General features: G+C 41.1%; 2 protein-coding genes and 2 pseudogenes across 4 annotated transcripts; 2 read left to right on the top strand and 2 right to left on the bottom strand.

Moving 5' to 3' along the window:
• Positions 1–15,604: 15,604 nt before the first annotated feature.
• LOC121479298 lies at positions 15,605–15,834 on the bottom strand (annotated as a pseudogene).
• A 40,639-nt stretch (positions 15,835–56,473) lies between these two features.
• LOC121479332 lies at positions 56,474–57,864 on the bottom strand (annotated as a pseudogene).
• An 11,921-nt stretch (positions 57,865–69,785) lies between these two features.
• On the top strand, positions 69,786–104,594 carry SLC5A3 (solute carrier family 5 member 3). 3 transcript variants are annotated; one of them, XM_041735223.1, is made up of 2 exons: positions 69,786–69,958; positions 93,004–104,594. In XM_041735223.1, the coding sequence occupies exon 2, from the start codon at positions 93,342–93,344 to the stop codon at positions 95,496–95,498; it is 2,157 nt and encodes a 718-aa protein (XP_041591157.1). In that variant the 5' UTR covers positions 69,786–69,958; positions 93,004–93,341; the 3' UTR covers positions 95,499–104,594. The 3 variants fall into 3 exon arrangements, with proteins under 3 accessions (XP_041591157.1, XP_041591156.1, XP_041591158.1); XM_041735222.1 differs by lacking the exon at positions 69,786–69,958 and adding an exon at positions 70,743–70,874; XM_041735224.1 differs by lacking the exon at positions 69,786–69,958 and adding an exon at positions 71,059–71,756.
• Positions 70,654–136,181, top strand: MRPS6 (mitochondrial ribosomal protein S6). Its single transcript, XM_041735225.1, has 3 exons — positions 70,654–70,874; positions 120,448–120,587; positions 135,574–136,181. The coding sequence occupies exons 1-3, from the start codon at positions 70,830–70,832 to the stop codon at positions 135,761–135,763; spliced, it is 375 nt and encodes a 124-aa protein (XP_041591159.1). The 5' UTR covers positions 70,654–70,829; the 3' UTR covers positions 135,764–136,181.
• The last annotated feature ends 7,998 nt before the right edge of the window (positions 136,182–144,179 follow it).

Raw genomic sequence — 144,179 nt, 5'->3', positions numbered from 1 at the left:
CTTTTCTCATTTGGACCTTTATTCAGTTCACCCAGCATATAGTGACCACCCACCATGGGCAGGTTTTGTGCAAGACACTGGGGATGCAGACACAACCAACTGCCATCTCTGGCACTTGAGGAGTTTGAAGGAGGTGGGGAGATTCTAGGACAATACGTCTGAGCTCTGGCAGAGGAAGGCTTAGAGGAAGAAGATACAAACCCTGCTGGAAAAAGAATGCTTCCTGGAAAGGGTAGAGGGTGTAGGTCTCCATCTTAAAGGATGAATGAGAGCGTGCCAGATGGCACGGCGAGGACAGGAGGATTCCAGGAAGAGGGAAAGGAAGCCATGAACTGGGGGAGGAGACACAGGTAGAAGACTCTTAAATGGGGCAGCGGGGGGCAGGGTGCTGATGGTGGAGTCTCAATGGGAAATCTGTTTTTTTTTTTTAAGATTTATTTATTTATTTATTTATTTATTTATTTATTTATTTATGATAGACAGAGAGAGAGCGAGAGAGAGAGAGAGGCAGAGACACAGGAGGAGGGAAAAGCAGGCTCCATGCTGGGAGCCTGATGTGGGACTCGATCCCAGGACTCCAGGATCCTGCCCTGGGCCACAGGCAGGTGCTAAACCGCTGAGCCACCCAGGGATCCGCTGGGAAATCTGGTTTTAATCTAAATTTGAGGCATGATAGGGGCCACAGCCAGGTTCAAGGAGTAATTCAATGAAGATTACATATGAGGTCGATGACTTCTGTGTGCATGTTTGGGATTATGTCCTTAAACCACAAATGCCTGTAAGCAAATTAATTAAGGCCCTTTAGAGGAAGGATCATAATTTGTTGGGTTTTTGAAGACTTGGAGGTTGGAGAACAATAGTGTAATAAAAATATTGACTGGGTTTAGGTTTGCCAAGAGATTCAAGAGTCTGCACCTCACCAATAAAAGTGAAAGGAAAATATTATTTTTGAAGAAAATTAACACTAAGGTAGGGATGGCTATAATTAATCAGAAATCCTTTGTCCACAGACCGTTCTGGTTGACAGTAAGAGATTAAATATTGCCCTAATTGGGAAGGAAATTATCAATAGCCGCTACTTATTTGTAGTGATTTATTGTGAGTCCCTGGGGAGGAGGAAGCCACAGAGAGGTGCAGGTGCAGATGGCTTTGAGGGCTATCAGCAATACCTCTCCTTTGTCCTTTCTCTTCTCCCATTACCTTTTCTGGACTGAAAAGCTGGACTCCACACCCAGGTGGACTGAGGGAGGAGCAGGGAGCCATGGGAGATGGGGAAAGAGGACAGGACCAGCGGTTCGAATTCTTTATGTGAATTCTGTATGTGTTGGTATAGTTTTACTTTTGTACACCTTGTGATTGAGTGAACCGGGAGCTCCAAAGGTCTGCTGGACATTGCCTCAGAGCCCTGGTTCCCAGCCTTGGCAGGTATCAGAATCCCTCAAATGAAAGGTTGAAAACTGCACATTCCTGGCCCCACCCCATTGCTTTCCTGGGTATTCTGTGGAGTGGAAATACAAAATATGTATTTTGTGAAGTTTCACAGGCGATTTGGAGGCCTTACCTGGGTTGAGGCGCTGACATGGGGCCCTTGGTGTTCTCTGGGGTACTATTTTAAATTGTCAATAGTCCTGGGAAGATAAACTTGCTCTGGACTTTTCATGGCTCTGAGTAAACTTCTCTGCATAAGCCGCCTTTCCAGATATGCAGTAGGATTGGTGTGCCTTCATGGTGTGGAGTATGGGAGTTCACAGGGAGGCTTTGAGAGATTGTTCTGGAAGGGGTTTGGAGCCTGGTTGCGTTGGGTACCTTGTGGCAAGGAGGAAGGGGACAAGAGATGATCCAGGTGGTAAGAGAGGCGTCCAGAAGAGATAAGAGGAAGTACGGAGGCCTTCAGCTGCAGTGACTTTGCTGTGCAGGCCCATGCCCTTGGACCTCAGAGTCCACTTATCTCCAGCCTCTCCCCTTCCCTGTGGTGGGTGGGGCAGACCAGCCGGGGGAGGAAATACCTGGAAAGGAACTATGGCCCAACCCTTCGGACAGGTACTTTTCCACTCCCTGTGTCCTTTGCTTCTAGAATTCCTGCCATGGACTCCTGCATGATCTTCTGGAGTGCTGGGGCGTTCAGGCTCGGCCTGTCTCCCAGATGGGAGGCTCTTTGACTCGCTGGAGGTCACCACAGTAGGGTTTACTCCTCTGCCTTTGACCGTCTTCATTTCTCCTCAGTGTAGTGTCTTCTTCTCTTCAACAATGTTTGACGGTGGGATTTGTTTTCCACTGTGGCCTACGCCTGCCACCCGCCTCCCAGTCGTCCCGTCACCTTCAGACACCAGTTATTTTTACAGAGGAGTACTCCTCCCTTTAACCCAGTCCTAAAACAAGTACAGTTCTGGCACAAGGAGCCTGCCTCCTCTTAGGTAACGGCTGCTCTCCTCTGCCAGCTGCTGTCACTTCCTTCACGTGAGTGGACATGTGTTTCCTCTCCTGGTTCCTCTTTATTTCTCTACCCTTCCCCCCCTGTGGGACTGAGCTCAGCCAGGGCTCCTCACACCAGGCGCTTCCTACCTGATGGGTGCCCCAGAACTGACCAGCAGAAAATTCTGACCATAATATTCAGGTCTCCCTTCAAGCTCTCCACCAGTATCTGGAGGCTTTGCCACCGAGACAAAGGTCGGTTCCCCACCCGTCCGCCCTACCAATGTCTTCTTTTCCCGGGGTCAGTCTGGTGTGCATTGCTTGAGTTTTTGTTCAATGCCAGACGTGGTCGGTGCTGGGGGTCACGAGGGAGTCAAAACCCAAAGGTGCTCGCCCACTTCAAGAAGAGAGTTAAACAAGGAAGAATTATCTTTCTTACTCATGGAGTAACCTGAGAATAAGTGGTCTAGCAACCCTAGTGTCAGGGACTGAACCCCAGATGCGGCCCACCCGAAGCCCGAGGTGTGGCCCCACCTCAACACCATCTCCTCAGCTGGAACCCCTGGAGGCTGTCCCAGCCTTAGCTGAAAGCTCTTTTAGCTCCTCCTGACCTGGGTCCTACGTATTTTGTGGCTGCTCCTTCTCTAGACTGGAATGTCCTTGAAGGAGGCCACCACAACCCTCTGCTTTCCCTCTAGCCCCTTCCCCCATCCATCCCCAGGGGCAGTTGCTGCGAACCTTGAAAAGGCTAAGTGAGCTCACATGACTCCCCTGCTCTGTGCCCTCCAATGGCTTTGCTTGATGCTTAGAGTCCATACTTGTAGGGTCCCTAAAGACTCCTAACGTCATTCCTCACCACTTTCCCCTTGCTCACCACGCTCCGCCATGTTGGCCTCTCCCAAGCTCACTCCTGCTTGGCTGTCCCTTCTGCTTGACACGTTCTTCCCTGGATCTCCATGTGGGCCAGCAGCTTCTTGTTATCTATTCCACAGCCCCAGTATAATCTCTTCTGAAAAGCCTCCTCGGATTGCCTTTCTGAGTGGACCTCTCCATTCCTACATGATTCCGTGCCCTGTCACCCTGTTTTAATGTCTTCACGGCATTTGGGATTATTAGAATGATCTGTTTGATTTGTCTTCCTGCTTATCTTCTATCCCTTCATGACCCACCCCTACCTCCCAACCACTAGAGTTTCAACTCTACAGGAGACTCTGCGGTTGACTCACTTTAGTATCTCCAGCACTTAGAAGTCTGGCCCATGCGGACGGGAGGCATTCGGTTATTAACCAGGTGAATCTTGAACACTTCACAACACTTGGCTTGGTTTGCTCATCAAAACGAAAACAAAGCTCAACAAAGCTTTTAAAAAATTATTATTTCAACCAAAATGTGAATACAATTTTGGGCGTTCTCCAGAAAGACTAATTCACAGAGAAGCATTGCAAAAACAGGACACATTTGACAGAAATAGCAGAAGACTCCGGTGGACCCCAGTTTGCATTTGTGGGGGCACATTTTGGGTCCTGAGCTATGGAAGGTTTGCCAGGCTGATTTAAAGAGTGCATAAAAAGTCCAGAATAAGCTTTTGTTCGTACCCCCTGCACTAAATTCCTCTTTGGTGCCCAGTGGCAAGCTGGCAAGAAGAAGGCGATGAGGGCATGGGGCAGGAGGCATCGGCCCTGGATTTCTGCCTTGCTGCAGCCTCCTAACACCCCTGAGAAGATAGCAGCTCTCAGCACCTGGCCCAGGCTCTCCACGAAATCCTGGCCCAGTAACAGGATGGGGGATGCCAGGCTGCCACACAGGGAGGCAAGAGAGCTTCAGTGAAGGAGGCTGGTGCTGACGGGAGGGTGGGTAAAAGCATGCCAGGGGCCAGCTGGAGACTGAGCCCGGGGCAGCCAGGAACAGGCCTGTGTCTCCATCAAGATTTCAAGTCATCCTCTGACATCACTTGTCAGGGATTGTACCGCTCTCTCAGGTCTGTGTGATTCACCGCAATCCAGCTGGCAAGGTAGAGGTGCAATGAGGTGTTTCCCTGGTTCTGCAGCTTCACCAGGCTCCCAGGGTGGTCCCTGGGCTCCCCTGGTGGTCTTGGGTGGGTTAGAGGTTAGCATCCAAATCACAAGTCAGACTGAATCTACTTTCAAGGTGCATTTTCCGCCAAAGGTGTACATTTCCATTAAAAGGTCCTCAGTGAGCTTTGAAACAGAGCCATGATAAAGGTTATTTGCCCAGACAAAAACTCCTAAGCTCTATTTTGTGTGCTGGGGAGTGAGAGGGCCTCAAAGGCTGGACAAAGGCAACTCAGCATGTAGGTGGTTTTTGTGGTTTTGGCTTCTCCGAAAGTTTCAGAGACAGAGAGGTTTGGCAATGACTATGAGGGCATGTGGTGTGGATCAGTCTTTTGGTTCAGTTGAATTTAATCCACCAAGTGGGAGCCATGTGCCTGCTCAGTGCCAAGCACTGTGCTGGGTGTTGGTGATGCAGCAGTGGGCCTTGGGCTTTGTTGGGGGATGCAAATAAGAGCTACTTTGGCAGCAATGTGATGATAGAGGGAAGCAGCTGCCTCTTTCCCGGCTACACCAGACACTTAGAGTCCCAAGAGCCAGTTCAAGTTCCCAACCCATCAACCTCAGTTTGACTTTGGGCCAATTTCGTAATATTTTAAAACCTTTATCTTCTCAGCTATAATATTAGAAAATGACGTCTGCCCTGTTCACATGATGGGTTGCTAGGAAAGTCTGATGAGATAATTTATCCGAAAGTCTTTTTGAGCTCCTAAGGAGACTCTTGAATTGTTATTGGGACCACCAAGAACTTGGTTTGGGAAGTTTTCCATGATAACCTCTCGCTGTTCACTGTTACACTGTTAACACTACTTTTCATCAATGGCTTGTGAAAAATCTAAAAACATCTGTAGATACGCACTATCCAAATAGGAACCACTAGCCACAAGTGGCCTTTGAGCACTTGAAATAAGGCTAGTCTGAATGGAGACACACACTAGAATGCGAACTTAGTAAAAAAAGAGGAAACAATGTAAAATATTGCACAATTTTTTATATTGGTTACATGTACAAACAATAGTACTTTGGATATATTGGATTAAAGAGAATATGTTATTAGAATTAATTTATTTACTTTTTTAGTGCAGCTACTAGAAACTTTTAAATTGCATACATGGCTCACATTATATTTTTATAGGAAGTGCAGCTATAGAGTCTCCCTTTGGAGACACCGTTCTTCACACAAGTATGCACACACATTCATATAATTTCAGAGGTATTAGAGATCCCTTAAAGTCCTATCTATGACTATTTGATTTTTTTTCTATGACTATTTTAAAAATTGGTTTTTGTTTACATTCACTGTATTTTGAATGTAAAAGATGGTAAAAGAGGTATAAAGATGATTCCCGGGAAATTAGGTCATTTCAGTGAGAACCATGACTATATTCTTCTACACAGGAAGTGGTTTCATCATCAATGCCATCAAAGAGACTGCATGGAAGGTCAGCTCCGGACTGTGCGCAGGGCTCTTACATCGAGATAGTCAGATCTCGGCCGATAGGCAGCTGAAGCGTCACTACAAATGTGGCTAGGAGGAGGACACCCTAAAGTTTCACTAATGAAGAGATCTTCCAAGTGCCAAGCCAACAACCACACCTCCTTCCCATCCTCGACTCTATCCCCTCCCATGGAAGGACGACAAAATGAAAAGGAAGAGCCATCCTTTAGACCCCTTTTACAATGTCTCCCTCACTGGGCTCACCTCCATATTCTTTGAGGGATTCTCTATGCCTATTTTATCAGTTGAGAAAAGGAGGCTCAGAATAGCTCAGAAACTTGCCAGCAGTCACGTGGGTAGGAGCAAACTGAGAAACAAATGCTTCCCAGGGTTGGTCTGTGTCTGCACACAGCTGCGGCCAGAGGAAGGAAGATTGGGGTGTGTGTGGGGGGGGTGGGGTTAGTCAACGCCTAGGTCTTTTCACATTTCCGGAGAGGCAGATACTGGCCACACCCCACTCCCTTACCTGTACCTGGATGACAAAGAAACTGAAGTTTGAGATTCAGTCACCCACTGGTTGTTGGGGATTCCCCGTGGTTCTTGGGGAGCTATCCTTTCATGGCTTCTTTTGAGAGGAAAACTGCTCCATGCCTAAGAGCAAAAGCAAAACCCCCAACAAGCAAAGGACCACTCTGTAGATCATACGCATTTAGCTACAGCTCCCTGCTTGCAAGGAGCCAGTGAAAGGAACCATTTCTATCCACAGAAGATGGGCTTGCAATGTGGTCTACCTTTCAGCTTGACGCTCCCAAGGGCTTCTGAGTTGACTGTGACCTAATGAAACACTGGCGTTGGTCAATCCCTCAAGAAGTCTGCTAGCTGGTCTGGTGGCCAAGCAGAAGCAAATCACTGCCCAAGTTCTACGTGTGGGACGACCAGTGGCAATATGAAGGGCAAACAAACAAGAAAGTCTTTCTTTCTGAGAATGTTTCCACTGCAGTTAGGTTAGAAAATGATCCAGGGAAGATACAAACTAGCCCTTTCATTTAGCAAAATAAAATGCCTATCCACTTGGTAATCTGTGTGGTGGAAGTCCCAGCCAGAATCTTGTTTTTAAAGGTTTTGTTTAATTTGCCACCCCCACACCTCTCCTCCCACTGCCTAGCACCAGGCTGGACAAGAAGAAAGGGGACAGTGGGACTGGCAGACGCAGCCACGTGGCATGTTCTTGTAGAATAGCTTCCTGGCATTTATACTAAGTAACCAGGGGAAAAAGGTGAAGCATTGCTGATGGGAGGCGTCTGCATTTCCTGGGGTTTTGTTCCCATTTTAATGGATATGGATAATGCATGGAATGTCTCAACTTTCAGAGCTGTGTTTCTTCATTAAACACTGCCACTCTTCATGGGGAAGGAACTAGATATTCCTGGCACGTGATTTGGCAGGTCTCAATCACAAATGCTCCAATATTGGCTTTCAGAAACCCATTCCAGATTTGGCCCAGATGTCAAACCTTCTCCAGGCACTGGCTGGAAGAGACCCCCGGGCCTGCGCAGGGTGCCAGCCACTCTCTAAAGAATACTTGCTGGATCTCCCCAGGGATTCTGGTGAGGAAGGCCAAGGATTTGTTCTTTGAATGACCTCTCCCTCCTCGGAAAAGGGCACAAGGAAGGAAAGTGAATGAAGTGCTTGAGGTATTCCCACAAGAGGATCACACAAGCAAAGGCATCAAGGAACCACCAGACACGGACCAAGTAAGGAACATTTTGTCCCAGCCCTTCTGTACGTTCCCTCTATCAGCAAATCCCACTACAGCGCTCCTGTGGTGGCTCCTGTCAAGTTAAAAGTGAGATATTCCAAACATATGATGTTCAAGGGTTGGGGCTGTGTCTTCTCCTGAGTAGTGTGCCTTCTAGCATTTCTCAAAACATGATCTGAAGACCCTTCTGTACCAGAAATCAAGGGGACCCGTTTCAACTGTAGATTACTGGTCTCCTAATCATCTACCCAGTACGTGTGAACTACAGCCAAGAATCTGCTTTGTATCAACCTGCCAGGCAATCCTCCTATCCCCCAGAGTTGTGAGCCATTGGGTGTAAAAAATCCTTCATATATTTTTAATCCATCACAGCACATTGGGGCAGTGGAGAATAAGAGTGGTTTCCTTTTGCTAATGGCCTTAGTTTAACTGTGTGTCTATTTATTGCAGGGGGAGTTCGAACTGCCAAAGACAGAGACTACTTTAAGCCTTTGCTTTTGCTTTTGCTGATTGATACATGTGTCTTGTCCTTTCGCAGTTATGGTTATCATCTGCCCACGAACAGTATTTCTAAGAAGTTGCTTCTCTGTGTCTTCTGGGAAGAATTTGTCCTTCAATACATGTGATTGCAGCATGTTGATAAAAGCAAAAGAACAACAATAAAACTCATTTTGTGGCACTTCTCATTTTTCTGAGGCAAACAGTTTTTAAGTGGCAAAAAAAAAGCCGTTTAGTGAAGCTGTTCATGATCTTCCATGAATATGTATGTCTTGTATATTCATAAACTGATTCCTGTGTACTTGATCACTCAAAAGTTACCCGGTCCTCAAGGAAAATGCTTTCTGAAATTTACACTATGCATAAATCTAGAATGTTTGTTGCTGAAAGGACACTGATGTTAGATCAGTTTAGCAAGGAGTCCGATTAAGCGCAGATCATTTTTGAATAAATATGGGTAGATCCAAATTGCTTTGTTTCAGGACCAAGTGAATTTTTAAAAAGATTTATTTATTAATTTGAGAGAGAGAGTATGAGCAGAAAGGACAAAGGGAGAGAGAAAGGGAGAATTTCAAGCAGATTCTGTGCTGAGTGTGGAGCCTGACTCGGGGCTCAATCTCACAACCCTGAGATTGCAACCTGAGCTGAAACCAAGTGTCGATGCTTAAACGACTGTGCCCCCTACATGCCCCTCCCCCCAAAGTGAACTTTTTAGTTTTAAACTATCTGGTTAACTTAGGTAAAATCTATTACATTGAACAGCAATGAAAACAGATGAAAGCCAACCTGCCCCAAAGTAATAAATAGATCCTCAACTAAATAGTCCTTAATCATTATAAAACAACCCTCTCTAAACACCCCAAGCCACCGCATCTAGGGACCACATGAAGTCAATTAGACCAGAGGAAGATGCCAGTATTAATCTACAGCCACAACATCTTTCTTCTTTAGCCAACAAGGAAGTGCTCTTTGTAGTTCATCTAGTTAACCTAGAAATACCAGGATGCACCCCTGAGACCTCACGGGGAGCAAAGATCATTGCTTCCTTCACTGTGTGAGCATGGAGAGTACTGAAAGTGTGTAGCCAAAAACTTTGTTAGTTTTAGAGGAGATTCCTATAATGATTTTGCGGGTGGTGTTGGGCCAGGAGGTCATAGGAAGTTGAATCAAACTTCTCTAGATCATCCTCGCAGGTCCTCTACAACTTCCCTACTTGATGATAGTGATAGGAATCCACCTGTTCAGCAAATTGCTCCTAATAAACATGAATTCTTACAAGATAAGGAAGAAAGATGCAAAGTGTTTTCAAAGTATACATGTGGGGATCCCTGGGTGGTGCAGCGGTTTAGCGCCTGCCTTCGGCCCAGGGTGCGATCCTGGAGACCCGGGATCGAATCCCACGTTGGGCTCCCAGTGCATGGAGTCTGCTTCTCCCTCTGCCTATGTCTCTGCCTCTCTCTCTCTCTCTGTGTGACTATCATAAATAAAAAAAAAAACAACAAAGTATACATGTGTGCGTGTGCATGTGTGTGTGTGTGTGTGTGTGTGTGTGTGTCTCCTTTTCTTGATCAGGATGAGAACGAAAAAAAAATCTAGTCTTAAGACATTGCCGAGTTTAATCAGGAAATCAATATCCACTCTAAGTATTTTAAATAGAAAGTATTTAACAGAGGAAATTCGTTATGTAGGTGATGAGATCTCTGAGAAGCCAAATAGAGGGCAGTGGGGGAATCCAGAAGTCGGCAACAGCAAGAGGCCACTAGTCCCCTAAACTGGGGAGTTAGAAGAAGAAGGAGTGTTGCTGGAGTGGGAAGCTGGATCACTCAGCAATTCTGGTGGTCCTGTGGGTCCTGTGGGTCCTGGATCCATCCAGGGTACCACATAGTGGGAGCTGGAGCCATGTAGGAGATGCAGCCCCTGCTGAGATGCCCTGTGAGGCAGAGACAGGAGGGGAGAGACACCCTGGCTTTTCCCTTCTTCCCATTCTTCAGTCTCCTGCCAATGCTGCCCCTTAGCTAACGTCACCTGGAAGCCTGGAAAATACATTCTGCAGGGATCAGTTTCCCTGTGATCAGTGTAGGGCAAGGAGGAAGGATGGAGTTGACTCACATATCACCCCCCTTAGGAATATGGAAGGACTGACCCCTTGCTGTCAAATATGGAACTCATGGAACTATGGAAACTCTGGCCCATTGCCTTGGCCACCTACTGTAGTGCATCTTTTCAAATGAACCATGTAGTTGCTTGAGTGTGATAAGCCATGATCCTCAAAACACAGATAAGGCAAGTGCAGACCTTGATCAGAAACCATTATGCTTGGCCATCAACTTACTGTGGCTGTTCGGGACAGTGTTGTGGTTCTGCTGGAGGTTAGAAATGGAACTAAGAGCCCTTTGAGAGCCCTTGCGAAGGAGACCACACCTTTCAGAAGTCCTTCTCTGGAATGGTCTTGTGAAACTGGATGGAGACTCCTTATTAAGCTATCCTGGCTCTCTCCAAGGAAAAATATACGCCTTTGGGTAATTTTGCTAACCTATACCATGCAGCTAATAGATTGACCCAATGTGACCAAGAAAACATAGTAATAGTTATTAGAATAATAATCCATGAATCAAATGCATCCTTAATGTGAAGACCATTCATGTTGAGAACTATAAATAGCTTTGCTTTGCTTTTCTTTTTCTATACGGCTCCCCTCATCCATTCAAGTAGATAATCAATCTGGAATGTCACCTACTTAAGAGAAAGATATATCCTTTTAAAAACATAAACTTTAACATTTTTAATAGTTTTAGATTTACAGAAAATGTGCAAACATAGTACAGAGAGTTCCCATATACCCCACACCCACCACACCCACTTTTCTCTATTATTAACATCTTTTATTAATATGATGCAATTGTTTCAATGAATAAACCAGTACTGATACATTCTTACTAATTAAAGTCTATACTTTATTAACATTTCCTGTTTTTTTCCCCCTAATGCCCTTTTTCTGTTCCAGGATTCCATCCAGAATACCACATTTAGTCATTGTGTCTCCCTAGGCTCTTCTTGACTGTGACAGTTTTCAGACTTCCTTGGTTTTGAGGACTTTGACAGTTTTGAGAAATATTGCTCAGTAATTTTGTAGCATGTCTCTCAATCAGGATGTTTTTTTTCCCTCATGATTAGATGGGTGTTATGAGTTTTGGGGAGGAAGACACAAAAGTATAGTGTCATGTTTATTAAGCCTTTCCCAGGGCACATACTATCAACTTGACTTATCATTGTGGGTGTTGACTTTAATCACCTTGTTGAGAGAGTGTTTGTTGGATTTCACCATAACGTTATTATTTTCTCTCTCTTTCCATATCGTCCTCTTTGGAAGGAAGTCACAATGTGGAGCCCAAACTTAAGGGATAGCAAGTTATGCCCTACCACCTTGAGGGTTGGAATATCTACACAAATTATCTGAGATTTTTCTGTGTTGGAGATTTGTTTATTCTTTTTACTTGTTTATTCAATCAGCTATTAATATCACAATGGATTTATAGATGTTGATTCTTTTCTTTGGATTATAGTCCAATAGTACTTTATTTTGTTGTTTAAATTGTCCAGCTTTCATCAATGGAGACTCTTTCAGTGGGTTCCTGTGTTCCTTTGACAACCCTTCATCACTGTGAGCTTGTTTTTCTTCTTTTCTGGAGGAACACTCTCTTAGTTTCTGGCATTATACTATGTCCCAGGCTCATCTTGTATATGTCCTGCTCCAGTCCTAGATTCAGCCATTTTTCCAAGAATTGCTGGATCCTTATATTGGAGAACAGTTTAAGAAACCAAGATCTATATGCTGGATGTACTTAGTTTGGCCGCTTATTTTAGTCCATCCACCCTTCTCCTAAACATAAACTTTTCACAGCTCCAACTTTGGACGAGACTCCCGGCAGACAAGACAAATGAAATACAAATAATGCTACTAATCTAGGGTCCAAGAGAAGTGCTTCCCATGGAATATGAATAGAGGTCCATAGTAATTGGAAGGCGGAAGGAGACTTCCAACTGGAGATATGTCTCACAGAAGTTTTTGTTCTTTTTTTTTTTTAAAGATTTTATTTATTCATTCATGAGAGAGATAGAGATAGAGATAGAGATAGAGATAGAGAGAGAGAGAGAGAGAGAGAGAGAGGCAGAGACATAGAGTGAGAAGCAGGCTCTTTGCAGGGAGCCCAATGCAGGACTTGATTCCCAGACCCAGGATCATGCCTTGAGCCGAAGGCAGATGCTCAATCGCTGAGCCCCCCAAGTGTCCCGAAGTCTTTGTTCTTGACTCTAAACTTTACCTCCTGTCTTCTAGGTCTATATCTTAGTTGCTCTGCTCATATCTACCCTTCTATATGAGAATCTGTAATATTAGTCTGACCTGAGTTTGAATTCTGGCTCTGCCACTTACTAGCTATATGACCTGGAATGAGTGGTTTACTTGCACTGAACCTCAATTTCTCCATCTGTAAACTGGGGATGGTGATGCTAACAGGAAGGAGCCTTTGGAAAGACTACAGAGAAGACCTATAGCTTGCCTGGCAAATCATCTGGCATGGTCAGGCACTGCAAATGCTGGCAAGCAGAGTAGTAATGACAGCTAGTGTCTCTCTTGGGACAACATTGTCCTAGAATGGTAGCTGGTTCCCAGGACAGAAATGCAGAAGAGGCTATAATTAATAAAATTGTAAGGGTAAAAACCAAGACATAGCGGTGGAATAACCTGACTGCTGGGGTAACAGATTCCCATCTGTCCCAGATGACATTGCCTTTGAGAAGTAAACCATATATACTCAGGGTCTTGGGGTCATCTGGTATTTTGTGGTTCAGCACAAGTTCTAGCATGAGGAGGTAGGACATCTGCTGCAAAATGAGTCGTGCTCATCAAAATGCATTAGCACAGCCTCCAACAACATCTGCTTCATGTTCCAGAAGGGATCCTCGTGCGAGGCTTCCCCACCTCAGAGCTGCTCCCCTACTCAGGGGCAATATACCTAACAAATGGTTTTCTGTTCTATTTTGTTACAGTATTTAAGCTAAACCTCTAAAGAGAGGCTTGAGATCTTTTAAGAGCAGACAAAACATAGATGTTATGAACTTGCCCTTGGGTTAGGTGTATCTCAGAAGCCCTAAAACAGAACCTGATATGGAGGCTGTGGTTGTCCCATTTGGTGTGTGTGTGTGTGTGTGTGTGTGTGTGTGTGTGTTTTAATACCTGAGGGAGTGTATTGTAGTTCCATTTGATGTTTTTCTTTTACCTAAGGAGAAATGATTCTCAAGGTGTGGTCCCTGGACCAACAGCAGCAGCAGCATCTGGGAACTTGTTAGAAGGACAAATTCTTGGGTCCCATCCCAGATCTATTGAATCAAAAATTTGGGAGGTGAGCCCTGCCTCTTCCCCTGCCCACTACAATCTATGTTTTAACAAGCCCTCCGAGTGATTCAGATGCCAATTAAAGTTTAAGAGCCATTGATCAAAAAGATGCGGTACTTTCCAAAACTTTCCACTTTCAACCTAAAGGTATTTTGAACTCTAAGCAATGTAAGAGATTGAGTGTCTCTGTGTGTGACATTAATTAGGTTCAGATTAAATATTTATTGGATGGATGAGTTTAAAAAATACTGACACTTACAGCATCAAATGGCGACCAGGATGTGGAGTAATAGAAACTATCATTCATTGTTGGTTGCAATGCAAAATGGTACAGCAACTTTGGAAGTTGGTTTGACAGTTTCTTATAAAACTAAACATACTCTTACCACCTAATCCAGCAATTGCACTCCTTGATGTTTCCCCAAAGGAGCTGAAAACTTATGTCCATGCAATAACCTGCACAGGGGCATTTGCAGCAGCTTTACTCATAATTGCCAAGAAGTAGAAGCAACCAAGATAACCTTCAGTAGGTGAATGGAGAAGTAAACTATGGTGCATCCAGACAGTAGAATATTATTCAGTGATGAAAAGAAATTAGCTATCAAGTTATGAAAAGATCTAGAAAAAACTTAAATGCATATTATTAAGGGAAGAAGTCAATCTGAGAAGGCTACATGCTGTATGACTCCAACTCTATGACGTTCTGGAAAAGGTAAAGCTATGGGGACAGTGCAAAGATCAGTGGTTGTCAGGAGTTTAGGGGAGGGAGGAGATAGGTGGAGCACAGGGTATTTTTAGGGCAGTTAAACTACTCTGTGATGATACTATACTGGTGGCTATATGTCTTTATGCATTTGTTCAAGCCCACAGAATATACTACACAGAGATGAATCCTGAGGTAAACTATGGACTCCAGGTAATAATAATAATGTATTAATACTGGCTCATCAGTCCTAACAAAGGTACCACCCTAATGCAAGACGCTACCGCTAAGCCTTACTAATCCACACAGGGGGCGACATATATAACCCAGATACATATGTAGACTGATTTAAAAGCATCTTGTTTCTTTAGAAGCATAAGCTCTTCTGCTTCTTCCTGAAAGAAGAGGGGTCTTCTTTCCGAAAAGAAAGAGGAAGGATGGGGATCCCTGGGTGGCTCAGGGGTTTAGTGCCTGCCTTTGGCCCAGGGCGCAATCCTGGAGTCCTGGGATGGAGTCCCACGTCAGGCTCCTGGCATGGAGCCTGCTTCTCCCTCCTCCTGTGTCTCTGCCCACCCCCATGTCTAAAATAAATAAATAAATAAATAAATAAATAAATAAATAAATAAATATTAAAAAAATAAAAGAAAGAGGAAGGAGAGGGGTCTTTCTAGCTCCTACATGCAGAGGTGCTATGAGCTCTGGATAGAATTTTGCCTGTCTCCCTTGTGACATTCCAGGTCCTTGGGGAATGGCTTGGGAAATTGGTGGATGAATTTTGATAGTTGGGTTGTTCTGGCAGATGAAAGCCTGGGATACATGCTCCTTGTGGGGTCAATTAGTCGTTCTGAAGAAGTTTGGTGTTTTCCTTAAGATGATGAGTCGAAGCTTCTCTGTGACATAACCACACATCACACTCGCAGAAACATCCCAGTAATATTAACTATGTAGCTCTTCTAATCTTTTCTTTTCCTGTTTAACAAATATTTATTGAACGTGAGAAGTGTGCATGCCTAGATCTGATCTCCAACTCTTATGATAGTCGAGATATTTATCTTTGATTCTTCCGGTTTTCTAAGGAATGGATGGCTCAGTAGACTTGACCGTACGTGCTGTGTTCCAAAGATCTACTCAGACCAGGACAGGCGCATGGGGGACCTGACGGAGGAGCACGTGCACCAGGCAGTGGTGTCTCCCAGACACACGTATTCACACCACAAAGGAAATGGCCCTTCCACGAGTGTATAGCACCGCTCCTTCCCATCTAACAGAGCTTGCTGAAACTTACGGCTGGACTGATGATCCCTTTTATACGTGCCCTACGTAGAGCTGGTTAATGATGACCATGAGCCGGTGCAGGACTCAAAGCTTTCAAAGCTTTACCTCTTTTCTCAGCACTCCTGATTTTATTTTATTTTTTATTTTTATTTTTATTTTTTTTGCACTCCTGATTTTATAAACAATGAGGCCCATCAACCCTATTCCTATCTAAATCTCCTCATAAACTTGCATATTGTGGGGCTTCATAGAGATCCAAACGTTTTAAATAAGACTTTGAAGCATCTCAGCGCAAGACCACCGGCTCAGGCCACCCTGACCTGGATGGCCAATGACTCAGAAAGCTGGCTCTTCTAATCTGGAAGAATGCATTTTGCAATATTGGCAAAGAGACCTGCCAGAGAAATGGTGGAAGGGGCGGCATCATTTTTCTTTTTCTTAGGATTGCAATGCATCCAGCTAAAATTCTATATTTTTAGCTACAGGTGGCCCTACAGTAGTTCTGGCTAATGAGATGAAAGTGGATGTGGTGGGGCGGGGCTTCCAGGAACGCTCTTTAAAAGAAGACAGGAAAAAAAAAAAAAAAGATGGAGGGAGGGGAATAAATTGGCATGTACCTTTGTCCTCTGTCCTTATCTTTTTTTTTTTTTCTGCTTGGAATGCTGATGCAATGCTGGAGGTGACACTGCCATCTTGTAGCCATGAGGTGATAATGAACTAAGGCTAGGCAAACAGAAAGCTAGACATAACAGCAAGTTCTAGATGGTGTTGTGCATTTGTCCTACAAGTCCTGACCTGCTTGCCGCTGGACTTTCTTACGCTAGAGAAAAAGACCCACTTAATTTGTTTAAGTTGATATTTTGGGAGTTTCTGTTACTTGCAGGCAAATGCAACATCTAACGGAATCAGAAGTATCTTCGATCTATCCCAGTGGTAGAGGTTTGACAGACCTAGTGATATTTTCTGCTACGTGACTTTGAGTATACTGCCTTACATACTCTACACACGACAATAATTCCTACCGCTCTATTGTTTTAAGGATTACTTGAAATAATGCATTTTAGCACAGTGCCCTGTATGTACTAAGAACCTAGCGGACAGTAGTACAGAACTGGAGTCGTCTCCCACTACAGATAGAAGGCACGTAGTCAGGTGCGAGAACTTTAAAAAATAGAGTAGAGGGACGCCTGGGTGGCTCAGCGGTTTAGCGCCGCCTTCAGCCCAGGGCATGATCCTGGAGTCCTGGGATCGAGTCCCATGTCGGGGTCCCTGCATCGAGCCTGCTTCTCCCTCTGCCTGTGTCTCTGCCTCTCTCTCTCGGTGTCTCTCAAGAATAAATAAATAAAATCTTCTAAAAAATAAATAAAAAATAGAGTAGAATCTGGCAGCATTGTGTCTTGGACACTTTGAACATTATATAACTTCTGGACTTCACTGTCATGTCAAATTCAAGGTCACCTGATGCCAAGTGGATTTGCCCAGGCCTAACCACAAACCATTATTGGGTCCCTCAGCCCCTTTCTATGGGATGATGCTCGCAGATCACTCTTGGGAAACCACCCCCACCCCACATACAGCCCCTTACAGAGCCAGACTGTTATAGGGAGAGAATAGGCTGTATGATTCGTGCCCCTGAGGCCATGTCCTTGGACTCAGCCGATTGCACCACAAGTTGACAAACAACCTGGAGGGACTCATTCTGCAGGCTGCCCAGAGGCCTAGCAAGGATCCTAGTGGGAAAGCTCTTCCCATGAGGTGCAGGTAGGAAAAACCAGCCTGCAGGCTGGTCACCCCCATAAGGAACCTCGGGCTGCCTGGCAAGCTGATTCTGGGTACTACATGGAGTTCCATGTACTCTCCTACCCCTTGAGATGACCATTTTGCATGTTCTTATCTCTCCTCAGAATTTCCCTTATCGTTCTCATCTGAGCATAGTACTGATCTGAGTGGGGAGGAGGGAACCATTTCATTCTCCCAGAACTGAATCTGCACCCTTTTTTCTGCCTTCCTTCCCGTTACCAGGGATGGACTGCACCTGCTCCTTGCAGGAGCCCGCCCTCACCTGGGCCCTGGGGACCCAGTCCCCTGGTCACCCTGCAACATGCCCCTAGAGCACCACTTTTCCTGCTGTCCTGCGTCATAACATCCAACTGTCCCTCTCTTCTGCATAGTTCTCTGTGAAAACATGTTTTGATCGTCTCATTTTAAAACAGCAGCAAATAAACGAACTCCAATAAAAAAATATACCAAAACAAAATCAAAACAATAAAAAAGTAAAAAAAGAAAAAAACAAAAAACAAAAAACAAAAAAACAGCAGCAGCAACAATCCCTTTCTTTGGCCTGAGTCTTGAGTCCCCTCCACCTCCCACTTGGCTTCTGTGCCTCTCCTCCTGCTCTGTCCTCACTGTTCCCATCCCCCCCCCCACCTCTTGTTCACCTTGAATTCACTCCAGTCGGATTTCTGTCCCCACCATTCCACTGAAACTGCTCTCATCACCTGATGACCTCTTTGTTGCCAAATCCAATTGCCAATTCTCAGTCCTCAGCTTATCCAAACTGCTGGTAACATCTCACATATATGATGACTCTCTTTTTGAAGAACGGTCTTCACTTAGTCTCTTCTCTATGGGAAATAGTAACGAATGCTTTTATAATATGATGTGGGATCAGTTTTGGCAAGGGCTTTTTTTCATTGACAGCTATATCCCCAGTATGCAGGACCGTGCCTGCCGCGTACAAGGCTCACAGTATATATTTGTTGTATGGATGAATTTAGATCAGGGTCAGCAAAGCAACAGCTCACAGGACGATTCCAGCCCACTGCCTGTTTTTGTAAATAAAGTTTTATTGGAACACAGCCATACTCGTTCATTTACAAATCGTCTAAGGCAGCTTTCACACTATGTCAGCAGAGTTGAGTAGTTGTGACAGAGACCGTATGGCTGGCAAAGCCAAAAGTATTTACTGTCTGGCCCTTTACAGAGAAAGCTTTCTGTTGCCTGATTTAGATGATTATTTTGACTTCCACTATGTGCTGTGAGTGTAAGACCATGACCACAGACGATCAAAGAGAAAATCCACATGGAGAGAAGATAGCAACCTTTCTCACCCATGAACACTATCAGAGTTTGTCTGTGGCCAGAGCCAAGAAGGATTCTCCATAGTAAATAATGAAGTGGTGGTGGAGGAGAGGGGAGGAGATGAATGGCAAAGAAAAAAGAAAATTGACCATTATTTATAAGAAATACATTCCCTGAGCAATTATTTTATACCCTGCACTTTGCATATTTTATGTCACTCACTCACATGATCCCAAGAGGCTGGTGCTTCTGTCTCCATTTTACAGATGAGGACACTAAAGCACATACAAATTCAGTGTTTTCTCTAAAAGTCACACAGAACTATCAGAAGGAGGGTATTGATGCCAGTAGCTGGGATGGACCCTGACCCAGGTAGCACCAATGATAGCTGCAAACACACACTTAAGACATGCTGGTGCTCTTCTCAGCCCAGCCCGTCACCTGGGGAAACTGAGGCATGGGAAGACTGAGTGACTAACCCAAGCTACAGGGCCCTAGTGAAGGGGTGGGCTGGGACTTGACTTGGTAGTCTGGATCTCGTCTCTGATCCTCAGCGCTTTATCATAATGCATAGCGGGCTCTCAATGAATATGTAGTGAGCTAATGGATGTGACCTGATCTCCTGAATCCCAGCCTAGTGCCTTTGCCACTGGTGCACAGATGCCGCCCCTTTGAGGCCAGTGCAGTGTTTTGCTTAAGGTAGAGCTGGTGTGGAGAGAGAACCATGGCCATCTACCTCATTTCCACAGAAATTTCTGGTATGTTTCAGGATTTACTCATTCTCTGTCTACATTTTTATCTCTCTTGGGACATTGCCCATTCCCTTGGGGGAAACTATGTTAATCGCTGATGATAACATCTGTCTTCAGACTTGTGAATCATTTGCAGAAATGCTTGTCAGGAGAGCACGGACAGAGCCTTCCAGTTTCAAGGAATTTTTGTACAAAAGTCATTCAGGTAGATCACTCACTCAAACTTGCCTACGAGTTTGAATTATGCAGCAAAACTTATTCCCTAGCTGACTGCTGTGCAAAGTATGGCTCTCCAATGGGAGGTGAAGGGTTTTCCCCAGGTGAAAGTTACTTACCCTGGAAAATGGGAATGGGTGTATTTCTTTCAAAATCAGATGAAATCATTATACATTTTATGCACACTTAGTCATCCCTCAAGACTAGGAGGGACATTCTTCGCCCATGAAGGCATGTTTTCAATTTTCTGGTTGTAGGGAAAGAAAAAGGTGGCATCTTATTCTGTCTTAGTCATTTTAGGCTCCCATAACCAAGTACCACAGTTTGGGTGGCTTAAACAATTGTTTCTCAGTTCTGGAGGCTGGGGATTCTGAGACTAAGGTGCTGGCCAGTTCTGTTTCTTTTTTAAGATTATATTCATTTATTCATGAAAGATATATATATATAGAGAGAGAGGCAGAGACTTAGGCAGAGGGAGAAGAAGGCTCCCCACAGGAGCCCAATGTGGGACTTGATCCCAGACCCCAGGATTAAGACCTGAGCTGAAGGCAGATGCTCAACCGCTGAGCCACCCAGGCGTCCCTGGCCAGTTTCATTTCTGATGAGAACTGTCTTCCTGACTTGGGGGTGGCTGCCTTCTTGCTATATCTTCATATGACCTCTCAAGTTCCTCGGTGCATGCGCTTGGAGAAAGAGATTGCTCTCCTCCCCTTCTCCTACTGATCCTTATTAGATTAAGATCCCATCCTTATGACTTCATAAGGTGTATTATGACTTCATTGGCTTTGCCTCCTAAAAACCCTATCTCCGAATATACTCACACTGGAGGGTAGAGATTCCACATATGAATTTGGGTGTGCACAGAAGCGAGTCCAAGGTACTCTCTCCCACTCCCCGAGCACCGTGCCATGTGATCTGATGACATGAAAGTTTGCGAGCTTTTGTGAGTACTGTTCACTCTGGTTTTTAGCCCAGGTAAAAACCTGGGCTTCCACATGGGGATACCATGACTTAGCATCAAGTCTTTGCACACATTGAGGAAAAACCATGTGAGTTGTGCAGCAGTTAGTCATTTTTCTGACTTTTCCATATGGCGGTAATAACAGTGGTTACCTTTTAACAATGGCTTAGAGGGCACCGGCTGCCATACTAGGCACTTTGTATCTCTAAGCATTTTATCTCTTAATCTTCTCAACATCTGGTGATGGACAGCAGTATTATTATTATTATTATTATTCCTATTCTATAGATAGGGAACTCAGGGTAGAGAAGCTGAGTAATTTGTCCACAGCATACAACTAGGAAACGACTTAGTCTGGATTTGAACCCAGTGCTGAATTCCAAGGCATTCTGATGCCTCTCTCTTGGTGAGGTCCTTTACGTTTCCATAGACTTTGGTCCACAATACCAGATTGATGGTTCAGCACAACCCTTGAAATTAATCTCTAGCTGACAAGAAAGGTCGTTCACTTTGGTCCACTTCTTTTGTTTTATTCAGATTTATCTTACTCACTTGTCTTCATTAGTCACACTTGAGGTAAAGGGATGCCTTCCTGAAAAGCATCTCATAACTTACAACATTTTGCTTTTCTTAGATATTTTTAAAGTTTCTGGGGTGAGGGGGAACTCTTCTGAAAAGAAACAGCAGAGGATCATGATGGTTTATTATTCTGTTAATTTATTTAACCGCTGTCTTCTCTCATCTATGCTGAGTGCATCCTAAGACAAGTTTATGGCTTTTGTTTTTTTAATGAAAATTTCCTCACTTTTCAGAAACCCAAAGGAAAGACTATCACAGAAAATGTTTTCTTTTTTCCTCTCAACTCTGTTTGCAAGTAATGTTTTGGTCATGATGAAAATCATTTTTTCAAAGGAGTCCAGCTGTTTGAGCGATCTGCATCAGAAGTTGGGAGAGCAACTGAAGAGTTGCATTTTCCTCTTTGAGAGTGAACAGGAGTGGAACACATGCAGCAAGAACCTTCCAGAGGAGCAGGGTTGGAGGTGAGAACATTTGAGCCAACTGATTCTCCCTTGTTGCTAGAATTAGGGCACTTACCTCTGTTTTTCCCTAAATGTTGACACTTTGAGAAGAATTTTCCAGCTTCCTGAGAGAAATTTTTTTTTTCCCCTAGAAAGATGAGTGTTTATCCTTTGCACTATATATTCAATTGGAAGGAAGTATTTCAAGGCGGAAATAAGCCCTTCAGTGACAAAGCAGCTTTTTTCAAAGCATCCAGGCTGACTCTTTGTCAGTGCCTATTAATTGTGTGCACTGTTTCTCAAACAGTTAACTCTCCTCCACTTCCCATTCCCCTTGAGAATGAGAGGATGGAAGGAAACTCATCAATACAAAATCATGTGGCAACAGCCACAACCATTCGGCTTGTTTAGAGGTGCTTATGCAGAGAGTAGCACGAGAAAACAAAGGGGAAGAGTATGTGAACTTCTAACCCTCATCCCCACATGCCACTGGGTTGGTGGGTGGCATGAGCAAGCGTTTAAGTTCCCCGAAGTGGGCGTTTTGATGGGGCCAAGTGACAAAGAACCAAAGAGGGTAAGAACTTGTGAGCAGCAAGTGGAAAACTACCCAAGTACGGTCCCACCCCGCCTACAAGTCACGTCACCTCGTTGAAGTGAGCATAGCTTGTGTGGTTTAGGCTCACTTCCCCACTATAGGGTCCTTCAATCCTTGGAGACTCAACTGCTCTGAGGGGACCCGCCCTTCTCACAGACTAGACTTTTTGTGAAACAGTGAGTTTTGTTGCCCAATCCCCTTCTCTGTTTCTTGTGTCCAAATGGAGTGACACTTTATCATTTTGGGGGGAGGACAGGCATTAGATAGAGGATATTAATTATTGCTAATTGACTCCTGACTGCAATTCTGCTTGCAGCGTTTATGAACCCCACGTGGTTCAATTAACACATTGAAAAGCGATGTCAGCTCAAAAGTGCCAGAGAAGAGAGCACTTCAATGGATCCCCATCTGTGGTGGTCCACATGGATCTGCTCAATGTGTACCTGGAGAGGGGCAGTAAATGTTCTGGAAAATAGTGTGAGAACATGGGGCATGCCAGGCAGTGGCTACATGAAGGAATCCCAGAAGGTTTTATCTTTGGGCTTACATGGTGGCTTTAGCATTTGGTGAAAATTTTCCGGGGATAGGGGATATGGGGATATGAGAAGCCAGGGAGGAGCAGAGGTCCCTTCTGCTCCTCCCTGGAAAAAAATGAATGTACATTGGCTGAGGATGGTTAATGCACTTGAATTGGTGGATTGTGTTTTTGCAGAACACGATTGAGGAAGGCAGCGAGTTTTTTTTTTTTTTTTCTTTCTGGAAAGCACAGTGGTTCTGGAGATGTAAGAGGTAGATTGAACTGCAGTTTCCTCTTACTGTGTGACCTTGGGCAAGAAACAGAATCTTTCTGAGTGTCTGCTAAAAGAGGACAATGACAATGACACCTGCCTGTCTGAAATGAGACAGTGGGTGAGACAGCACTTTGTCAAACACAGCATGACTATAAATAGGAGATGAATTCTTCATATGACTTGTAAATAATGTGATTGTCAATTCATTTACTGGTTCAATAAACATATAATGAACATCTACAAGGAGCTGGTGATATACAAGCAATAACAGATTCATTCCCTGCCCCCATAGTTTGCAGCTGATACTCCCAAGTCAACAGGAAAATATAGCGTGTTAAGTGCTGTGATGAGAAGCTAGAGACTGCATGGAAGCTCATAAAAATGGCACTTAACCTACGCTTGGAAAATTTCCAGAAGGCTTACTGGAGGAAGTGGGGTCCATGTGGAGCTTAAATGTTGTCTTCTCGGTAAGGACTCTCATAGTCACCTTCTTTAAAAACCTAACCCCTACTCTCTTGTACCCCCTAATCCCCCATCTTCTGTTTAATTTTTTTTATAGCACTTATCACCATCTGACACATTCTACAGTATTTGCTTATTTATGCTTCGTGTCTGATTCCCTCAATCAAAATATAAGCACATAAATTTAGGTTCTTTTCTCTTTTTTTCCCCCACTATATTCTCAGTGCTTAAAATAGCTCATGGCACATAGTAGGCACTCAATAGATATTTACTGAATGAATGAATAGGAAATGTTAAGTGTGATATGGACAGCCAAAAGGGCAGGAAACAATGTCCCAGGTGAGGAATACACACAAGCAAAGACCAAGATGCAAGTTACAGATGGTTTGGAGTCTTGGTCCATTCAGGCTGTTATAAAAGAATGTCATAAACTGGGTGGCTAGCAAAAAGCAGGCATTTATTTCTCACAGTTTTAGTGCCTGGAAGTCCAAGACCAAGGTGCTAGCACATTTGGTGAATGGCGAGTACCTGCTCTCTGGTTCATAGCTGGCTGTCTTCTTGTGGTGTCCTCGCATGGTGGCAGGAGCAGGGAGCTCTCTGAGGTCCCTTTTATAAGGGCACTAATCCCATCTATGAGGGCTCCAGTTTTATGACCTAATCATCTCCCAAAGGCCCCACCTCCAAACACCATCGCATTGGGAAATTAGGTATAAACATAAGAATTTGGCATTGGGGCAGGGGACACAAATATTCAGTCTAGGGCATCTGTTTGGGTTAGAATATTAACAGTATTGACATGTGAGGATGGAATATAAAGAGATGAGTCTAGGATTAGGTAGGGCCAGATTATAAAGGTCCTTGTAAGCCAAGTTAAAGAGTATGGAATTTGTTCAGAGGGTGATAAGGACAATAGAAGTACTTAATAAGAAAGTGTTGATAAAAGCTGGGGACAGGGAGACTATGAGAAATCTCTTATGATGGTCAGGGAGCAAGATAATGGTGACGTGAACAAGGACCATTGCAGTGCAGGGAGAGGTATTTGGGGGGCAGAACTGATAGGCCTCAATGGTTGGTTGGCAATGGGGAGTGTGGGAGAGGGAAGGCTCAGTGCTCAGGAATGGAGGCCCATTCAAGAGGCTTCATGCATGGTGGTGCCAGTTATGAGATGGGGAGACAATGGGAGGGTCAGGTTTCAGATGAACATGATGAGTTTTCAGGATGGGTCTTTCAACCAGATGAGAGAGAAAAGGAAGTTGCCAAAGCCCTTAGAGACACTGATGTTAGAAGGATGGACAGAGGAAGAGAAGACCAAGAAGTAATGTGAGAGACAGATTTCAGAGAGGTCCAAGGAAGACTGGGAATAGATGATGTCTCAAGGAGAGAAGGGACACTTCCAGGTCAAGTTAGATATGAAAGTGTTGTGGGTGTGAATTGTGTTCCCCCAACAATATGTTGAAGCTTTAACCCTCTGTGAATTGACCTTATTTGGAAGTAGAGTGTTTGTAGATGTAGGCAGGTTAAGATGAGGTCATACTTGATTTTAGAGTGGGCCCTGAACCAATGACTAGTGTTCTTTATGAGGGAAGTGTGTGCACCAAGAAACACAAGGAAAGTAGTATAAAGACAGAGGCAGAGATTGGGTTGATGCAGCTACTAGCCAAACCCCAAAAGTGCTGGCTACCACCAGAAGCTAGAAGAGGCAAAGAAGGATATTTTTCTGGAGGCTTCTGAGGAGGATGGCCCTGTTGACCCTTTGATTTTGGACTTCTAGCCTCCAGGACTGTGAGAGATTAAATTCCTATTGTTTTAAGACACCGGTAATTTGTGGCAATTTGTTACAGCAGCCCTAAGAAACTAATACAAGAAGGGAATGTGTCCACCAGATTTAGTGACAAGGAAGTCATGGGAAACCATGGTGAGAGCAGGTTTGGTATAACAGTAGGGGGGCTCTAGGTCTTAGGGTGCAGTAGAGCCACAGTGGGGAGTGGAGACTGAGCATAGGCAGCTCTTCCAAAAAATCTGGTAGGGAGGGAAGGAAAAGAGAGGGCAGTAGCTACAAGGTGTTCATGTGATTTTATTTTTATTATTATTTTTTTTAATTTTTATTTATTTATGATAGTCACAGAGAGAGAGATAGAGAGGCAGAGATACAGGCAGAGGGAGAAGCAGGCTCCATGCACCGGGAGCCTGACGTGGGATTCGATCCCGGGTCTCCAGGATCGCGCCCTGGGCCAAAGGCAGGCGCCAAACCGCTGCGCCACCCAGGGATCCCATTTTTTTTTTTAATTTTTTGATTTTATTTTTAATACAAGAATGTGATCATATTAAAGAGCTGATGGAAATGGTCATTAGAGAGGAAAACCTTTTGGGGTGTCTGGGTGGCTCAGTGGGTTAAGTGTCTGCCTTTGGCTCAGGTCATGATCCTGGGGCCATGTGGATTGAGTAGCAAGTTGGGCTCTGGGCTCATTGGGGAGCCTGCTTCTCCCTCTCCTCCCTGCTCATGCTCTCTCTCTGTTGCTATCTCTGTCTCTCTTTTTCAAATAAATAATTAAAAAATCTTTTAAAAAAAGAGAAGAAAATCTTTTCTGAAAATACAGGAAAGGGAAGAATTTGTTATGAGCAGGGTCTCTTAATGGGTTGGGTATGAGATCCAGAGTGGAGGGCTAGTGAGCTCAGTGAAAACATGGGTGGGTCTGGAGGTTTGGATGCAGGAAGCCAAGGTAATCTTCTGGGTAGCCCTCTTGGAGCCAGAGTGCAGGGCCATCCTTAGGGTAGGCAGGGGAAGGCCAATGGGAGATTTGAGAAGTGAAAACAGGCTGGCAACAGCCAATGGGCAGACCAAGAGGGCTGACAAGGTACACAGAGGATTGTTAAGCATCATAAAAACCCAGCAAGAAGTGGGGTGTAGCAGAGCTTGTGAATGCTTCTTCCACTCACCCCCTTTCCCTCCTAACTGAGCCCCTGTGTCAAGAACCCATCACTCAGGGAAGATGCTACTTCTCTCCTTCTGCATGAGGGTTAGGGTGATTACTGACAGCTCCTAGAACAAACCAGTCCAAGACTCCAGTGGCCTATTCCTTTACATCTTGTTCGATGCGTCAGAGGCTCTCCTCAAGGGCAGATTCAGGGATCCAGGGTCTTTCTACCTTGTGATGTTGCTACATCTATTGCTTGTAGAAGGGGAAGCAAGACAGTGGGTGATTGCACATGGGGCTCGGCTCAGCCCTTTGGCCCTCATCCCAGTGGCCGGAATCCAGTCATATGTCCCCAGCTAACAACAAGGGAAACTGGGAAATGTAGCCTTTCTGTGTGCCCAGATAGAAGAATGGAACTAGATGGGGCATAGCAAGTCTCTGCTAGAGCATGTGATGCCTGGAATTACGGCAGCCAACCTACAACCATGAGGGCTATTAATCTGACTTGTTGAAGATAAAAGAGGGAGAAGATGTAAGAAATTTGGGTCCTTGATGATGTCACAAAGAGGCCAATTTAACAGCTTGTGGCTGCACTTTCTCTAGATATTTTTCTAAATGAGAGATGACAAACTTTTCCTATTGTCAAAGGTTTTTGAATTGGTAATATGAGTTTTTTGTTACTTACAACCAAACAAAATCCCCATTCAGAAACCTTAAATTTAATTACATAGACAAGTTATTGCCCTTAGATTATTATAATTCATTTCAGGCAAACAGGTTAGAACATAACAAGCTGGCCTGGGTTTTAGGAAACTCACCTTAATCTTCTTTTTGCAGCCCCATTGGGAAATGAGAATCAAAATACTTTTTGTCTCAGAATTAGAGTAGGACTGAATATTTTTGCATGAAATTCACATTCTCTAAGAAACAATCAAGAATGTAACTATGCCAATTGGCATTTAAACAGTCTATCATTGACGTAAGGATGTGAGCTGCCTCACAACCTCTCTAAGAGACTCTATTCCCTCATTTATCAATTATTTATGTGTGACCTACTATGTGTGATTGATTCTATCTGCTAGCATTGTGTACTATTCACCAGTGATGTTTCTCTTATTTATTTTTATGCTCTCGTTACTTAGCAAACGGGATTTGAAAATTAGATGGCACATAAATAAATATTTGTTGAATAAAATTTGATCGGATTTTCCTGGTAGAGTTGAAAACACGTGGGTTTCCACTTCAGACAGTGCTGGAATGGAAGCTTGACTTTGGCCTAATTGGGTGACCTTGGGAAAGTTACTTAATCCATCTGAGCCTCAGATTCCTGTTTACTGGGGTTAAAAATCCACGAGAGAGAATACGTAAAATCTAGTTTATTGCCTGGCACAAAATAGGCACGTTGTAAATAGTCATTCTCCCCTTCTTCCTCTTGCACCTAGCATGATCAAGCCACTCTCTATTTCCAGCTGAATATTCTAGAAGCAAGTTTTATGATAAACATAATTAAGAAGGTGAATCTGCTGCCAGAAAATTATGTAAAGCATTTGTAAATTATTTTTGCATAGCCTATTTTGTATGATCATGGCAGGGTTTCCCGCTATTAGTACAGTAATTGAGAGCCAATGATCTTTTATTTTTAATGGCCATGTGCTCAGAGCATCTCCCAAGCACACAAATGCAAAGAAAAGTAACTTCTTTCCATTTTTCAGCCATATTTCTCTTTTATAGCTGAGTTAAAAGGTAGCTCAACGTCTATTCTCATGTTAACGTGGGCTTTGACCAACTGTCCTTTTTTTTGTTTGTTACTTCTCTCACAATTGACCCAGGCAGCAATTTTATGACAGGTTTAGACAGGAGAAATTTGTCAGTGCTTGCTGTGTAGGCAAGGCAAAGTGTAGCGTGTGCGTATTTTGTTTGAACCGAAGAGCACTACATGAGTCAGAAGCTCCGAGTTGGAGTCTCAGCTCTGAGACTTAGCTGCAGTGTGGCATTGGCCTTTCCTTTGCCTTGGCCTCACTTGGTTTCCTCTCCTGTAAAACTAGGATTTTAGACCAGATAATTCTGGAGGTCTCTCGAGCTCTAAATTCTGAGCTAGTGGTTACTTTCCTATTCCTTTCTCCTCTTCTTGATTTCTTATTTCAATATTCACTTCTTAAATAATTTAAAAGAAGAACAAAGGCAACCAATGCTCTATGATGTTTCTAAGGGGAGAAAAATGAAATAGCCTAAATGTCTAATAAGAAAGAAAAGGTTAGGGATCCCTGGGTGGCGCAGCGGTTTGGCGCCTGCCTTTGGCCCAGGGCGCGATCCTGGAGACCCAGGATCGAATCCCACATCAGGCTCCCGGTGCATGGAGCCTGCTTCTCCCTCTGCCTATGTCTCTGCCTCTCTCTCTCTCTCTCTGTGACTATCATAATTTAAAAAAAAAAAAAAAAAGAAAGAAAAGGTTAAGTGAATTATCTGGTGAAAAATCAACCATTCAGGGAAATATTATCATCCAATGATCAAAAGGGATGCTCATGAAGATCCTCTAACAAAATAGCAGCATGTTCTTGAATGAAAAAGGCAGAAGGTAAATGATCCCTTTGCCATAACAACAATGTAATAGATGTACAGGAATATGCACAAATCCTAGCAGGGAGTGCAAAAAGTGAAAACGGTTGATATGTAAAAAATATGGTTATTTTCTCACTTCCTGTGAGAGGAGGGAAGTGTTCAATATATTTGGGGTTTTCCATTGGGTGTCTTGTCTTATAAGTTTTTCTAAGCTAGACTAATGGCTTTGGGCACTGTAGATGCCTAGAAGAGGCTACAGGATAGCTCACCTCCCTCTTCTGTGGCCCAGCTCTTTTCATGCCAGGAAGCTTGTTCTAGTTGATAATGAGGGATGAAAATGTGTTCCCTACATAGACTGGGCTTTGCTTTTCTGTCCCTTGTCCTCCTCCTTCTTTTTTAAATCCTCCTCGTTGCTATCTACTTTCCCTCTACACTCTTTTCTATTGAAGAACAATTTAGATACAGTTAAATGCGCAGATCTAAAGTATACAGTTCCATGCACTTTGATAAGTGTGCACACTCAAGTAATCAACTAACTCTCCAGTCAAGGTATAGAACATTTTCATGTTCTCTGTGTCTCAAAGTTCTCTGTGTCTATTTCTAGTAAATTCCCTTGCTTCCCGGCAACAGCTTTTATGATTTCTATCAACATGGCTGGCCTGTTCTAGAACTTCATAAAATAGAATCATACAGATGTTCTCTTTCTTTTCTATTTTTTCTTTCTTTCTTTTTTTTTGTCTTGTTTCTTTCATTCAACAAACAGTTTTCAAGATCCATCCATGTTGTATCAGCAGCTCATCCTTTTCTGTTTCTAGGTGGTATAGTCCTGTGATAGACTGAGTAATGGCCTCAAACATATCCCCAAAACTCATGAATCTTATTTTATGTTACAGAAGAGACTTTGCAGGTGTGATTAGGCTAAGGAATCTTGAGATGGGAAGATTAGCTTGGATGATTCAAGTAGGTCTTACACCTAATCACAGGAAGAGGAAAAGGAGGGAGAATTACCTCCCGAGAGGGGAAGGCAACATGACTACAGAGGCACAGATCAAGGTGGTGCACTTTGAAGGGGCCACGAGCCAAGGAATATAGGAGGCCATTAGAGGCTGGGAAAGGCAAGGACACAGATTCTCTCCTGGAGGAGCCAGTGCTGCCCACAGCTTGACTTTAGCCCAGAAGGATTCAATACAGATTTCTGCTCTACAGAACTGTACAATGATAATTCATGCTGTTTTAAGCCACCACGTTTGTGGTAATTTGTTATAGTGACACAAGGAAACTTATATAATTCCAGTGTGTGGATATACCACAATTTGTTTATTCATTCATCTCTTGATGAATTTGGGGTGTTTGTTGCTTGGGACTATTTTAAATAAAGCTGCTAGGAACATTCTTATGTAAGTCTTTGTGTGGATGTATGTTTTATTTATCTTGGTTAAATATACCTAGGAATGGAATTGCTGGGGCATAGAGTAGCTGCCTGTTTAACTTTATAAGAAACTTCCAGTTTTCTCAAGTGATTGTACCATTTTACACCAATGAAGAATGAGACCTGATCCCCTTAAAACGAAGAAGAAAGCTAAAGTCATTCACCCCAAAATCTTTCACCCCAGATTATTGGTGGGTGCGATTTCTGAGTCCTTTCAGGATGGTTCCAGACCTCAATTGTATTTCCAGAGTCCTCAACATGAGCCCTAATGTAGATTTGTGCCTGTATTTTTTCTTTATTTTCTTTTCTTGAAAAGGAAATAGTTCACCTGCCTAATTGCCCCCATCCTAACTTTTCTCTTCCCTCTGTTCCTGTGCTCCCCATTAGCACGCACTGTACTTTCTCTGTGGGTGGGAGTCACAACCCCAGAGGCCTGGACAACCTGGGGAGCAGGAGCCAGCAAGTCTAGACCTCAGGGTCCTGAGAGGGACACAGGAAACAAGAACGCAGCATGCTGAATGCCTTTCCCATTGGGGCAGTCAACCATATTATTCTTCAGTTAATGGAATTTTCTTACTCTTGTAAGTAGAAAAACACCGGTAGCCCAGATACCGCCCACTACAGTAGTTGATAAAACACTCAAAGGAAGGGGATCAGGGAAGGAGAGGGAAAAACTGCTGGATCTGTTTCTGGGTTTTATCTGGGGATAGGGGGCTGTTTTGTTATTTTTTTTTCTTTGTTTTCTTCACCTAAGGAAAATGTGCCAGGGCCACTGCCAACCCTGATCCTTCTAGATTCCAGAAGCCTTCTGAGGTTAAGCTTGAGAACAAAGAGGTGGTTGTTTCCAGATGTGATCTTGGTGAGCCAACTTTTGACACTTGAAAGAGGATCTGGAATTTGGGGGTCAGCTAGTTTATCCTCCCACAATCTTCACATTTGTTCAGATCATGGATCTTTAAAAAATGGTTCATCAGCTTGCTAAAATACTTCTCTCATTTCTTTCCATTTATGATACCCATGTAGTGATATTTGTATAGCACATAAACTTCCACATACACACCTTCCATGTGAGCCCATGTTGTGTTCTAGCACACCTTCAGAACCAGTGAGTTTATATCTGTATACATCTTGGTCTGCTAGCTGTACTGAGATTGTTGGGAACTCAAGACCCTGGTTATCATTTATGACCCTTTAGGGGCCAAGAAGAGTCTTGTATAACATAAGTGGGGTGGACCCATCCTAAATGTTAGTCCTGGAGCTTGGAGATGGTCCTTTAGCAGTGACTGGTTATGATGCCAGGTTCAGCTAGATGTTGGCCTGGGAGACCTCTTTGTATATGGTGGTATAAGTCCTCTCCCTGCCCTGCAGTTGTAATAGCTTTGGAATGTGAGCCCAGCATGTGATATGGGCATGAGTTTGCACAGAAGTAAAGCCTCCATGGGAGGTGTGGTACATAGCATTGCAAAGGAAGGTATTTGGACAGGCTACCAGGCTTAATGCCAAGGGAGAGGTGGAACCACTCAGTAAACTCACCTTGGCATGGAAAGTGCTACACAGGGTTTTGATGAGACTTTCTACCCAGAGCATCTTCTCTATTGGATTCATAACAACATCAGCTATTTGTTGTGCCAGGCATATTAATACGTGCTCGACCTACACCTACCTCTTGTCTTTACCTTTTCACCCCACCTGGATGTTAGGTAGGGAAACAGTTGAGTGATTCCTTCTAGCTGCCTACATTCTCCTGTCTCCTTCCAATTTAGGCATCCTAAGAACCCGCATCCTGCGGTTCTGAAATGTGCAAGCAGTGAGGGGTATAAGCACATGCTTGTCCTCTTCAGGTTGAATGGAGTCATTTACTCTTGCTGAGTCCTCTTGTCCTCACCGTAAACCGGAGAATGTCACTCTCACCTCCTCCCAGGGTGGTGGTGAGGGGCAGAGGAGATCTTGGGAATGACAATGTTTGGTTGACTGTTGAGGCCATATACCCCTGGGTGATTATTGTTCTTGGTTGGGAGGGAAGACTCTTTTAGGCAGATTTTCCTTGACTTACAGTGAAGTTTCATCCTGATAAACACATCGTAAGTTGAAAATATCCAAAGTCAAAAATGCATGTAATACACCTAATCTACCAAACATCCTAGCTTAGCCCAGCCAGCTTACACTCAGAACACTTACATTAGCTCACAGTTGGCAAAGCCATCTAATACAAAGCCAATTTTATAATAAAGTGTTAGCTATTTCATGCAATTTTTGACTACTTGTGCTCAAAGTGAAAAATTAGTTGTTAGTGTATCAGTTGTTAACCCTTGTGATTGTGATCATGTGGCTTAATTGGGAGTGGCAGCTGCTATGGGCTAGCATCATGAGAGAGAATGGGCCCACATATTCTTAGTCTGGAAAAAGAGCAAAATTCAAAATTCAAAGTATAGTTTCTACTGAATGCATTTTGCTTTTGCACCATCATAAAGTCAGAAAAATCCTTAAGTTGAATCATCCTAACTCTGAGACTATCTGGACTTGTCTTTGGCAGAAAATGGCACCCAGTAAGGAAATTAGCACCCAGAGAGGCAGGTGGTACCCAGGGAGGAGATTAGTACTCAGGGAGGGGGGGTTGGTTACCTAGTCAGAAGGCAGATACCAGATGAAAAATGTGTTATTCAGAGAGGAGCATGATGCCCATGGGGAGGTTGTACCTGGTAGGGAGATTTAGGCCTTGAAGATGTTCATGGCCTGATTTAGTCTGTAAAGGGGTCCTAATGGCCAAGGTCAGATAAGATGCAAAGAGGCAGTTTGTGCAATTTTTTATTCCTATTTGTATTTAAATAAAGAGCAACAGCACGTCCTAAACCTTTAGTGCTCTGCCCACGATTAGGTGTTTTAGAACATCCATTTGTCTACAATAGTTTTAGATTTCTGCCCAAGGAACACTAGTTAAAATTAAAGTCAACATTACCGTGATCAAACTGATCTCATATTTCTCCTGCCTGGAAATACCTACAATTCCTTAAAACAATGTTTCAATTTACCACAAGTCCGGTGGCATTTTAAAGTGTAATAAAAAACCCACCCTCCTCTTCCTGCCTCCCACTCCTGGTGTTTTGGAGACAACAGCACACACACGGACTTTCAATCAAGGGGGTGCTGTTTGTCCCTTATTTTGTGCACCTCTATCTTTGCTGAAGCAGAGTGCTGTGATAAACCTACAGATGCTGGTGAGTCAGATTGGATCATGGGAAGGAAGTGGGCGAGTCATAGTTGAATGATTTTGCTGTGTGCTTTCATATCCACCTGACGTGTTCCAGAGCTTGAGTGAGAAGAATCATTAGGTCGGTTTGGATTTGGAGCCATTGATTCAGCCAGTAAGCTCCATGACCTGCCCTCCCTCCATGTGTCTGCATTTGCACCTGCAGCCAAGGTCACTATTTGGGAGGTACATCTCAGTCTGTTAAAATAGTGAACTGCTTTCATGCCGGTTGTCAAATAACCACTAGCTGGACACTTCAGAACCTCCCCCAAGGACCTGTGTCCATTCTTATTGGTGGATGCCTGTTATTACATTGATTGTTCAATACCTGTCACTTCAGCTTATAGGGCAATTAAAATAAATCCCTGCCCACATAGGTGGTGACAGATGCCATGCCTTCCCTTGCCTGGAAAACTCTCCATAGTTCTTTCAGGATGAAAAGAGGCCCTAACCAATATCTTTGTTTAGGTGATTGAGAAAACCAAATTTGGAGAAGACACTCTATCCTCGTGATGCAAGGACGTGAATTTATGTCTGCTGCTTTTTTCTTGTTTTTCTTTTTTTTTTTTTGGTACTAAAAAAGTCACTGGGATAATTCAGCCAGATGAAATAAGCAGACATGTGGCCTAAAAAAAGATGAAGTTTATACAATGAGGCAGGTGCCATCTGGCACAGTAGGAATTCAATGGAGGTGGGATCATTTTCTCTAATGTCAGAACTACCTGGAGTTGTTGTCTATTTGTAGAATCTTGGGAAATGTGGGAGGCAAAATTGAGAAAGCAATTCTAATTCAGAGATTTGAATCCTATATCACAGATGATCACAACTTCTCTAGTGTATGGAAAAATATGTTCCCCAGATTCTGCTTCAGAGTCAAGGCACTTATTTCCCCAGCTGTCAGGAGGTTGACTGATAACAGCTAAGTCCTTCCATAGGGTTTCCCCTTGTTCAAAGTCATGCTTTCTCCCAGGGGGCAGCTCCCATCCAGGGGCCCATCAGTGCTGGGCACAGAGGCTCAGCCTTCCCTCTGAAAAGCCTCTCCAGCTCCAGAGTTGCATGTGGGATTAGCTGGGACCCTTTTTCCAAACACATCTCAATTTAACTGTCCTTTCCTCCTGCTTTCACTCCTGCACAGGTGTTGTACCTGAGGGCATTTCCCATTAAAACTCTAGCCTTCAAACCTCCATCCCAGATGAGTGCTCCCAGGGACAGTGATCCATCTTCCCAATATCTGCAGAGTATTCTGTTAGAATCTAACAAACAACTAGGTTTAATCTCATTCCATTTAATCATGTTTTATATATATATATATATATATATATATATATATATATATATATATATAGTTTTTTTAAAGATTTTATTTATTTATTTATTTATTTATTTATTTATTTATTTATTTAAAAGAGAGAGAGAGAGAGAGAGCAAGCACACACAAGTGGTGTGGAGGAGCAAAGGGAGAGGGAGAAGTAAATTCCCCCCTGAACAGGGAGGGGGTGGGTTTGATCCCAGGGCCCTGGGATCATGATCTGAGCCAAAGGCAGAAGACTGAACTACCTAGGCTCCCAACAATAACAATCGGAAGCCATGTGTTGTATTTTCTGTTTATTATTCTTTCTTACTGTTTCCTTCTAATTTTTTATATACTTTGTTTTATTTTACTAGATTAATATGTCTTTAAATTTTTTTTCCTTCTAGACACTGTCCAATTGAAATATAATGAGAACCACAGATGTAATTTAAAATTTTCTAGCTGCCACAGAGGCCATGACATCAGGGATCATCTTAGAATTCTGACTACCATACACATTAAAAAGGGTAAAAAAGAGTGAAATTAATTTTAGTAATATATATTATTTCATCTAAACTAGTTAAAATATTATCATATCGATATATGTTCAAAGTAAAAATTATGAAGAAAATATTAAAAGTTTTGCTGTTGTATTGCCTTTGAATATGTATTTTACATGTATAGTACATCTCAATTTGTATTAGCCACATTTCAAGGGTTTAATAATCACATGTAACAGACACACTTCTGGAGGTTTGAAAATCTCCATCAAAGTCAAATTCTAGGACATTAGCAAAAATGGCGAAGGACCTCTAAAAATTCTCTCTTCCATAAAAGCAATAAGAACATTGGCAAATCTCAGAATCGACTTTTTCAGAACTCTGGAAATTAACCAAAGCCTTGCAGCAATCTGGGGAGCATTTATTCAAGAAAAACAGCTGAATCTTGGTAAGAACAATGAGCTTTGTGTCACTTTAACTTGCCATGTTCCCATATCTCCTCCCTGTCGCTGCAGCAGCCTGGAAATCCAAGAGCCTGTAGGCAGTCACAGTGAAAACTAGCAGCCTGGGAGCTACTGGGGAGTGGGGGTTGCAGAATGGGGTTGGAGCCCCTTCAAAGCCCCATTCTCAGAGAATTGTCATTATTTGACCTGTCTGATGGTTCCTTGGAAGACCCCATTTGCAAGGCTGTCTTTATTTGATCTGACTCAGAACTCATCTAGAACAAACAGCCTTTTCCCCAGGGGTGTGTGTTGAAAAGAATCAGAGGCAATTATTGAACATCACGGCTGCTTCAGGTGGCAGATAACAGTTGGGACAAACAATAGGCTAACCCAAAGACTTAAAGGAAAAGCTGAAGAATGGATGTCCATATGGGGGCTTTGAAATCTCCAACACATCCCTGGGAATGCAGAAGGCCATGCAAATATGTAGGACTATGTGCCTGTGCAGGGTGGTATGTGTGTTTAGGAAAGACCTGAGAAGTCCTTAGTTCTCCCCACTGGCTAAGATGGAGCTGTAAGGTGTTTGGCTAAATGTTGGATGTGTCTCCTAAAACACACAGAACTTCTTGGCAACTACTGGGAGCCTTATTGGTTCCAATCATCTAAAGAATCGTCTCTGTGGAATCATTAACTGACCACTAGGTTAATCGATCAGAACTTCAGTGGCCTCATACAGTAAAGAATATACACTTTACAGAATTAGTGCAGAAAATCCAATAAACAAACAAATGCAAAACAAACTACAAACCTGGGATGAGCTCTGATTTCCAGAGTTGCTACATTATATTATTCTAAATGTCCAATCTTCAATAAAAAGTTATGAGACATGCAAAGAAACAAGAAAGTAGGTCACATACACAAGAAAAAAATAGTCACGAGAAATAGTCTGAGGAGACACAAAAAATGAACTTATTATACAAAGTAAATTAGCTATGTTAAATATGTTTAAAAGATGTAATTACAAGGAGCCATGATTAAAGAACTAAGTGGAAAAAAAGTCTTGTATATATAAAATCTTAAGGAATTCACAAAAAAGAAAAGATCAATATATAAAAATCACTTATATTTCTATACACTAGCAATGAACAATCCAAAAATTAAATTAAGAAAATAATTCCAGGGGCACCTGGGTGGCTGAGTTAGTTAATTGTCTTACTTTGGCTCAGGTCACCGTCTTAGGGTCCTGGGATCACCTGTGTTGGCTCCCGGCTCAGGGGGTCTACTTGTCTCTCTCCCTCTGCAACCCTGCACCCTACTTGTGCATGTGTGTACTCTCTCTCCACCTCAAATAAATAAAATCTTTAAAAAGAAAATAATTCCATATTACAATAGCATCCATAAAATACTTAGGAATAAATTTAACAACAACAACAACAAAAAAGCAAAGGCTTGCACGCTGAAAACTCTAAAAGATTGATGGAAGAAACTAAAGAAGACCTACTCAAATGAGAAGACATCTATGTTGCGGATCAAAGAAAAGCAATACTGCTTAAATTTATTTTCAGGTTCAATACAATCCTTATCAAAATTCCAGCTGCTGCTCTTTGCAGAAATTGACAAGTTGATCCTAAAACTCATATAGAAATGCAAGGGATCAGTAATAGCCAAAACAATTTAGAAAAAAAAAAAAGGTAAAAAGTTTGAGGATTAACATTTCCTAATTTGAAAACCTAAGCTGTGTAATCAAGATTGTGTAGTGCTGGCATAAGGATAGACATAGGCAATGGAACAGGATTGAGAATCTCAGGATAAACTCATACATTTATGAACATACATTTATTTTCAACAAGACTGTGTAGACAATTTAATGGGGAATAGTAATCTTTTCAACAAATGATGCTGGAAGAACTGGGATATCCACATGTGTAAGAGATGAAAGTGGACCCCCTACCTCATACCACATTTAAAATTTAATTCAAAATGGATCAAAGACCTAAATGTAAGAACTAAAACTATAAAATTCTTGGGAGAAAACACAGGTGTGAAAGAATATCATACTGTATATTGCTAGCCCATGAAAAGATCAAAATTAGAAATCTGAAGTATAGTTTCTATTGGATGCATATTGCTTTCATATCATCTTTACAAAATCAAACCATTGTAAGTTGGGGACCATCTGTACACTATCAAAAAAGTGAAAAGAGCAACAGATTGGGAGAAAATATTTGCAGGTGATTTATTTGATAAAGATAAAGTATCCGGAATAGATAAAGAACCATCGCACTTCAACAATAAAAAGACAGATAACCCAATTTAAAAATGTCGAAGAATTGAATAGATATTTCTCCAAAGAAGATATGCCAATAGCTAACAGGCACATGAAAATATGCTCAATATCATAAGTTATTAGGGAAATGCAAATCAAAACCACAACAAAATACTACTTTACACCCACTAGAATGATTATAACCCAAGACAGACAATAAGAAGTGTTGACAGGGATGTGGAAAAACTGACTCCTCATACATTACCGATTAGAATATAAAGTTGTACAGTTGCTCTAGAAGAGTGTTTTGACAGTTCCTCAAAAAGTTAAACACAGAGTTCCTGTATGACCCAGAAATTTCCCTCCCAGGTACATACCCAAGAAATGATAACATATGTTCATGTAAAACCTTGTACATGAATGTTCATAGTAGCATTAGTCATAGTATCCAGAAACTGAAAACATCCTCAATATCTATCAATTGATGAACTGATAAACAAAATGTGGTATATGCATATAATGGAATATTACTCTGCTACTGGGGCACCTGGGTGGCTCAGGGGTTGAGCATCTGCCTTTGGCTCAGGTCGTGATCCTGGGGTCCCGGGACCAAGCCACCCGCAGGCTCCCCAGGGGGAGCCTGTTATCCCTCTACCTATGTCTCTGCCTCTCTCTCTTTGTGTCTCTCATGAATAAATGAATAAATAAATAAATAAATAAATCTTTAAAAAAAACTAAAGAAACCAATACCAAAAAATTTTTTGATAGTGTAGTTATACCACTTAATTTCAAAGTTAAAGAAGGCTTAAAATGAAAAAGGATGTTTAAAAAAAATCCCTAAAAAGTCTCAGAGGTAGTCTGAGGTAGTAGTCAAGAACTTGGGAAACATGAGACAATGCACATAAAGCAAACATGGTACCTGGCACTTAGTACTCAACAAGTAATAATTATATTATTTCCATTATCATCATCAACAACAAAATCCAGGATGTGTAGAGTTGAGAAGGGAGAGTAAGAGTAATGTAAATTTCTCAGGTTGTGGAGATAATAGAAAGGAAAGGGAGCTATAAATGCCATTTCATTCTTGATGTTGATAGACAAATGTAGGCTAAAATACGTTTGTTAAAAATTTAAGGATGTCTAATGGAATGAATTTTTTTCTTCCATCTCTTTTTTAAGAACTTACTTTTATATTTTAAAAATTGAGATATAACTTACAAACTATAAAATTCAACTTCTTTTTAAAGTGTACAATGTACGGTTTTTTTTAGTATATTCATAAAGTCATGCAACCATCACCACGAAAGAACCTCCATATCCATTAACAATTGTGCCCCATTTCCCCTCCCCCTACCCCGGGCCCCAGCAACCACAATGTACATAGAAATGTACCTTCTATCTTTATAGATCTGCATATTCTGGACATTTCATACTAATGGAAGCAAACAGTTCGTGACCTTTAATGTCTGATCTCTTTCGTTTAGCTTGATGATTTTAAGGTTCATCCACGTTGTAGCTTAAATCAGTATTTCACTCTTTTTTTTTTTTTTTTTTAAGATTTTATTTGGGCTCGATGGGCTCAATCCCATGACCCTGAGATCAGGACCAGAGCCAAAACCAAGAGTTGGGCACTTACCCAACTCTCTACCCAGGTGCTCCATAGCACAATAGATTAACTGTCTTGATTCTTTCCCTTTTGCCTTCCTACAATCTTATCTTTAAGCCAAAGGGTGATTTTCCCTATTGTTTCTCATCACACTAGAATATAATCCAAGGTCCTTCCAATGGTCAATAGACCTTAGGTGATCTGATTTCTTGGTACCTCTGCCCTTCTACCTCTCACTTCTCCTCCCATTCACTTGACTCCAGCCACACTTGCCTCCTACTGTTTCTTGAGTTTTCCAAGACTTTTAGCCTTTTTGGTTCTTGGAACACTTGCTCCACAGCTTCATGGCAGCCTTCCTTACTTCATTTGGTCTTTACTCTGATGTCTCTTCAGAGATTCTCTCTCTGACCACCACCACCATCAATAATAGCAGTTTCTTCCATTCACTCTTTACTGTACATTGTTTTTCTTCATAGTACATACATGTTTGGACTTTGTACTCACAAGAATGCAGATATGATAAAGATAAGTACTTGGTTTTTTTTACTCCTGTGTCTTTAGCACCTAGAATAATTGAATAGACGGTTTTATTGTTTACCATCAAAATTAAAAAGATGGGTAAGAGCAGTGGCTGTGTAGTCAGTCTTATGGGTTGAAAGGTCAGCTTTGCCACCCTTCTGACTGTACAACCTTGGGTAAATTATTCTTATATTTTGATTTCTTTAACTGTAAAATGGGGATAATATTTCATACCTGTGGTGATATTGGGAAAATTAAATGAGATGTTCTATGTAAAATTGTTTAGAATAGTGTTGGAATCAGTGTAAGCCTTTTAATAAAATTTGGCTCTTATTGTTATTACACAGTATGCTTTTTTTCCCTTGGATGTCTTTATTTGGATTCTTCTTTATTATTTGGTATAGTATCAAGTAATTTTCTCAGAAATGGTAAGGGAATATAATGGCTCTATTTTCCTGCATTCCAAAAATCTCTTCCTTTGATTATCGTGCTTGACCCATTTTAAGTACTTGATAAATATTATCTATTAAATTTAGCATATACAAAATCTTCCCTTTCTTGTCATCTTTATTCTGATCACTTTTCACTGGATTAGACAACTTCTTCAAAATGAATATGGGGTGGTGTATAACTTGAACCCTTGTATGTCCATGCCCGTTCTTTTTATGATCATACATGAATCCTAGTTTGGCTGGAAACAGAATTCTAGAATTCCATCAGTGTTGTTTCACTCTTCCCACATTTGAAAACTGCAGATGAGAATTTCATTTTAGTTGTCAATAAGTAGTCTTTTGTTTTTGTTTGGAAGTGTGCAGAACTTTCATCTTCATCTTTGTGATAACACAGATGGAACTGGAGGACACTCTGCTAAGTGAAATAAACCAGACACAGAAGTACAAATACTGGATGATCTCACTTATATGTGGAATTTTTAAAAAGTCAGATTCACAGAGAATATAATAGTGGTTGACAGGAACTAAGAAGTGGGAAAAATGGGAGATGTTGGCCAAAGAGATCTAATATATAGTAGTTATATCTTATAACTGAAATTTTGTACCCTTTGGCACTTTGATCTTGGACTTCCCAAGAATTGTGAGAAATAATTCCTGTGTGTGTGTGTTTTTTTAAGATTTTATTCATTTATTTGAGAGAGAAACAGAGAGAGCGCACAAGTTAGGGGTGGGGGGAAGGGGCAGAGGGAAAGGGAAAAGCAGGTTCCCTGCTGAGCAAGGAGCCTAGTGTGGGGCTTGATCTCAGGACTCTGGGATCATGACCTGAGCCAAAGGCAGATGCTTAACCAACTGAGCCACTCAGGCACACCACTCCTGTTGTTTGTAAGCTACCCAGTGTATGGTATTTTTGTTACAGAAGTCTGAACAGACTAAGACAAGCATGAAACTAGAACTTCTTTTAGTTTTCTCCTGTTCTCTCTAATATTCCCAATGTCTTCCTGTTCCTCCTTCTCTGATAGCTCTCCAAACAGGTTTACTTGTCCCATTGCACTAGGGTTATGTCCTGTGGAATTGGACACATTAAATTTCCATTTAATCCACATTGTATCATATCTGGATAATATTAATCAGAGTTTGTAATAAAAGGTTGAGGCTTTTCTTAGTTCCAGCTAGAAGTAGGTTTCTTCCCTATTTTAGTTTTATTTTTGGTTATTTGCTTCTCTACATTTTTTAAATGAATTATAACTTAGTCATTTAACTTTTACCTTATGCAAGTTCATTAAGTTCAGACTTTAATTTTTATGACAATAGAGACGACTGGGGAGGCTGCTACAGAAGAGTGATGCTCCTCTTTTATTATACAAGAGTTGGCATACAGTTTCAGTTGTGCTTTTATTTTTCCTATCATTAGTATGTTATTTTGCTGTTTTCTCAATAAAAGTTTTTATTAAATTCTTTTTGCAACATTTGTGTAATATTGAGTTTATAGGATCATAGGATTAGTCTCTCAATCAATATTTTGTTTAAGCTGAGCCCTTTTGTATAATTATCACCATCTGAGTGCTATGGGAAATTTTAAAATGTCTTTATTCTGAACTTCACAACAGTTTGATTAGAGGGCACAAAACAATAAAATAGAAAAGGTGTACGATTAGGAACAAATTTGAAATAAAAATTAGAGTTTGGAGGTAAAAAAAAAAAAATATATATATATATGTATATATATCCAGAGAAGGAAGAAATCAGTGCAGGATGAGATAGTCATCAAATTCTACATGAAGACTCTGAAATTTGCATGGAGCCTTAATCGATGAGCATCATTTGGAAAGGCAGAGAAGTGAAGTCTGGCTTTCCAGATGAGAGGAACAACAAAAGAAATGGTGTTTGTGTGACAGGAAACATCCAGGCTTGATTATATTTAAAGTAGACCACAGAGTCAGAAATTAAATGAGGGACATGGCTGTAGATCCCCTAGGCATCGAAAAGGAAAGAGGGGATTTTTTTTTAAAGGAGATTTTGAGACAACTTTGTGTCAAAAACAAAATGGGAACTTTCTAGAAAATTTCCACATGTCAGATTGGACTCAAGAAAAACATATTACCTGAATAACTTTTAGAGAAATTGAATTATTATTTAAAACCTCTTCTCAGGGATCCCTGGGTGGCGCAGCGGTTTGGCGCCTGCCTTTGGCCCGGGGCGCGATCCTGGAGACCCGGGATCGAATCCCATGTCGGGCTCCCGGTGCATGGAGCCTGCTTCTCCCTCTGCCTGTGTCTCTGCCTCTCTCTCTCACTGTGTGCCTATCATAAATAAATAAAATTTAAAAAAAAAATAATAAAACCTCTTCTCAAAGAAAACACTAGTCTGAAGTTTTCAATGATGAATTCACACAAGTATTCAGAGAACCACACTGATCTTACACAAATGGTCTTGGAAAATAGAAAAGGAAAAATAATCCAAAACTTGTTGTATGAGGAAAGCGTAACCTTGATACTAAAATCTAACAAGGACATTACGAGGAAGAAAAATTCAAGTCAATAATATTTCAGAACCCATGAGAAAAAATCCCAAAACTGGACAACCAAATTCAGCATTATATAAAAGATAATTTCTTGACCAAATTAAATTACTCCAAGAACAATATTTGGAAATAAATCAATGTAAGTTACCACATGAACAAATAAAACTACGATTATCCCAGAGAAGTAGAAAAATCTTTTGATAAATTTTGTCATCCATTTAAAGAGTACACTTACCATGATGAACATGGAGTAATGTACAGAAATGCTGAATCACTATATTGTACACCAGAAACTAATATAATGCTATATGGTAACTATACTGGAATTATAATAAAAAACTTAGTAAAATGTTGCCATCTATACAAAGATATTCTTAGAAAATTGTGAATGGAAGAAAACTTCCTTGATTAGATGAAATTTATCTAAAAAACAAAACTATAGCAAACACCATACTTATTGGTTAAATGTTGAAAGATTTCCCTTTGAAACTGTGAATAAGACAAAAATGTCCACATATATTCCTACTCAACATTGTACTGGAGATCCTAGCCAATGAAGAAAAAGAAAAAGACATGGAAATAAAAGATATATAAATTGGAAAGAAAAATATAGCTCTCATGATTCATAGATGATATCATAATATGTGTAAAAGATCCAAATGAACCTACAGATATAGAAATGGAAAGGACCAAGAATAGCAAAGCACTCTTTTTAAATTAAATTAAATTAAAAAAATTTAGTTCCAGTGTAGTCAACGTAAGGTGTTATATTAGTTTCAGGTATACAATATTGTGACTCCACAATTCTGCACATTACCTAGTGCTCATCAAGATAAGTGTACTTTCAATCCCCTTCACCTATTTCACCCATCCCCCACCCACCTCCCATCTGGTAACCATCAGTTTGTTCTCCATAGTTAAGAGTCTGTTTTTTGGTTTGTCTCTTTTCTTTCCTTTGCTCATTTGTTTATTAAATTCCATATATGAGTGAAATCAAATGGTATTTGTTTTTCTCTGATTTTTTTCACTTATCATTATACTCTCTAGATCCATCCATGTTGCAAATGGCAAGATTTCATTTTTTTTAAACGAATAATTTTCTACTGTATATACATATATATTCCATGTCTTCTTTATCCATTCACCCATAGTTAAACACATGGGCAGTTTCCATACTTTGGCTATGGTAAATAATATGCAATAAACATATCTTTTCAAATTAGCATTTTCATATTCTTTGAGTAAATACCCAGTAGTGTGATTACTGGGCCATAGAGTAGTTGTATTTTTAATTTTTTGAGGAACCTCCACACCATCTTCCACAGAGGCTGCACCAGTTTGCATTACCACCAACAGTGCATGAGAGTTCCTTTTTCTTCAAATCCCTCATTAACACTTGTTGTTTCTTGTGTTTTTGATCTTAGTCATTCTGACAGGTGTGAAGTGATACCTCATTATGGTTTTGATTTGCATTTTCCTAATGATGGGTGATGTGGAGCATCTTTTTATGTGTCTGTTGGCCACCTGTATGTCTTCTTTGGAGACATGTCTCTTCACATCTTCTACCCTTTTCTTTAATTGTGGGTTTTTTTTTTTTTTTTTGGTGTTCAGTGGTGTAAGTTCTTTATATATTTTGGATATCAATCCTTTTTCATCTGCAAATATCTTCTCCCATTCAGTAGGTTGTCTTTCAGTTGTGTTGGTCATTTCCTTTGCTATACAGAGCTTTTTATTTTGATATAGTCCAAATAGTTTATTTTTACCTTGCCTCAGGAGATGTATCTAGAAAAATATCATGGCTGATGTCAGAAACATTACTGCCTGTGTTCTTTTCTAGGATTTTTATGGTTTCAGGCCTCACATCTAGGTCCTTAATCCATATTGAGTTCGTGTATGGTGTAAGAAAGTGGTCCAGTTTCATTTTTTGCAAGGAGCTGGTCAATTTTCACAACTGTCTTTTTCCCCATTGCATTTTCCTGCCTCCTTTGTCAGAGATTAATTGACCATGTAATCGTGGATTTATTTCTGGGCTTCCTATTCTGTTCCATCGATCTATGTGTCTGTTTTTGTGTCAGTATAATACTGTTTTGATTACAACAATGTTGTAATATAAATTGAAATCTGGAGTTGTGATACCTCCAGCTTTGTTTTTTCTTTTTCAAGATTGCTTTGGTTATTCAGAGTCATTTGTGGTTCTGTACGAATTTTAGGATTATTTGCTCTAGTTCTGTGAAAAATGCTGTTGGTATTTTCATAGAGATTGCATTATAGCTTTGGGTAGTATGGACATTTTAACAATGTTTATTTTTCCAGCAAAACCCTCTTAAGAAGAACAGTAACACAGAAGGATTTGCTCTACTGGATACTAAATTATTATAAAACCAAGTAAGTAATTATTAAAAAATGATAAATATACAAAGATACATGTAAATTATGACATGTTGAGATGCTGAGTAGCAGTTTGAAAAAATAAAGCAGATTTATACATAGTGACACTGGGGAGTTTTTGAAGACATACTATTACCTTTGAGAAAACTAAACAATTTGCAGGATGATGCACACAATGTGATACATTTATGTCAGAACAAAACAATACCATATACTTTTCTATATACAGCAGTATATACATAGATATATAAAGAAATAATTTCAGAAGTATCCATATCAATCTAAAAACAGAGGTTACCTCTAGGGAAAGAACTGGGTGCCATTGAGAGAGCCTACAGGTATGATTTTATATAACTAAAACAAACAAAAAGGAAGAAAGGAAGGAAGAAAAGCAGTGTGGGAGGGAGAGATGGAGAGAGGACCAAATTAAGAATTTTGAGCCAAGCCACCCAATATCTTAATAGAGATGGTCTAAAGCCACTTCACTGGGAATATTTTCTAAACATTTCTTTCCTACTTCCACTGTTCCACTAAGTCTCAAGAATTAGTTCCTCCTTTCCTTCCTCCATCAACAAATATGTATATTACTGTGTTCCTCAAGGTAGACTTTTTCTAAGTTTTCATGTTTCAGTCCAGCTATTGAGTAGACAACCATTTGATGATAGCATGAAAATCTTACCCAGTTAACATTCAAACACTCCACCATTAACAGGTGACAGGTAGATCATGTTTATCAGAACTGTGTGCATGTCTAATTACCTAATCTAAGAATTATATGAGTTCTTATTTATTCATCTCATCAGATCTTTACATTTATTAAAAATACAACAATGGCCAAGCAGCTTCTAGGAACTCTGGGAAACTGTAGGAGAAATATTGGTGAAATCCTAAGGAATCATTTAGACATAGGGGTGGAAACCCCAGGGAGACAGGCAAGGAACAATAGAGAGAAACACAATCATACTCAGAAATGAATGCTCAGTGTGACAGTGAAGGAAGAATTTTATGCAGGACATGTGTGTGATTCCTGTGAGCTGCAGGAAACATGGTGTGTTCCTACTCATTCCATTAGACACAAATGAGCTAGCTCTTCATGTCCAGGAGATGGGTATGTAAACTTGCCTTTAGAGTGTAAGTAAAACACACGGACACGTGGCAGGATCTGCTTCCAGGAACATGAAATCAGAAGCCTTCCTCTTTCCATGCAACAGCCTCCTGGGTGATCCCCTTGCTATCCCTTCAGGCCTTGTGACCCATTCTCCACCTGCTGCTTTCAGGGTATAACTTAGAACATCCCTCTCCCTGAATTAACACCCTGCAAGAAGGACAATTTTTATGATATGTCCGTGCTGCATCGGTATTTTCTCATGTGATCTTCCAAGCATCCTAACACTGGGGCTGCTTTTATGATTCCCAGGTCCCACATGAGGAAGTTGAGATAAAGACAGCCCTTCCCAAACAGCCTTCTAATGTGGAGGACCCCTCTGTTGCCTCCACAAATGTCCTTCCCCATTATTCTTGTGTTTTCTTCATGGCATTTATCACTTTCTGAGATTTCTAATTGCCTATGTGTTTATAACTTACCTCTCCCCACTAGAGTACATGCCCCACAAGGAGAGGGATTTTGTCTAACATTTTCACTGCCATATCCCCAGTGCTAACATGATGCCTGGCACATAGTAGGTGCTTAACAAAAATTTGCTCAGTAGGCACTGGACAGATTAACTTAATGCTACTATCTTAATGGTTTATTAAATGTTGCATCTAAAGTGACCAAAATAGTTATTTGCAGTTACTATGAATTATATAAATAAATGCACTAAATATGATACTAACTCAACAAGAATGATGTGTTATTTTTATATAGTTCATTTCCCAAATGCTGACTATGTGCCGTACATTGTTGGGCACAGGTGATAAAAATTAACTTAAGGAGTGTGTGTGTTGTGGGTGTGTGTGTGTGTGTGTGTGTGTGTGAGAGAGAGAAAAAGAATACAGGCCAGTAAATTATGTCACCACACCGTGTAGTAAATACAATTACAGAGGTAAACACAGGTGCTGAGGCATAGAGGAAGGGCAGGTCAATCTGGAAGAGTTGGAGGGGGAGGTGTTAGTGAAAGCTTTCAAGAGGAGCTGAGAGCACAACTGAGTTAGGAAGAACGTAATTATCCAAAGAGATAGGGAAGCCTATACAAGTCTGGGAAGCAACTCATCAAAGGCAGGGAGGTGCTTTTGGGGAACTGCAAGGTCATGGGTAGCACTATATGGTATAAGATAGGGATGCATTGAGAGATTAAGCTGGATATGTATGGAAAAGTCATTCACAGATGACCTTGAATTTCATTGAATATTCTATCACTATGTCTGTCTCTTTCTCAGGGTATACTTGCTGCTAGCACAGTGCCTGTAGGATAGTAAGACCTCAGTAAATATGTGCTAAATGAGTAAATGAATGAATGGATCTGGAATGTTACCCTGTAGCATCCCTTGCTCCAGGAGCCAGTTAAAATAGGGAAGTGACCTGATGAGATTAACATTTGAGAAGGGGCACTCTGGGAGCCACAGAATAAAAGAAGAAGACTCAGGTCAATGAGGAATGATTATCAGGGTGAATTTGAGGACCCCGGAGGGAGATGGGTCAGATGGAAGGAATGGATTTGAGGACTACTTGGTGACTGATTGGTGACTGATTGGTGACTGATTGGATGGAAGGAAAGAAGTAAGGACAAGCCTAGGAGGGTAGCATTTCTGGCATAAGATCTAGGTGTTTGGTGCTACCACTCACAGGACAAGGGACTGGAACAGGTGCGACCCAAAAGGGAGATACTGGGTTAAGCTGGACTGCTGGATCTGAGTTGCATTTGGAATTCCAGGCTGGAATGGAGACCTGGAGCCCAGCAGAGAGATCTGGGCTGGAAGAAGATACAGATGCAAACAGAGTCTGAGTGGTGCATGGAACTCAAGAGCATGAGGAGATAGTACAGGGATGGAGCCCTCCACGGGGTGGGGCTGCCAGGGTCCTGAAGGCATGCGAAAAGAAGAAGCAGAGAGGGGACCCAAGTCTTGCTAGCAGGTGGTGGAGGAACCAGATTTATGGTTTGAAAGAACCAGTGTCAGATGTACCAGGAACTTGCCACTGAACACAATTGAAATGTGAAAGAATGTCCAGTAAGATTGCAAGTTGGAAGGATAAAATCCAGAATGTCATGAGATGGGAGAAATGGGCTGAGGCAGGCAGCCTGGAACCAAGCAGGGAGTGGGTGTTGTAACTCCCTTTTTATATAATGCTCTAAGTGAGGTGTAGGGCAAGGTGGCCTCCAGGAACCACTGGGGCGGGGCAGTTTCTGTCTTTTAGTAACTTTCAGTGCCACCTGCCAGGTAGTTAGAGCTTCTCCTTTGAATGTTCTGCCCCTGGGATCCTGGCCTTCACCTATCCTTCTCCTGCAATTCACTGCTATATGGCACTCGAGCAATCAGCTGTCTGGGGTGGTGCAGCTCAGGGGAGGCCTGGGTATACAACATCTGCACATGGGCAATTACACATCTACTCATTGCTCACATTCTTTGGCACGGATTCTCACATACACCAGGCATTTCCAGGCATCCCCAGTTTGTCTTCCTAGATCCTCTGACCTCATACCCTCGCCCTGGGGAAGTTTTGTTACAGTTTCTTGGGTACTGAGAGCACAGGATCCTTGCTGTTTGGAACTCAGTTTCCCCTAGTTCCAATTCTAACCTGAGGCTTGCTCCACATTTCTGGTGTGCCCTTTGGAAAAACAATGATGATAGACCTAAGGGATCATAAATGATTCAAGACATCCTACTTTGGAATGCCAACCAAAGGAAGCATTCCTGAATGCAGAAAAATTCGATGCACAAAGATGTTCGTCTTAGAATCAGTCATAAGAATAAAGAGTGAAAAAGTGTGAACTGGAACATCCAAAAGGGGATGATCAAGTAGACCCCAGCATTTCCTTGGGTAGAATATAATTCGATGGTTTTTAATATTAGTTACAAAGGTCGGTTAAGAAAATGGAAATGTAGGACGCCTGCGTGGCTCAGTGGTTGAGCATCTGCCTTTGGTTCAGGGTGTGATCCCAGGGTCCTGGATCAAGTCCTGTATCAGGTTCCCTGCAGGGAGCCGGCTTCTCCCTCTGCCTATGTCTCTGCCTCTCTGTGTGTGTCTCTCATGAATAGATAAAATCTTAAAAAAAAAAAAAAACCATGGAAATGCTACTGATTAGATACCAAGGAAAAAATAGAATACTAAATGATATATACAGTATGATTAAAACTATGTAAATAAAAACACACATAGGAAGTTTATAAACAAACCTCTAAAATGTCAACAGCGGCTATGTTTAGATTGTGGGATTTGGGGCATTTTTTTCCTGTTTCCCAAATTTTCTGTGATGAGATTATATTGATTTTACAACGGAAAAAATGCATATAATAAAAAATAATTTTTAGAACCCTGAAACCTAATATGACAGTTATCTTTTCTCAGGTTTTCAAGGATGAAGCTGTCCTGGTCCTCCCTCCATCCTCTGTGGCCTGGTGTCTGTCTACTGATCTGGGGAAATTCACAGAAACAGGCTGGAGCTTTCTGCCAGAGCCTCCACTGGGAACCAGACCCTGTTCCTGGGGTGGGGCAGGCAGGCCTCTGTCCTGGGGTGTTGGCATTTACAATGCGCAAAAACTATTAAATACAGTTTTAAAGCTTAGCACATAGGAAGAGCTACTAGAAAGTTCTGGAGGCCCACTCTCACAGCCTGCCCTTGACACTAGTCATGAAGGCCTTGATGTAGGCTCAAGTAGGTGGGGTGCTGAGCCTCCTGTGGCCCCCTCTGGCTGTGTGCCCTGCCCTGGCACACCAAGAGTAAACTTCCAGGCTTTGGAGAAATAACACCATCATACATACAGGGAAACTGTCAGATAGCTGGTCCAGGGGGACATATGAACTTCCTGACAGAGTTCAACAAGAGCAGAAGAAGGGAAGGGAAGGAGTACTGGGTGGCATAGTAAAACAGGGCTTTGGCTGTAGGAACAGGACAGCCAGCATGGGTTACAGCTGACCCTCCACAGGTTGAATAATTAGGGAGAAAACCCCCAGTGGGCTTGCAGTACTACTGTTTTGCACAGCTGTGAATTCCCGAGTGGAGAAGGCCACCTTTTTCCACCCTATGGAAAGGCCAGCATCCTTATCCTAAGGTTCAAGCTGTCATCAAATTCTCCCTAGAATGTCATGTTTCAGCCCCCTCTCTTCCCGCCCCCCCCAAGGAGGCAATGATGCTGGAGGGATGCTAAGAGGTAAGACATGGGAGCAGAAATGGGAGACACCCATGTCCCAAATGGAACCCATGGGCACAAGTCTGAGGTTCCTCAAGCTCTCCAGTTAAGGCCCCTCTTCCTACTCTCCCTTCCTAGGGACTCCTCAGCCAGAGGCTTCAGGTCCCACCCACATGGGGATTCACAGGTTAATATTCACAGCCTACCCTCTAGACAAAATCCTTACCTTGTCCTGCTAACAAATATTTGTTGAGCACCCTCCATGCGTCATGCCAGGATCCAATAGCAATTCCACCAAGCCACTCCTCTGGGGTGCTTGCATTCTGCTGATGTCTCAAAGGCACCTCAAACCCATCATGTGCTGAAGGCTGACACTTAGGGAGCCAGGCATGGTTTTACACACTTTATGGGTACAGGAGCACCTTGTAGACATTGTGGTTTCAGTTCTAGGCCATCACAATAAGGTGAAGATTGCAATAAAGTAAGTCAATGAATTTTTTGGTTTTCCAAAAGTTATTTTTATACTACACTGTGGTCTATTAAATGTGTAATAGCATTATGTCTTTTAAAATATGTTAAAGTTAATTAATTAAAAATGCTTTATTGCTAAAAAAATGTTAACCATCATCTGAGCTTCCAGCAAATTGTAATCACTGATCACATAACCATAACAAATATAATGAAAAAGTTTTAAATATTGTGAGATTACCAAAATGTGATACAGAGACACGAAGTGAGCAAACGCTGTTGGAAAAGTGGTGCCAGCAGACTTGCTCAGTGCCAGATTGCCATAAATGCAATATCTGCAAAGCATAATAAAGTGAAGCACAATAAAATGAGATACGCCTATATAAACATGTTTTATCTTCACAACAGCTCCGTGACTTGGAGCTATTACTTTCCTCCTTTTCAGACGAGAAGACGGATAAAGAGGTTAGGGGACTTGCCTGATGTTGCAACACTTGTGAGTGCAGAGCCGGGCTGGGGGGTGGGGAGCCCGAGTCCCAACACCACACTCTCACTCCAACATCCTGGCTTTTGCCCTAAACAGAAATTGGGATTTCCCTCTCAGACTGCCTCCTTAAATGTCACCAATATCTATCCAGTTACATAGAACAAGAGCTCAGATGTGCTGTTGACCTCTTCCCCCCTTTCCCCATCTTCATGCTTTCATCCCGAAGCCTTGTTGATTGTGCCTTTGAAGTTTTTCTTCAAGAGGCAGAAAGCAGTGAAGCAGTGTGTCTCCCTTCACTGCTAATGTCCCCAGGCCTCAGCACGTATAATGACCCCTCCATGGCAAGCAAATCAATGAACTCACACTCATCTTGGTCTGGGGGATGGAATGCCCTACCTTTGAATGCGTCATCTCTTTGATCTGGGTGGAGGATGAGCAAATCACGACTGGGTTGGAATGGTCTGTCAGGTTTGGTAGATGGAACCTGCATGCAACCTGCATCTGTTTACTTGTCTGTCTCTATAATCAGAAAACAATTATTGAACACTTCCCACGTGGCAGGCAGGTTTTCCCCTGCTTTCCACATATACCATATAATCCCCGCCATGACCCTGTGCCTTTGGGATGATTCTGTTACAGATGGAGAAACTAAGGCTCTCAGAAGTCAGTTACTTGGTCAAGGTCATATAGTCATTAAGCAGCAGGATCTGAGTTTGGATCCAGGTTGTCTGGTTTGGCTCCATGTCCGAAACCATGAAGCTCTACTTCCCCCAAGTAGCCACCTTTGGTGAGATCTGCCCTGTCCACAGCTTCCTAGGACAGCTCTTTCCTTTTTTAAAAAAAATTTAATATTTTGTTTAAATTCAATTTGCCAACATATAGTATAAACTCAGAACTCATCTTATCCTGTACCCTCCTTAATGCCCGAGGACTAAGCATTTGCATTCCATGGCTGCACTTCTTTGGATTCATGGTGGATTTCAAATGAGAGATGAAGGTCAGTGCTGGTGGTCACTTGAACTTGGCACATTTATCTCAGGGCATTCCAGCTATGGGCTAGCCATCTTCCACAGTGGGCATGGGGAAGCAGAGAGCACTTATCCCTGATTGACAAAAGGGCATAGAGGGAAGGGGGAGGCAGGATCAGACACTTCATGAGCAGAGTAGAGACAAATATTTGTAGTCCTGGAGAAATAAAAAATGTCCCAATCTAGTTCCTCAGGAGCCCTGGTGGCACATCCTGTCCCTGGATTCTAGGATATAGTCTGGGATCCTGCAATAATAAATCCCCGTTTTTGCCTTTTCACTGCAATAATTACTAAATGATGGCCAATGAGATAGGCAAAAACATAAAATATAAAAAAGATTGTTGCAGACAGCATTCAATTAACCCAAATCTTACAGCAAAGAGATTGGCTGCAATCTGTGTGTATGTGTGGGCGTGAGCCTGCATGTATATATGGGGTATGCTTACTCAAATCAGGTGATAAGAAGTTGAAAGGAGTTGGCAAATTGAACTCCAATAAAAAAAAAAAGTTGAAAGGAGCTTCAATTAAACCAGGTTAAAGGAGAAAACTGAAAGCCACCCAGAAAACACATGAGACCATGTTATGAAACTAGATTCCAGGTGAAAGATGTGGACACAGAGCTGCCTCTTGACAAACCATACAGGTTCCAACTCTAATATTCCAACTGCTATTCACATCCAGGTACCATCTTCACTTTTCTGCCAAGAATTTGAATCTGTAACTACGTTAAAATCCTGAATCTTGGGATCCCTGGGTGGCGCAGCGGTTTGGCGCCTGCCTTTGGCCCAGGGTGCGATCCTGGAGACCCGGGATCGAATCCCATATCGGGCTCCCACTGCATGGAGCCTGCTTCTTCCTCCGCCTGTGTCTCTGCCTCTCTCTCTCTCTCTGTGACTATCATAAATAAATTTAAAAAAAAAATTAAAAAAAAAATCCTGAATCTTCCACTACTAGACTCAGTTGGCCTACAACAGCAAATCACCTCCTCTTGGTTCAGTAAGTGACTTTGCAACCCTAGGAGAATATGCAGATGGCTCTTAGATGGTGAGATGAATCAAAATCAGAATATTGCTACATTTTCTCAATTTTAACATCTTGGAATTTGGAATGCATTCTGTAATCAATGGCATCAAACAATTATAAATGGTGGCATTATTAAAGTAACATTATATCTTACAATAGAAGACTAAGAAGATCTAAGAAGGCATCTTAGATTCCATGAAATATGGTGTTCCTTTCATGGTAACTTCAGGAGACAGTGTTGAATCACCATCACAATTTGTGTGTTATTTAAAGAACTCAAAACAGGGGTGCCTGGGTGGCTCAGTTGGTTAAGCATCCAATTTGATTTTGGCTCAGGTCATGATCTCAGGGTTGTGAGATTGAGCCCCATGTCAGGCTCCACCCTGGGTGCGGAGCCTGCTCAAGATTCTCTTTCTCCTTCTTCCTCTGTCTCTCCTCCTAAAATATATATATAAAGAGAGAGCTTGAAATATTGAAGGAAATCTAATGTATTAGAGAACCTGGCATATTGGACTTGCAGTTTCAATTTGAAATGTTTAAGAAGATATAATCAATTTAGTTTGTAGGAAATCTTTGAACATTGTATTATTAGGGTACAGTCTAACCCCAAAGTACAATCACTCAAAAATGATAGAAGTCAAGTGGTGAGTTGTCCAGAGCTGCAGGCTAAGCAGTTTTGCTATGTGAGGTCTTCTAGTGAATGGGTTCCTTCTCTCCTTTGGCTCTGCTGTGGCCTGTGTTATCTTCATCAGCACGGTTGATACTGGCTCACTGCCACATGCAAGGAAGTGGGAAAGAAGTGGGGCCACTGCAAGCGTCTTAAAGGTGATGATCTGGTTGTAGCATACATCATATCTACTCACATCCCACTGGCCCAAACTTAGTCACGTGGCCACAGCTGCCCACATAGTGTAGTCTATTGTTGGGTGAACGTATCTCCAGTTAAAGCTTAAGGGTTTTAGCTAAAGGCAAAGAGGGGAGAATTAATACCAGAAAGCATTTGGTAGCCATTCACCATGAATCTCAAGAAACTTCATTCACCAGGTTTATAAAATTTTAATAATTGCTTAAAGGCTTAGAAAGATTTCACTTGTCAGTTTTATAAGTTTGTCACATCAGACGTTTGAAGTGTTTTAGAGAAACATATATTTTAATTTTAAATACACTTAAAATGTTTTAGAGAATTAAATAACGTTTCTAAATAGGGAAGTTACCTAGGAGAACTTATTACTTAAATGTAGTCAATTTGATGTTAATCAGATAAGAAATGAAAGTGATTAATATTATTTTTACCTAAAAATTAGTAGACATAAATAAGGGTAAGAATTGTGAATTAAACATAAAGACTTTGGAAGAACCCACGTTTTTAAATATTACAATGTTTTAGACTGGCCTCTTTCACTTAGTAATATGCATTGAAATTTTCTTCATGTCTTTTCATGCCTCGATAGCTCATTTCTTTTCATTGCTGAATAATATTCCGGTTTTTGGATATACTAGAGTTCTTTATCTGTTCCCTGCTGAAGAACGTCTTGATTGTTTCCAGGTTTTGGCAATTATGAATAAAGCTGTTATAAACGTCCATGTGCTGGGTCAATACTAAGGAGCACGATTGCTGGATCAGATGGTAAGAGTACATTTAGTTTTATAAGAAATTGCCAAACTATTGCAAACTATTGCCAAACTATATTTCAAAGTGGCTGTACCATTTTGCATTCTCATCAGTGTTAAATGAGAGTTCCTGTTGCTCTGCATCCTCACCAACATTTGGTGTTGCCAGTGTTCTGGATTTTGGCCATTTTAATATGTGGGTAGCAATATCTCACTGCTGTTTGAATTTGCATTTTCCTGATGACATATGATGTGGAGAATCTTTTCATATGCTTAGCCATGTATATATCTTCTCTGGTGAAGTATCTGTTAAAGTCTTTGGCCCTCCCCCCCCCCTTTTTTTTGTATTAACAAGTTTACTCAATATTGATAGAATACAAAATTTTATATGCAACACATTGACTTTAGTATTACAAAATTTAACCTTTTTATAAGCTATCTTATGGTGTTATTCTTTGCTTATCTGCTCTAAGCTATGATGTGTTACACCAACAGATCCCCTTTCCCCACAGCTTCATACTATGTACTTAAACAGGTGATTTCTTTCCTTTCAGCAAGGTGGAAAAAAAAAACACAAAAATTCCCACCAGGAAAAAAATGTTAGCCTAAATTCTGAGTTTCAACGTAAGATAGTACCAGAAATAGGTTATAGGTGACTTTAATTTTTTACCTGAATAGTACTATATGAGGTTACAATGTTGGCCAAAAGAAGACACATTTTCTTTTCATTAAACTTTTATTTTAATGGGTATCAAAATTTTGTGACAGATTTTTGGTCAAGTTGTTTCTATTAAAAAGCACTCATTTTTTAAAAAACTAATAACTTAACACTGCCACATACACACAACAAATGGTCCACAAAACATTCTCCTTCCCTTCTGAAGGTTTTATGATGCATTGCTCTCATTAGCCAGTCTTTTACTATTAAACTTAAATGGCCAATTAGCACAAACCATTCTGATCAAGACTGAGGTGTCAGGTATTGGGGAGATATTGGGCAGGTATTCATTTAGCCTTCTGAGCTTTCTGGGCAGACTTGGTGACCTTGCCAGCCCTAGCTGCCTTCTTGTTCATCACTTTGCTGCCACCCCCTCTCCCCCACAGCAACTATCTCACATCACGAACAACAAAACGGCCCCAAGGACGATAGTCAGAGAAGCTCTCAAGACACATAGGCTCGCCAGGAACCATATCAATGATCTCAGCATCACCAGATTTCAAGAATGTGGTGCTATCTTCCAGCTTTTTTCCAGAATAACAATTAATCTCCTTCAGGTCAGGAAACTTTCAAGCAATGTGAACTGTGTGACAATCCAGCACAGGTGCATATCCACCGCTGATCTGGCCTGGATGGTTCAGGATATTAACTTGAGCTGTAAAACCAGCTGCTTCCATTGGTGGGTCATTTTTGCTGTCACAAGCTACATTGGCATGATGAACATCTTTGCCAGATACATTCTTGACATTGAAGACCACGTTGTCCCCAGGAAGCATCTCACTCAAAGCTTCATGGTGCATTTGAACACACTTAACTTCTGTTGTAACATTGACTGTTACAAAGGTGACCACCATGCCCGGTTTAAGAACACTGGTCTCCACTTGGCCCACAGGGACAGTACCAATGGCACCAACTTTGTAGATGTCCTGGAGGGGCAGTTTGCAAGGGCTTGTCAATTGGACCAGTTGATGGCAGAATGCAATCCAGAGCTTCAAGTAACATGATTCCACTGGCATTGCCATCTTTACGGGTGACTTTCCATCCCTTGAACCAAGGTACATTAGCACTTGGCTCCAGCACGCTGTCACCATTCCAACCAGAAATTGGCACAAATGCTACTCTTCAGGGTGATAGCCAATTTTCTTAATGTAGGTGCTGACTTCCTTAATGATTTCCTCGTATCTTTTCTGGTTTTATGGTGGCTTAGTGGAATCCATTTTGTTAACATCAACAATTTGTTGTTTCACACCCAGTGTGTAAGCCAGAAGGGCATATTCATGGGCCTGCCCATTCTTGAAAGATACCTGCTTCAAATTCACCAACGCCAGCAGCAGCAATTGGGACAGTATGGTCAGCCTGAGGTGTGCCTGTAATCATATTTTTGATAAAGTCTCTGTGTCCTGGGGCATCAGTGATGGTCACATAATACTTAGCTGGTCTCAGATTTCCTCAGGGAGATATCGATGGTGATACCACGTTCATGTTCAGATTTTAGTATATCCGAGACTCAGGTAGATTTGAAGGAGCCCTTTCCCATCTCAGCAGCCTCCTTCTCAAATTTTTTGATAGTTCTTTTGTTGATCCCACCACATTTATAGATCAGACGACCAGTAGTGGTAGACTTGCCTGAGTCTAGATGTCCAATGATGATGTTGATATGAGTCTTTTCCTTTCCAATTTTGATTTAGGTTTCATGGTGGTTTTCATGACACCTCTGTCCTGGTGGCAAATATGTTGTGAAAAAGTCTTTGGCCTCTTTTTAAATCAGGTTATTCTTTCTTTCATGGATGGTGCTTTTTGTGTTGTACTCTATAAAGGCTACATACTGTATTTTTCCAGTTATATGACATCCTGGAACAGGCAAATTCATGGAGACACTAAAAAGAGCAATGATTGACAGGGGTTAGGGAGGAGGGAAGGATGAATAAGTGGAACACAGAGGATTTTTAAGGACGTGATAATACTCTGTATAATACTTGACAGTATTGTCAAGTACTTGACTTGACAGTAGATACATATCATTTATACATTTGTCCAAATCCACAGAATGGACAACACCAAGACTGAGCTACGCCCATGTGAGCTATGGACTTTGGGCGATGATGTGTCAATGTGGGTTTATCAATGGTAACAGATGTACTATGACATATGATGTGGATAGTGGTGGAAACCATGCAAATGTGGGGGCAGGTGCGAGGTTATGGGAAACCTCTGTACCTTCTGTTCACTTTTGCTGTGAACCTAAAACTGCTCTAAAAAATTAGGTATTTAAAAAATATTACAACTTTAATAACTTGAGTAGTAATTAAAACAAGTAACTGTATGTAATCTTCTGCACATAGAAGCCTTTTTAACGTATTAAAAATCTCAAGTGACATGCTCTAGAGCTTTTAGATGGGTTTCTGTTTTAAGCAAAAGAATTTTGAGGAATTTTAGTTTCTCCCCCAACCTCACTGCATCATGTTTCTAGTCTGAGTGTCATAGACCTCATAGCCACATTTTTAAACTTCATCCCATTTATGACAACCTTCCATGTATGCATGGGTGGAAGATATGCCTATTGAGATGCCTATCTAACCTCCTCTTTGCTGCGAACTATTTCTCTCTACCTGTGACCTCCCAAATCTGCAGGGCTCCGAGGCAGCTGCTGGCTGTCACAATGACAAAATTTGACCTAGTCTTCAGACTTCACAGATTGGCCGAGGTGGGCCACTAACCCAGCCAAGAATAAAAAATGTGCCAATTGAAGGAAAGCCTCATGGGTGGCTAGAGGGATTATATGTAGACCAAGAAGCTAGGAATAGCCATTTCTATTGTGCAGACTGGAGAACAGAGAAAAAGAATCCTTTTGTTGAAAGAAGAATTAAGCTGATGGGCAGAAGGACAGAAACAAAAGATGGAGAGCATCCTAGTTTTAGTCTGCTCCAAAGGCCCAGTCAGCTGCACATTGCCTTGAGTCCTGGGATACAGCTGGCACACTTCTAATAATTCATCCCTCCCGTTAAACAAACTACAGTCAGTTATATTATTTGTAACCAAAAGAATACTATTGTGTGAAAATATGTCAAACTCATTGTGTGAGGCAAACTTGTAGGTTTTGTTTTCAAAAGAAGTAGCTGCTTGGTTGTTTCAATTAGAAGAATTTTTCAGGGGAGACCTGACTTCTGGGTTATAAGTATAGGGACTAGTCTAAGGCATGTACCCTGGTAAATCCATGAAATTGAATTTATCTAAAATTCAATTCTTAGCATGACTCTAGCCTGATCATCACTTGCAAAATACTCAGCATTGAATATAAGAAAGTTATAGCCAATAAATCACATGTGACTTGTGTAACATCTCATTGGGCTGGGAGAGTTTTATCAGAAGATACACAAATTGTGTAATATGGTCTACGGTAGAAACTGCCAGTTCACTGTCGTCTCCCAGCTAAACCTACCTTTCCAAGTCCTTCTTGGGAGGAAAGGCAAAGCTATAGGATTAAGTTCCAACTTGTGGAATATAAGAGGGGATGATGAGTAAAACTTCTGGAAGACTTCTTAAAAAGAATGCCACAAGACTTTCCTCTTCCTTTTCCTTCCTGGGAAGGAAAGGATGTTTCTGGCATGTGAACATGGTGCTAAAGGAAGGAATGGCCATGCTAGATGGCAAGATGGAAGCCATGTGTTATAAATGGATACAAATGGATGGCAACAAGCTAGAAAGAGCCTGGATCCCCAGCCCTACTTACATTTAGACCTTCCCATGTGATAAACCATCTTACTTAGGTCACTGTTGTTTTGACTTTTATTTCAGTAGCTGAACTGGTACCCTAACTGTAACATAGCCTTTCCATGGAAAAACAAAAATGGATGGCTGTTTCTTACAAGAGGTATTGTAGCCATCATTCAACAAATGTTTATCAAGTCACCAAGGTCTGAATGTGAACAGTTGAGCACTCTTGGAAAAACTGTCCAAGCTGGTGAAGCAATCCAGCCCATGTGAGATGACGAGTGCCCAAAGGAACACGGGGCATTTAGCCCAGGGAAAGAAAGTGTTGGGATAGGCCAGAGAGCTGTGTTTGGACATAGGAAGAGTTTATGTGGAAGAGGGGACAGACTTGTTCCATACGGATCCAGAGGCCTGAAGTAAGGCCAACAGATTTATGCAGGGAAGTGAAGCATCCCACCACATTTGTAGATCAAAAGAATTCTACATCAGTCCAGGTTGTTGGCTTCAAGCAACATGAACAGACTCTAAAATCTTAGGCAAAAATTAAATTTATTGGAATAATATTTGGGGGAATCTCAGAATTGACCAGAGACCAGAGTACTGGCCAGAAACGAAGATTAGCAGGTTCGGAAGGCTGATTAGCAAGAAGCATAACCACAGCCATTGAGAAGGAAGGGTCTGGTGAGCATGATGAATGACTTCTAACTCTTCCTCATGTCACTGAGTCATTCACTCAGGACTCAAAATCATGAGAGAGAGTCTGATGGTTGCACATGGGATCATTTTCCATTCATTGGCTGAACATGGAAGAATAGTGGAAAATCGGTCCCCGATGACTCTGGCATGGAAGTCAGGCACCACCTCCAAGAGGAACCCAGATACAATCAGACAGAATTCCAGTGCTACCTCTCATGATGCTTTCAAAGCCCATGAACCTGTGACCAGTGTCTGGGGATTGGGAGGGACTTGTCCTTACAGAGAGATTATCTCCTTTCCATATCCCTCATATGTGCTCAGACACTCTCTACTGAATGATTCCAACAGTGAAAGGCTCCTTAACTTCTTGTTATTAAAATGAAATAAAGGCCAGGAGTTTAGACTCTCTACCTGGTACTCAAGACTCTCCAACTCTGGTATCATTTTTGTAGGGTTAAGTCCTGTGAGTCTTCTACAGACACCTTTCCTCCTGTCAAATTTATTCACTCAATGTCACCATCCTCTGACCCCACCAAAACATCTTGTGTTTATCCTCTTTTCTCCTCCCGTCTATCTAAATGTTATCCATTCTTCACATTCCAGCTCAAATCCCACATCCTACATGAAACATTCCCAAGCCATCCCAGCCCAAAGTCATGTGTCTTTGGAAATTTTTGCCTGTACTCGTTAGGCAGTTAATAACTCTCCTTTTATATACTTTCTATTTTTTAGAATTGATACTTAAACTCTGTTAGACTATTTAGTTTTAAACATACTTATATTAAAAAAATTAAAGGAATAAACATACTTACGTCATCCCTGCCTATGCAGATTATAACTTCCTAAAGACATGGACTATTTCTTATCCATCTTTGCATCTCTTGCAAAACTTAAAATTCTTTCCACATGGACATTTTTTCCTTAATTGATATGAATACCAGAGGTGAGCATGGTCTTGACCTCTTATTCAGGAATTTGGGGAAGGGGAAATAGGGGAAGATGTGAATAGAAATATATCAGAACAATGACAGAAAATGACTTTCCTAAGTATAAAAATGATGTGAATGATTTATATTTTTTACAGCTTTTTTGAGCTATAATTGATACCTAATAAATTGCACATACTTAAAGTATATAATTTGATAAGTTTTGACATATGTATGCATCCATGAAATTATTGCTTTAATCAAGTTATTAAAAATATCCATCATCCCTAAATGTTTCCTCACATCCCTTTATAATCCTCCTTCCTCATTTCTACCTCAAGCAGCCACTGATTTGTTTTGTGTTACTGTAGTTTGAATTTTCTAGAATTTTATATAAATGGAATCATTAAGTATGTGGGTTTTTTTTTTTTGAGGCGGATAATTGAGCATAATTGAGGTTCATCCACGTTGCCAAACATGTCGATAGTTTACTTCTTTTTATTGCTGAATACTATTCCATTGTATGAAATGAGGATGATAAGTCATCACACATAGAACTGCTGTGAGCATAAAGCACACTGATACTAAAGATACATAAAGCAACACTCAGTAAAAGTTGGCTTTTATTCCCTATATAAAACAATCATGGTCATTAGTTAGAAATTATCTAACCCATTTAATGAATAAAGAACCCAAGACATAAGAGATGAAAATGACTTGCTCAGTGCCCTCAAGATAAAGATTACACTTAGGTCTTCTGACTCTCAACCCAGTGTCTTCTCCACTCTACAATTGAGACTATTAAAAAGAAGCCTCAATCTTTTTATAATGTCAACTCAAAAGTTACATCCTATCACTTCTGCTGTATTCAGTTACTCAGAGGTCTTTAAGCCTGGCTCACACTGGAGGACAGGGAATTATACAAAGTGTAATGCCAGTAGTTGGGGATCATTAGAGCCCATCTTAGAGGCCACTTATCATAGGCCCCTTCTCCTTGCCACTGGCAGTGACCAGAATTTTCACAAGTCTGGTAGGTTGGGGTTGTGGTCAGAAGCTTCTGAACTACAGAATGAGGAGCCAGTGAGTGTATTCCTAAGCCAATGACCTAATGGGAGACTTGGCTGTTCCCTCATGGAAAAAAAGTGAAATCTTAGTTCCTTTGTCTATCATTGTACATCAGCCACACTTTTTCAGTAGGAAGCACAGCCTGTGGCTAGGCCCATGGAAAGAAGAGAGTTGGGCCAAACAGTTTTCTTCTGCCTTCAAGATGACACCAAAAACACATTCATATGGAGTCAGCATCTTATTTATGTATGTATGTATATGTATGTATGTATGTATGTATGTATGTTTGCTCAGCATCTATCAGGTATCTGTCCCCCTGTTTGGCACTGAGGGCACAAGAGTTTCTTTTTTTGAGAATTTAGGTATTGTTAGGGCCACAAGATAAAAGGGAGATGACACTTTTCAGTTCCAGCTCTCTAAGAAGCAGATAGAAAGATAGGATCAGACATGTAAGAGATTTCTTGGAGGAAATGCCTGTGAAGGATAAAAGCTGTGGGCTTGCAGCTGGAGTCAAGTTTAGTAGTGCTGAATCCCAGGCCTGAAGATGGCCTTCCTCACCGGCATACCAACTGCTCTCCTTTCTGCATCTACGAACTTGACCATGTCTTAATCACTGAACCATTAACAACAGGAGGTTCTCCAAAATAGGATTATTTATAATTTTCTTACTAATTATGTATTTAGTATTAAGCTCAGTTGTGGACTTCTTTATTCAAGTTGGGAGCTAAATTCCCAAGATATTCCCTAAATGTTCTCCTAAGGTTGTGGTAACTGGAGGCTGAAAGTTCAAGATGATTTATTGTAGGAGGTATCACCTGAAAGCCCCCAATTATCTTGTAATTTTAATTGCATGTAAGAATTTTTCCTTTTTGGCAGCATAAATAGCTGCTATTATTATTGCCAGTAAGTTGATTTTTAAAAATATGGGCAATTTGGAAAAATAGATATTATCTAATATTAAAACATTGTATACTGATTTGAGATACATTATAAAGTTATAAACTCTTCCTCAGAGCTGCTTTTGAGGGGTTAGACTTCCTACCAGATACTTCCTTCATTGCAAAAGATCATTTACTTCCTGAATATGTTCTCCATTGGAATTTTCTCTCTCTCCCACATGTTCTTACCTGCCTGTCATCTGCCTTTACAGCAAAAGGAAAGTCCAATGAAGTTCAGATCAAGGGCACAACTCTGTTTTGACCTGGAGTCAATGGGGGGCTGCATAACTATTGGATATAATCTAGTGCCTATGGTCTTTGCTCCTTGTACCAAATCTATGTAATCCCTTCTCATTTTAATGAGGGCATTCTCCCCAACACGAGTCAACAGAACCCTGCAACACCTGTGAGATGATCCTCACGGAGGGTGGACTTTGAGATAATAGTGGTCTATTGACCTTCTTACCAGAAATTGTTGACTGGTGGTGTCATGACCCCGCAACTTCCAATAGTTCTGGGGTGGCCAGATCATTAGGTGGTGGATCTGCGTAGGCTTTAGGACTACCAATTTCTTTCTTTTGGCTGAAAGCCTGAACATGGAGACTTCTTAGAGAAATAAAAGATAGCATCTCAGTTCTTCAGAAGATTTGAATCTTGCTATGAAGATTTATGGAGGTAAGACATCCAGAGAGAAAAAAATACTAATAAATGGAATTGTAATATAAGCTTTATGAATTAGAAGCTGAGGAAATGCCATATGGAGGCATGACCAAAACAAAGGCAAGTCAGTCCAGAATGTTTATTGAACAGAAACCCAGGGTCTGTTGGTGACACCGGCCGGCCTCATGAGCTGCCCCTCACGTATCCAATCAGTCACCAGATCCTACAGATTCTATCCCCTAACACTCCTTCCTATGATTCCCACCAGTACCTGTGCCATGCCCTCCGAGCTTGACCCAGCTCGTGAACTTGACCCTTTCAACCATTCAGGTCTGATCACATACTGCCCTTTCATGTCCAGCCTGAAAACTGCTGCGTGCTGAGCAGGCTGGGCTTGTGTACCTCTCAGGCCTCACCCTGAGTGATGGTGCCCCTGGTTTATTTTACCAGGTGCTCCTCTGGCAGGAAGCCTTACCCCCTGAAGACCCGTTCAGACACTGCTTCATTCTCTTGCACCCTCTCCAGCTCATGGCTTTTGTTCCTTTTACTAAATCTAAAATTCTTCCATGTGTGCTCTGGATTTTGTGCTTGTGGAGAAATAACATAAAGCTGTTTAACACCTCCAGCATTATTGACATGTGACATGAATGTCCCACTAATAATATATGTATGTTGCACACTACTGTTTCATTCTGCAAGGCACACAGCCATCAGCACATGGGAGATGACCCAGCGAGGCACTAAGAGGGTGGGTGACAGTGTGTGCAAGGGGTTTAGAAATACCAGTGAGTTAAAACATTTAAAAACAAAAGTTTGAAATGTGTGACTTGGGTCTGGGTCATAAGTTGAGCCGTCGGGCTGAGAAATGGTGGTGTACTTTCCTCAGGGGGAAGATGATAGGCTGAGGGGCGTGATGATTGACAGCTGAAAATATGACTTGGTTGGACTGTGGGATTACTTTCTCCATTCATTGAAAACATTTCCATTTCTTCACTTTTTTGAGAGCTGTCTTTAGATGCACAAGGCCTGTCTTTGACATATCTTTGAGAAATAACGACCTTCTGTGAGCTCAAGGTAAAGCCTTATCATACAGTAATATAAAATAAGAAGGTAAAGATGATTAAGCTGCCCCAGGGCATACACTGACATTACTTTCTTGAAATAGGACTGGATTTCAACTTATTTTTTCTTTTCTATTGCCTCTCATAAAATCATACTCGAAAATGAATCAAGATTTCTGGTTAATCAAATCTTTGATATATACCACATTAAATGTTTTGGAGACACTATGTTACAGAATAATTTTTTTCTTGTATAATTGAAATTTTGGACTCTTTCACTGATACCACCCCATTGCCTCCTTCTCCTGGGTCCTGTCAACCACCATTTTACTCTCTGCTTCTATGGGTTTGAATATTTAGATGTGTCATATAAGTGATTATACAGTATCTATCCTTTTGTGTCTGTATTTGTCCTCCAGTTTATCTCAAATGGCAAGATTTCCTTCTTTTTAAAGTCTAACTAGCATTTCATTGCACCACATTTTCTTTATATGCCCATAGACATTTAGATTTTGTCATATTCTTGCTATTGTGATTAATGCTGCAATGAACATGGGAGTGCAGATAGCTCTTCAAGATCTGATTTCCATAGATAGATAGATAGATAGATAGATATCTCCATAATACGGATTCCTGGATCAAACGGTAGTTCTAATTTCTTCAGGAGTCTCCATACTGTTTTCCACTATACTTTTTAACTCTTGACACCATTCTGACGGGTTTGAGGTGATATCTTGTTGTAGTTTTTTATTGTTTTAAAGATTTTATTTATTTATTTGGGAGAGAGAGAGAGAGAGAGAGAGAGAGAGAGAGAGAGAGAGAATGAATAAGGGGAGGGACAGATGGAGAGTGAGAATCAGACTCTCCGCTGAGAATGGAGACTGACACAGGGCTTGATCCTAGGACCCTGAAGTCATGACCTGAGCCGAAGGCAGATGCTTACCTGATTGAGCCACCCAGGTGCCCCCTCAAGGTAGTTCTGATTTGCATTTTCCAAATGATTAGTGATATTGAGCACATTTTGCGTACCTGGTGGTCCTCTATATACTCTCTTTGCCCATTTTTAAATCAGATAATTATTTGTGGTTGTTGCTTTTTAAATAAAATTTTATGAGCTCCTATGTGTTTTGGATATTAACCCCTTATCAGACATATAGTTTGTAAATATTTTCTCCCACTCTATAGATTGCCTTTTCATTGTGTTATTTCCTTTGCTGTACAGAAGCTTTTCTGTTTGGTGCAATCCCATTTGCCTATTTTTGCAATTGTCACCTGTGCTTTTAGTATCATAGCCAAGAAATCATTACCAAGGCCAACACCAAGAAGTTTTTTCCCTGTGTTTTCTTCAAGGAGCTTAATGGTTTCAAGTATTATGTTTAAGTCTGAGTTGATTTTCTTAAAGATTTATTGATTTTAGGCTACTCTATGAGCCAGCAATTGCACTACTGGGTATTTACCCCAAAGATACAGATGTAGTAAAATGACGGGACACCTGCACCCCAATGTTCGCAGCAGCAATGATCACAATAGCCAAATTGTGGAAGGAACCACGATGTCCTTTGACAGATGAATGGATAAAGAAGATGTGGTATATTACTCAGCCATCAGAAAGGATGAATACCTACCATTTACTTTGACATGGATGCAGCTGGAGGGTATTATGCTGAGTGAAATAAGTCAGTCAGAGAAATACAATTATCATATGGTCTCACTCATATGTGGAATATAAGAAATAGTGAAAGGGACCATAAGGGAAAGGAGGGAAACTGAGTGGGAAATAATTAGAGAGGAAGACAAACCACGAGAGACTCTTAACACTGGAAAACAAAAAAGGATTGCAGAAGGGGAGGTTGGGGGTGATGGGGTAACTGGGTGACGGGCATTAAGGAGGGCACAGGATGTGATGAGCACTGGGTGTTATATTTTATGTTGACAAATTGAATTTAAATAAAATATTAAGTTAAATCAATCAAAAAATAAAGGTAGAAAAAATATTTATTTATTTTAGAGAGAGAGAAAGAGAGCCTACACAAGAGCAAGAGGAGAGGGAGAAGGAGAGGAAGAGAGAAAATCTTGGGCAGACTCCCTGCTGAGCATGGAGCCTGACAGAGATCGATATTACCACCCTGAGACCATGACCTGAGCCAAAATGAAGTCAGACCCTTAACCAACTGAGCCACCCAGGCATCCCAATTTTGAGTTGATTTTTGTGTGTGGTATAAAATAAGGATATGATTTCACTCTTTTGCATGTGGATATCCAGTTTTCCCAATGGCTGTAGTGAAATGACTGCCTTTTTCCCATTATGTATTCTTGGGCCTTTGTTGAAGATCAGTTGACCATTGGTTGACCGTATATGCATATTTATTTCTGGCTTCTCTGTTCCGTTCCATTGGTCTATATATCTGTTTTTATGCCATTATACTACTGTTTTGATTGGTATAGCTTTGTAATATAGTTTGAAATTAGAATATATATTGTCTCATTCTTCATTCTTCTTGTGGAGAATTGCTTTCAATATTCTTTTGTGATTCTGTATTCATTTTTTTTTATTTTTTATTTTTTTTTATTTTTTTTTCTGTATTCATTTTTAAGGTTTTTTCCCCTATTTCTCTAAAAATTTACATTGGGATTTTGATAGGGATTGCACTGAATCTGTAAATCACTTTGGGTGGTCTGGGCATTTTAACATTACTTCATCTAATCCATGACCATGGATATCTTTTCATTTGTGACTGCTTTAATTTATTTCACCAGTGTTTTATAGTCTTTAGTGTACAGATCTTTTGTGTCCTTGGCTAAGCTTATTCCTAAGTACTGGAGTAATATTAATACATTAAATATTACAGTAATATTTTATAATTCTAAATGCTGACTTATATACATAGTATAAAATTCAAAAAATCTTTCTGGTGAATTTAAATTTATAGTTATGTAGGAGGACACTAAATTTGCATCAGCATTCTTTGTGATTTTATTATTTTTTAATGAGCCCATGAGCATTCTAGTGCTGTGCTTTACAAAAAAAGTTGGGCAGCCCGGGGGTCTCAGCGGTTTAGCGATGCCTTCAGCCAGGGGTGTGATTCTGGAGGCCCTGAATCGAGTCCCGCGTCCGGCTCCCTGCATGGAGCCTGCTTCTCCCTCTGCCTGTGTCTCTGCCCCTCTCTCTCTCTCTCTCTCTCTCTCTCTGTCTCTCATGAATAAATAAACAAAATCCTTAAAACAAACAAATAAATAAAACAGTTGAAGAGGGAAAATCAGGGTAGTTGCCCTTTCTCTCTCTTTCAGAAGGAATGGAGTGAGCCCCCTGGGCAGCCACCAGATTGGGATGGTTGGGGTGCTATGTTGGGGCATTATGCAATCAGACTAATTTCCTTATACTATCAACATGCTAGACTGTCAATAAGCTAGACCCTTCACTCATCCCTGGGTAGTAGGGAAAAAGTATGGGGCTTCCGAGGGGGAATGCTAAAAGTTGAAGTCAACTGGTGGTATTGACCTGGTCTTTGGCCTGGTATATTACCTCAGAGTCCATATTTTATCATTCCCAAACTGGAACACGTGGCTGATAACAGGAGGGACAATTGAAGTAGGGACCATCCTAGAAAACCTGTAACCCACCTATGGTTCAGAAAGTCTTTGCTTTCTTCTGTTATTTATTTATAGTATTCTACTTTTTTTTTTTTTTACCCAAAAGTGAAATGAGTCAACACTAACCAAGTAATTTGTATTAATACCTGTGTAGTTTTTCTTTGGAAGAGTATGAGTTGTGAAGTCCAAGAATAGAAAATGTTAAAACCCAGATATCACAGAATAGATGTGTTCAAAAATCATCTTAATTTTGATGGGGGAGAGAGGTAAGATCTGAGAGATACTAAGGTGTCTGGATAAGGTGACAAAGAGACTCCATTCTTGGTTTACATGGAACACGTGGTAAATCTACTGAATAATATCATTGGCATCTTCATCTGCGTCCTGCGAGGGAACCAGAGGCTAGACTAGGTATGGGCTCAGCCTTCCTATAGTCTTGTTCCAAATTTTCTATTACTGTTTGACCTGGGCCTAGTACATAACCTTTGTGTTCCTGTATTTTTGAATCCTTAAAGTGGGGGGTTAATAATAGTATGTGCCTCACAAAGTAAGAATTTTAGGAGGGGCATGTAAAAACCTTAGTGCAGTGCCTGATACACAAGTCTAAGTGCTCAGTAAGTTTTACCTATTAGCATCAAAGCAATTTAAATACAGACATTTCACCTACAGCCCTTTCTAATGGGGGCAAGCACAGTATTCGCGGGCGACAGCTGCAAGGGGGCTCAGTCTCTAAGCAGTGGAACTGGGAAAAAAAATGCATTTTGTTCAACGCCTGCCAGGAAAAGTAGAGCCAATGGCTGGAGGGAAAGGTGAGCCCTGTGTGCCTCTTTGGGGGGTAAAGGGAATGTACCACGAGACTCTCCTCCCTCCAGGGCACGCTCATGCTCCCAGACGGTTACTGAAACGGCTTTCCAAGTTCGCAGCTGGTCCTCCAAATGAACGCTGAGCAAACATTTAAAGAATATCGGTTTGAGCCAAAGTATTAGCCTGCCCTTGGCAACTACACGTGGGGCAGGCCGGGCTCACAGAACAACAGATGCCTGTGTCGCGCCTGGGTCTGTGCAGGCATCGCTGTCAGCGGCTTACGTGCATCAGCTCACTCAAAGGCATCGCGGCCCTGGGAAGTAGGTGCCCTTCACCTCCCCTTTCTGCAGGAGCGCGCCAAGGTCAGGCAGCCGGCGAGCGACGGGGGCTGACCCGACCTCGCGCCCTGCGCCCTGCGCCCACCTCGCCGGGGAAGGGGCCCCGGGAATCCGCGTCTGCGGCCGCCCGTGCACGGCGGTGGGCAGGGGGCGCGGAGGGGCAAGGTTGCCCGGGGCATCCCTCCGCGCGCGGAAGCGCAGTCCTCGGCCGGAACGTTCTGGAGCTCCCCTGCGCAACCGTGGGCGGGGAGCGCCCAGGTCCGGCCGCGACCCCGCCCGGAGCAGCGGCCGCCGCCTTCCAGGGTCCCCCCGCGCGGGGAAGTCGCGGGCGAGGGGCGCGCGCACGGACCAGACCGCACTGCTTGGCGCACGCGCACACGAGGGCGCACGCTAGCCCGCCGCCCGGGAGGAGACGGAAGGCATGGAAAGTTCCAGCTGGTTCGAGAACCGTAGGTAGCTGGAACGGCGGCGGCGGGGTCGGAGGCGGAGTGCGGCGCGCGCTGGCCCCCTCCCGGCGGAGCCCGCGGCGCCGCCGCCGCCCCCTCCGCCCCCGCGCGGCGGCTCCGGGGCCAGGGGTCCCCCCGCGGAGGGGGAAACGGGCTGTCGAGGGGGCGCGGCGCGGCCGCCTTAAGGAGGGGGCGGGGCGCGGCGCGAGGGGGCGGGGCGCGCAGGGGGCGTGGCCGGGCGTCTGCGCAGCTGCCAGAGCCTTAAAGCCCGGGCTCGCTCGAGCGGAGCGTGCTTTCGCCGCCCGGGAGCCTTCCGGCCCAGCAGCGCGTCAGGCCCCCCGCGGTCCCCGCCCCTCCGGCGTCCCGGGAGCCGGCTCGGTCCGGAGCCGCGCGCCGAGCCTCCGGGCATGCCCCGCTACGAGCTGGCTTTGATCCTGAAAGCCATGCAGCGGGTAAGTGACCTTCCCCCCACACAGCCCGCCTTCCCGCGCGGCCGCCCCCGCCCCCGCCCCCAGCCGCTAGGCCGTCGCCCCCCGCTCTCCCCGCGCGGCCGGGCGGGGGGAGGCCGGGGCCGCGGGCGGGCGGCGGGCGGCGGGCGGCGGGCGTCCGCGCTGAGGGGGGCGCGCGTGGGCCGGCCGGCGCGGCGAGGCCGCGTGCGCGCGGGAGGCGGGGGTGTGCCCGCGCGGGAGCGCGGCCGCGGGAGGGTGTGCCTCGCACGCGGCCGGCCGGCGGGGCGGGCGGGGGGCGGGGCGGCCGCGGGAGCCCCTGAAGGTCCGCGGGAGGACACGCGCGAGCGCCCGGCCCCGCTCCCGCCGTCGCGAAGCTGCCTCGTCGCCGGCCCCGCCGCCACAGCCACCGCCGCCGCCGCCGCCGCCGCCGCCGCCGCCGCCGCTCCGCCCGCTCCGCCTCCACTCTAGCGCCCGCCGGCCGCCCCGGAGCCGTCCGCGCTCAATAAAACGTGTTCTCCACAGCGTGTTTGTGCAGTTTTCTGGACCACGGGCGCTTAAAACCGATGTCACGTTTTTGTTTTTTTTTTTTTTTTTTTAAAAAAAAAAGAAAAAAAAAATCTTTGACTTCTCTTTTTCTGACTAGAGCGAAAATCCTGCTCCGGGTGCCCTTAGCCCAGTTTCATTCATCCAAGTTGTGGCCTTTTTTTGCGCCTTCCGGAAGAAACTTTGGCTCCCCCTGCTTTTTGATTGATCTTGAGGTAGGGGATTTCAGGTTTTGGAGGGATGCTAAGCGAACCTGCGAGCCCGTTCGTTGCAAGTGATGGTGAGGCCGAGGACAGGGCCCCGCGGCCCGGAGGCGGCTCTTCGTCCTCTGTTCTGGGTCAGGTACTCCACAAGCCTTCGCCGAAATCCCCGTCCTTCCCGTGAATTCGGTAACGTAGAGTGTGGTCTGTGCTCCGCCCCCACCCCCTCTACTCCCCCGCCCCCCCCCACTCCCGTATAATAATAAAAAATAATAATAATAAAAACTCTCCCACGTCTCAACTTGGGAAGCAGAGCGTTCTCCAGCGCCAGAATCACGCACGCTTTGGGTCAATACCTATTCACTCAAGTTTGGTTGAACTTCAGTTTAAGCCTTGGGATCACAGTCCGACCTTACAGAAAAACCGGTGATCACGGAGCTTTAGGCAACTGTTCTGTAGTCTCCGCACATTACAGAGTGGGAAAGGACACCAGTGCCTCTTGATCAGGGCTAGAGAGGCTGTGCCATTGTGTCCCGAGCTTGTGCTCCCAGAATCTGGGGAGAAGATAAGATTGTATTGTTTAGCCTCCGGAGGATTCCCCCTTTCTGGCTCTTCGCCCTCCACGCTAAGATATTATTGCGTAGGGAGAGTAGGGAACAAGGAAAAACCAGAAGCACATTATTAAAAAGGAAGCGTTTTTAATTATGTAGGGACTGGTTAAGCCCTCGCTTTAACCTGTGGCTTTTAGGCGATACCATAGAGCCTGGGAAACGTGGTTATTGAAATTTATTTTACCTTGTTTTGGGGACCAGACAGACTAGTAGTAGTAGAGTATAGGCATGATAGTTGTTCCTTGCATAAACCTTTGAAATGAAAACTCCGCACTCTTTGTTTTTAGCATAACTGCCAAATACATAGGTTAGTTAACTGGCTTCAAGCAGATTAGTTTAACTGTACTTGCATTACCGTGTTACTTGTTGTACTCCTTCGTATCCTGTTTTTTTTTTTTTTTTTTTTGTATGCTCCTGTATGTGGTGCAAACATTTTTTATTCTAGTTCAGGTAAGACACGTAGCGTAGTTTGGTGAGGATAATTTGATACTTGCCTTGAAATCCCGGGGGGGGGGGGGGGGGTGATGTGTGTGTGGTGCAAGTCCATTAACAGATAATGAAGGTGAACTCTTCCCTGGAGGAGGTGGCCTCCGTGGGTACAGATAGGACATTGTAACAATGGTGAAGTTGTGTTACAGAGTTCTTGACCTGAATAAAGTCAGATTAAACAACTGCAGAAATTTCTCTCTCTTTTTTTTTTTTCCTGTTAATAAAACTAGTTTTGGAGTAGGTTGTAAATGAGTAACAAACTTCAAGTTTTGAACAATTTTGCTTTCAACTTAAGAAAATTAGATTCTAAAATAAGATCCATACTTGAGGGGGAATGAATGAAAAAGTTCACATTGCATCACATGTGATGCAAAATGCCACTTGTGAGCTCCTAGACCTTTCGCAGGCCTGGGGAACCCTAGTTCTAGTCTTTGGCAGTTTGTTTCAGCTGCAGGAGGCCTGTAGTGACCCCTCAATTCCTAGTGGCATGTTTTTCATATTTTTAGATCCTGAGATGTATCCCCCTTCAGTGTGATGGTTTAACTCCGGCTTAGCCCCCAACCAATCATTACGGGGTCTTGGAATTGAGGAAGTAGGCTTACGTTGACAACTAAACAACAGACTTGAAGTTGAGACTGACGTAGCTTAGTTTTTCCAGCATTTTTTGTTTGGAGCATTCCTGGTCTCTTGGGAGTGTGTTATTATTATTCCCCCTCCCCCAGTTTTATTTCCTTTGACCCCTAGCTGGGGTCCTTAAAAATGAGCATACAAGAATTTTTAAGCTGAAGATGCAGAAACTATTGAAGCTTTCAGCAGATCTTGTATGGGATACCCCCTGTGTTGTAGCACAGTCACCTGTGGGGGTTCCCATTGAAAAATTTAAGGGTGTAGTATACAGAATGAGTCCTTGAACTGTACAATTTTGTGTTGATCCGTCACTTAGAATTTCCAGTGCTGTGTTTTTCTCAGTTGCAACTGGGAGTTAAAGGAGTCTGCTTTTGTCACACTTGCAAGTTTATGCATTTATGAATGTAGTTACCAGTCCTCCCAAGAAGAAATTTATTTACAGGTGCCATTTAGCCGGAATTTTGCCTTAATGTATTGTGTTTTAAAAAATGCCTTATTTTTGTTTTTCCCCAACGTTTAATTTAATATGAAAAGTAGGTAAAAGTGTGGCTAAATTCTGAAATTGGACATGGTAAATAAAGGATGTTGTGAAACCAGGCCTTCGAAAGTGATAACTACAGCCATTTGAAAGGGTTGTTGCTTAGTCCAGTCTTTGATCATATTTGTAGAAGGGTCTCTAGGATAAAAAGATTTTATTTGTGTTACACCTGTATCAGATAGCATGGGAGGAGTTTTCTAACAACTGAAAAAGACACAAACTTTCTGTGAGATGGAGAGTTCTTTGTTCACCTCCACCTTGGCCTCTTGCAGTGGAAACATTCAAGTAGAGAGAGGAAGGGTCCTGCATTGGTGGGTAAGGTCTGACGCTGATTCTTCTCTGGAGAGTCTGAGAAAGTGGCTGATGTGCTTTCATTTCACCTTGAAATTAGATTTTAAACATTGGTATTTAATTTCAGTTAGACAGGAGACAGAATTGCCAATTCATGAATGATAAAGCCACATACTGTGTAGAGAAGCCCAGGAAAAGCTGTGTAAACTGTGTAAAATTTTTACTTTTAGGATGGGTTCAGGAAGAGGAATTTTGAGGTGAAAAAAAAGTTATACAGAACATTTATATTCTGTAGTTACTTAGTTTAGGAACTTTTTAAGATTAGGAACATTTTAATTATCATGTCTTAGTATGTTTGCCCAGAGTTAGCATATTTAGAGTTGTGAAAGCCCTGGGCAAAAATGTTTTCCTGAATTTTCTCATTGGTACTCAGGAATTTTTACATGAGGAGTTAAAGATTAATGGTTAAAGTAATAACGAGCTTAATTGCTAAATAAACTCAAGTGTATATGATAAAATACCATTTATATATCTTACGTATATATCCATAATAGGAATAAAAGAACAGATGGCTACTTTGGAAATCTTGAGTTTTTCATTAAAACAGTTTACCAGTTATTTTATGTTTACTACTCCTCATTTTAAATTTTGTTGAAAAGCATATTCTGTTTTAAATTTTAAAATCACTGATTGAAATAGTTCTTTATAGGTATAGTTTTATGTTGTAATCTGAGTTTAATTTATAACCTAAGTTTAGAAATAAAAGTGTAGTGAGATTCCAGTTCTTGAAATGTAGAAAGCAGTAGGTTTTCAGACTGTATGGTGAGGAGTCTTTTCTTTACTCAAGCCTTTTTGATTGGAAAAAGCTGGCAGTTTTGTATTCTAGAATTGTATCCAGGGTAGGATCTTCTGTAAGTAATACCTACAAAATGTTTTTACAGTTTAGATACCTTTTGGAGACATAGATGAACTCAAGTATCGGACTAGCCAGACCTAGGTCATTGCAGCTTGGCTTGTTGGCAACATTTGATAATGAGGAAACAGTGGACATTTCTGCGCTCAGGTGGTAGCCAACAAAAGTCCAAAAGGAAACCTCTTTGTTCTAGTTGTCAGATGGCTAAGTTAGTCCTTTTCTTCTCATGGGCCCTCCTGGAATGACTTAGCTTGTATCTTTAATAATCACCCTTTGTGTTTTGTCTGCTTGAAGCCAGACAACTTAAAATAGTTATCCAGTAATGAAAGACTTGAGCCTTGTGGGCAATGTTATACTCTCATTTGGTATTACAGTTTTTTTGGGTTACAGCTCATTGCCGCAGCAAGTGATTGAAGAAGGAGTCCTGTTCCTGCCCCTGAGCTACAGCTAAGGTACAAGGAGTGGCTTGGGGGTAAGGAGTCCTTCCTCACCAAACATGGTTTGTATTTATTAAGACTGCTTGTCAGAAGTTGACATTCTGCACTGATTTTTTTCCCCTTTAATTGTTATTCATGACCCCTACATTGATTACTGATGTTTATAGGTTTTATAAAATTTAGGAATTTATATGCAGACTGTTACTGAATCTTCTCATCTTTAGATTACAGTCACTTTAAAGAAAACTAAGAGTTTGAAAGCAGTGAGGGACAAACGCTAAGGTAATAATTTTCATCCAGTACCTTTGCTGTATTTGTAGCACAAGTGTATTTTTTTCTGTTCAAGGTAATACCTCTTTTTAGTGGAAGGCAATATTCTTAACCAATGGGGATTATTGTCAACACATGTAGTTATCTTTTAGCAGAATCAAATTTAAGCAATTAGTCAAATTTAAGGAAATCATTCAAACTAATGAACATCTGGTAAGTTATTAATATATTTAAAGGAAAAACTGCCTTCAGAAGTTTGGAAAAGGCCAGTTAATCCAGTTCTCTTACCGTTGTTCGATGTTACAGTAGGAGTTAGCAAATGGTGGCTCACAGGCCAATTTAAACCTGCCACCTGTATTTTATGGCTTGTGAGCTAAGAAGGGATTTTACATTTTTAAGTACTTGGAGAGAAAAATCAAAAGGATAATTTATGATGTGAAAATTCTAGGAAATTCAAGTTTCAGAGTCCATAAATGTAGGTGTATTGGAACATAACCCTGTTCATTTGTTTATATTTGTTCTCTTGTCCTTTGCAGAAGAAATTTGCTGACCCTTGATTTAGAATATGCAGACACATAATTTCATAGTTTCAGTATTTCTCTTAGTGTCTTATGGTGCTGTTTTTGACATTTCTGCTTTGATTCTTTCCTTCCTTGTATTACTATACCTTTCACCATCATATGGATGATTTGCCTTTTTTTTTTTTTTTTTGTAAGCTACGAACTCTTAGCTTTTGTACTCTTCTGTGGGCTGGTTATAGCCTCCTGGATATCCCCTTGGCACTGCAAACTCAGTATGGTTCAAACTTGAGTTGCCTGCCCTAGAACTTGATTCTGTTTATGGCTTTTCTGTCTTCTATCATTTGTGGCTGAACAAAATTCAACTCTTTATATTCCTGTACTCCCAATCCCATGTCGTCTTTTCTGCTCTAGTTGAACCACTAATATTTCTAGTTTGATTCTTGCAGTTTCTTCGCTGGTCTCTCTAACGCACTGCTGAGGGGAGGATAGTTAATGCCTATGCTTCCTAGAGTGCAAAACTAGTTGTTCTTGAGATACTTAAAGACAAGTTAAGACAATTGAGATTCATTTTTAGCAAGGAAGTAATACAAAATTGTATAGTGACGGCTTTCTGATTGCTTTATTACCTTCCTGTAATAGTTGATCATGTCAACACTGTTGCTAAATTCCAGCACACCTACTGTTTTCACAAAGACATTCCAAGTGAAGTCTGGCATCTTAGGCCACCTTTGATAGGACCCCAACTTTTTTTTAACTTCATCTCTCAATTTCTTTCATTCTCCTTTCCATGTACCCAGTAAACAAACCTGTTGCAGATCCCCATAAATAAATACCATTGCCTTTCATTTTCTTGGTGCCTGTGTCATACTGCTTTTCTTGGAATGCTCTCCTCTCGTGTTACCCATGGTCTACATGAAAATTTGCCTCAAGTCTATCTCAGTATGCTAAAAAAAAAGTGTTGAGCACCTACACTGTTAGGAGTAGACTATAATTTTTCCTTTGGATTTGCATGGTGTTTTCCTGTGTCTTATCACATGGATCACTTTTGTATTGTAGTTAATTGGTGAATGTTCATCTCCTTTGCTAGATTACAAATTCTTGAGGGCTAAGCCTGTTTCATTTCTGAACTCTGCTCTGCATTGCACTTGTCCATGTTCACTTAGCTAATTTATGAGGGTTCCTACTCTCTAAAACAGTTATGGGTGATAAATATGCTGACCTCTTGTGTTAGTAAGTTGTTTCCAAGCCGGTGCACTTGGCTTGTATTGGGTGAGGTGTATGCTTACTAGAAGTTGTATTGGTTTCCAAGACTATTTCATGGCAAGTAATCTTGATTTTATAATAATGTATCATGTACACTGATGAAATGAGTGCAAATTTTTTTTTTCCCTGAAAACCAAGTTGGATTCTTTGGAAAGACTTGATAAAGGTGAGTTACTACAATAATGGTTGTAGCGTTAGACATGGCTGCAATATCTACCAAGTTTGGGAGGAAGAGGAACATTAGTCATGAAGGATTCTGTATGTAGATGCTTTATAAGGATTTCATAAGGCTTTCCTCTTGTAATGAAACAAAATGGAAATTGTAGATGATGCATTTATAGGTGTGGTTTAGATCAAGCAGAAGGAACTTCAATCAGCAAGGAGCTCCTCATCGATTCCATTCTCCAAAGTGCTTTCACCCCCTATTAAAATTGGCAAATGAATGTACATTTATGTGTTAAACTTAAATAAAATGTTTAAGGTACGTATGTATGATATTTTGATTTCCTACTTTAGCTTTAATCCATTTTTTACCTATTATTTTTGGATTTGATTGTTTAGGTTATGAAAGCTTCTGCTTTAGTAAGTGCTCTGATTTTTGTTTTCTAAATGAATAGAAGAACATAAGATCCTCAATGAAGATACTGGTTGTATTATGTCGGAATAAACAAAAGAATTGGCACTGGGAAACTAGAAAGAGCTAGAGACAGATCGACCTGCTTTTGGTTCCTGGCTCCTGCCTCCTAGGGATCTTAACCTTTTTGGATCTTCATTTCCTCGCTGTAAAATGGGAGTGATCCCTAAGTTGGAGAGTCTGAAGATAAAGTGGTAACATGACCTTGGATGTAATAGGTGTTCAGTGTAACACGAAAGTAGTTTTGTGTTATCAGGCAAGTTATTGAACTTTTATTGCCTAGTTTTCCATTATTGCTGCTTTAATGATGAAGAGACTCCAAAAGGTAATTTTTTTTTATATGTAAGTTTTATCAAAATCTGAGAGTTAGTCAAACCTGGAATGTAGTAGTTGCTCAATAAGTTTTTGAATTTGTGAACATGAGTCATAGTACATAATAGCTTGCATGCTAATTAAGCAAGGGCAGACTTTTGCATCTATGAGATGTAGTATGTATATGAGGGTTCCCATGGACTCCACCAGCTTAGAATGATCTCTTTGTGATGTCTGTCATTTAGTGACAGCTGCTGGCCTTTGCCAGGCCCTGCATTGGGACTCCTCATCAAGAACTAAATTTGCATCTTTGTATTTATCTCTCTCATCCAACCTTAATATAACTAATACTTTAGTAGTTAGACTCAACGTGTGTTTTAGGTGAAAAGTTGGGAAGAGTGAAGAATGGGAAACTCAAGAGAATAATTACTTTAGGCTGTTAATAAGGTGATTTGAGGCAAGTGTAGGGGGAAACTTAGTATTTTAATTTTATTTAGTAAATGTTTGATTGCTAATAGGCAAATTGCTAAAGCTGTAAGGATGACCTCTTTTCAGAAGGAAAAACAGAGCAGAGAGATGGTAGCCTAATTGATTTCTGCCACTACATGGTATTTTCAGTTAGTATTCTACTTTCTATTTTTGATACAGCAGCGTATTATAAAACCACATATTTTAATTGGTGATTTGAATAATTTGTTTTTTTTAATTTGTTCATTCTTATTGGTACAGATTTTATTTTTATAAAGGAATTAAAATAGTATTTTACACCACATGTTGCTGGAATGTATATATTTCATTAATAAGCTTAATTTTTTTTAGTAATTGTTATAAGCCAGAAATACTTGTAGTCTAACAAGTCTAAGATACGACCTTCTATGAGAGAATGTGCTTTTTAAAAATATTTACTTAACTATCAGTCTTCTAAATCCATCTTTATTTCAGACTTAATTTGTGACTTTGTACCTGATTATTTTATTTTACTCTGAAGTTGCATAATGGGGATGCTATAAGGTATTGGGCACCGCTGGAAGCAGACTTGAGAAAAGCGTGTGTGTGTGTGTGTGTGTGTGTGTGTGTGAGAGAGAGAGAGAGAGATTGAGAGTGAGTATATAAAGGAAGAAACAATCTGACCAAGAGGAATAGTAATGCTGGTAACTGAAGTCCTTTTCATTCTGTTTGGGAGATGGTGATATAAATTGTAAATGTATTCATGAGTTAATAAAAGCTATCTAACAAAGTTGCCTGAAGAATAGCCAGGATGTGTGCTGAATTCTTTTTTAACTACTATATTTTAAAACTAGGTAAGTATAAATGGTTGTCCTCAGTGGAGGTTATATTTTGTCATAGTTTAGAGTGTTTTAATTCATGACTGCAAAGGGGTGGGTGGGCCGATGGCGAGATGAAAGAGCCATTGGGTGGGGAGCATGTGTGTGCTGGTGGTGCTGGTGCTGACTAACCCAGTCTGTTGCCTGGGAGTGTGGGCCTGGTTTTACCAGCTTGTCCTTTTCTTTCCTACTGTAAGTAGCCAGAGATCCAGATTTTTCAGGAAATCCAATTTTTAAGATGTTGGCAACTCACTCAAAAGTATTTAAGCATATAGACCAAATGAAATCTATCTGTTGGTCAGATATGCTACCACCTGATTTCTGACTTAGATAATTGGCTTTAGACATTTTTTAAAGATGTCCATGATAGCTTTTAGACCTTTTTTAGCACTTCGGTTTCAGAAATTGCTGCTCACATGTTGATAAAACCCATTTTGTTAATTGGTCATTGGTTTACAATAGGACTGATAGTTAATGGCAAACACATTCCATTCTTAAAAGTAATAGTGGTTTTTAGTTTTGGACTGCTGGGTTATTTATGCATGTCCATGTAGGCTAAAGTGTATGTACAGACTTCAGAGAATAGCATGAGGACTGAAGTATGACTTACTGTAAACTGTCAGAAATTAGTATTCATAGTCCACTTTTTTTTAATGTCTGGGTGATGCTTATTTTAAGCATGCATTAGTGCAATTTGCTTTATACCCATTGTACTAGCCTCTTAAGGGTTTGAAATACTGTTCTGAGCAAGAGTACTTGTCTAGAAAATGAAATTTTTTGAAGTTCACATTAGCTTATATGACCTATGATCCTGGAACAGAGAATTACCATGAAAAATATGTAGGTGCTCTTTAGTCCGAGTATAGAACAAGGGGGATGATATAATGTTTTTGTTTTTGATCAGGCTTTATGTTTCCATAGAGTGGAAACCCAGCTATTACCACGACTGACTTTTCTTTTTTGTCTTTCTTATTTCCCCATTCTCACTTCATATACATAACAGCAAATCACCAATTAAAAAAAAATGCATATATATATCTCAGGTTCAATTTGTTCTTTCCTACCTTTCAAGTCCAGGGTATAATTGATTTGTGTTGCTCCCCCCACCCTCTGCTCCCAATCATTTTAACTGTGATTGCAGCATCCTGATAAAGGGAATCCGAATCCACATTTGGAACACTTCAGGAGTGGTGGTTGTGAGTGAGAACTTAAAAATGGAATTGCAAGTGAAAGTTTGGACTTAACAAAATCTTAAACCTCAACCTGGAGCCCTGAGTACTTGTAAACTGGCATTTGCTAGCTTCTTCTGCCCTACAGCCAAGAAATAAATGTTGGTATTGTCTTTGTTTAGACTTTAGTTTTATAACATTCTTGTTGACAACTACCGTTACTGTTAAAATGCTTGAATTTTGTCAAATGAAGAAATCTAAGTGCAGCTATCATAGCCAGATTGTTGTGGATGTAGTCCAGTATGGGAAGTTTCTCACTTCTCACACAGTAAGGTCTCACTCAAGACCTTAGCAGCACTTGGATTTCAGGTACTGGGAAGGTCCTTGTGGGAACGCATGTGCAGTTTTTGCTTCAGTTAGATAGGTAAATTATGAATATAAAACTTCATGCAGTTCTGGGTTTGATTCAGAGACCAGGTGAGTTTCTGTTGCTGAATGAAAAACTAAATTTGAGGGTAGGATCTGCCAGGTATCTGTTACATATAGAAAAGGTGTACTTAAGTGTTGTTTTAAAATTTGGTTGAAGCTATTAAGTAAATATATGACCCACTGGTATGTTGTTTTGATTTTCATTCTTTTACTGGCATAGTATTTGCCTTCTGTTTTGTTAACAATTATATGAGAAAGCAATTGTGTTTTGAAACCAGATTTCCATCAGGGATGGTCTTGAGTCTGTAGTAGCACTACCACTCTCAAAAACCATTCCCGTTGTGTGGACTGAGGGCCGGGAGGTTTTGCAGATTCAGTTTAAGAAGGTTGAGGTGAAGAAAAACGTCCTCCTGACAAAAATATTTTTTTATTATTTTATCTGATTAGAATGAAATAATTGAAAGCTGCAACATCAGGATCTTCCAGTCTTCTAACATTCACGGAAAACAGTTGTGATCCTGTTTTCTCTGGAGTTTTAGACTATTTGTCCTATCTTTGAAATACTAGAGAAAAGTCTAGCTGCATTGGTAACCTGTAACCCCATACCTCAGTTTTATGTTTTCTTTTTATGTTCAATTCAGGCCATAATTTCTGCCAGTTCTTCCAAATACAGATCAAGTTTTCCTGTTTGTGGTCTTATTTTTTGCTTCTTGGAAATCTTATATTCCCTAAACCTTGAGGAAAATTAGAAAGTTTAAAAGTTTTCCAACCGCGTACATCTGCTTGAGGAGACATCTCACTTTCAGGATCTTCTATTTATGACTTGGCCTCCTGGGAGAATTAGAATCTGGTCTGCAAGAAGGCTGGTGTTTACATTTTCTGGCCCCAGTCACATGGAAAAACAAAAAACTTTTTGGCATCTGTTCTTCTAGGAATGATTTTTCCAGGAACATAAGACTGGAACCAAGTAGGATGAACACAGGAAACATGAAGGTGAACCACAAAGTTGACATGGTTGGGTGTTCTACCTTTAAACCTTGTTTTATACTACTTAACTCTTAGTAGTATAAGCAGTGTGTGTGTGTGTATGTATGTATGTATTTTCCCCTTGAATACTTAGTCATCTTAAGGGTTAGGTGGTGTGATCTCCATTTTACAAGTGGAAAAGCTGAAGCAGAAAGGTGTCCAGGGTCCCACAGCTCAGTAAATGGCTGGGCCAGCATGCCAAGGGCAGTCTCAACCTGGAAACTCTGCTTTTCATCACTTTATCTGTAAAAAGAGTGTACAACATACTGGTAGTGTGGTTAAACTCCCTTTAGTTTAAAGGAAATATTTCACATCTATTTTGAGTGCCTACAGGGTACTAACATTATCATGTTCTATGGGAATATAGTGCTAAACTGTAAGACAAAGCTCCGGTTTTCCTGGAGCTTGCTTACATTCTAGTAAGGGAGACAAAACGAGCAAACTCTGGAGAAAGTGTGATGAGAGACAAATGTGGCAAATTTCATTTTTGTTAGAGTGCTCAGGTGAGGCAGAGACTTAAGCGAAGGACTTAAGTGAGGCCATTGCCATTAACCTGGGACAGAACAGCAGGAAAAAGTGCAGGGATCTTGGAGTCAGTGTTAGCTTGAGTTCAGTTCAGCAGGCTTTGGTTTATTTTATAGGTCATCTTCAATTGAGCCTTTCCTGAAAGAATTGACAGTGGATAACAATTGTTTAATGCTTAATTTTTTCCCATGGAGCTTTTTTATTTAGTAATATAGATGTTGCCTTGAGGTAACCTGTTTTCCCCCATTTTCTAGAAGTGAGAATTAAGATGCAGACTTGGGCACACATAAAAGGAAATAGTTTAATGAATCTCCATACTGTGCCCATCACCCAGCTTCAACAACCAATCAACATTTACCAATCTTGCCTCATCTACACTCCACCTGCCTTCCCACCCCTGCCCTTCGTTTTTTCTTTTATAAAGTATTTTATATTTTCTTTAGAAAAGTTACAAGACCAGTTCAGTTAACCCCTGCATGCTTTTTCACCTAGATCATTGATTGTTAGAACTTACCATATTTGCTTTTTTTTTTTTTCTCAATCTGCATCATTTGAGAGACGCAAACATGTTGACATGCCATTTTTAGGAATAAAAGCAGTTTTCTTCACAACCACAACATAACCATTACTCAGTTCTGACATTGATACAGTGCTATTATAAAATATTCAATACATGTTCAAATTTATTCTGTTACTCCATTAATATTCTTTAGCTTTTTAATACAGTATTCAGTCAAGGATCATGCATTTGTTTGTTTAGTCTCCTTGATCTAGAACAATTCTCAGGTCTTTGTCATTAACAACAGTAGCACTTTGAAGAGTCCAGGCCCAGTGGTCTGCAGAATCCCTCAATTGGATTTGTCTGGTTGATTTTCTCATGATTTGAGATAGGCTAAACATTGTTGACATTGTTATTAACTAGGGATGGCCGTGTATTGAATGATGAGGAAGCATAACTTTGTCTCACTATTGATGTTAAGTAGTCATTTGGTTTAGGTGTTATCTACCAGATTGTTCCATTGTAAACATAGCTTTTCTCTTTTTGTAATTGGTGATTTATAGAGTGACAACGTTGAGACTGAGTGTTCTTTTCTTGTCTTCCACTGGCTTTAGCATCTGTTGATGATTCTGAATTTGTTATTGCTGGAGTGCTTTAAAACAAAGTGCAGATAATAAAATTTTACCTGTGAATATTTGGTACATATCCAAAAGGTAAGGGCTTTAAAGAAAAACAAAACTCAACCACAGTGCCTTTATGATACCAGATGAATTCCTTAACATCCCCATGTTCAAATTCTGAATTGTCTCAAACGTTTCTCCCTAGTTGAGTTATTTGATCCGAATCCAGACAAGATCCACAGGTTGCATTTACTTGATGGCCCCTTGAGTCTTAAATGTAACTGATTCCCCACCCTTCCTTACTTTCTGAATTTGGTTTATCTTTTCCTGGTGTCTTATGTGTTTATCTAATCTGGATATTTTCTGTAAACTGGCGGGTAGAAATTTGATTAGTTTTCAGATTTTGTTTTACAAGAGCACGTAAGTATTCAGGGTGTAGCATCACATCAAGAAGCACATATGTCTGTCTTTTAGAGACGATTCATTCTTGGTGGGTGCAGATACTGTCAGTCTAATCCATCCATTTTAAAGTTCTCCATCAGCCTGTCACCTGAGGATTCTAGCATCCATTGTAGTCATTGCCTGGATTTGTGTAGTTACTTTCTCATGACTAGAGATAAGGTTCAACTTTGATGATTCATTAGGGACCACATAGGGTAGTTTTCTAATTGCGTTATTTCTTCTTTATCAATGAGATTTTTTTTCTGACTTGTATTTTTTTCCTACATTTTTATGTGTATCTTGGGGAGTATTGTAAAAGAATATATTTTTCATCTTCACAGAGGATATTTCTGGACTTTCTTAGTGATCAAGTCCTCAATTTAGAAAGGACAAAAATGTCCTCAATTTTCTCATTTATAAATTAGGGATTATTATTATGCTTACCTCTTGGGGTTTTGTGAAGATTGGATGAGCTGGTACATGTAGTGTAGAAATGGTGCCTGGTGTTGGTAAATGGTAGTTCTTAAAGTATCTTGCTCAGTATTGTGGAACATTTAATGCTTCAAGTGTAATGGGAGGTAGAGGCGGGAGATAGTCTTCATAAGCTGAGATCAGCAAGAGGGTTGGGCTTGTAGAGAAGAGGAGGCTGAAGGAAAATTCTCCTTCCCCACACTGACCTGCCTTTTGTATGGAAACAACCATAGTAGAAGAAGCACTTGGGAATCATTGCACACTATGAAGTGGATATTGATATTGCAGGGGTAATATCTAGAGGACTTCTACAGTGGAGTTAGTACAATGAAATAAGTAGACCACTCTTATGATGAGTGGGTAGGATGAGATAGTGGCTCCAGATAACAATTTTTTACTACATCATGGCCCATTGAGATTTCTATCTGAACAAAGGGCTTTTTGCCTTGTTTGATTTGCCTTGTCCTTCCATACACTCTCCAAACTGTTTGTGGTAGCTGATCTGATCTCTTTGGTAGGGGAGGAAGTGCTGTACTCCCTTTTGGCCTTTTACTCTGTCATCACTTACTGCTTAAAAACAAAAAAACAAAAACAAAACCTACTCTTGAGGATTATGTAGGATATTGAAAATTTAACACTTTTGGTTAGGTACTTTATCATTAACATTTTATTTAACAAACATTTGCCTACCTGTGGTGTGCCAGGCTGCTCTGGACACAGTTTACATCACTGAACAGCACAGACAAGAATCTCTGCCCTTATGGAGGTTACATTCTGGTGGTGAGGAAATAATAAACATAAATAAGTTCTTTGGTATCTTAGAAGGTATTGAGTGCTATGGAAAAAAAAATAAAGCAGAATGGAATGCCTGTCTGATCATTTGGTGGACCATCTGACTCTTGATCTCGAGGGTCATGAGTTCAAGCCCCCTGCTGGGTGTAGAGATTACTTTTAAAATAAAGTAAATAAAAGTAAAGCAGGTTGAAGGACTGAGGTGGTTAGTGGAGTTACTTTTGAGTAAAGCTGTAAATGAGAGGAGAGCAAGTTGTGAAAATCTGGGAGTTGCTAAGTGTACCTTGCATAGGGAACAGCAAATGTCAAGGCCCAGAGGTATGTTTGGTGTGTCGTGAACTGTAAATTAAAGGATGACTGCTTGCGGTGTTAATTAATGCCCTGCAGTAGACCGAGGGCCAAAGCTTGGAGACAGGTTAAGGTAAGGGCAGTTGGTAAACTAGATCAGATGGGATGGTGATTTCGACCAGAGTTCTAGCAGTTGAAATGACAAATGGTCTGAGTATAGATACATTTTTTGAGATAGATCCAGCAGACTAATTGATTGATTGTGTGTGGCTTGAGAGAGACAATGAGCAAGTTGTCAGGAATGCCTTATAGTACTGATATGCTGAGACCTGAGCAGTAGTGAGAGTGGAGTTGGCCTTTCCTTGAGATGGGCAAGACTGAGAGAGAGACAGGTTTAAGGAATGTGAGCCAAGTTATTCACACTCCCAAGCAACGATAGGTGGTCACAAACACTTCATTCAAGCAGAACCGTGGTCCACAGATTTTACTATGAAAACTCTTTTATCTGTAGATTGCTGATTCGTTTAGCCTAATGTCTTGAGGATGGAGGAGTTAGCAAGTGAAGGAAGACTGCCTTGGGTAGATTCATGTGGCCCATGGTAACAAAGTCAGGTGTAGAAGGGATAGATTTTTTATTCTCTGGTGAAAGAACAATTAACACTGCAGAGAATGAAGGCATAAGCCTTGGGTTTGGACTGTGAGAACCAGGATAAGCCCTGGTCTTACAAAACTGATTCATCAAGGCTTCTCTGCTGTTTGTTTGTTTACTTAAGAAGCCTATGCCAGGGACTTCTTTTTGTTTTGAATCTTTAGTTTCTCCTTAATATATCCATTCACATATGATCATACATAAATACTTCAGTTGCATTTTATCCTGTGTGCTCTTGTAGTCTGTTTTGTAAAAGTTTGTTATGTAAAAATCTCAAGTATTTTCTCTATAAGCACAGATTTTTTAACATGGATGATACAGGATTTTTTTTATTGTTATTACTTATATTTCTATTAGTAAAGACATGTTCTTGTCATTGAAGATAGTGATTATAAGGGCAGAAACCATTTAGACTGATAGATGCAAGTGCAGATGCTGAAGTAATAAATATGAGTAACTGTCCTGGGGCAAGTTACATTACTTCCTTGGTTTCCTTTTCTCATCTGTAAAATGATCGTAATAATTGTACTTATTCCATAATTACTGTAAGGAGTATCTTAATGCACACAGTGCTCCTATTACAGTATCTATAAGGTGTTAGGATTTAGGTCAGTAAGTGTCAGGCCTTTTTTTTTTTTTTAATCTTTATATATAATTTATAACTCACTTATCTTTGACACCCAGTCTCCTATAAACAAACATAGACACTGCCGCTCTCTCTTCATATTTTCATTTCTCTCAAAAAGGTTATTGGAGTTTTTCCGTGTACATGATCTAGTATGATCCACATAAAACTTGAAAACAGTGGTAGTTTGAAAGTTATCCTCATACTTAAAAGGTTTTCATTCTCTGAGACTTCTTTAAAAAAACAACATGAAACATTGTGAGCCAGACTTTGATATTGATAGAAACAGATTAAAATGAATGGGATGTGTGTATATGTGTGAAATGATAAATTTGGTAGTTCATCATTTTTCTTAGGTGAATAACATTTTATTTGAAGAAATGGTTTACTTACATGGGAAACCATTTTCCTAAACCCCATCTCTCCCCAATACTTTGCTAAAAATAGAGCTGGTCTGGTTGGTAGAGAGTTGCTGGAGGGGGGCTCAGATCCCTGCCTACCCTGCCTTGCCTCCCACCCTGGTGGTTGAAATGCCATTTAGTTCAATCAGGGTTTCATGCATTTCTTACATACTTTAAGAAATTTGAATAGCTGCGGTTGTAGGTACAATAGAAACATTTTGCAAGAAAGTTTTAAGAGCAAACTCCTTACATGTTTTAGGGACTGTTGTATCATGATTACATATAGTGTTATCTTCAGTTCCACTTGTGATTTACAACTGACTGGAATTCATGTGAGTTGTATTAGAAACCCTTGTTTCACTTTTATGTGCCACTGATAAAATACCAATGTCCATTTCTACATTTTTTTAATAAATTTATTTTTTATTGGTGTTCAATTTGCCAACATATAGAATAACACCCAGTGCTCATCCCATCAAATGCCCCCCTCAGTGCCTGTCACCCAGTCACCCTCACCCCCCACCCACCTCCCCTTCCACCACCCCTAGTTCATTTCTCAGAGTTAGGAGTTTCTCATGTCTCCCTTTCTGATATTTCCCACTCTATTTCTACATTTTTAAAGTAAGCCTGGATTGAGGATGGTCATATATGACCATCCTCAATCCAGGCTTACTTATATATATACTATATACTATACTATATATATATACTATACTATATATACACACACACCATTAATCTACTCTGTTAGTGGCATTTGCTTTACTGAACCTTGAGTCAAGATGACGAAAGTGAAAATGCGTATGAAAAGTCTGTAAGTAGAATTTTGTCTGTTTAGGGTTTTCTTTTTGGTATTTTACTTGAAGTGATGTAAATTAGGAGCTAATTGTTCATGAGATGGTTGAGAGTCTCCTTAAGATATTTGCGAGAGAACTGAATATTTAATATTTTATTTAGTTCTTTTATCTATATATAGTTTTTGTGAGAAACCTAACAAGTTTGGGATATAGTTGACAGTTTAATTTGAAAGGAGGTGATAATCATAACTTTTAATTCATACAAGTTGTAGAAGGTAAAGCAACATGTGCTAATAAGTACCTGGTCTATGCACTGGACAATTTTATGTGGCTCCAGCCCTTCAAAACTTGTCTGCTTTCTCAATGGTGCCACCCATACATGTAAGTTTTCAAAGGTGCCCATGTGTTCCATAATTCTTAGGTTACTAGCTGGTACAGTGAACATTTTTCATTGGATCAGAATATAAGCAAGCCCTTGGAAGCCTACTATTGATAGTGCTGGGCTGGCCTGTTCAGATTGTCCTTTGAGTGTGTGGTTTTAAAAGTGACTCCAAGCTAAAAAGGTTGTTGTTGGGCCACTTTTGTATTGCTGTTTTCTGTCTTTTGTCAGTCCCCTTGCCTCATTGAAGTTGTTATGACTTGGGGCCCTGTTGGCTTTAGGAATTGTTTCTCTTGTTCCCTGGTGGGTTTTTATTGGTGACTCCCTTTCTAGAGTGACTATATGTCCTTGATTTTACAGATTGTCCCAGAGTAATTTCCTAGTTTGGAAGATAAATTATATGCTCATCCTAGATAATAGAAAAGAGATGTTGGATTTGGTTACTATAACTAATTATATTTTGATTTTAATACCTAAGCGGGCGTTCATAGGTAATATAATTTGGTGTTACCTATTTTCCTCTTTCTAGTTCAAACACAGCAAATACTTAGGTATACTTCTCTATTTGGATTACTTCTTCAGTTGTCATTTAATTCATTCTGTTACATGAGACAGTACCAACATTTTATTCTAATTTTGTGCAAAACTGTCAACAAAACACTTTCTGAAAAGGAAGCCCTCTCGGGGTTGGGGGAGCTTCTGCTCTGTTTCACAGTAAATGCCTTTGTTTTGCGATTTGGAAAAATTTATTATACTGCCCATCACCACTAGGGGACCACTTTATACATTCCACAAATAATACTTTTATTATAGAAATATTTGTTTTCTTAAAAAAATATACTACCAAGAAACCAACCCATATATTTATCATTCCTGTACCTGTTTTACTTGTCTCACATTTCTCACTTACAGGATTTACCTGACCTGTGTAACAGCTTATCCTAGTAATACAGAAACATAAATTAAAAAGTTTCATTTTAGCTGATGAAAAAATTTTTTCAGGTATATTTGTTCTGAAATAAAGGCATTCTGGTTAGTGTTCATTGTATTTTTGTAGAAATATTTACTTCTTTAAAGGAAAGAAAAAATGCGGAACTTATTGTGTATTTTATTTGGAACCATTTTTAAGGAATGCATAATTTATCTACTAAAGGCTGTGACGATCTCTGTTCATGGCTAGAATGTGAAATTTAGCTGCGTTGTATTATAGTATTTTTATATCTTTCTATAAACTGAATTGACCTATTTTTGGTTTTGTTTTTCCTTTTCCAGTCTTTACCAGGTGCTGGTCTCTGGATGGTTTTTGTTTAAATTGGAAAAATCTTAAACCTGCCCACAAATTGGTATGGTATCCAGTGAGATGGGGACTGTTGGCAGTGGCTTCTGAATGGTCTGAGGAAGCACAGGCAGACAGAATGGAGAAAGTCAGCCTTGAGCTAGCATTTGGCCACTCCCTGCTACCTTTCCTGTGGGCATGTCTTTTCTCTGTAGCTGACCTGCTGTTCTAGAGAAGTTAGGGTTTAGACCAGTCTGAAGGTTCATTCATCAGGAAACAAAATATGGCTCAGAGATCTGGCTTGTATAGATCCAATTTGACAAGAAGAACAATGTTACTGATATTAGCAGTGCTTGCTAGTGATTTAAGAAGGTGCTTGTTTTCTTTTTGAGCACTTGGTTCTCTGAACAAAGAAGCTGCTGGTAGGGGCTGTTGCTGCGCATATTCCTCGTACATCTCCTCCCCCCACCCCCCAACAAAAGCACCGAGTGTTTAGTTTGTCTCTTCTTGGGAGAAACATATTTTTGGTCAGCAGCTGCCATGAAGAAGAGTAACACCTGAAAGGGCTGTCTTGCCAGGTGAATTAGGCTTTTCTGTGGAAGTTGAAACAAGTGGCTTGGATGATGAATGGCAGGGAGAGAGCTACTTAGATGGCTGGATTTCATAACTGCCAACAGCTATTTTCTTTTTAATTAAGGACTTGCCCCCTTATACTGAAACATTAAAGATACCTTTTAGGTAATTGATGTATATTAGTCATCTGATTATATTTTATTAAAAATTTAGGTGATCCTTCTAGATAATGTCCAAGTGTTTCTTTAGAAAGTTTTAGGGGTGGGGATAGTGGTCACAGAAATATGGCCAGCTTTGAAGATTTGGCAAGTAGGAAGTGATACAAATCCCAACTGTTCATATATTTTATACTTTTGTGTGTGGGAGTTTTATTCATGTCACTCATTATAGACTCTTAGGAGGAAAGATAGTAATCAGTTTTCTTAGTATAATTATTATAGTGCAGTACGCTTTAAAAAAAAGGCATAAAGATGGGTTTAAGACATTTCTATCTAGGCAGCATTATGAGTTAGACCTAATAACCTAATTCAATAGAACGTTTATCTTTAGCCATTGTTTCCAGATCCTTTCCTGGCCAGTGAGAGGTGTATTTTTAAGTTTCTAATACAGGGCACTTGGGTGGCTCAGTGGTTGAGTGTTTGCCTTTGGCTCAGGTCGTGATCCCAGGGTTCTGGGATTGAGTCCTGGATTGGGCTCCCTGCGAAGAGCCTGCCTCTAACTTGGCCTGTATTTCTGACTCTCTGTGTTTCTCATGAATAAATAAAAATTTTTTTAAAAAGTTTTTAATACTGTGGTCTATTTTGAACAGTTTTGGAAAGCGGTGCCTTTAGTATCATTTATAGGACTTAAGTTTGGTACTGATTTTTAAAGGAAAATGCAGAGATTCATCAAAAAGTTATCTACTTTGTCAAATGTAGAAAAAATTTCACTTTGAGGTTGCTTTATCACAAAAGGACTCACATTAGAAGTTGATGTGTGGAAGGCATTAGTATGAATAACAAATATTCTTCATTTTGATCTCAACTATAATTATAATTAACTTTGTAGAGTTAGAATTTGTCTGTTTTTTCAGGAGAAAACCCATCTGATCCATAAATTTGATTTTAGGTGGATTTAAATGTCTGTTTTGCAGAGTGATTTTTTTTCCTTAATCCAGGACTGAAAAATATGTGATTGACTTAATTGAAGAGAACTTATTATCTAATGGTTGATAAATGTTTGTTTCATGAAGTTTGGAAGATATAATATTTTTTGGTCTTTGAGAAATTCTTTTCTCCTCCTCCCTATTCTTGCTTTCTATACCCTTCAACGAGAAAGCAGTATTAAAAGGGAAAAATATTCAACAAAATCAAACCTTGTGCCTGTGTGCCTTTATTCGCTCAGAGATTCTCTTGGAATTATTGCCTGATGAAAGGAATGGAAAGAAATTTTTGAACATTTTTCAAAAATCTTGTGATGTCTTCTAGCTAGGAGAAACAATAAAATTTTAGGGTTTTATAAGTTGTGTGTTCCTAGTTGTGTGTGTGTGTGTGTGTGTGTGTGTGTGTGGAATGTTTTGTTTTCCTTTAGGGCAGGAGTCCTCTCACAATTTCTACATTACTGGGTGATAACTACCACATACACATTTGTAGTAGGAATTTAGGAGAATTTTACAATAATTTTGCATAGAGTAAGTAATACTTGATTTTGTGTTTGGGTGTAGATGGTAACATTTTCAGTCTACCTGCCTGTTCCATCCAGGACCCTAACTGCCTATAAAGTTCATTATTCAGGATTCATAGCATTTGAAGATTCATTTTGGTGTCCTTATAAAAAATTAGTGTCCCTTCCACCTCCTCCCTTAAGGTGCTTTAGGATCTTGGTGTCTGTTCCAGTCTGAGACGACAACAGTAAGATGAAAAAAGGGCAACGTCATGGTAGGCAGCTCTTAGTTGCTAGAGAAGTTAGGTCACTTAGTTATGAGATCAATGAATTTTTGTTCTTAGTTCAAAATGATAAATATTCTCATGACTTTACGTATCAGATGTGCTAGTATAGATTGCTCTTTCCTGTGGAACTGAAGTATATTTTAAAAGTTTTTTTTTTCTTTTTATAAAGAATGTCTTATTGCGCCGTTTTGCTAGACTGAAAGTTTCCTCATCACTTGGTGAGACCCTCCTCTAATTCAATCTTTGTCTTTTGTCTTTGCTGCCTTGCAGGGTTGGTACAGTAGGCTTCACTAACTTAGCTGCAACTCAGAATTTCTCCTCCAGCACCTGAGTAAATGCTGATGGTCTTGTGGAGAGTGGATTAAGAGTACGAGCTAAGTTCTCAATCCCAATTAAGAAGCGGAGGAAAATTTAAACTGTCTCCTTCAAAGTTTATCACAACCACCACCATCAAGACAGCAAACCAAAGGACAAAGACTTTGACCTGCTGTGTTGCTCTGTGTAGTCCAGTTCACGTATGGTTTACAGACTTGGCTGGGGTTACTAATGAGTAAATAAAAAGTCGGACACTTCTGTCATTGGACACTTTTATTCACAAAGTTACCAAAATGAGGGCTGTACTGGAGACAGCAGACATTGCCATAGTGGCCCTGTATTTTATCCTGGTCATGTGCATTGGTTTTTTTGCCATGTGGAAATCTAATAGAAGCACCGTGAGTGGATACTTCCTGGCGGGGCGCTCTATGACCTGGGTAGCAATTGGTGCCTCTCTGTTTGTGAGCAATATTGGGAGTGAGCACTTCATTGGGCTGGCAGGATCTGGAGCTGCAAGTGGATTTGCAGTGGGCGCATGGGAATTCAATGCCTTACTGCTTTTGCAACTTCTGGGATGGGTTTTCATCCCGATTTACATCCGGTCAGGGGTATACACCATGCCTGAATACTTGTCCAAGCGATTTGGTGGCCATAGGATTCAGGTCTATTTTGCAGCCTTGTCTCTGATTCTCTATATCTTCACCAAGCTCTCAGTGGATCTGTATTCGGGTGCCCTCTTTATCCAGGAGTCTTTGGGTTGGAACCTCTATGTGTCTGTCATCCTGCTCATTGGCATGACTGCTTTGCTGACTGTCACCGGAGGCCTTGTTGCAGTGATCTACACAGACACTCTACAGGCTCTGCTTATGATCGTTGGGGCACTCACACTTATGATAATTAGCATGATGGAGATTGGCGGGTTTGAGGAAGTTAAGAGAAGGTACATGTTGGCCTCACCCAATGTTACTTCCATCTTGTTGACATACAACCTTTCCAACACAAATTCTTGTAATGTCCACCCTAAGAAAGATGCACTGAAAATGTTGCGGAATCCAACAGATGAAGATGTTCCTTGGCCTGGATTTGTTCTTGGGCAGACCCCAGCTTCAGTATGGTACTGGTGTGCTGACCAAGTCATCGTGCAGAGAGTCTTAGCAGCTAAAAACATTGCTCATGCCAAAGGCTCTACTCTTATGGCTGGCTTCTTGAAGCTGCTGCCAATGTTTATCATAGTTGTCCCAGGAATGATTTCCAGAATACTGTTTGCTGATGATATAGCTTGCATCAACCCAGAGCACTGCATGCAAGTATGTGGAAGCAGAGCTGGGTGCTCTAATATTGCTTACCCACGCCTGGTGATGAAGCTGGTTCCTGTGGGCCTCCGTGGCTTAATGATGGCGGTGATGATTGCAGCTCTGATGAGCGACTTGGACTCTATCTTTAACAGTGCCAGTACCATATTTACCCTTGACGTGTACAAACTCATCCGCCGGAGCGCAAGCTCCCGGGAACTAATGATTGTGGGGAGGATATTTGTGGCTTTTATGGTGGTGATCAGCATTGCATGGGTGCCAATCATCGTGGAGATGCAAGGAGGCCAGATGTACCTTTACATTCAGGAGGTAGCTGATTACCTGACACCCCCAGTTGCGGCCCTTTTCCTTCTGGCAATTTTCTGGAAGCGCTGTAATGAGCAAGGGGCTTTCTATGGTGGAATGGCTGGCTTTGTTCTTGGAGCAGTCCGTTTGACACTGGCCTTTGCATACCGTGCCCCAGAATGTGACCAACCTGATAACAGGCCAGGCTTCATCAAAGACATCCATTACATGTATGTGGCCACAGCATTGTTTTGGGTCACAGGACTCATTACTGTAATTGTTAGCCTTCTGACACCACCTCCCACAAAGGAACAGATTCGTACCACCACCTTTTGGTCTAAGAAGAGCCTGGTGGTGAAGGAAAGCTGCTCCCCGAAAGATGAACCCTACAAAATGCAAGAGAAGAGCATTCTGAGGTGCAGTGAGAACAGTGAGGCCACCAACCACATCATTCCCAATGGGAAATCTGAAGATAGCATCAAGGGCCTTCAGCCAGAAGATGTTAATCTGTTGGTGACCTGCAGAGAAGAGGGCAATCCAGTGGCTTCGTTAGGGCATTCAGAGGCAGAAACACCTGTAGATGCTTATTCCAATGGGCAAGCAGCTCTTATGGGTGAGAAAGAGAGAAAGAAGGAAACAGAGGATGGAGGCCGGTACTGGAAGTTCATAGATTGGTTCTGTGGCTTTAAAAGTAAGAGCCTCAGCAAGAGGAGTCTCAGAGACCTGATGGAGGAGGAGGCTGTTTGTTTACAAATGTTGGAAGAGCCTCCACAAGTTAAACTAATACTAAATATCGGACTTTTTGCTGTGTGTTCACTTGGAATTTTCATGTTTGTTTATTTCTCCTTATGAACTTTTTAAGGATATGATGAGACACTAACTTAAGAAAATACTGGTCTTTGGAAAACAAAACAAAACTTATGTAACTGTTGCATCTCTCAGGCATTGTTTACGCTATAGGTTTTAGCCAAATTTTACTTAGCAGAAAAATCATCTATTTGCAAGACTTTATTTTCCCAGAGATGGATGAAAGTAAATTTTCAACCTAAATGAAGTAAAACTTGTTTAACAGACTGAATTGTGCAAATGTGGTTTAAAATTTTCCATACCAAAGTAAGGAGAGACCAATTATTCTCATAGAACATGTAGAGCAGAATATATGCTAAGATATTATGAATAAGGTATACTGTCTGCACTGCCAAATCTTGGTAGGCCTTCTTATCCTGAAGTAGAAGACTTGCTCATTTCAAAGTTTTTTCTCTGTCTCTGTAATCCCTCCTACCATTTAAAACTGAATTTGTAGACATTGTGTAATCAGTTGTGTAATGAAAATCTAATGTGCTTATGGGGTACTTGTGTCAGGACAAGTTAGTTCGTTTGCCAGGTTCATTTTGCTAGCATGAGCCTATGGATTCTGATTGCCAAAAGAAAGGAAGAAGAATGTTTTTCTGTAGCTATTCTTGTACCACCAATATATGGACTGTTGGTAAAAAGTTTGTTCTAGTTACTTTTTTTTTCTTTTTTTTTTTCTAATTTTGATCGGAGTTTAAGTGAACGATACTCAAATGACCACCAAGTCTGTCTTGATAAAGTTATGTCATGATTGTATTGTCAGATGGTTAGGGGAGAAAATGAAGTAAACATTGCTGATGATCCCCAGATTAATTGACCAAGTTAAGGTTATTTATATAGTTTGGGAATTAGCAGTCCTCAAGCAGTGTTTGATGAGCTTATGCTAAATAGGTGACTACTCATACTCCACTAATTCTCTAGCTTTGTTCTTTGTTTTTGTCATTTGGTAGCATTTTTTATTAGCCACATGCTTTTCCAAGTGGATTCAGTTGGAAGATATGTCCAGAAATTTGAAGAAAATTGTCACTGTCTTTTGTGCTGGGTTGCCCTGCTTGATTAGATCATGCAATGTTGAAGTTAATCTTTTGGAGGGAAAATTTAATTCTGAGATCATATCGTATCCTTGATGGTTTTTTTTTTTTCCTGATTTACTTTTTTCTTTTTTTTGAAAGACTTGCCATCTGTACACAGCCTCTACATTCTTAAAAAGTTACATTGACTTAGAGCATGAGGAGGTTCCAGTGCAAACTGGACATTAGTAACAGAAAACTCAGAGTGCATGCCTTGCCATTGGTAGATTGTCAGTATAATCTTTCTGTAGAATGGATAGCATGTTAAAGAGTTGTCTGTCATGAATAAGAACTTCTGGGTTTAGGAGTATGTCTTGTGGAGGATATCGTAGGACTTGTGTACTTAGAGGATTCTCTGTCTTCACATGGCATGGCACTGTGTTGTAACCTTCATGGATGGGAATCTTTTTCACAGGCTGATTCCCCTTCTTGAGGACAGGATGCAAAAGATATTAGAGAAAAGCTCTACAGATTACGAATTTCTGTGTCTGTGTGCTCAACATGGTCCTTTTTCCTCCATAACATATGAAGGAAACTTAATTGTGTATCTACTTTCTTTGACTTTCCTGTAATCTCTGATACTTTTTAAATTGCATGAATTTATTAAGCTTGTATTCTTTAGGGAAAAGTATTACTTTTTTAGATACTTTTGTAGATTTTGAATCAAAACTCAGTCCTAATGACTTCACAAATTTTTTGTATTCTATAAATGAGTTTCATTATGATGGGCTTGATTAGTCCAAAGTTGATTTTAGAAATAATCAGGTAGCATAATGTCTTCCCATCTCCAGGAGGCTTTCTGATGGACTGAGTATGTAGATGAAAAAATAATTCATGTATGAATAGCATGATTTCTGAGAGCTTAGAGTGCCTTGTAGAATTTTTTTCTCAGTTTCATTCTTAAGGTTTATAAGCTGGGGGCCAAATAAATAGGGACCATCCTTTTCTTGTATGGAGGAGGCTGTGGTTGTGACCTGTCCCAAGGTTATAAAAAGTCTATTGGGAAGAACAGAAAACCGTGTATCCAAAGCTGGACTCATGGTTTGTCCTCTTCTCAAAGGAACTATTTTTCCTTTGAGACAACCTTTCGGTATTTGGGAAAATAATGGGACCTTAGATTTTTCAAATTGGCATTAAGTTGTAAGAATTAAAATTTTCTTTGACTTTGAACACATTGCTGTATAACTGAGCAAAGAAAATTGGCACATTGGCTGGGCAGCCTTCTTAATCCCTTCTTTTTTTACAGCATAAATTAATAGGTGGTGTTTATGTGGATTTTTCTCCCTTTTATTTAATGTTGAGTCCTAATAGTTTGGAGTATTAGGATCCCTCACCCGCCCCCCCTTTGCTGCTGTGTCAGTACGATACATGAAATACATCATCTTGTGTCTGTTTGTGTGTATATAGCAGTAGGTCAAGTTTAGAGTACTCATGTCTGTAAATAAGGAATGATTATTAGCATATCCATTAGGATGTTTATTCTTGCCAGTATAAACATCAGTCTGTTGAGACTCAAGTCCCTGAAGCTTGCCCTTCTTATTGCTTTCCAGTAATAGATAATGTGCTTGAATAAGTATGTGAATTGCTGATTGCAACTTCATTCAGGGGACCACTGTTCAGTATGTTTCGTTAGAATGATTGTTCATGGAGTGATAACATGGTCTGTATTAAGCTAGCAAAATGTTCATACTTTACACTAACTAAATGAGTCCTAAGTGATGACATTTTGTCTGTAGACATTAATATGTATATATTTTTGTATTGGCTCAAGCTAAGGTTCAGAATTGAATAAGAGTGGTATTGACTAAAATAGTTACCTAAGAGTCAAAATGAAGTGAAGACACTAGTCTTCAAAGGTAGGGAAAAAGTATTGTCTGATCTGCTGTTAATGGTATCCCCAGTTCTTATATTTTTGTCCTTTTAAGCAGTCTCAGTCGTAAGATCTGATGAGCAGAGCTTATTAATAACTCTGGCATGTATAAGAAGTATTGGCTCCAAAAATATTATGTCCTTTTGCCCCAAGATAATAAGTGGCTTTTGAAATAGCTGAGCCAGTCTTCTTCCATAGCCATTCTTTTCCTGGTTGAGGTTATTACTCTTATCTTTAGGTTAGGGAAACATCAAGCAATAGTGGTGGTACTGTGTCCTTTGGCCTAAATTGAGCAGATCTCCTCTCCCAAGGCTTCCTTTTCACTTGGCTCAAAGGATCCATTGTGTTTTTGTACAAAGAGGCTGGGCAGGGTCATAGTCTTAGCACATCAAGTAATTAGCAGAGACCTATCACATGTGAAATTTCACATTTTAAGAATTGATTAGGAGGTTGTCACTCAGTCTTTAACCCGAGGCTGATTGTGAGTTGGGGGAACTGAAAGGTCTTGTCTAGGGCACTGAGAATTTCTGTCTCCATTTCTCAGTCCATTGCTTTCTTTCTTCTGGTACTGAAAGGGTGCATGGATCTTCCCCTGTCCAAATATCATTTAGTGCAACCTATGGGTTATTCTTATTCTTTACCATCCTACAGACTGGCTATATCAGTAGCTTTTAAAAGTTTAGACTGGTCAGTTATTCCCAGTTGGCAGTATTTGGCCAGTTACTTTCCATATATTTTTTACTCTGCTGTGTCATTTTCATCTGAGGTATGATGGCTGGAAAGGACCATGTGGATATGGAATAGTGACACCTCACCACCATTCCCCAGGTTTAGATGAGCAATGTATGTAGACCATTCCTGTTACATCACGTGACCAAAGAGACTTGCCAGGACAAAATTTTCCCAAGAAGTCAGAAAAACTATTAAATGAGATGCTGAGAAATACCTGGGTGATACAAACTTAACAAGTTAGGCAAAGGACAAACATTAGCTTAAAATGTGCAGATGTAGAATTCTGTTCAGTGAATTCTAGAACTTGAAGCATTTTGGCTACAAGCTAGTTTAAACTTTTCCCCATATAGATTAGAACACTAGTAAATAAGATCTAGCCTGTTAAACCCTAGTTTGACATTACATATTGTGAAGTATGAGTTTTTAAACATTTTTGAGGTTAAAGTGACTGATATTTGATAGCAATACTTTAGTAGAAAAATCTGCTTTTAAGCTTGTATTCATACAATATCTCATTAACAAAGTGTTAAGTTGCATTAAGTCATTTTGATGTTGACATTAGCTTGAGCAGACTTTACAAATAGGGTATATTCCTATATGTGTGTATACTCACCTACCATTCAGAGAGACTGGTCTTTCCCTCTATTTGTCTTCCCTTACATTGCTTTAATTCTTTATCTGTTCTTTTAACACTTCTCAAATTCCTCTTTTGATACTTTATCAGCTTAACTCACTTTCAGGCTTATTGCTATGATGTGCAAAAGTGTTGCTTTGCCCCAGTTTTGAAAACTTGGATCCAAATAATGATTCATTAACTATGGTTGTGTTTAAATATACTAAATTTCTATAGCTTAAACTGTTAATTCTCAAGAATGATTTTCTCAGACTAATGTTCACTAATAATAAAAGCCCTAATAATACATCATTATTGTATTCTAAAAACCCCTTTCTTCAAAAATTAGTGAGGCAGTGATAGTTAAAATTCATACCAGTCCCTTTGAAATGGTGGTGTCATAATGCAGAAAGGAATGGAGTTTGTTTTAATGCCAAAAAGCCTGTTCGTGCAGTAGTTAAGGATAAAAAGTTGGAATTAGTCAGTTGGCATATAGAGAAACCCTTTTGTACTAGTTAGGTATGAAACTGGATCATATAAGAAGTTTTGATTACTTATACTTGGTTGGCTTAACTCAGGGCTGCAAACCCCTTTTCCTCCACTAAGGTCACTTCTCTTAATTTGGTATGCTTTTTATCAGACTCTACCCCCTCTGTTAGAAGACTAGGTATACAACTTCTTTCACTCCTAGAATTGAACTTAGCTAAGGTTCAAACTACTTAATAGGCTTTGCCAGCACTGAGTCCCACACCATTAGTCACAGTCCTATAAATATTTTTATTTAAGCTTCTTTCCAATGCTGGGAATAAGGCTTTTAACTACTGATTCACCTTTAAAGAAATGTTGTGAAAATTGATGTAATTTATGTTTCTGTTTTCCATCTCAAATCCTGTATAAAAGATAGGATTTAGTTTTTTGTTTTGGGTTAAGCACCCTGTTTATCTTGGTAACTTAACAGCCTTAGCCATGGATATATTATTGTCTTTTACTCAGAAATAAAGGTTTGATGTATCTGTACCGTTACTTAATTTCAGGTACTTTACCTTTTAGGGGAGGACCATAATCTGAAGCTGTTGATTTAAACCAATAATTTTATGTAACAACTTTCCAGTGTGGTTTGGTTACCTGGATTCATACTATGTTTGAAGAGAGGGATGCTAGAACAAATAAGCAAATGAAGAGCAAGTCAGGATAAAAGCACAGTGGTCTCAGATTTTTCGTAGTGTAGGAACAGTAGCTTTGCTCTCAGAAAAGCACTAGATCTTAATTGTTGCCCATGATAACGAAGCCACTCCATCCTCTCCTACCCCTATCCCAAGTTTAAGATAGTTTACAATCAGTGAACTCTGTCAATAAGGGAAATACATATTTCAGTCATTTCTTCAACAGCACAAGTTGACGGTAGATAACCACAACCTTATTGGAGACTTATATTTATCTTGGTAAATTCACCTTGTACCCCAGTGCTGCTGGAGGAAGGAGTGTTTACTTTTTTTATTGCCTTTGGACAAACTAGTCTGGATAATTTTTCAATATATCATTGTAGCCTAGACTTCTATAAGTGGAATGAATGTTCCTTAATAACTCACTCTTGGTTATAATAGTTGGAAACTGAAATTAAGCTCATTGCTGTTATTGAAATCCCAAATTGGCAAAGGCCAGTATATAGGGTATTTCATAATATAATCAGCTTCTGAAATTTACGTGTTTTGATTAGTGCCTTCTGTTTGCCAATATTGACTCTGCTAGTTTACACATTTCCCTTTCTTGATAGAATATACTTATTTGTTACAGTTCCTCTTTTTAAATTTTGTTATAACTAGTCAAGGAAATACAAAAACATACATTTATATTTACGTACTTTATATACGCAGCCTTTATTTAGGTTCAAGGAAACCAGGTAGCTCTAATTCCTGTTGCAGTTTAAATGTTATTTATTCATCTATATTTGTTTTATATCCTTAATTAAAACTATAAGGTTACTTATTAATTCTGTGTGTATATTTTAACTATTTTTTTTTTGATGTAGGTTTGATAGGCATATCTGAGAACATACATGTGACAAGAGTTTCACATTCCATGATAGGTAAAAAGCTTAAAGTAAAAGCCCATAGAAAGCACAAATCATGTTCAGACATGCAGGTGTGTATCTCCACATGTAGAAAGCACAAGACTAACAGTATTTCTCAGTATCCCACAAGTGCCAGTCGTACAGCCCTCGGGAGTTGTGGAGGACTATATTACGGAAAGCCCTAGACAGTGAGGTATCTTGAGTTGTGGTCCTAAATGATAAGTGGTTCAAACGTAATAATCTGAGTAAGTTTGTACTACTTTGGTTGAGGGAGAGAAGGCAAATATCAAGAACATTGCAATTATATTTGGGGGTTATTAGTGAAAAATGGGGGTCTATGGGTTCTTTCCTACAATCTGGAACTAAAGCAGAGACAGACTTCTAGGCTTTTGGTGGGTGGAACAGTTTGACAAACTTTTGCTTTAAGCTGTAGAGCCATTGATGTTGTTATTATTACTATTTTTAATTTTAAATCTTTAGTAGGGAATTTTACCGGCTGTCAGTAGTACCCTGAAAACATGAAGAAATTTTACATTTTTAACAGGGCAAATACTACTTGTCTTTAATCTTTGCGTAGGTTTGTAAGAGGTGAACATATCTTACTAACTTTTTCATGTGCTTTACTGCAATTCATTTTAGTAGAGCAGAATTTGATCCAAGTGTTCTGAGCATCAAACTAAATCTGAGGCAGATCTGCCAAATGAGCTACTTTGCTTTTCACAGTGGTTCTGAGTCTAAAGGATTCTTTTACCTGTCCCATTCCCTGCTTCATGACTAGATTAGATGAAATCTGTGTATTCTTGCACTCAGTATTGTCTTTGTCTTATCCCTTGCTTTCTTTACCTGAATAGTCCCAGTTTATCAAGAATGAATAAATAGTCTTTGTCTTGGATTTTGCCCATAGGTCAAAAGCTGTAACTCTCAGAATGGGAGAGAAGTGACTACTTAGGTTCCCACTTTCCTCTATTTTGTGTATTTATCTTCTTAAGGAAAGACTTGGTCAGCTCTGATAATATATGGAATGAAGATTAAAGCTGGTGTAGACCAATGTCACATGTTTTAGTAGGGTTAAGCGGAATGTCTTGAGGGAAAGATTGCCCCTCCAGCAAAAAACAGGTGTGTTCCCTCAGTATTTTAGAATGTGAAACCTCAGGCTTCAGGGGGATGAGGGCAGAGGAGTGCCAGAAATGCAGGAAAAAAAAGAAACGGTTTGAGGAACGTCTTTGGCTTAGCAATGTGTGATAAGGCAAAGCAGTTATAACTTGTTAGTCCTATATAGTATGTGTCTGTACTTTTAAATGTTGCTTTTAAATTTAAAATCGTTTGCAAAAACTTAATGCTTTTGAAGATTCCTTTGGCAGAATTTCTTTGATTTATAATTCCATGGAAAATTGCTTTAATTAGTCTAGGTGAAAGTAGTCCTAGCAGTGTAAATATGTATAATTAGAATTTTCTAATTTCACTTTGAGATCTCTAACTTTTGAGTGGCAAAAACAGATCAACGAGTCTTTTGCTCATGGACTTTTCTGTGGCGTTGTTAAAATGCAAAAGCTTTATTTTTGTTAATAATGGCATATTACATTAGTGTCAGATGATGATATGGAATCTGTTCCCTGCTTTCCCCCACCAATATTGCTTTGGTTTATAGATTGCCAACAGAGTTCAGAAATACAGCAGGGATCTACCCATTCTTTGCTTGGACATCCCATTTTCTGTTGCCCAGACCTATGTTGGCAATCACATATGAACTACGTTATGCTTCTCAGTGCTTTTTTTTTTTTTTTTTTTGATAAGGTGGATATCAAAAATAGTTGCTGTGCAAAAGTTAGTAGTCTTCTTCAAGAAGAAAACCAATTCCTTTTCTAATACCTGTGAAATTGCTTCATTCATTTCTTTATTTTTAAGCCAAATGTCAGCAGAATACTGCTGCTTTTATCTAGTACTTTTGATATATAAGTATTGCATTTTAAGGAGATGTCTACGTTGAAAATCGTTTTTTTCCAGTGTCCTCCCTATTATGCTTTGTTCATATTTTCTGTAAGAGACCAGTCTGTGCACTGGGGGTGTGTATTGTGTACATGTTATCATTTTGTCAGTTATGCATTGTAGACCAAATGTGATTATAAATGAAGCTGTTGAGTTATTGGTGAGTTTTTGGAATTGTAAACTGATTTTCAGTGTACCCTTTATTGTCCACAGGTTTTTTGTTTTTTTAAGATTTGATTGATGGGGTCCATCTTCACATTGTACAATATTTTAGTTGCAAGCAGAAAGTAGAATTTGGTATAAACCAGGTTATTTCTGTATTGAAAGGAATACAATTGAAATTGTAGATTTAGGATTGTTAACCATACATGACAATTCTAACTTGACTATTATTCTAACTTACTGTATACAATCTGATTTTTAAAATTGTAGACATGTATGATCTTGGTTTAATGTGTTTTTTAAAAGTGTTATTGTTGAAAAAATGGAAAAACAATGAAGCAAATCTGCTAAAGAGCTGTCAGTTTTCATTACTGACTCTGTAAAATACACTGTTCTTTGTGTACTGTGTGTTATTTTGCCAGCTGCTGCATTAGCCTTCAAAAAGTATTTGGAAACTTCAGATGAACCTACATTTCTTGCAAAGTATATTCCTTTCTGTGGTATCTTGTCCTGTAACTGAAGTATAGTAATTATTTTATGGAAATGTTATTAGCACTTCTGTACCAACTTTGAATAAAATGAAAAATTTACATTTCTGTGACTGAGTATTTTCAGTTTTGAATATGTCTGCTCTAAAAAATTTATAAGGTTTTGTGCTAGAGGTGAAGGGGCTGTCCTTCACTGACTTTTCTCTTTTCTCTTATCACTTCTATTTTGAAATAATTTCAAACACACAGGAAAGTTGTGAGAATAGTATGAAGAATTCCAGAAACATTTTCATCCAGATTCACCAGTAGTTCACATTTTGCCACATTTGCTTTGTCATTCTCTCTCATCATACACACTTTTCTGAACCATTTGAGTGTTAAGTTGCAGACCTCATTCCCCTCTGTGCCTTAAGTCCTTGAAGTCTATTAGACAAGCACAGTCATTCATGTAATCATAATATAATTATCAAAATCTGGGAAGTAACAATGATACAGTATTTTAATCTGAAGCCTTGCTTCAAATGTTGCTGTTCCAGTAATACCTTTTTATAGGAATTTTTTTTTAAAGTTCAGAAGCTTTTTAGTCTCCCCCCTTTAATTAGCAGCGGTGCTTTCCTCAGTTTGTCTTTCATGGTATTGACATTATTGAAGGTTAGAGGCCATTTTCTGAATGCCCGTACTCAAATCTGGGTTTCTTTCCTTGTGATTGGATTCACACTATGCGTTTTTGGTGGGGATACAGTATAAGCAATAATATGTCCTCAGAGATTCACATTGGGAGGTGTGTGATGTTGTGTTTGTGTTGTCCCATTACTGTTGACACTAACTTTGATACTTGGTTAAGATCACGTCAGCCAGGTTTCTCCACTGTCAAGGTTACTGGTTTTCCTTTCACTAATAAGTAATTTGTGGGGAGATAATTGGAGATTATGTAAATAACTTATTCTTCATCAAGCTTGAACCCCTGATTTCAGCATCCATAGGTATTTCTTGCCTGAGCAATTATTACTATGATGATGCAAAACTGTTATGTTTTTGTTTTGCTATACTGAAATGAAGAGTTGTCCCTCTTTCCCCATTTATCAGTATGGACTCATTTAGTGGATTATAATCCATTACTATCATTAATTTGCTCAAATGTTTCCAGATTTATCCAGTGACATTCTGCAGGCTAGTTTGTGTCCTTCATGACACATTTCCATCATGCACACTTTCTTATTTCCCAAAACAGTGAGATGTTTTCATAGTTAGCTTGTATTTCCCCTGCCCTAATCAGGATGAGGCATTTAGTAGGGAATAGGATTTAGAAACCAGAGCTAGGTGTGCCCATCCTTCAAGGTGCTTTTCAGTAAACAGGTAGGAAATTCATACATACTTACTGATGCCTCCAAATTCTAAATGAGTGCTAGAGAGTTCTTTTTAGCTTTCTCCTATTATATGCATCTCCCTTCCAGTTGCAAGAAATTGGATGATATTGACACATTAACTTTTTTTTTTTCAATTCTCCAACTCCTTAGAATTAAAGTTTTTGCATGTCCATAAATACCTTTTAAAAGTTTTGCCAAATATGGAATTGTAGATTGGAAAGTTTTTCTTCAGAGATTTGTAAGCATAAGACCATTTCTTTCCTAGCTTTTAGTCTCAGTGTTCTGAAATTTCATTATTACAGGCCTTGAAAGTTTTCCTTTGATTGTCCTGGCCCTCAGTGGGCTCTTTCAATTTGGCAAACCTGTATCTTTCATTTCTAGGATGATGACTCCCTGTTTTCTCCTTTCTGGAACCCCTTTTGTTCAACTTCTAGACCACATGGTTTGGTTCAGTTAATTTCATACAGCTTTTGTTTTTTAGTTTTCTTAATTGTCTGTTTTGCACTTTCTACAGGTGTTTCTAAACTTTATCGCCCAATCTTTCTGTTAGAAAAGAATTTCTCGGATACTTAATTTTTCAGTAATCCTTTGTTCCCTCAATCTTTCTTTTCTTATAGTCTCTTGTTTTATGAATGCTGTATCTTTTCATCTCTCAAGATAAACACTGCAGGAAGAGAAAACAGTTGTTTTACTCCAGTTTTTCCTGTGTTGGGCTCTCCCAATAAAGGCTTTTCTCAAATGTATATTGATCTTTGGTTGTCAGCTTATATCTAACAGGATGGACTACTGAACGTGTGGGTGGAGCTTGTCAGCTTCATTGTTTGGCTGGCCTTCAATGGCTGTTTGTTGGATGACTCTGAGGTATCTTTTGAACAGGTCAGATTCCCCGAAGAAATATTCTTTGAGTTTTTGACTGGAGAATAAAAGGCCTTGGATCATTATTCTGGGAGCTAAGTAAGTGAAGAAGGAACACAAGGGTCTCATTCAGTATGCATTTTTTTCTTAATCTCTTTTTGGTGTGGAACCCTCACTTAAGGCTGTGTGTTTGTCCTTCAGTCCCGAGGTTTCTATCCGTTTTGTCCACTCCAGAGGATAAACTTCTGAACTCACATCTAGGAATCCAGTTTTCCTTGTACTTTTGACAAACCTTATTCTGGTTCTCACTTCACCCCCACTTTCAGAGGTGTACCCAGTGTTGCCAGTTCTCAGATCTTTTGAGGAATTCTCCAGTGTAAGTATGGTTGATTCTCGGTTTTCCATATTGCTTCTTTCTTCCATCTGCTTGCTTGCTTCTAAAATTGAATTGCTGTTTTCTCTCATCTTACTCAGACTTGTACCTTTAAAAAAAAAAATTCCTTTACTAGTAGGTTTTTAGGAGGTTTTTAGGAGGGAGCATGATTAGATGCTTGTGTTGAATCTTCCAACATCTGGAAAGTCCTGATAACCCCTCTTCACTTAAAATTTGAAAGTTGAAATTTCAGAGCTTAGAGCCCATTATTTCTGCCCTTCCCCGAAGGAGCATGTTGACAGCCAGAAGCACAGTTGAGTTTTAAAATTCTGCTTATCTCTGTAAGTGCAAAGCTAGTGATTGTTAACATTTCGAAGGGACCTTAGAAATTGCATATTTTATCTTCTGTATAATACATGAAGCTTACTTATCAAAACGTTTTTTGCATGTGAAATTTAGCATCCATGAAGCATGAACATGTGTGCAGCATAGTGAAAGTGGTTAGTTATTGTTATTTCTGGTAGTTACATTACATTCTGTAAAGTTGCCTCTAACACTGAATTAGTGAATATGGAGTCATTGCCCCTAAACTTAACATGGTTAGGTTTCTGTGAACCTCTGGCTGGTCTCACTACATTTTAATTAACTGACTGATAGATAACTTCACGTTAGGTGTGTTTCTCATAAAGACATCATATTTAATATGTATTTTTGATTCGTGATCATTGAGCTCAAAGCCTATAATAGCATCCTAACTCATGCCCTGAATGAAGCTTATCTAATACGTTTATAAGTGCAAGTAGGACACATCACATCCTACTTGCACTTAGGAACACTAAGACGGTGCTTCACCTCACTTGAGGGCATTTTAAACACTCAAAAAACACAAAAATTCGAAAAACATGGCTCTATATAGGCTGCAAAAAAGACACCTGCTTTATCATGGGAGATCTGAAACAAGGCAGATCCTTGGCTGTTGGACCTCAGCTGGGAATGTGTGTATGGGGTGGCACATTTTCCACCATGTCTATACATTCATGTCCTCAGATGACTGCAGAAGTGGTGGGAGTGTCATTTGAGGGTTACAAACAAACTTAGTAGGTGAGCTGGGATATATGTGTTCCACAAATGATAGAGATCAGCTGTACATGTGAAGCCAACACCCATGTAACCACCACCCACAAGGAACTGGAACTATATCAGTCCCTTCTCCCAGAATGTGCATTTTGTTTTCAGGAAGTTCTGATTTTAAAGGGGTTTCTTACCTCCAGTCTGCCTCTGTAATTTGATAGTTCAGGTCTTGCCTCTGAAATGTTATCTTTCCTTCTCTTTGAGTATTTAAATACACACTTAAGTCTCAAAATCAGGCTTCATCTTCTCCATTCTCTTCAGTGTGCAGCCCAGGACCTGGGTTTCAGACCCTTTACCTGTCAGTCTTATTTTTTTTCTGGACAACGTTGAGCCAGTTGATATCCCTTTTATATGTGATCTCCAGGTTTGATACAGTACTCCAGGGTACACACTGAGATTAGAGGGTAGGGTGGGAAATAAACATGACAAAATGAGGACTACCATTTCGTTGCTTGCACTCTCCTTCCAGTTGTACTATGAAATTTCATTGGCCTCCCCCCTGGCAGACTGCGTATAATCCTTTTGTCTCTACATAGTACATAGAGACGGTATGACTTGCTGACTCAGTCTCTAGAAATTCTCAAAGCTTTTCAAAGTCTGAGTTTGGATATATAATATTCCCTGTACACTAGGAGTAGAATGTCCATTGATTCTTGATTATGTCCCAAGAATCGAGAAGTTTAGAAGTGCCTTGATGAGTCTGGCTGTCTTTGTTTTGTTTCTTTTACCTGTTTATTCCTCGTTCCTTGACTGTGCATCTGTTTTTAACCAACAGGATGTGCTTCAGCTTTATTATGCATCTTTGTCTTTTGAAAACAAAATGGTGCTGTCTTCCTCTTTGCAGTTGAAGATCTTATTTCTCCTTGAATTTTATGACTTGGGTTAATCTTTCTTCCTTTTCAGTGAATTAAGTTGAGTTAGCAACTCTCTCATCTTTCATCTTTCCATTTGTTCTTTGACTTACGTATTCATCAAACATTTATTGAGCGCATTCTGTGTGCCAGGTTTTTGCATCTCTAGCACCTAGTAAAGATGAGTAAGATGAGACCTTGAAGAAGCTTAGTTAGGGAAGGGGATGCACTCCTTAAGTAATTACACTCAGAAGATGTGTGTGGAATGAGAGGGTTAGACCTGGGATTGCAAGGAAAGGTGCACTTCTCCCAGGAAGTAGCTGAATCTTGAAGGATGTTTTTATTCCTTTAATTCCACTGTGCTTTTATACTTTGCTCCTCCCTGCTTTTCAGAGGAGTGCAATCCCTCAAGTGCCTTCCTGTCACCACTTGAATTAAGTACCACTGCAATAGCCTGGTTGCTGGACACGCTATTGGTCTGTTGTTGTTTAGTAGGGTATGCAAATCTGACTCTTGCCAAAGCCCAAGTTTCTGAGTGTATTGATGCATATTTTGAAAACTATTCCTTTTTAGCCAATGAACATGGTTTTTTTTTTTTTTAAACCCATACAGTGATGTTTAGAAGGTTCACAGGATGTAAATAGGATTTTTTTTTTTTTTTTAATAATCCCTTTGCCTCTACTCACTAAATCTTTGGCCAGTTCTTACCTCCCCTGGTCTCTGTGTCATGGTAGTGTCCCCCACCCCGTCCCCGCCTCCTTTCTAAAGAGGCTGAACTGTATGTAAGGCGAAGGCAGGGAACTGAATCGTGCATGAAGGAGGGCAGTCAGCAAGACAGGTAGCTCGAAGATGTATACCTGATTCCTGCTCTCACTATCAGTTTCATGAGCTTTGGCATTTCATTTACTTGCTGCCATAGTAACCAGGACTCTTGCCAGTCTTCCTGTTTCCCATCTTTAATTCATCTGTATGTGCATCTGGAGGGGGGATGGGCAAGATAGAAGTGGAAATCTCCCAGTAAGAGTGGATTTTGAAGTGTCTAAAGAATAGCAAGCACGAATGTCTTAATTTTGGCATTGTTTCCAGCTGTTGAAGTAGTATTAACCACAAGTAGTCACCTATTGAGGTTGTCATTTCTCCATTTCACATTCAGGGAGAGTTCCATTATCACCGTGAAAAAAGCAGAGCTTTTATGTTTATTGGAGTTGTAGGAGATCATTGCTGAAAATCTTTTATAAACTTCAGTTCAGCTCGAATCACTCATTTTTGAGATGATGAGAAGCCAGCCAACTTCATACTAGAATGTGATTCTCACCTTTGTCTGCACCTGAAGGGCTTTAAAAAAACGCTAGTGCCCAGGATTCTTAAATTCCCAGGCCAATTGAATCAGAGTATCTGAGGTGAGACTGAGGCATCTCGTTTTTAAAGTTCCTCAGATGATTCCAGTGTGCTCTAGAGGATGTCTTGGTGATGCTGCCCTTCTCCTTTGGTTTACCCAAATCATGGAAGAAATGGTTGTATACAATGAAGCCTCTAGATTTGGCCCTAAATAAATACCTGCCTGATACTCTTTGATTGACTTGAGACCTGGGAAGCAAGTAAATTGGTTAAGGAACAAAACTGCATTACAGTTGAACTACACAGAATTCCTGTTAATGTGGACTCATAAGTAACTGACAACTAGTAAATTCATACAAAGCTGTGTCTCAGGTTATCATGACTTTTCTTCTTACTCTGTGAGTTCTTTAAATTGATGCATTTATAACCTTTTGATACTGAGGCTCGTATCAGTGTCTCACTGTGGGCTAGCTGCAGGGGTCCTTTGGATGCCTACTGCATTTTGCAGCTGAAGTTGACTGGTCATCCTGCTGCCTTTACAATGGCAAATTCAGCTATGCTCTGAAATTTGACTCTTTGCTATATTATTTGCCCTTTGTTATTGGCACACATTAATCTGTGAACTCTGTGGTCATTGGACTCTTTCTCCTCTGATTTTTTTTTTTCTTCAGTCCTTCCCTGGGTTCTTTTTATTTTCATCACATGCCCCCAAGAATACATTTTTGTGTTTGATTTCCCAGGTCTCAAGAATCTCAGTCTTGGCTCTGTGGCCATAGAACGTGGTCAAGCTCCTCTTATTCTTCTCATCACCTTGATTTATTTGCCAGTGTGTTCTCAGGGCCAGACTTGATCCTGTACTGTCACATCTCATAGGTTGGCTCTGATTCTAGAACCAGTGATCTCAAGGCTCCTGACACAGATTTCCGGTTTTTCTGATTACCAAGGAATAGAGTAGCCAGTGTCACAGCTCATGATGTTAGAAGTACAACTGGTGAGGCTCTTTCACTAACACTGAAAGCTATCCGTTGATACCTGTCTGATTATTATATTATTAAAACTCTGTATGGATATGGAGCAAATTAGTTCTAAATGTTTGAGGCATGAGTTTAGGACTTCTGCACAAAATTCGCAAATTATGGCATCCATAGTAAGACAGCAAGCAGTTGGCGTAGACTTAGGGGAAGAAATCCTTTTTAAATAAATCAAAACTGAATTTTCCCGAACAGAAGTTTGTTTCTCAAACACCTTTTTATTGCTCATTGTAAAATAAAATAAAATAAAGGAAAATAAAATAAAATATCAGATAATAAAGCAAAGTATAAAAAAAACAAAAGAGTAGTCCTCTCATCTTACTGCTAGAGAAAAGCAGTAACAATTTGCTGTATGTTCATCCAAACCTTTTCTCCATGTATGTGTATATAAGTACTTCTTTTTGTTTTTGTTTTTGGTCTTTCAAAAAGAAATAGGGATTGGCCTTACATGCTGATTTTTAATTTTATTAAAATGTTTTTTATGTCTTATATAAGGATCAACATCCTTTTTCCTAAATGGCTGTATCATACTGGTTTATTCAGGGAAAATAATTTAGTGAGCCAGTCTTAAGGGACAACTACATTTCTGTTCACTGTCGTAATAACTTTATGGTGAGATTTTTCATAGCTAAGTTCTTGTGCATGGGTATGGCAGTTTTCTCAGAGTAAATTCTTAGGAGTGGTGGTGGGATTGAAGATATACACATTTGAAACAAATACATTCTGCCATTTGTCCTCCAGAAAGTTCACATTTTTGCCAGTAGTATATATATAGTTGAGGGTTTGAGGAAACTGAACTCTTAACGTGCTAAGCAAAAAAAGTCGCCTTGAATGGACACCAGCGATGGCTTCTGTGTGTACCACACACAGTGCCCATTGATTCTGCCCCGAATATAAACTCCATCCGAATCTTCTGTTCTTCCCTCCTGTTAGTCCAGACCTGCTGGTGAGCTGAAGCCTGGAGGGGATGAGCCCTCCCTGAGACCCTGAGCTGGAGAGCAGGGAGTGGAGGGGGAGAGAGGGTCCTGACAAAGAATCCGGTCAGATCTGGGAGATACGACCCGCAGGGACAGAGTTGGGTCGGAGTCTGCTGAGGTGCACTGAGCCACAGAAGCACAGGAAGTAGCCTGTTGCCCCAGCTGGGGTGGTAATCCGCTCTCTCTAGCCTCCTGGTCACAAGTAGCTGCTCCTTTGGAGTTCGTGTAACATTGATGCTTTTTGCTTCAGTCTTGTGTGTGTGTTGACTTCCTTTTTAATTAGTTTATATACACATATCTGTGTTCAGGTTTATATCTCAGACTTTTAAAGGGCCGGGGCTTTGTGGCATCTCTGTGGCTGCCCTTTTGGAGGTGCATTTCACCAGAAGCAGCCAAGAAATACTTGGCTCGAAGATGCCTTTGGGAAGAATGTTTACAGATAAAAAATTAGATGGAGCCTTAAGACATGGTCTGTATATGACTATACTTGATCCCCTCAAATGGCAGTTTCATCAGGTTCAGCCTGTATTTCTGATGCCCATAGAATATGGTATGTACATTGTTTGCCCTCCCTCCTTTTCCAGACATCAGGGAATATGCTTCCTCTTTTACAACTGATTTGTGTCATTAAAACTATTTTAAAATTGTTTCCCAATAAAGATTTCTAGGTGGTTTCATAAAGATGATCATGTAAATTGAATGTCCTATTCGTGGGTGCTTTTCACTTGCTCTACGTTTTAGCCACTCTTAGGGCTTTAACTTTCAGTGATCACGTGACCGTTCTGAACTGTGAATGTACAGTTTTTAATCTAAAATTCTTATAAAAATTTGAGGTACGGGATCCCTGGGTGGCGCAGCGGTTTGGCGCCTGCCTTTGGCCCAGGGCGCGATCCTGGAGACCCGGGATCGAATCCCACATCAGGCTCCCGGTGCATGGAGCCTGTTTCTCCCTCCGCCTTGTGTCTCTGCCTCTCTCTCTCTCTCTGTGACTATCATAAATAAATAAAAAAATTAAAAAAAAAATTTGAGGTACTTTGTGCAGATCACATGACTTGCTTATAAAAAAAGTTGTTCAATGCATTCTACTATTTGTTACTTTCATAGTACACTGCATGGATATTGGTTCCCTTCTCTTTTTCCCTCTTCCCCACTTTGGAGAACCTGTTAAGGCTTTGTTCAGCAGTTAGTCCCTATTTATTATAAACGATCTTCTAAATATGGATGGACAAAGTAGAGCAGTGCAGTTCTGCTTCTAGAAGCATTTTCTACCTTGGACCTTTGAAAAGCCTATAAAATGTACTCTTCTGGTCACTTAACCCAAAGTTATACAGTATACAATAGTATATACTATGTAGTCATTTTTGAATATGCATTTATGTAGCTTTACTTTGTTTTTTTTTTAGTGTTCTGGATTTGTCTTCACTGAATCTTAACTAATTTTTAAAAGAACTTTTGTGCTTAGTAATTTTTAACCCTTAATTACCTGGAGGACTGCAATTCCTGATTCAAAATGTGGGCCAGAAGGGGTTCTCCAAATATAAAAATATTTTATAAACCAGTTCCCTTGGAACCATTTTCAGAGTTGGACTTTGCAGATGTTCTTAGGCAGGGCTGGCACTTTACATGTTTTGAGAGATAGGTTGGTTGTCCATTCTGTTCTTCCAAGGTCTGTTAGTGACAGACTTTCCTTAAAGCCTGTTCTGCTGTTGAAAGGTGGTCACATATTTTCTTTTTCAATTGCTGTCAGAATCTTAGTGCCGAATTTCCAGGGACATTCTATTTGAAGATGCAAATGTCAAAGAACAAAAAATTTTAGGGAGATAAATTCTGGAGTTAGGTTGTGGCAGAGAAGGACGAAGGCTTTCACATTTACATTATCTCAGGTCTTGACAGTTTTCTGACCTGGCTCTGCCTTCCCTCACTCCTCACTGCTCCTGGGGGGTTACACACACACACACCTCCTGTGAAGTGAAAAAGGTGAGGTGTAGGTAGGTGCTGCATGCTGTTCTGTGTGTGTTCTGTGTGACTCTTAACTGCTGGACTGTGCGGGTGTTGTAGCGATAGTTGAGTGCATCTGAGGGCCACAGGCTTTAAAATTTTCAGTGTTGCCGGAGTCTAAATTTACAAGAAAATTTTGTTGACAAGCTTCTCTTCCGGGATGAATGTATGTTTAATTAGATAAAATGTTGGTTATTGACCAGTGGTGGTGTTTATAGTACTCCCATGACTTCTTAGCTTGAGTAACCTTACTGCAGGGGGATTTTATCTTGCAGGCAAGTAGAGATGTCCTTCCTTTTATCTTTCCTATCCTTTTGCTCTTGTCTCTATAATAGGAACTGTCCATTAGAATCTCTAGAACTGCAGTTTTCAGAATGTAGTCTGAGGAGCCTGGGCTTCCTAGGGACCCTGTCAGAGAATTGTTGCAGGAGCAGTCATGGGCTAAAGAGCTGGTTACCTTAAGATAAATCCAGGCAACAGCACTGAGCCTTGCCTGGCAACAGCACTGAGCCTCATCAGTGTATTTCTCACCACCACACAATTGTAGTTTTTCTAAAAACCCAATTTCACTTCAGAATGTCCTTCAGAATGATGAGTGGTGCCAGAATAGTCTTGGAATTTAATCTTGGCAAGGAATTTAGAAGTTAGCCAGTCCAGCTTCCCACCCAATGCACTGGTTCCATGGTCCTCCTTTATCTTTGCACTTCTAGTACTGGGAGGGAGGCTCGCTTCTTCACATGGCAGCCCATCTCACTCATTCACTCATTCATATAGCTGGAATTTTCAGAAATGTGCAGCTTACACATTGAGGCTCTGTTTCTCCATAATTTTTACCCTTTGATTCCTGTCTCAATCTCAAGGTCTGATCAAAATATGATGTACCTATTTTTTCAGAGTAGTCCTGCAAATATATGAAGTTCGCTGTTCGATTTTCCCTGAGTCGTCTTTAGCATCCTGAATATCAGTAGTTTCAGTAATTAATATTAAGACCAAGATTGGTAGTTTTATTCAGTGTGAATTTTTTTCAAGTATATTTAGTGTAAAATTTTTTGGATAGTACTTTATTGTATCAGCAAATAATTAGAACAATCTAAGTTTAATATTTATGTTTGTATATATGTTTGAACTTGTTATCTGAAATACATGAATATTTAGTTTCACTTCTGTGAGATGAATTCTGGAGTTTTTAAAACTACAGTATTAGTATAAATAGCATTTTGACACTAATAGGAAATAAATAGAAAAACACTGGTATTGTCATTTTGCTTGCTTTAGTGTTACAATTACTAAGTGGCAGTGAGCTACATTTAGTATGAAAAGCGCTTCAAATTGTAGAGATCCTAGGAGATTTAAGATTCCTCAAGAAAAGCAATAAGCAAGCAAGCAAGGGAGGCGGAATTGATACATTAATTTATTTATTTAACTACTCTTTTTAGTGCCTGCCTCCCTGATATGTGGAGTGTTTTAGACTTTGGGAATATAGTTGAGTCTGTGATGGACAAAAGTCCTTGCTCTTTTGCAACTTACATTCTAGTGATGAAAGAGTATTTACAGATTGCCATGAATACTGTATAGAAAGAAACAGAATGACAAGAGTACCTGGGTAGTCTAAGCACTTCTGGGTGATGAAGACAATAGGATGAGGGCTGCAGAAGAGAAAAGAGGGAGATTTTTCCAAACTTTGTGTGCCCCTAGGATATTTTGAGAATTACATATAAATGTTATCTATACGAAGTTTGTAAAGGCAGAAAATTTGTTGGGAACCAATGATGTTGCACACAAGAAAACAGCAGCACAGGTTTAAGAGTGTACATATTAACAGTTCATCCAAGGTTGTAGCTCGTTTGTGAATGAGCTGGGACTGGAACCCAGCTTTCCTATTCCTGTTCACATTCATTCATTGTATCTTCCATAGTTTTTCCAAGTAAACGTTTTCAGTCCCTCTGTCTGTGCCTTGCCAAGATTGTGTTTCCTTGCCATATGGTGGATTGGAGGAAAGTCTTAGGGAACTGCTTTCAGATGAGACAGGAGAAGCCTATGAGAAGAACACACAACCTTTCTTAGAATAGTTGGAACTGAATGGTTCAGAGACCTTGTGAATGGGAGTTATGACAGCCAGATCATTTACTTCCGTAGACCATATATTCTTACGAATTGAACATTGTGCTGGTTTGATTGAGGAGAACGTCTTATTTTGTTTTGAAGCCTAAGAATTTTATTTTAATAGAGCTGTAGGTTTCACCAGATGAGAGTTGAAGTTGGCACCTTGGATTGATTAGGAGATTAGGAGCTTGTGGTTGGAATAGTGAATCTGTTGTCACTTCTGTGAATCTTGTGGTGATTTGAACAACCAGGCTGATGTTGTTCACTTAGGTTGGTGCCATGTGTGTCTACCTGATGACCCATCCCAGGGAGGCATTCTCTGTCTGCAGACCTCAGTTGCCCAGACTCATGGTTTTATTTGTGGTGCATTTTACAGTTAGTGGATTGAGGCCTTACCAGTCGTCTCCCTTAATCCATGACAATGGAGAGCAGAGTGTTGGCTGGACAGTACATAACTTAGACTTTGCAGGACATACAGTTTCTGATATAGATCTGCCTTTAACATGAAAGCAGCTATGGACACTGTAAATGCATGAGCTGGCTCTGTTCACATAAAACTTTATTTGCAAAAACAGGTGTTGAGGCAGATGGCTCACAAGCCCTTATTTGCTAGACCCACGCTGTAGAGTGATAAGGTAAGGTATATGGGACAAGTTAAGCTTCCCTAATAAACAAGAAATATATCTGCTCCTCCATCTTTTAAAACTTTGGGGTTCTGTGAAATTACAGTGAAATGAATGTGGCCCTCGCAGCCGTCTACAATTTGATCTTGACCTTTAAAGTCAAGCAAAATGTAGTTTGATATTTTCCTAGAGTTACATTCTTGTTAGGTGGCTTTACCCATTTTTTGGAAAGAAGGAAAGTTTTTACTTCAGAAGCTCTTCAGAGGGGGGTCACACCATGTTTCAAACTGTAAGCACTTTAGTTGGAATTTAAACAAAGACAAGAGTTATTGAGATACATTCTTTTTTAATCTGGAAAAACTGAAATTAAAATTTATGGTTTGGATAGCTAATCAGAAGACTGTAATCCATCAAAGTTTGGGTTTTTAAAAAAAACTTCCCCACATCTTCATTTGGTAAGACAGTTTGCCTTACCACAAGTTAACTAGTGCAACACCAGGTCAAGAAATGGCATTATTAATGAAATGAAATATTACCCTGCTGTTAGGAATGAGGCTTCTGCAGAAATACGGAAATGTCTGTGAACTAATGAAATGTGATATGAATTTAGTCTCCATGTTGATTAGAACTATATAAAACGACATTTGTATACAGTTGTAAGGAGAAAGTACCATAAACTTTTTATCTGGTTAGTGTTGATGTGAAGTGATTTGGGCCCCTATTTTTATTGTTGGCAGGAAATTTCTATTTTATCATAAAGTTGGTTAAATACATAAATATAATTTTCAGTAGGAATCTAAAAAATCCCTAGTGGGCTACAGTGTGAGATGAAAGTAAAACTTTTATTTATAAACCATAAACTAATAGTGCATTCACAGCATTTTGACAGAATTCATTGGAAAGAAAATTTATAGGAATGGTATATTTTCTTTGATTACTGGAGTGCACACTTCACATGGTTCTCCAGTATTCTTTTTACTAGATCTGAAATGAGCCACTGGAAGGTAACTTTAAGTTTACTCAAGCACTCCGTGATCTCTTTGCCTGCATCCCTCCAGTTCTGTCTTTGAGAAGTGTCCCATTTCCTTGCTGAGGGGTCCTCTGGCACCTCTACCCTCCCCTCTCACCCCCACCCCCACCCCCGGTTTTTCCCTCAGTGTTCCTGCCCTTGCATCAGGCTCTTCTGCGTACTAGCTGCCCCGCCCCCATCCTCTCAAAGTCATGGCATCTCCCAGAGGCCCCAATTTCCAAATCTGTAAACCTTTGTTCTTTTTTTCCCCAGTGAAGATTAAATATGTAACAATAAAACACTAGATAGACCAGTACCAGGCTCGCAGCAGTTACACAGTAAATCAGACTTGCCATTGTTGTTACTTAAAACATCTTACATTATATCCCCTTGCCTGGGTCATTCCTCTTTAACTACCAACTTGCTCCTGTCCTCTGCCTCCTAAGACATCCTGCTAAAATTAGTTTGCCCCTCAGGCCTTGGTGCTTTTTCTTTCTCTTCATTGCTGTCCCACCTCTACCCTGGAAACTTGCCATCTAGTTTCTACCCCGTCCTGTGTGACTGTGCAACCACCATATTGTGGCATTTGCTTTCTTTTCATCCTCCACCCTGTCTTTCTGGAGTCTTCAGTCTTCTAGTTTCTGGGATAAGCTGGGCCTGATTTTCCTTGTGCTGCTGGACTGTCTTTGCCGTTTGCTTCTCTGACTTGGAACTCCCTTGTCAGCCCCCATACAGTCATGCTCGCCAAGGTTCTGTTTATGTCTTCTGCCCCTGCACCCTCCCTCCATGGTCCCCCTACTCCTGGGGCAGGAGTTGGGGGGGGGGACTTCGGACAGCCTCTTGTGCAGATGATTCTTTTTTTTTTTTAATTTTTATTTATTTATTTATGATAGTCACAGAGAGAGAGAGAGAGAGAGAGAGAGAGAGGCAGAGACATAGGCAGAGGGAGAAGCAGACTCCATGCACCGGGAGCCCGACGTGGGATTCAATCCCGGGTCTCCAGGATCACGCCCTGGGCCAAAGGCAGGCGCCAAACCGCTGCGCCACCCAGGGATCCCCTGTGCAGTTTTAACCCACTCTGCTGTTTTGAACTTAAGGTTTACATCTTGAGAGATCAACCTTGAGGAGCTCTGGGCAGCTCCTGAGCAGCTCACCAGCATGTGAAGTTCATCCTTTAAAATTGTCCCCAGCCAGCTCCTGCATATTTCCCTTTAGCTGTTAGTAACCATACCATTTTCTCAGCCACTGGATTTTGGGGCCCCTCCTTGGCCACATCTCCGCCTCGTTTGCCACATAATCTTACTTGCTGCTTTCAGGTTTACCCTGTAAAGTATCTTTGTGTGCATATGTAAAGAGAGACATCTGGAAAGGAATTCACCAAAGTTCAAACTTTTCTATCTCTGTGTGGTGGGATTTTATACTGTTCTTTTTTTTTTTTTTTTTTTTAAACAGGTATTTAGTGTTTATATGCTTGCACCCAACATTTTGCCTCTCAGCCCTCCTGTGTCCTGATCTTCATCCGGTCGAACTCCTAGTCATTTCCTCCGGGCACTTGTACTAGTTCTTGCCTTTCCTCTACTCAGATCCTGTTTCATTGGTTCTTTGCATCTCCTGTTGTCATTCATCAGAGGGCTCCTCTCAAACTTCTCTTTAATGCAGTCATTTTCCCAGCTGAGTGTGCTGCCTTTCACAAGCTCTCTAGTCCCTCTGTCACTCCTGTGTTCTGCCCTCTGGTCTTCTGATGTGACTTTTTGTGTTAATCCTTTTATTAGATTGTAAGCTCCAAGAGAGCAGAGATTGGGTCTTAGTCATCCTTTTCCCCTTTTGGTTATAATCTCCCTGTTTTTCTTTGGGGACAACCCCTTTTCCCACTGGCTATGGTTCTGGTGGGATGGTCAATCAAAGTATCCTGCCAAAAGGATGGGATGCTCTTGCCCTGGAATTTGGATTTTGAGTCATGGGATACAAGGACTGACAATGATTGGCGTGGATTCATCCTGGCCAAGGTGCTCTGAAGAAGCCATTTATTAGTTCCTGCCTCCCAGATCCCTGGAGCTGCTCTGGTTCCTGAACTCTCCGAGGCCTGGTTCTTCAGATTTTCCTTCGTATCTGTGAGCTATCTCATATCCTTACACTAAATGTCTCTCTCTTTAAATTTTAAGTTAGCAAAACAGTTATTTTGTTGCTTTTTTTCCCCTACCAGTAGAGCTGTTATGATTGGAACTGACCAGACTTAATCGTTCTAGTTCATATAGTGATTCTGTTTTTTTCTTCTCTTTAAAAATGAAAACAAAAAAACAGCCAGAGACTGCTGCTGCTTTGAAACGTACCATAGAAGCCCTGATGGACAGAGGGGCGATAGTGAGGCACTTGGAAAACCTTGGCGACCGAGCTCTGCCTTACAGGATTTCTGCCCACAATCAGCGGCACGTTAGAGGAGGGTAAGTTACTTCATAAATCTTGAAAAATGTCTTTGGTTAGTTTATCTTAGAAATTATTGTAATTTCTCAGGAGATCTCTGTTGTGCCTCACGGTGTGCAGGGACATCCTCTAGGGACGTTGTCATTTAAGTGAGCTACGGTAAAGCTGGCCGGTAATGAACCATAATCAGAGTATGAGGACAAATCACGGAAGGAGCAACAGGTTTATAAGCTTCTGAGCGTGGCAAACTTTTCTTGTCAACCTAAGCACTGTTTTCCCCTGACATCTCTTTAGCTTTGCCTTTAAAATGCCTCAGTGAGCAATGCGCTGTCCACATACTCAGTGCATCCTTTGTCAATAATGTGGGTTGCAGGTAACAAGCAAAAGGTACTTCTTTTGAGCAAAGCGTATAACCAGCGCCTGACCCACAATCAAGAAATGGTTTTATGAGATCCAAACAATAATCACAATAATCTGCTCTGAGATTTCTTTCTCAAGAAGTATATATAGCAACTTCCTCAAACACATTGAGATTTGACTCTGTAGTGATTGACCACTATCCTAATAGAAATTCTTGGATATCTGTTTGCTTGTTGAATTGACCTGAAGCTTCTCTGACCTCTGGTGATGTTATTTTTTACACTCAGGGTTTCGGGTTTGGAGGAGAGATCTTCTGCTATTGAGTTTCCTAGAGGTAGTGATAGAGAAGATGGAAGTCAGTTATTAGTATAGTGGAAAAGCCCCAGAGTGGAAGATTCTGCTCTCCCTCTGGTGCTTGCCAGCTGTGTGGTTTTCAGCAGGTCTTTAGCCTCTCTGATTGACGCTTCCTTGGATACTAAACTCAGGTGGTCGTTCTCCCTCTACGTTGTCGTGGGGATCAAATGAGATCATCTTGATGTGCTCTGTGGACGGCACAGAGCATTGGATGGTGCTGCTTTTATCCATGTGGGACTGGTGGTCTTGTGCAAGTGCAGTCCACAGGAGAGGTCTGCATGCAGTCATGCCTCACACCGAGGTTTTCTTACTGCATTGAAACCTCTGCCAAGGGGTGGCACATACTGCAGATCTCATCTTTTGATTGCTTCCCCTTGTTTTGTGCTAGTGTTCAGCTTCTTGAGAACACCTCTGAAGAGAGTGCCTGCGGCGTTGCTAGGCAACGTGAAATGCACAGTGGCGATTCCTCTTCCACAGTCATCACAGAGAGGGATGGAGATGGTGTGTGTAACATTTTTGTTTTTTTAGCTTAACCACAAAGGGGCTTCATTCTAACGGCAGGGCTATGAATGCTTTTGCCTTTTTGTTTAGAGAGGAGCATATAAAATTTAGGTAAGAATTACTAGTGGGGTTCTCAGTTGGAAAGCACTGAGCAGGGAGAGAAGCCCGTTCCCTCATGCCTGTGCTTTCAGGGATGTGCACTAGGGGTGCTTTCTTCTGCCCCCTTTCCAAGCAGGATTTACTGAGGGTTGGTGTGACCAGCATTCTAGAGTTGGCACTTCTGGCAAGTACTTGGGTAGTGCTAATGCCGCTGTCTGAGGACCATGTTCTGAGAACCACTGTACAAACTAATTTAGTTGTCAGGCGTCTGTGTGTGGTGCTGGGGTTGGGTGGTGCTGTTTTTCTCTTGTGGATGGCATACATTCAGATTGTGGAGGAACTCCTTTGGAACTAAGCCACAACTGCTGACAACTCTTAGCCCTACATTCTGATTCCTGACAAGGTGCATGTGCCCCACCAAGGACTCTTGCTGTCACTTAGTTCATTTACATTTAACAATTTTATTTCTGGCTCTTTTACTTTCAGACTCCTCAGCAAAGGAGGAGGAGTATTCATAAAGTGTACTATATTTGTGTGTTGTACATAGACACAGAACCTCCCTCCCAGTTGGGGAGGCTCATGGTTTAAGCTTGCTTTTCTGGGATTAATCAATGTCTGGTATGTATTTGTCTAAGGTAGTGTTTTCCAAAGTGCAGTCTCTGAAATACTAGTTATACAGATATGCTCCATCAAAAAATGTTGTGTATATTTGAGAGAGAGCAAGTGAGCGAGCATTTACAGTGTGAAGTCCCTTACACAATCTGATCCCTTCTAGAGATGTGCAGCATACATTAGTGTGCTAATGGGAAGAGCCCTTCAGTAAGAAGTTGGCTTCGCTTATCAACTTTTTATGACCCTTAACTTATTTTTGTATTACTCGTTAATATTCTTCACAGTGTCTTTTGGTAAAAGGAGAGGAGGGGCTGATGTATTTTGGCATTACCTGGGTAAAGATTAAAAATTGAGTGGTATGAGGCAGCCCAGGTGGCTCAGTGGTCTAGCGCCGCCTTCAGCCCGGGGCGTGATCCTGGAGACCCGGAATCGAGTCCCACGTCAGGCTACCTGCATGGAGCCTGCTTCTCTCTCTGCCTGTGTCTCTGCCTCTCTCTCTCCTCTCTGTGTTTCTCAAGAATAAATAAATAAAATCTTAAAAAAAAAAAATTGATTGGTATGTCAGTTGTCTGTAGTGTGGAGCTGAAGTGTAGCCTGATACTCTCTTGACCTCAGCCAGTCTTGCCCTCAGGTCACTACCCTCAGTGATGTTTGTACCAGGCTTTTGTTCACTTGGTTAGGTCTGTGTGTGCATCACATGTAACCACATAAGGTGTTACAAACATGTATTAAGTGGATTATGTGCTGGGCCTTGGAAAGGCTCAATTTTTCGAACTGATTAAAAAGAAACTGTAGAATTGTTTGTTATGAATTTAGCATTCAAATGTTTTTAACTCTTGGAACATCCCTGGAGGCATGGCCTGTATCTGTAATTTTGGTGAGGTGCTGATTTGAATCCGGAGGTTGGTATGTGAAAGCCAATTTTTTTTAGCTGGCTAATGAGTGAACCTAGATGCCCTCCAAGAACCCATATCACATTGTGGTACTGTTGGTATTATGTATTTGTTGCTCTTACATTAAATAGGGAGGAAATGTATATCCCGGTAGTATTCCTAGATCTCAGGATGGTTCTGGTGATTATTGTGGTCTTGGTCACAAGGAGTTTTCAGTTGAATCAGGGACTTGACTGTATGTTGCTCACGTAGGAACCAGCCAAAGAGGTATAAGAGCCTAGCACAGCTGGGCTCACCTGGCCTGGCTGACAACGAGTGTCTGTGGCAGTTACTTCCCATCTTGTTGGGTGATTGCCTCTATCACTCTGCATCCTCACCACCTTCCTCCAAATGCATGCTAAGGGGGCCCAAAATAAAGATGTGTAGAAAAGTGGATAGATAGGAGAGATACTGCTGCCTCACAGTTATCTGGGGAGCCTTCCCAGAGGTAGTGTTAGGACCTGGTATTTATTATTATATCAATCTCTGACCGGTCTATGCCAAAAAATCAAGTACACTTGTTATATTCCAAATACTTGTTAAGTTGTACCCCAGGTGATGTGAAATTAGACCAAAAAGGAGTTAACCAGATGCCCCTGTTGCTCCTTGGGCCATGCTGGGGTGGTTAGGAAGTTTGGGTCTTCTGGACCAGATTTCTAGATGGAGGCTCTGGCCTCACTCACCACCTGTTGTCTCCAGGCAGTGTCTGGAAGCGGTTGGAGCATGACTCAGAGTTGGGAAAGAAGGGGGTGGGAGCAGGTTTTAAAAGTTCCGAGATTCATTCTCAGCTCTGGATTTGCTTTGGTCTCCTGGGGGCCCATAGATTTTTCTCTACTTTGTACCTTCAGATGTTCACCTTCATTCTTACATCAGCTCTGAGAAAGGGAAAGTTGGTGTTGTAGAAGATTCCTACTGTATTTCTCAGAGTCTAAAAGGTGATGGTGTCACATATGCAGAGGGGAGCAGTAGGAGTAGATGCTCCTTTAAACCCTTGCTAGAAAGGGATGGGTATTTTGAGTCGTGGTGTCAGTCACCCTCTGCTAGAACCATTCCAGTGTCAGACTTCAGGGCTGCACTTACTAGTATAAGGCTCTCTTTCCACTAGATGGGGCTGGATTGAGACTGAATGGGCTTTCTGCTGGAGGAGAGGGAACTGTAGAAGAGACTGTGGTCCATATTTCAGCATTGGGCTTGTGTGTGTTTGTAAAACGATGCCCCCGATGGGCTTTGACTGTTGTTACAAGGTCTGATTTTGCTGCTCTGAGATAGGACTTACCTCAGAAGGCGTGCCTAAAGGAATTCTTAGGAAGTGAAGGAGGCTTTTCTTGACTGTCGTCCCTTCTTTCTCCGTTCTCATCTGTATTAAAATGTAAATATGTGCTTATAAGATCTGCTGGCCTACATATAAGATGCCCGTCTATTTACGGGTAAGCAGAATGATAAAAATAACTGACTCTATGGTGAATCAGTGGAATTTTACTGACTCTCTCCCCAAATGTGTCTGCAGCTTACTCCAAGAGACCTGGCACCCTCTCTAGAGGAGATTGATTCTTCTCTGTAGTTTTCCTGTTAGCTAACATTTCCATGTTCTCGTGCTTTCCTGCCAGCATTAAGTCCAGGCCAGCATCCTGACCCCATTCTTGTGTGAAGGTGCTGCACAACCGGGTTTCAAGGCAGAGCTGCTGCGGCCTTGGGGGTTTCTTTTTTAGTGGCAGCTTCCTGAGATTTGTAAGGATTCTTCACTAGGTTTAGTGGTTTTAAAAATGCATGAACCCCAACAGATATAAAAAGAAATAGGGCTTTTCCATGCAGAGGGTTCCTTGGTTTTAAGGTGAAGAATTCACTCTCAGTGAAGCCTGAATCGAGCAAGGTTTAACTGATACAGTCTAGAAACTGGCATTCAGATAGATCTGTTTCCTATCCTCTGAGAGAGGCTTGAAGATGCTTCTTGGTTTCAAATCCCTCCCATCCCCCTTCTCCACCCCCCACCCACCGTGAGCCACTGAGCGTTTCAGTGGAAATTTCCACTTGTCTGCTAGGGGGAAGGGGAGGCTGTGAGTGTGCGACTGTGTCTGAGAGAAACAGAGACAAAGAATATAACTCAAATTCAGGCAAGCGCTTTTGCGGTAAACTTGTAAATAGCAGGGCTAAGACAAAAGTGAAATAAAAACCAATCACGACCTTTAAGCACTGCAAGAAGACACATATCTTCCCTCAACAACCTGGGGGTGGGAGGTAGGGGGGTAGGAGGGTAGGGGTGGTGACAGTCTTAGCGGAATTCAGAATTTGAGACTAAGGGGAGTGAGTCTAGGGGCAGGACCCCAGAGGAGGAGTGGAAGGCTAGTGAGAGCTGCTGGCTCCCTGGGGAAGCTACTGCTGTGGATGGAGTGTTCCCAGTGGCCTGGATTCCCAGGATTGGGCTCAGTCTGTCCTGGGGAAGCCATTCTCTGGGTCTTCTCAGATCCCTGGGGTTTTAGTCATGCTCATGGGGAGATGTGTAGTGTTGAGTCTCTTAAGAAATCCAGAGAAGGGTAACTCATCACCTGGAATGCCACACGGGCAGGCTCTGCCTATGAAATAGTTTCCTCCACCTTTTGAACACTGGAAATCTGCAATGAGAATGACGTTAATATATTGAACATTTTCTTGTACTTTATCTCCTTGCCTGGTACCTGTCGTCCCTTTACTTGCACTTCTGCGGAGTTGGTTCTGCATCATTGTGAAGTTCTGTAGAAAAGAGAGATGGCTTGGGTAAGACTGATTTCTGCCTTGAAGACCAAGTGTGATTCTGTAATTAGAACCACACAAGGGAAAACACACCTTTAAATGTAAACACTGCTGGGCTTTGTGTTTAAGGCGGTGGTGGTGCTGACATGGGCCTTGGCTACCTGGTGCCACTGAGCAGCACAGGACTGAAGGTGCTGGGAATATATACATCATTACACTTTAGATTGCTAAACTGGATTTTCCAAGATGATTTGTCCATTTAGAGAATGGAAAACTGTTTGGAGAAATTTTTTTTTTCCTAATTGGAAGGCCAGCTTTGAGGTATGTCTAGGTGCTTGGAATTGTAGTCATAATTCTCAACTACTCTAGCTTAAATTGTGAGGATGGAGATAAGAAAGTTCACATGTATTGTGACTATGGTCTTGTTTTTGGTTCTGCCTAGCTTGGTTAGGGGAAGAAGTAAAGATTGGTATTTAATTGTGGTTCTTGAATCCTCTTGATCTTCCCCTCTTAGGGCCGGACTGGTGGTGGGGCAGGGGGCTCTTGTATTCCTCTGGAGACACTGAGACTTTCCTCTTCGGGCTCCCTTCCCTTGAACAGCAGCTCATCTGGACTTCAGAATGGCTTCTCCGTGGCCGTCTTCAGGATGTAAGGAGTGGGTTATCAGGGGAGTTCAAGGTCATGTTTCCAACCTAACTCCCATTTTTATAGATCTGTTATGGACCTGTGTGGTCAGAGAAAGGGATTCTTGCAGGTATCAGGACTTGCCCAACCCACTACTCTAAGGTTGTTTTTAGGCCTCACTTCCTTCGTGTGCAAAAACGGAAATGCAGGGCTGTGCCCATATGCTATCATGTCACTGTCACTCTTCGGGTCATCCTTCTGTAAATTAGAAAAGCCTAGCATCCAGGTGTCAGATGTCCATTACTATCATTTCCACAGTTCCTGCAGGCCTGGGGGAACTTGTATGAAGAGTGGGAGCCTAGGTTTCTGCCAGCATACCAGCCTTATGACTGCTCCCTCCAGCTAGACTATATGTTCTGGAAGGTCAAGGCCCTCTGTATCTCCTTTTTTAGCCTCCTTTTGAGGTCTACCCATAACAGATGTTCACTGACCAGTTTAGTTTGCCCACTTATATGAATAAAAGATTACTGGCAACACCCAGGAATTGGTCACGGTCTTTTCTGTATGAGGAAGCCATAGTGGGCTATTGCCCCGTGTGCTTGGGCCACTAAGGCAGACGGAGATTTGAGTTTGTCCTGGACTTCTGCTTGGTTCCCTCATGGTGGAGGTGCCCTAGGAAGGAAGTGGGAAGGTAAGAGCTTCAGCTTTCAACCAGGAGTGGTGAATACAGTAAGATCTCCCCATCTCTGAAACTACTTGCCCTCTTACTTATTTTGGGGATGTTTCATTTTTTTGGAATTTTCCATGGGAGCAGAAGCAGTCTTTGCCCACCCACCTTAGCCCTAGGCACAGATCAGCAGGGTGATAACATGAAATGACCATCACAGCTGTGGTTGTGGTCAGAAACCTATTTGCGTTTTGGCCATGCTCTTATTTAGCTTTGGTTGCTTGAGGAGTGTCCATGACTGGTGGAGGGAAGGTAGACTAGATAAAAAGTAAAGGCTAGAGGTGCTTTTATACTAACAGGGATCTTCCAGAAGCCAAGTTATAGCCTCATCTTGGACATCCAGGTCTTTTTTAGGTAGCACTTCTTGTCCTTGAGAAACCTGTAGAATGCTGTGTGCAGGTGTACCAAGAGATGTGGTTGACAGAGTGGGGAATGGTGGATTCTGGAGTTTGGAACCTGTGACCTGGAGCAGATCGGTTCCCCAGGTCCCTCATAAGCAACTCAAAGGGGTTGGACTGCATTGTCTTCATGGTCCTCTCCACCATGTACATTCTGTGATTCTGTAACCCTTTGGTCCCAAAGCTGTATGTGGCTTCTTGTATCCTGGAGTCAGAAGACCTGCTCTATTAGAATTCTGGTTGTGGCCACTTAGTAGCTGAGTGACCTGAGCTAATGACTTAATCCTTATAAAACTCAAAGGAGGCAGTGTGTAGGAGGACCACTTCAAAAACTACTAGAGCAGTAGTGTTGCTAGGAGAAAGCTTCTGGACCAAAACAATACCCAGCACTATTTCCTCTTCCACTTTCTGAATGACCATGTGGAATGGAGCTTCCATTTCTTGTTCAACTTCTTCCTCAGAAGCTGTTGATAAGATATGAAAGCACTTTGAAAATTAGAAAGTTCTGTGTAAGACACTTGCCTTTTAATTCCTGAAATAAGAGGTTTCTGATAATATCTGTCTGGCATCTAGCTTCTATCTTGAGAAATTCTTTTTACCCATATCACAAAATGGTATCCAAAAGCATTGGGTGTCTTTCTTAGGATGATTTCATGAGTGCCAGTATGTGGACAGTGTTGTTTGGGAAGACTGCATGAGAGTTGATTTGTGGGTGTTTGGGTTGGTCATTGGCAACTGCGCACCCACTTCCTCTTAAAAATATTATTTAGACCCTGAGGCTAGCCCACAAAAATGCCTCTAGTACAGTTGAATAGAAAACGGAAAGAAACAGTGGTTGCTGAACCCCAGATGGGGTATTGAATAACTTGAATACTTGACTGTTAGGGCAGGCTTGACTGGAGAGCAGGGACCCCTATGGACTTTCTAGAGAGAGGGGACTACTTGGAATAAATATGGTGGGAATCTTGGTAAACAGAGGTTGGAGGTCATAACTTGCCTGTGGTAGTTTGGAAGGACATTTTGTTGAATACAGAATGAAAGAATAAATGAATAAAATGGAAAGAAAGAAATGCGGGGGCTCTGCTAAGTGAGTTTCTTGCCTTGGCCACCAGCAGCCATAGTTATTGTGGACAGGGGGTTGGCAAAGAGAAGGTAATTTAAGATTGATCACACAAACTTTTTTATGCTCTATTGTAGAGCCTTACCCAAGGTAAGTAATCAATAATTAAATGTTGAACAAATGAGCAGTTCTTAAGTTGGGGTGATTACGAATCTAGTGCCTTTTATGTGGAGTAGAAATAAACAAGTGGAATTACACCTTGAAAAATTTGACCAGGGTGGTGCATAATTTTTCAGAGTAAGTCCAAATGGTGATTTTAATCAGTAAGCAAATGTACAAGTTACTTACTCAAGAAGTTTACTTGATGATGGAATTTATACCATTTCTTAAAAAGTATTTTATTTTTTTGAAATAGGGTGAGCAAGATCAAGAAGGAACAGGAGGAGGGGCAGAGGAGAGGGAGAAAACAGACTCCCCGCTGAGCAGGGAGCCTGATCTGGGACTTGATCCCAGGACTCCAGGACTATGACCTGAGCCAAAGGCGGATGCTTAACCCACTGAGCCACCCAGGCACCCCTACACCATTTTTTTTTTTAATTTTTATTTATTTTTGATAGTCACAGAGAGAGAGAGAGAGGCAGAGACATAGGCAGAGGGAGAAGCAGGCTCCATGCACCGGGAGCCCGACGTGGGATTCGATCCCGGGTCTCCAGGATCGCGCCCTGGGCCAAAGGCAGGCGCTAAACCGCTGCGCCACCCAGGGATCCCCCTACACCATTTTTTAAAAAAGATGAATTTATTTATTTTAGAGCAAAAGGGTGAGTGGAGCGAGGGGCAGAAGGAGAGGGAGAAAGAGAATCCTCAAGCAGACTCCCTGCTGAGTGTGGAGCCCCTATGTGGGGATCCATCCCACGACCCTGAGATCATGACTTGAACTAAAATTAAGAGTTGGACACCTAACTGACTGAGCCACCCACGTGCTCCAGAGCCTTCATTATCTCTAATTGCTCTCTCATCACTACCACTCATACCAAATCATTCACCAATGCCTGCCCATTCAGGTTTTTATGCACCATTATTAAATCAGCAGTTTTATAGGGAAAATTGACAACACAATAAACTACACATATGAAATATACACTTTAATAAGGTTTGACACATATGTATATACCCGTGAATTCACTATAATCAAGATAATAAATTAGTCCCCCCTCAGTTTCCCTCCTGCATCTTGTGATCCTTCTCTTCACTTGTTCATATCTCTAATGATCACTGGTCTGCTTTCTCTCACTGTAGATTAGTTTATTTTTTCTAGAATCTTTCTTAGATAAAATCAGACAGCCTGTGGCCTTTTATACACTCGTTTCTTTCAATCAGCAAAAGTATTATGAGATTCATGTATATCAGCAGCTTATTCCTTTTTTATGGCTGAGTAGTATGCCATTGATTATATGGACATACCATAGTTTATCAGTTTACATGTTGATGGATATTTTTGTTGTTTCCAGTTTTGGATTGTAAGTGGAGCCACTGTGAACATTCATATGCAAGTTGTTGTGATGACTAATGCTTTCATTTTCTTGGATAAATACCTATGAGTGGAATGGCTTGATCATAATGGCAAGTGTATGTTTAGCTTTTAAGAAAATGCCAAAAACAGTTAATGTCATTTTGTATTCTCACTAACAGTGAGTTGAAAATGCCAGTTCCTCTGTATTCTAACACTCCGTATGGTCAGTCTTTTTAATTTTAGCCATTCTAGTAGGTGTCTCTTTGTGGTTTGAATTTGCATTTCTCTAATGACAAAGCATCGTTCTCATGTGCTTCTTTGCCATAATATATCTTTAGTGAAATGCCTATTCAAATTTTATGCCCTTTTCTAAAAAATGTTTTTTTAAATACATTTTTAAAAGTTTTTTATATTGTACAAATAAGTCCTTTATCAGATGTGTGATTTATAAATCCCAGCCTGTGGCTTGTCTTTTTATTAACAGTATCTTTCAAAGAATAGGGTTTAATTTTGATGAAGTCTAGTTTATCAAATATTTTTTTATGGATTTTGCTTTTAGTGTCATGTCTGAGGTTTATTTGCTTAACCCAAGGTCACAAGTTTTCTCCTGTATTTTCTTCTAGTTTTATAGCTTTATGTTTTATATTTAGATCTGTATTCCATTTTGAGTTAATTTTTGCATATGATACATGTATGGATCAAAGTTCATTTTTTGTATACAGATTTGGAATTGTTCAGCACCATTTGTTGAAAAGACTGTCCTTTCTCTATTGAATTGCCTTTGCATTTTTTTCAAAAATCAGTTGTGCATATATGTATATATGGATCTATTTCTGGACTCTTATTCTATTGAACTATTTGTGTATCTTTATGCAAATACCATACTGCTGTGATTACCATAGCTTTATAATAAGTCTTGAAATCAGGTAATGTTAGTCCTTCAACTTTATTCCTAATAACAAAGTTGTTTTGGCCATTCTAGGTCCTTTGAATTTCCCTATGTACATTAGAATCTGTTCATCAATTTCTAACAAAAATGTCTTTTAAGATTTTGATTGGGATCCTTAGGAATTTATAGATTAATTTTGGAGAATGGACATCTAAGTAAGTTAGAATCTTTCTACCTATGAACAAGATATTTGTGTTGGTTTTATTTAACTTCTTTTAATAATGTTTTATGGTTTTTAGTGTACAAGTCTTGCACACCTTTTGTCAGATTTATCCTTCAACATTTCATATTTAATTTCAAAGTGTGATTATTTGTTGCTAGTATATAGAAGTACAGTTGATTTTTGTATACTACAACCTTGCTAAACTCACATGTTTCTTCTAGTATCTTTTTTGTAAATTTCTTAGAATCTTCTATATACACAGCCATCTCATCTGTAAATATAGATAATTATACTACTTATCAATCTGGATGCCTTTTCTTTTTTTCTTGCCTTATTACACTGGCAAGAAACTCTAGCAAAATATTGAATAGAAATGATGAGAACATCACCCTTTGTTTATTCTCAATCTCAGGGGAAAGCATTCAGATTTTGACCAGTTGGTGTGATGTTAGTTGCAGGTTTTGCAAAGATATAAGGTTGTAAGGTTTGTAAGGTTGAAGAAGTTCCCTTGTAGCCCTGCTTTGCTGAGAGTTTATCAGGAATTGGATATGGTATTTTGTTAAATGGTTTTTGTTTGTTTGTTTTGCATCTGTTGGAATGATTACATGGTTTTTCTTTTTTAATTTATTAATATGTGATTTACATTGATTACAGATGTTAAACCAGTCTTGCTTGCTGTGATCCTTGATCGTGATGTATTATTCTTTTCATATATATTTTAATGGTCAACTTGCTAAAATTTTTAGATTTTTTTTTCATTTATGTCCTAAGATACCAGTTTTTTATTTTCTTATATAATGTCTTTATCTGGTTTTGGCATCAGGGTAATGCTGGCCTGATGGAAAAAGTTGGGACGTATTTCTCTATTTTCTGGACCAGTTTGTGTCAAAATTGGTATGTTTTCCCTCAGCATTTGATAGAATTCACTGGTGAAGCCATCTGGGCCTTTGATTTTCTTTGTGGAAGGTTTTTAACTACACATTTAAATTCTTTAAACAGATATAGGGCTATTCAGCTTATCTGTTTCTTTTGGAGTAAGTTTTGGTAGTTCGCATTTTTCAAGGAATTTCATCAAAGTTGTCAGATTTTTTGCAAAATTTGTTCTTAATAGTCTTTTTCCATCTTTTTATTATCTGTAAAATTTGTAGCCATTTTACCTCTGTCATTCCTGAATATTAGTAATTTGTCTCCTCATTTTCTACTGATCGATCTGATTACAAGTGAGTCAATTTTATTGATCTCAGTGAACTAGTTTTTGGTTTCATTGATGTTCTCTATTGTTTTTCTGTTTTCAGCTTCAGAAATTTTTGCTCTGATCTTTATTCTTTTCTTTTCTCTCTCTTTTTTTCCCCTTGTCTTTGTATTTATAATTTTTTCTGGGTTCTTTTTTTTAAGATTTTATTTATTTATTCATAAGAGACACAGAGAGAGAGAGAAGTGCAGAGACACAGGCAGAGGGAGAAGCAGGCTCCATGCAGGGAGCCTGACGTGGGACTCGATCCCGGGTCTCCAGGATCAGGCCCTGGGCTGAAGGTGGTGCTAAACCACTGAGCCACCTGGGCTGCCCTTTTTTCTGGGTTCTTAATGTGGAAGCTTTGAGGCTTTTCCTCTTTTCTTTTTTAAAAAAGATATTTATTTATTTGAGACGATGAGATAGAGTGAGAGAGAATGGGGAGGGGCAGAAGGAGAAGGAGAAGCAGATTCCCCACTCAGCAGGGACCCTGATACAGGGCTCAATCCTGGGACTCCAGGGTAATGACCTGAGCCTAAGGCAGGCACTTAACCAACTGAGCCACCCGGGCATCAGGCTTTTCCTCTTTTCTTACATAGGTGTTTAGTGCTATAAAGTTCTTGCTTTAGTGGCATTCCCCAAACTTTGTTTGTTGTTTTCATTTTCATTCAATTCACATTCCCTTTTGACTTTTTCTTTGACTCATAGACTATTTAGATGTATGTGTAGTTTCCAAATATGTGGGGATTTTCCCAAGTGTCTTCTGTATGATTCGAATGCCTTTAGATTTATTGCAACTTATTTTATGGCCCAGGATATGGTTGACTTTGGTAAATGTTCTGTTTGCAACTGTGAACAATGTGTACCCTGCTCTTTTTGTGTGGAGGGTACTATAAATGTCAGATCCAGTTGGTTGATGGTGATGCTCACTTTTGCTGTATCCTTGCTGATTTTCTGTTGACTAGTTTTACTGATTACTGAGAGGAAGTTAGAAGTCTCCAACCGTAATTGTGGATTTGTTTATTTCTCTTTTCAGTTCTGTTAGTTTTTACTTCCTGTATGATGAAGTTCTGTTGTCTGGTACATACACATTTAGGATTGTTGTGTCTTCTTGGTGAACTGATCATTCTATTCTATATTATCTTTTTTTATCTCTGGGAATTTTCTTTGCTCTTAAATCTACTTTGATACTACTAAAACCACTTAAGCTTTCTTTTGGTTCATGTTTGTGCATGGTGTGTTTTTCTGTCCTTTCAGTTTTAATATTTACTTGAATAACTTTCCCACTAGGCTCAGCTAATTGTGGATGTTCACCTGGGAAGTTGTTTTATGAGTTTTGAACCCTCTTTGTATGGAATTACACAAAATGTCATCCTTTTACCCATAACTCCCTTCCTTATTGAATCTGTCCATTTTCAGTTTGGTCTTTTCTGCTTTCTGTGAGAATTTCATCTTTCACACCAACACAGCCACTGTCGGCCATTTACCGTGGACCTACTATATGTTAGCCTCTGTTCAGGGTGCTGGGGATGGAGTAAAGAAGTCCTTCTCATGGCAGTTATGTTTTAGTGGAGTGAGATAGACAATAAACAAATTATGTTCTATATCTGCAGCGATAAGCACTCTGGGAAACAAGAAAGCACCGAGTAAGGCAGATGGAGTAATAAGCCTGGGTGGGCCGGCAGGGAAGGATGTTACTTTAGGAGCCGTGATCAAAGAGGACCTTTCTGACAAGGTGACATTTGGACAGAGACATGATGGAAGTGAGGGGTGAGCTCTGTGGAACTCAGGCAAACATTTCTGACAGAAGGAACAGTGAGTGCAAAGACCTAGGATGGGAATATGCTTGGGGAGGAGAGTGTGGCTAGAACAAAGTAAGCGATGTCAGAGGTCATCTTAGCCAGCTGGAACATTGCAGAATTCTGAACTACTGCCCTGAAAACTGTCCTTTCACAGCACTGTGGTTCAAACCAAACAGTACAAGGGAGGCTTATACTTTGAGAACTGAGAGGAGGGTGCAGGCAGGGAGGAGGGATGCTTCTTCCTTTGTAACATCATCCAGCTGAGCTGATGAAGTCGTTGATGTGGGCTGTAGATGCCCTTCTGGATTAGCCTTAGTCTACTCTGAGTGGAAGAATGTTAAGCTCTTTCTCTTTCCCAAGATTCATATGATTTTCTTTCTGTTGTCAGTTCTCGAACATGCATGATAGTCTTAGACAAGTCCCAGGCCTTTCAGAATCTTTTCCCTTGCTTGGGAAGTGTGGCTCATGGTATGCACTGTGCCTCTTAGGTGCATTAAGTTACTTGTAAACTCCTTTAGAAAATTAGAAGACTTACCTGATAGACGTTTTCTCAAAAATGGTTTGAAGAATTTAGCCTTGTTGAATAGTACATTCTGTTCCTTAGACCTGTAATCTTACTGTACTCTCTAGACTTTGCTGTATGTAATGTCACAATGCTTTATGCTACCACAGAGTTTGTTTAATTTAAATTTTCACAAGAATGTAATGGGACCAGCCATAGGAAGAGGGAGGTTGGGCCAGTACCACTGTTCAGCTGGTCAGCTGGTAGTTTCTATGTTTTGACAAAGATGTGTGTGTGTGCGTGTGTGTGTGTGTGTGTGTGTGTGTGTGTGTGTGTATTTGTGTCATTGATCTTCTCTGGAGAGGAGTAAAGTGAAAACATTGACCAAAATAGTGAAATAGTGAAAGTGTTGTATTTCAGAATGCAGGAATTCACAAATTTTTATTTTATTGCAGGTATTTCTTGGTGGATTTTTATGCACCAGCCACAGCTGTTGAGAGCATAATGGAACATTTGTCTCGAGACATTGATGTCATTAGACCGAATGTTATAAGACACCCTCTGACCCAGGAAGTAAAAGAGTGTGAAGGGATTGTCCCAGTCCCACTTGAAGAAAAACTATATTCCACGAAGAAGAGGAAATGAGAAGATTTACCAGATTTTAGCTTTGTATTTAATTCTCTCACTTTTGAGTACCATGGATTAATAATTTACAAACTTGACCCTTATATGAGTATTAGGTGCCATTTGTTTTTCTAAGGTATTTTTAACTCTTGATCTCTCTTGCCGTGAGAGGTAGGGGAATGGTTTGCTTAGAGCCACTTTGTAATCTGTGGTACCAGCACATCATTCTTGATTTCATTTCATTAATGTAATTTCTTTGCCGTTGAGGACTTTGCCCGACAACAACCCTAACACCATTTTGAAGAGCAAAGCTTATGAAAAATGCCTTGAATTGCAAGCTAATCATTCACTCTGTTATAACCATGCAAAATGAAAATTCAAGACTACTGTATCGGATGAGTAACTTTTGACCAGGATAATAAACACAATTTCAGAAAAACTCGGGGAGGTGTTTGTCTCTTCACCTACCCCAGCGCAGTGAACTGCCCTTTACTGCCTGAGGCCCTGCAGCTTCTGTCTGTCCAGAAAACCAGCAGTGTGTGGGCAGGGGTTCCCTGGTTCTCAGCGCAAATGCAGAGACTGGGGAGAAGTCAGGGATGAGGGTGGGGTGGGAATGTGTCCTTCAACTACTGGCATTCTATTAAAGCCATAACTTTTTCCTTTACCTCACAGGTAGCTTGTGTTTGGGTGGGTGTTCTGTGTAGAGGGACATATATGTTCTGTGGCTTGGGCTCTGGCACTGCTTCCTCTCATTCTTCCGCCCTCCCCTGTCCTGCCTCCTCCCCTGTCCCTCTGCCCCAGCTGGTCTCTTTGCAAAAGTAGCCACCTTTGAATTCTGCTCTTCCTCCCTTCTCCCCCTACCCCGATGAGTCGGGAGCCAGTCGCTTTTGGGGTGAGGGTTGCCCAAAGAACTAGCTGGTACCAGTGTCTATGGCCAGTGGCGTGCCGAGCTCTTAAATAGGGAGACTTAGAAGAAGATCCATCTCTTTTTTCTGGTTTTTTTTTTCTGTTTTTTTTTTTTTTTTTTTTTTTTATTAGATACTTACAGACCTACTTTTAAAAAACATGTCCTGGAAATAAAAAGGCAAGTTTTGTTTTGAGAGTTTTTTGTTTTGGCAGGGGGAGAGGTTGGTTTGGTGATGTTGTTATACTCTGAGACTAAGAACCAACTAGTCTTTGCTTGAAATGGGTGTAATTAAGGTACCATATTTAGCAAATAGAAATGCAAGGTGTCCAGTTAAATTGGAATTTCAGATAAACAATGAAGCATTTTTTTCCCCATAAGTATGCTCCAAATATTGTGTGGAATGTACTTATAGCCAAAAACGATGTGTTGTTTATTTGAAATTGAAATTTACCTGGGTGTTCTGTACTTTATGTGGTAACCTTGGTGTAGTACCTCGCCAGAGACAGGGTCTGCTCTGCTCCACCAAGCTCCAGGGAAGTGAAGCCACCATCCCCTGGCATCCTGTAGTTTCAACTGACTGCATCGCACTGAGGCGAGTTTGAAGAGCATCGGGAGTTAATAGAAGAGAAAGCAGCTGGTGTGCTCCAGTTTGCCTCCAACTCTTATTCCCTCGGCCTGCCAGAGAACTGATCTAGAAACTGAAATTTCATTCCTGGTCAGTTCCAGATCATCTGTTCTGTGAGCTTTAGTTAACACTGCAGTCTTAGCATCAGTAAGTGCTACCAGCCTTAAAAAAATTTTTTTTTCCTTTATAAAAAGTCCACTTGGGGCAGCCCCGGTGGCGCAGCGGTTTAGTGCCGCCTGCAGCCCAGGGCATGATTCTGGAGACCTTGGATCGAGTCCCGCGTTGGGCTCTCTGCATGGAGCCTGCTTCTCCCTCTGCCTGTGTCTCTGCCTCTCTCTCTCTCTCTGTGTCTCTATGAATAAATAAATAAAATCTTTAAGAACAAAAAAAATTAAAAATTTAAAAAATTAAAAAAGTCCACTTGGGGCCTCTGCCCCAGGCTGAGGACCCTGTGTCTCTGGCAGCCAAATGGCTTCTGAGGCGAGTAAGGAGGCAGCTTTTTCCTGGAACAGTTACTGGCACCTCCTCCTCATTTTCAGAGCTCGTGAATCGGGAGAAATTGAGCAACCTTCCCAAAGGGATGCTCTGCACGGGTGTCTCAGCAACCCAGTGACTGTTTCTGTGCGTATGTTGTTGGGGCCAGTACCAGCTACTAAGTAGAGTCTGGTTATACGAATTTATACAATCGGATCGTGTTAAAGCAGGAAGGGGCCCAGAGATGTGGCCTCTGCCTCTGAAATCATGATGAGACCGAGACACAGGTGTGCAAGACAGGTGCCCTGAGAAACAGGAGGAGCCGGGATCCTCCCTAATCCCGGCCTCCTCCCTCCGACATGCTGCCCGTCTCTGCCTTGGGCGATCAGGTTTGTCACTTTGCTGAATTCTTCTGTTTGTTTTTAATTGACATGTAACTGACACACACAATGTTCTATTAGTTTCCAATATACAGCATCGTGTGTTGATATTTTTATACGTTACACATGCACAATGTGATCACTCTGACGGGTCTAGATAACTCACTGTCCCCATCCACGGGTACTACTGTATTAGTGACTGTGTTCCCTGTGCCGTACGTTATACCCCCACGACTGACTGATTTTATAACCGGAATGTTGTACTCTTCATCCCTTCAGCTGCCCGTCCCACACCCACCCTCCTCCTCTCTGACAACCACCGGTTTGTTCTCTGTGTTTATGAGTCTGTTTCTGTTTTGTTCTGTTTTTTAGATTCCACACAGAAGTGAAATCGTACAGTGATTGTCTTTGAGTTACAGAGCCTAATATCCTCTAGGTCCATCCATGTTGTTGCAGATGGCAGGATTTCATTTTTTTTTTTAAGATTTTATTTGTTTATTCATAAGAAACAGAGAGAGAGGCAGAGACACAGGCAGAGGGAGAAGCAGGCCCCATGTAGGATGCCCGACGCGGGACTCTGTCCCGGGTCTCCAGGATCATGCCCTGGGTCGAAGGCAGACACTCAACCACTGAGCAATCCAGGCTGCCCTGGATTTCATTCTTTTTCTCCAGAACCCAGATAACACGGACCTTCCACTTCCTCCAGAGGTGAAATACTATAAAGTCTCTTGGGGCACCTGGTTGGCTCAGTCGGTTAGGCATCTGTCTTCAGCTCAGGTTATGACCCCGGGGTCCTGGGATCAAGTACTGCATCAAGCTCCCTGCTTCATGGGGATCCTGCTTCTCCCTCTCCCTCTGCCTGCTGCTCCACCTGCTTGTTCTCTCTCTCTCTCTGTCAAACTCTTTAAAAAATAAAGTCTCTTTGAAGAGCAGTTCAGTAAAGAGGGTCATTAAAACTGTAGACTGGAAATAAAAGGGATAAAGTGGAGGTTATCTGGGAAAATATGCTACTTCCTGCTTCATTAGGAATTTCCTGAAAGCACGGGCTCTCGGCCAGGGCAAGAGAGCACAGACTCCTCCCGAATGGTTTGCTTGCACTTTCACTCAGGTGCTCCCTAGGCTAAGTTTTTCCTTCTCCTGAAAGCTGCGTCCGTGAACCATTCGTGCCATGTTCTGTGCTGCACACGTTTTTTCCAGGACCTCCTTTAGTCCTTTGAGCAGCCTTATGGGAAAGAATCGTCACCCCTGGTGTTTGGATGAGAAAACAGACTCAGGGTGATAGGACTTTGACCCCGCCACTACCAGATGACAGCTGGGATCTTGAACTGGAGACCCTGACACCACGTGGTCTCTTCCCTCCAGTCACAGCCAGCTTGTCCTTGTCCTCCCAGGTTAAACAAGACACCTGGATGTCTTGGGTGGTTCATTACCGCTCCGGTAGTAGCAGTTGTCCTCATGGCCTGAGTGTGGTGCTGGCACGTTCTTTTCCTGTGCTTGGTAGTCCTTGGGAAGTCGACTGACATTCTTGAGCATTCCAGGTCATGCTAGCGTTCAGAATCCTGTGGCACAGTTTAGAGAGTGTCAGGAAGGAGGCTGGCTAAGTAGGGCAGCCATGCAGCATGCCACTCGCCCTCCTTGGAAGCTCCAGAAGGAAGCCACGGTCTCTCCCCTCTGAGCTGCTGATTCACAGCTGGACCCTCAGCCACTCAGGGACCCCTGTCCCCTTTCAGAATACTGGGTGTTTGAGTGGGGCATGCATGTAGGTCGTTTCCAGGCTGTGTGTTTGCTGTCAGAGCCAAGAGTGGCAGGTCCTCCTACCCAGGCTGGTGGTTGGTCTGCTCCAGCAGTGGCTTTCTATGGGCAAGATGCTGGAGGGAGAGCCGCCAACAAAGGCAGCCCCCGTCTATGTGGGCTAGTAGGGGAGAAGGTGGTGCTTTCGGGACGGCGTGAGGTGGGCATGCTGCAAAGCAACTGCTGGTGAGCTGAAGCCTGGAGGTGATGAGCCTTCCCTGAGACCCTGAGCTGGAGAGCGGGGAGTGGTGGGGAAGAGAGGGTCCTGACAAAGAATCCGGTCAGAGCTGGAAGATAAGACCCGCAGGGATAGAGTTGGAGGGTCGGAGTCTGCCGAGGTGCACTGAGCCCCAGAAGCACAGGAGGTCAGGTTCCAAGGTGAAGCAGTGATTCTGGAACGTTCCCTTGAAACGATGCATCTTCCTTGGATTTGTTACCTTGACTACTTGTGGTTCACTTTGGACGGACGAGAATGAGCTTCCAGAAGCACTTTGTTTTTCACATGGGGTGAAGGGAGGGAGGTGGAGAGTGAGATGGAGGTTGGGGCCCCAAGAAGCTAGTCTCAGGTGTGTCTTGGAAGCTGTTTCCTGGAGACGTTGACAAGTCAAGGAAGCATTTGGCAAGTGTCTAAATCGGAAATGACTAAGCCCTGTACCGTGGAATGTCAGTAAGGAAGGACCATTAAGCACAAGTGAGCTGCTTAGGTTTTGCCAAAAAAACACATTCGTGTTGATTGAAGTGAAATATTTGATTGAAGGGTTAGGAAGATTGAAAGCATGAACTGTAAAAAAAAAAAAAAGAAAAGAAAGCATGAACTGTGCTTCCCTACTTACAGTGGAGTCATTGTCTCCCCCGATGCAGCTGGGGTTACCTGCCAGTACACCAGAGAGACTTTCAGCAAGAGCTCGATAGAACCCGTATTCCTTTACATTCCTTTCAACTCCGTGAGGCAAGTAGTATACCCATTCTGCAGATGGGACACCCAGGGCCTAGAGAAAATAAGTGACTTGGCCAAGGCTACAGTGGGAGGAATTAATTGGATTGGTGATTTGAATGAAAGTCCACTTTGGGCTCACAGCATCCTGCCACAGGTGGGTGCCTACAGTCCTTGAAGAATAGGCCATTCTCCGATGGGCAGCTTCCAAGCGATGTACCGCCCTGGACCCTTCCTACACCACACCTGGACCATGGACCCAGGCTTCTTTATCATTGTAAGAAGGGAGAGCATGGATCTGGGACTTCTTGGAGCTGGGGGTGGTGTGTTTTTTAATTTAAGGTCTTCAAAGAGAAGTCATGCGAACAACAATAAAAGCGTCCGTGTACCCTGGAGACCAGGCCTCCTTTCTGCACGTTTTGCCTCTGCTCTGTATTTTCCCGAAGAGCTTTTTTTTTTTTTCCTCTGTACTCCAGGGGTGTGTTTATAAAGTGCACACATGGCAGGATGCAAAGATGAATAGGCAGTGACCCTGACCCCAAGGCCCTCATAGATAGGAGAGGTGGAAATACTGTGCTATCTGAAAACAGGCTATGATAAACATAATCATTAGGATTCAAACTAAATGCTGTGGAAACAACTGGTTTCATCAGTGCTTGGAACTGGGTGGGGGCAGTTTTCCAGCAGAGAGAGTGTTTAAACAAGCATGGGAGCGAGTATGGAGCATAGGTGGTAGGAGGTGGGAGAGGGCAAAACCACACAGCGTGTTTCTGGAGCACCTGGGGTCAAGCAGGTATGGTCTGGTGGTGGCGCGGGCTTGGCGTGTACGAGAGATTGGGGGTTCAGGGAGGGTCCAAGTCCCTCTCTGCTGGTGATGAGACATTTCGTGAAGGGCTTCTTGAATTGAAAGGATCATTTTGAAGAGCCAAGAACGAGTACTGTGCATATTAACTCGCTGTAAAATGTGCATCCTAACTGACCAACCCTCGACCCTGTCTGCATGTTTGTAAGAAAGAAAGGATTATACAAATTCACCACGGAGAGGTACAAAGGGGGTTGAGGCAAGGTTTTCAGATGCCCCCCAGCAGGCAGACCGTGTGCTTGCCCAGTGCCCCCAGCTGAACTGGGTGTGCTCTGAAATGCTGCGTGTGGGAGCATTTTGAAAGTAGAAATCATTCCTTTTGTGGTCTGGGCTGTTGCCACGTTTTGCTGGGAGGGCTCAGGGACAGAGATGATGACACCTGAGATTGACCTGGAATGTCACCTGCCAAGAGCTGCCCTGTCTTCTGTCTCTGGGAGCAGGCCAGAATGGTGGTGGTGGTGGTGGTAGCTTTCCAAGGCACGTGGGATCCTTGGTCGTCTTGAAAAAAATGTAGTGTTACAAGCATAGAACTTGGAGTCAGAGACCTACCTAATGGCTGTGTGTTGCCACGCTCCAGCCACAGGGTCTTGCACACTCTCTTTTCTTCCCTTGGCCTCAGGCTTCAGTCTTTGAATGGAAAATGTGGCCAGTGAACCAGCTGGTCTTCAAGGCCCTGGATCAGGGCTCATTGCCTGGTTTGCTGAAGGATTATATTCCATCAGTGATTCATGGGGAGATGGGGAAGGGTTAAAATAATTTCTCAGAGGCTTATTCTTCGCACACTTCTCTTCATCTTCTGATAAGCATAGCTGTTGTTTTCATGGCGTGTCCGTGGGCTCTTGTGGGGCTATTTAAACAGACCGTGCCTGAACACAAGACAGCAAAGGGTGTGCCAGGGGCCAGCACAGGATTTGCTGGGCTCAAATGGCCAACATACTCTGAGAGCACAGCTTTAAGGCACATGGACTTCAAACCAAGCGCAGGCACGAGGCACTCTATTATTCCACAGGAGGAAAACACGGTATGGTGGCCAAGAAGTCACTGGGTGGTGGCAGAGTCTTTTTTTGGGAGAGGTGCACCACGACCCCAATAATCAACTCCTAAATATAGTGACAGCAGCAGTGCCTAAATACCCCTGCACACCCCCAGGTCCCCCGAGCCCAGCAGGGCGATCAGCAAAAGATTCCTGAAGCTAGAGAAGTCTCCACAGTGCTGAGCACCTTTTGGGGTGCTGCAGGTGGTGACTGGTGCTGCAGAATGGGTGTCTGTGTGTCGCATCTGTACCCTTTTTCCCCCAGAACAAGCTAAGCTGTGCCTCCTCTGGGGAAAGAAATGTGATTTCATCCCATTTCCCAGAGAAGATCTGCCTGAGATGATTCCATTGTGAGTGGAAAAGACAAGATGCATTGTTCAGTGGACAATGCCAGAAGTAAGGAATATGCAAAATGGACTCCATCTCTCCATTCCTAGTAAGTGGGAGACCATTGTTTCTATAACGCTTGGGTTGAGCTAAGTGACTTGGATGTCACATTCTTTGTACAAACGAATCCCAAAATGTAAGTATCTCTTTGTGGAGGACTAGATATTGCTTAAAAAAAAAATTATTTGAGAAAGAGAACACGTGCACTTGAGCGGGAGGGGAGATGGAGAGGGAGAAGCAGACTCCCCAAGGAGCAGGGAGCCAGACATGGGGCTCGATCCCAGGACCCCGAGATCATGACCCAAGCTGAAGGCAGATGCTTAAGATGCTTAACCAACTGAGCCACCCAGGCGCCCCTGTTGTTGTTTTTGATAGATGTCAGACTCTGTTAACTGTCACTTCTCATTATTCAAAGATTCTTGTGAATTTGCCTACTCACAAAAATTTATTTGTAAGCCCCCGAATCAATACTCACAGTATTTTCAGTCATTCACGGGTGGGGAGGTGAAAATTTGAATCTCTTGTTGAGTCCTTTCCCAGCTGGGGTTGTACTAGGTGACACTCAGCCTTGTTTCAGCTCTTCTATTGTGAACAAGTGTCTTTTTTGCCATCTCTTTAGTGTCATGTTGTTTGCCTCTGTGTGCTTTTTGTGGGTGACCTCTGTGTTTTAAATGGCCCAACCATAGTGGTTGGTATTCCCAAGCATGAGAAGGCTGTGATGTACTTTACGAAGAAAACGTGTGTTAGATTAGACTAAGTGAGGCAGGGGTTACAGTATTGTTTGCCTTTTTTTCATGTTAATGAATCAATATAAATTAAGTAAGGTGTCTTTATTTTTTTTTTATTTTTAAAAGATTTTATTTATTCATGAGAGACACAGAGAGAGACAGAGAGAGAGGCAAAGACATAGAGGGAGAAGCAGGCTCCCTGCAGGGAGCCCCATGTGGGACTCGATCCCAGGATCCCGGGATCCTGACCTGAGCTGAAGGCAGATGCTTAACCACTGAGCCACCCAGATGCACCAAATAAGGTCTCTTAAAAAGA

The sequence above is a fragment of the Vulpes lagopus genome, chromosome 20, assembly GCF_018345385.1.
Source record: "Vulpes lagopus strain Blue_001 chromosome 20, ASM1834538v1, whole genome shotgun sequence".
Lineage (NCBI taxonomy): Eukaryota > Metazoa > Chordata > Mammalia > Carnivora > Canidae > Vulpes > Vulpes lagopus.
This window is presented reverse-complemented; position numbering and strand designations above follow the sequence as displayed.

Coding starts and splice junctions, on each gene's coding strand:
- MRPS6 (XM_041735225.1), top strand. CDS start 70,830: ATGCCCCGCTACGAGCTGGCTTTGATCCTGAAAGCCATGCAGCGG. Junction 70,875..120,447: donor TCCTGAAAGCCATGCAGCGG/GTAAGTGACCTT, acceptor ACAAAAAAACAG/CCAGAGACTGCTGCTGCTTT. Junction 120,588..135,573: donor CAGCGGCACGTTAGAGGAGG/GTAAGTTACTTC, acceptor ATTTTATTGCAG/GTATTTCTTGGTGGATTTTT.
- SLC5A3 (XM_041735223.1), top strand. CDS start 93,342: ATGAGGGCTGTACTGGAGACAGCAGACATTGCCATAGTGGCCCTGTAT.